The following is a 144179-nucleotide window of genomic DNA, read 5'->3' as shown; positions in this document are numbered from 1 at the left end:
ATTTGAGCATAAAAGCCCTAAACAATTTGGGACCAGGCTGCTTGAAAGACAGCCTCTCTTCCTGGGCACTCTTCTTGTAAGTGCAATGAGTGGAGTGTTTGAACTAACCATACAGTAGTTTAGAAGTGAGAGAGAGAGAGCTCATAGCAGAGCACTTTCTATTTTCCCGGCCCTGTGGTTATTAGGTCATGCTACAAAGACCTGGCCCTTTGATGAAGGGTTGGGTTAAGGGCTGTGGGTAGTTAAATACAGAGGCTATTTATAGATGAAGAGGTTGGCAGTAGATACATTGTTCAGAAGAGGCTGGTTGAGGTCTGGATGTTGGGGATCAGAAATCTGCACTGTGGAAGCAATATGCTTGCTGTGCCCTGTGCAAGAAGCATAGCAACCTTGTCTGTGACTAGCCAGAGTGCCTCTACCTAAAGGAACATACCTAACTCCAGAAACATCTGTGCTCAGTGGTAATTCAGAGCCGTACTTCTTTTGGGGCAGTTGTTTTCTATCTGTATAAAGTTCTCTGAGATGGACTTTACAGTAAACGTTTTTCTAATCAATCCCTGACCTTATTCCTTCCCTGACAATTAATGGCTTCACTCCACAAACATCCGTGATGCACAAAGTACAGTCTAAGACCCTGTCTACACTTACCTGCGAGATTCGGTGGCAGTCGATGGGAGTTATGCAAAGTACGCAAAAAACTTGCGTCACTCCCGTCGACTGCTGAGCTTCTCTTCTGTGCTCCCTCTTCGCTGCACTACTTGTGTAGCTGGTCTTAGTACGTTGATTTCTGGATCGACTGAGCAGGTCTGCACTGACCGCTCAGTCAATCCAGAGAAATTGATCTGACGGCAGCGAATTTGCCGCCATCAGCGTATCCGCAGCCAAAGATGGTTTGCAAGTGATCTCCCACTCAGGCCCAGAAACTGATGTCAGGGCTGCTGTTTTATTCATCAGCCTCTGAGATCGGAGTATCTCAGAGTGACTCATCATTGCTTTTTATGAAGAAAAATTTACTCAATTATATAGATAAGTGTAACATACAAAAGTATAGCACAGTTACAGCCTAAATAGCACATTTATTCAGCTTCTAACACAACCATCAATGACAGATGATCAGCTATTCCTATTTAACAGAAAGTTAACCCAATTATGCATCCAGCATTATAAGCACCACAGAAAGAAAGAATGAGATAAGCACAATAAATACCATTTAGATTTGGAGGAACAAATTTTGTGTCCTGTGCCAAGAACAAGTTAACAGGTTGCTTCATCCATCCTATAAGCATTACATCAGTCTCTTCTGGACAGGTAGGCAGCTAGGCCCAGATCCTCAAAAGGTATTTAGGCTCCTAACTTCCATTGATTTCAGGAGCCTAAATACATTTCAGGACCTGGGCCTTAGCCCTTACCCATATCCCAATCTCCATGAATTGAACAAGGGTGACAAGACAATCCTGTGGAACAGTACAAACTGTCCCTGCTACAGCCCTGCTATTGTTTATTTGAGGCAAAACAGCTGCTCAGACTAGGATATCTTAAAAATAAAGGAGTAGAGCCACTCAAGGGGTCATCATTTCATCCTGCTACAGTCTGCAGCTGCATCAAACACAGCTTGTGATCACTAGTATCAAACGATATTGCTGGACCTAAAAATATCAGCCAGACACCAGATTTTCATTTATAATAAGGAGCTCAGAGGCAGGGTGGCCTATTGGGTAGAGCACAGGTATGGGATTCAGAAAACGTGGGTTCTAGCCTCAGCTCTGCTAGTTGGGTCAGTTACGTTCCCGCTCTGTGCCTCAGTTTCCCTATCTATAAAATGGGGATGTGATAAAGCACTTTGAGATCTACAGATTAAAAAGCCCTATTTAAGAGCTAGGTAATAATGTTATTACTAGGCCTGCTTCTGTGCTATATCCAGGGCTAAAATCATACCGATGTGATCAGAAACCTGTGGATGGCTAAGTTGTTTTGCCACAATATTCTTGATCGTTGTCCCAAAAAATGAGAGAGTCTGAGACTGGGACATTGACAGCCATGTCTAGTGGTTAGACCAGGAGTCGGGAGCCAGGAATACAAGCCACAGGTCAGGAGTCAGGAATTGTAGCTGAGCGTCACAGCCGGCTACCTGGAGTGAGGCAAGGCTGGGGCTGAGGCCGAAGGTAAGAGCTATTGCAGCCATGGTCAAATGCTTTGCACAGCTGCTGAATTGCTGCTAGGCTTAAGAGCTGGTCTGTTGAATCTTGCAGCCTATCAGATGGTGTAGCCAACTAGGCAGCCTACTACAGGCCAGCAGAACTCTACAGGTTGCCTACAGACTGGCTCTGCTGCATGTCCCACTTCAGGCAGCACCACCGTCCCTGGCACTTCCTCAGGCCTGGGGGCCTGGTTTTTCAGGGTACTTTCAATGGAACTCTTGCAATCGGTCCAGTGTGTGGATGTTCTCTACTTGCTTGTTTGAACTGTAGCCTTCCCAGTCCACCAGGTACTGAAACTTTCTCCTAACTTGCCAAGAGTTGAGGATTTGGTGGACCAAGTACGTCCAGGGATTGTTATGGATGGCAGGTTGGGGCGGTTTGGATATCGGTTCTCAGTGTAGGGCTTTAAAAGTGAGATGTGAAAAACGTGTGGATCTTCAAGAACTTGGGCAGATGTAACCTGAAGGCCGCTGGGTTCACCTGTTCTATAACCTTGGAAGGGCCCAAGTATTGGCAGTCTAATTTAGTGGATGGGCAGCTTAATCTAAAGTTCTGTACAGGGAGCCACACTTGTCCCCTGCAGCCAGATTGGGGGCTGCATGATGGTCTTGGTCTGCATTGGCTTATAGACTTCTTTGGCAGACTGCACATGTTCCTTGAGCTCCCAGTGCACCTGGTGTAGATGGGAGGTTAAATCCACAGTGGCTGGTACTGGGGAATGTACAGGTAGCTCTGGGTGGAAGCAGGGCTGAAAGCCATAGTTTGCAAAGTATGGACTACATTGGGGCAAGGCATGGATTGCACTGTTAAATGCGAATTTAGAATAGCACAACAGGGGAAGTCAGTCATCCTGGTGGCTGCTCAAAAAGCAGCAATGATACTACTCCAAGATCTGATTGATCCTCTCTATTTGCCCATTAGCCTGCAGGTGATAGGCAGAGGAGGTGAGGGACTCAATGTTGAGGAGTCTGAGAAATTCTATCCAGAATTGGGAGATGAACTGGGAACCCCATGATAATACAATATCCGTTGACAACCTATGGTAGCAGAAAATGGATCCAGGAATTGCTGAGTCATCTCCTGTGTGGTAGGAGCAGTACAGCACGGGGTAAAGTGTGCCATCTTTATCAGGAGGTAGATGACAACCAGGATTACTGAGTGTCCCTGACTGCATGACAGTTCTACAATGAAGTCAATTGAGATAGTAGACCAAGGCTGCAGATGTATGGGCAGACAGTGGAGCAGACCTAGTGTGAGGGTCCATGGGTCCTCAAGGCAGTCTTCAGACAGCAGCCATCACCTGGAAGCTCGCTGGTACCAGTAGGGAGTGGTACCACATGCCGCTCCCCACTGGTACCAGCTCCTGAAGTTCCTGATTGGAGGAGTTGTCTGGCATCTCTGATTGGCTCAGACTCACTATTTAAAGCACACAGGAGGCACAGGAAGTTGTATGAGCAACTAGATGAATCCTTGGCTGGTTACTATGTTGGACTTTGCCTTCCTGCCCTGTTTTTGGTTCCTGTCTCCCTGCCTTGTTCCAGTTTCCAGCTTCTATGCCCCAACTCTGGCTACTGACTCTAGCTGTGACCCTTGACTTGACTCCATACTCTGATTCCAGTTCTAATCTTTGGCTGTAATTACTGGTTCCTAACTCCTGCTTGGACCACTGGGCTTGATCACCATTGTTTTGACCACTAGCTTTGACTGGCTACAACCCAGTGCATGACACTTAGGGGATTTGATCATGGGTTCAGAGGTCCCAGGACCATATATAATGCTTGATGTAAACTTGAGGAGCTTCTGGTGGCCAGGCCTACAAGACTAAATTCCAGGTCTGGAATTGGCCATAATGTCCCGCAAGTGGTGAATCATGGAATAGTTCAATACCGGAAGGCTAGGTTGACCCTCTGGGACATAAAGACAACTCTTGCACTAGAGGAGGTAATTCTATAGTCAAAGTGTTGGATACCTGCATCATTCAGGATCTTGCGGATCTGAGTCGCAAATGTGTCAGAGAGCAGGGTGTGGATGGAGGACATCAGGCTGCTGCTGATTTTCCCATTGACCAAGTTGGATGCCTTAAGCATGGTAGCAGACAGCTCTTTGCCAGTTCTGAGATATTCATTTTTGTAGGATGGGACATCTGCCTTCCCATTTCTCAGTCACAGGCAATAGGTTACAATAAAAATCGAAACAGGGACCAGTGGATCTCACCTTGGTTAAGGTGTCTAACAGTCCATGGGTATTCTAGATTCTTATAGTCTGTCAGGACTTAGGGAATCTAAGAGGTGGCACTGCTCCTCAAAAGCTGCCTTGATATTCAGTAGCTCCTTGTCCCAAATATCATAATGTTTCTCTGATGGGGTGAGCTTTGAGAATGTAAAGCACAGGGGTGGAGTAGGTTGCAGAAGTCCATATGTGAAGTTAATACTGTAAAGTGCACTGCAAATATGGCAAAGTTCGAGGCCTTAGCCTCAATCGTCAATATTATTGTGGAATCATGATTAATTGGTTTAGGTGCCGAGGTAAATGTCCTCTTCATTTGATCAAAGGCTGATTGAGTCTCCATGGACCAGGAAAACTGGGCCCCCTTTTGCAGGAGCACCATTATAGGTACAGCCACCTTAGAGAATCCTTTAATAAATTGCCTGTAGAAATTGGAGAACCCCAGCAATCTCTGCACTCTGCATACATCCTTAGGTGCAGTCTGGTCAGATAGTGCTGTGACTTTATACAGGTTCATGGGGAATCCCTCAGGCAAGCCAATATATCCCAAGAATTCCATGGTGTCTTTCTCAAACCTGCATTTCTTAAGCTTTGTGTGGAGGTAGTTTTGGCAAGGTGGCTCCAAGACTTTCGAATAGCTCATTAATAAGTGGTAAGAGGTATTGATTTCAGACTGTAATCTTGTTCAGCATTTGGTAGTCACACAAGGCTGGAGCCATCCTTCTTTGCCACAAAGAAGATTGGGGCCCCCACTGCGGATGTGAAGCAGTGCATGAACCCTTTCTGCAGGTTTTCTTCTAGATCAGTGTTTCTCAACCTGGGGGTTTAGAGGGGTCGCAAGTGCAGAGCTGGTATTGGGGGTGGCAAGAAAGGCAATTGCCTGGAGCCACAGGGGCGCCATGAAACTAAGTTACATGCCTCAGCCCCGTGGGGGTGGGACTCAGGCTTCAGGGGTACAGTAGTTTGGAAAGGTTAAGAACCACTGTTCTAGATAGTTCCAGAGTGCCTGTAGTTCAAGCTCAGAGAGAGAGAGTAAACATGCCCAAAGGGAACCTCTACTCTTGGCTGGAGGTCAATGGGGCAGGCATAATGCAGTGGGGTAGTAAAAAAGTCAGCTTTCTTTTTGTTGAACCCATTGACATAGAAATGCTATTTAACAAGAATACCTGGAACATGACCTGGGGAGGTCATGGGGGCTGCCAAGGTCACCTCTGAATCCTCTTTTCACATCTCTAAATTCTCTGGAGGACTGAGTAAGCCGCAACAGGGTGCTGGTCCTGGATCAGCTCTTGGGAAACAGGGTTGTGGCCAAGACAGGGACTGAAAGCATATAATTCCTGACACCAGTGGTTGTGCAGGTCATGGATCACAAGGGGATGCCAAGGATAACTGTTGAATGTAGTGTATGAATTAACCCAAACTGGAGGATTTCTCAGGGGCCTTGAAGGGTAATTACCTAAGAGAGCCCTCTGTTCGGTGACTGCATTGGGTGGTGAACTCTAGATCCATGAAACTGCCTGAGGCACCTGAGTCTACCAGCACCTCTAGGTCAGTGTCAGACATCACAGGGTGCTGGAGCCAAAGCAAGAGTTTGAGAGGTGTTGGGCAGTGATTGACCATCATCAGGGTACTGGTGGACAGGTGTTGGTAGGGACTGTTGGGGAGAGGGGAAGAGCGCCAAACCATAGGACGGCTGAAGGTTGGTGTTTCCCCACCTGGGTGAAGTTTGGATGTTGGCAGGGCACTTTGATACAAACTATCCTGGTTCCCCACAATATAGGCAGATGTCTGTTGCCCATTGCCAATTCTTCTCCACATCAGAAAGGCAGGGCCAGACCTAATAGACTTGCATGGGTTCAGATGACAAAGAAGGGACTGGTGACGGGGGTGGAGACCAGATCCAATAGGGCTAGCGAGAACTGGGAGAACCATATTTTTTTCTTGGCAGTGTTCAGTCAGTGAGCTGTCGATCTTGGTCAAAGAAGGCATCCAGGGCAGATGGGGACTCCACCATGCCAGGTCATCTTTAATATAGTTGTTTAGGCTGAGTTGGAAATAATAATTCCACTCTGTGTCTACCACCATCCATCAGAACTCTGTTGGATATTTAGGAACTGCTGGGTATCCTTGCTACAACATATGGAATGCAGCTGTCAGTTGTATGCTCATACCTGGGTCAATGAAGATCACTACTCTAGCTCTAATGAAATCGCCAAATTGTCTCAGAAGTAGGCTTGATTTTTGCAGGAGCTGAGATGCCCAAACCAGGGCCTCCCTGGTAAGCAGGATGATAATTAATCCCACTTGGGTGGGGTACGACTGTGGGAACAGCAGAAATAGGAGCCAACACTGGATTTAGGAACCCATAAAATTTGTTGCAATTGCCATTAAACTGTCACGCAGCGGGAACTTGGGGGCTTGGAGCTGATGGCGGCACAGCTTGCAGAGCAGCAATTTGGGCCTGCAAGATTTGTAGAGCTCTGTAATGGGGCACTCACCTCTTGAGCACCTTCTGTTGCTGCATATGGTACTGCAGGCCTTTTCCTGCTCCTGGTGCCCCCTACAGATTGTCAACCTCACTTGGACGGTCTTCAGTGGCTCAGTCCTCCAGCCGGGTCACACAATCAAAATGATCCTCTTCTGTGATTACAAAACTCCAACAAAACTGTCTATCTGCCCTCACCAGGGTCTTCAGCCCTGGTTCTGGGTCCCTTAAATTCAGCCTTTTATTCAGGTTCTCAAATAAGTACTGTCTTCTTCTTTGGGCTTATGTTTCCACTTCATCTGCGCCTGATGGAAGAAACTGGGCCTGCATGCTACTCCAGGTTCCAACCCACGTGTTATATTTGGACCCAGCAGAGAAGGTGAAAGGCACAGACACAGAGAGAGCTGATAGATACACAACTGTCTGCTGTGGAGACTTAACTGTTCTGGCAGCAAAACTGAAACCAACATGAAAGTGAAGCTTTGCACTGGGGAGCAGGGAGTGCTCAAACATTTAAAGTGACAGTGTGACAGGTTCCCCCAAGGGCAACCTGGGACTGGGGTACTCCTTAATTCTCCAGATTGGGTTGTCTCCCACACTATTTTGCTAGTGACAAGCAGCAACCCCTCCAGGCACTGCTGTCACTCAGCATGACAGCAGGTGGAGCCCTATGCCCAGCTAGATTGCCACTCACAAATCTCACAGAGAATGGTACCAGCCAGTCCACCCCAGCTCCCTTTTCCTGCACCCCAAAGTTGCCCTGTCCTGCCCTGGTCAGAAGTCTGACCAGTAAGTTTATCACCGGTTCGCCCCACCTTAGTGTGGAGAAGTCAGACACTAACTTTTGTTAACTGAGCTGGGATTTTTCCAGACACTACACTAAAACACACTGTTTTAGTTGAAAATATAAAACAGGTTTATTAACTACAGAAAGGTGGACTTTGAGTATAAGAGGTAGGCATAAGAAATCAGAGATATGTATCAAAGAAAATAAAGATAAATATGCAATCGAAATCTTAAACCTTTAACACTAGGCAGCATCTAGATTAAGCAGTTTTCTCACCCCACTTGGATGTTCCAGTTCTCAGTATACAGGCCTCTTCCAAGAGCCTGGGTCCGTTCCCTTAGCCTTCTAGCGTTTCTGTTGCTTTCAGTTTAGATGGGGGAGGATAAAGGATAAGGTATGCAGCCTCTGTTCCTTATTTTATCTGTTTTAACCATGTGGCCAGTAAACATTAGTCTAGGCATGTCCAGATGAGCTCTGCTTAGTCACCAGGTTGCTTAATCCCTCCCATGTGAGTGAGTCTTCGAGTTGAACAATCTCTATTGTATAGTCTTGTGCAATGGTCATTTTATTGTAAATCCTTTGTTTACAATTCCTTTGCTGATTGATGGCTGCTCAGCCCCACCTGGGAGGGGATGCCTCCTCTGCTGTTACTAGCAAACTTATATATTATAATAACAGCAAAATCTTATAACTTGATACGTACTAGCGTTATGCATATTGTGACAGCACAATGGGTTTTAGCAGATTATGACCTTTCATTAGATATTTTATGTGGCCAGCTTAATAGAAATCATTACAATCATACAGAAATGATGAATATGAGATTTACAGTATGCTGCTTTGGGATACAGTGTGTCACAGATGGGTGGAGGAATGTGATGTCCTAACTATAAAAACTTCCCAAATGTATATACATCATCATTTACATGGCTACATGAAAACATTATATAACCTAACTAAAAGTTGCAGGTCAACTATTGCAGATTCTCAGATTGCAAAGGATTATTTTGCCCTGGAATAGCAACTCACTAACAAATTCAGACACAAAACTAGTTTTCACACTCTCACTGGATACCAAGCTGATGGTGGGGAAGCAGTGTTCTGAACAAAGTCGGTGGTAAGGAATCAATTGGATCTGGTATCAAAGTTTCTTCCACCATGTCATCTAAGTTAGGAGTTGTAATGTAAGGAGAGTAGGTCGGAGGAAAAGAAAGTCCTTCTGGAACATCCCCAGTCTCTAGTACTTGTCCAGGCTGCAACTGGTCTTCATGTTGTTTCCATAAAATACCATTGAATAGTCCACACTAAATCACCTACTTGAAAAGAATGATGATGAGATTCATGTTGTCAATCAATTTGCATAGCTTGGGATTTGGCTACACGTGAGGCAGCATCAGGACGTAGAAGGTCCCAATAGGTACACAAGATTGCTTCAAGAAAAGAGTTGGAGGTGAGTCCTGGGTCGCATGTGATGTGTTCCTGTAACCAAGTAAGAAATTGTCCAATTTCTACTGACGACTCAGAATAGACTGGTTCGTTCTTAAAGCAAATTTTAGTGATTGTACAAAAAGTGTTCTGCTAGTCCATTTGTAGATGGGTAGTATGTGTAGTAAGAAGTGAGAGCTTAAGGCTTGTAAAACAAGCTAAGGCCTAAATGGAAAAAGCTGAGTGAACAGGAGTATAAGGGGTCACTCAAGTTAACTGAAATTGGCACAGGAAAGTGCTGATACTGCAAGATTGCCAAAATATTACTAAAATAAGTAGCAGGTGCAGAAGGCACCAAGACATCCTGACGCCAAAGAGATAACCAACTCCCTAAAATGACACTTTGATGGATAGAAATGACAAAATGTGATACAAATCAGCCAATTAATGGAAAAAGGTGGTATTAGACTACGTCAAGAGGGTGGCAACTACCTACGTCAAGAGGGGGCAGAACAAAAGTGTATGTAACAATGCATAAAAGAGGGTGTCAGAGGGAATACCGACGTCTGGTCTAGGGGATAACGGAAAGTCCCGCCGTTGGGCCATGGCCATTGTAACTGTGAAACTGACCCAGAGATACCCTAAGTCACTTCTCATTGTGCCGCACACAATAAACCTGGGCTGGGTGCCTTTGTTGCTCAGCTAATCCGTGGTCGTGTCGATTCATTCGATCGTGAGAGCCGTCTCAGTTTCCTGATCAGAGCTGGAACAGCATCTACACAGGGACACATGCACGCAGCCTACACTGATAAACATCGATGACCAACACACCGATTACCCAGTATGGAGCTAAATGTCTGTGCAGAATTCCATTTGAAGCTAGGAACCTCCGAAATGCTTCAGAACAGAATTGAGGTCCAATGTCACTCACCAACTGTAACAGTAAACCAAATTGTCTAAACAAGGTACAAAGATATCCAAGGATCTTGGTAGCCGTAGAAGTCATTCTGAAAACTTCTGGCCATTTCAAACAGGCATGGACTACAATCAAAAACATAACTTTGCAAAGGTCTGGCAAAGTCTCTGTGAATATATGTCCAAGGAGTCTGAAGCCACAACCAAGGGTGTATATCAGCTGGGCTGGGATCATGCTGAATTTGCTGATAGGTAGTATAGCACTTCACCTTCTTCTCAATATCTTTGTCAAATCCCTGGCCACCAAACATGACTCCGTCCTATGGCCTTCATCCATACAATGCCAAAATTATCTTCATTAAGAGCTTCCAAAACCTAAGATTGAAGTGATTTTGGAATGGTCACTCAGATTCCCCATAAGATGCAACCGTGATTTACAGATGATTCATGTTGACGTGACACAAATTATGTCAACGGGATTTTTTTTGATCCCACACTATACCTTGTAATACCGTTCCTGTCACAAGAGAAAACACATCATTCTTAATGGTTTCTTTGTTGTCTGTGCTAGCGAGTAATCTATCCATCAACCTGAGATAAGAACACTTTAGTCTGAAATTCTTTGGGTTGATAGCTCATCAGGCATGACAGCCCTTCAGCATTGCTGTGCTGAGACCCTTTATGAAACTGAATAGTACAGGAATGAGCTGGAAGTAGCAATGTCCATCATTGCATAAGAGCAGCAGCTAATGACACAATTCTATGTTTCACTGCAAAAATTGAAAAGTAACAGGTGATGATCAGTCAGGAAGGTAAAATGTCTGCCATACAGATAGGTATGGAGCTTCCAAATCCTGACAACAATGCTGAGAGCTTCTCACTCTATTTGAGCATAGTTCTTCTCAGGAGTGGTGAGTGTTAGTGATGCAAATGGCATGGTGAAACCAAATGCCTTAGGAAAAATGTGGGAAAGAACAGCATCCACTTCATATGGTGAAGCATCACAAGCCAAATGTAATGGTAATGAAGCATCAAAGTGCATAAGAGCTTTCACTGATGTCAGTTTCTTTGCTTCTTAAATGCACAATTACAATCTTTAAATCCATTTCCATTTTTTATTTGCTTGTAACAGTTCATCTAAAAGGTGCCAATACTGTCATCAGATTAGGCAGAAATTTACCATAATAGTTAAACAGTCCTAAAAATGAATGCAACTGCCACACATTCTCTGGCAGAGGCACTTGAAGACTCTCCCTCTCTTTTGTGATTTCCTTAAGCCCGTGGCATCAATTATATGTCCAAGGTATTCACCTGAAGGTTTGAAAAACTGATTTTTCTTGATGTACTTTCAGAAAATGGTCATCCACATGTTGCAAGACAGCATCCAAATTTTGAAGATGCTCCTCTGACTGCTTTCCTGTAACAAGGATGTCATCCAACTACTACTGACTTTTGTTCAGTCCCTTCAGAATCTCATCTTCTGGAACAGGATAGGTGCTGAAGCGATACTGAAAAGCAACTTGTTATAACAAAATAAGTTTTTTTGCATGTTGATTGAGAGACATTTGTGAGATGCCAGATCTATCTCCATTAGTAGGTAAACATTGAGCAAATCCAATCTACTGGGAAAAAAAACTGTCCCCCACTAAGAGCAGCAAACCAATCTTCAATACAAGGTAGTGGGAACTGGTCTGCACATAAAATTGGATTCAGTGTCACTTTGAAACCTCCACAGAATCAGTCTGACATATCTTTCTTGCTCACTGGTAGAATGGGTGTAGCCCATACACTGTGTGAAACAAGTGACAAGACTCTGATGTTCACTAAATAGTCCAGATCAGCTTTTACCAGAGGCTTCAGAACATAAGGCACAATTCTGTACTTCCCATATTTTGGCTGGCTGTCAGACTTATCAATGAGCTTCACTGACACATTGAAAAAGAGCTTGGATAGATGAGCAAAAACCTTTAAGTGTCTGTCCAGTATTTCTTGAAGATGTTGATGTGTTTTTGGGATCACCTTTATCTTGGTCCAATTCACCTTGAGCTTCTCAAGCCAAGATCTGCCAAATAATGGTGGATACTTTCCTTCAACAAGAGTAAAACAACTGATTATCTAGTTGAACTTTCACCTGGGGAGTATCCCTTTTGAGACCAACTTGTTTCTTGCATAAAAGTCTTCAAAACTGTGGAGGTTTCTTTCAGAGGAACTTGTGACCAAGTCTGGTGATAAGCAGATGCAGAAACTGGTGAGATGGCAGCTCCAGTACCAAGCTCCATTCTTACAGGAACTCCTTCTATCAAGGGTGTGACCCAGATGACATCTCTGACTCCAACTTCTGATAACATGTGTAGTGATAGGTCTCACTAGAGCTTTTGTCTTTTTCCACATTATGAATTCCCAGCTTCTGTCCTTTCTTAAGTTCAGTCTTCATAGATGTCTTCTTGAATGGATGGTGACTCTATGCTGCTGGTTGTTGAACTATGCAACAGGTCATGGTGATGTGTCCTTTCTTCTGGCACTTTCTGAAAATGATAGTGGGCCCAGCAGTCTCTCTCAGCATGTGTATTTATGCACCACAGCAACATGGAAATTCCTTACATTCCTGTGGTCCTCTGTCTGACTGATGCAGGAGGTGAACTTCTCAGTTCATATTAAAGTCCAGAAAATTCTTCTCTGTGGTCTCTATGGCAATTGCTATTTCCACATCCTTCTTGAATGGATGTGCTGATATAGTTAGTAACTTTTTCTAGATCTGATCATTGCATAATCCAGAGACACATTGGTCATGCAGGGCACCACTTAATGTTTGTCCAAACTGACAATGCTCTGACAACTTCCTTAGAGCAGCAAAAAACTGTGCTACTGATTCTCCACTTCCCTGAGGAACCAATATCATTCCTCTATCATTAATCAGGTAGGAGAAAATTGTTCCTGCATTGCTGCAGTTATTGCAGCGAATGTGGCAGTTCCAAGTACAGTTGGAGACAATAGATCACACAGCAGACTGTATGCCTTTGGATCCATCCCTGTCAGCAAGGTTGAAACTCTTTGTTCATCTGGAATGGAATTGCAAGCTTCAAATTGCTCAAAATGTTCAAAGTACACTACCCATAGTTTGATGTTTTTCTCAAACTCAGCAAAAGCCCACCATAGTTTCCATTTCACTGCTCTCCTGTGGGACTTCACACTTCTGAACATCTCCTTGGGTCACAGGGAAATGACTTTTTCCCCCTTTAAAAAAAAATCCAAAAAACTATGCACTATTTGCACCTGATTTTCCTCTGCTGGCTGTGTCTACACTGCAGAATGCTTCCTTTGGCTGTACTTGGGCTCCCTCTACTGGCTATAAGCCCTCAGTGTAGACTACAGGGTGTTTCTTTGTCTGTCTGCTTATACATTGTCAGCCAGCATGGCTGCTTTCTTCCCCCTCACTGTTTTATTTGAACAGCTCCGATGATAAATACAGAACCCTTATCCTTTGTTCTAGCTTTGTTTGCCCACTTCTCCCTCTCTAGGTAGCTGGCTCACACTGTCCCTGCAGCAGTTTGTCAGCTTGTGCCTCTAGATGAATCCCCCACTCTTTTATGCTTATTTTTTCTACTCTTTTTATGGCAAATAGTAGTAATGGACACTTGTGGGACAGATGGTCTACGTTGCCACTATGTTACATTTGGACCCTGTAGAGAAGGAGATAGACATAGCTGCATTTTTATCAGCTTTCTCTGTGTCTGTCTGCTGTGGAGACTTTACTATTCTGGCAGCAAAACTGAAACCAAACACAAAAGTGAGACATTGCACTGAAGGGTGGGTGCGGGGGGGAGAGTGCTCAAACATTGAAAGGGACAGGACATCACACCAGGGACCCTATTAACAGCAGTCACGTACCACTTACTTCAATGTATTGCTTCTTATTCCCTTGGCCTCTTCCAACCTGGCCCCTTTATCTTTACCCCTTATCTCAGGGTTAAAGTTCTCAGGTCCTCTCTCTCCTAGCTTAAGCCAATATAGCCAGCACCAGATTCTGGCTATCCTTTGAGCTGCTTTGGCCAGAGAGGCACTCTCTGCCTTGACCTTCTGGTCCTAGCCAGAACTGAGCTGCTAAGGTCCTACAGCTCCTTTTATCTGAGCCTGCTGGACTCAGACTGGCTGCTTCTGAGAGGCCTCTCTAGGCATGCCTGGAGGACCCATCTTCACTGTTCCTTTCCTAGGGCAGAGTGTAGTAGGACCATGGGCCCTCCTACACGGAGCTGCAAAAGGTCAGATACACCCCATCACAGGCTCCCACTATCTCCATCAGATACATTGGCCTTTGTGGAATCCATGCTCACTACATCAACTCTAGTTCTCTTATTTTTGTGTTGGGGCTACTCACACTGTCTGAGATTGGGACATGTGCAATCATGCCAAGTGGCTGGAGCTGGAGTCATGCCTGGTGGCTAGAACAGGAGTCGGTAGCTAGGAATAGGAGACCAGGGTCAGAGCTGGAGGCAGAGGCCAGAGCAGAGGGTCAGAGCTGGAGTCAGGAATTGGTGCCAAAGATAGGGTGACCAGACAGCCTAATTTTATAGGGACAGTCCCGATATTCAGGGTTTTGTCACATATAGGTGGCTATTACTCCCCACCCCATCCTGATTTTTCATACTTGCTATCTAGTTATCCTAGCCAAAGGTCACAGCCAGGTTACCTGGAGTGAGGCAAGGCTGAGTCCAAGACAGAAACAGGATTATTGCAGGCATGGGTGAATGGTTTGAGCAGCCAGTGAACTGCTGCTGCTGCTGGGATTAAGAGCTGGTCTGCTGACAATTCCACCCAGTCAGGCAGTGTAGCCAATTAGGAAGCCTACTACAGGCCAGCTGATCTCAGTAGGTTACCCAGAGATTAGCTCTGCTGCAGGCCCTGATTCCTGACAAAGTGGAGAGAGGGCAATAATTGGAGAGACTATCATGAGTTATTAAATGCTTGATCAAGACACAATCACTTATTTAAGAGATGCTGGTATTTTGCCCTTCCTTGAGGAAAGAGTCATCTCCAACAGAGCCCCTACAATTCCCTGGGGCTTCACATTTGTAGGAGCCCTGCTTCATTAACACTCTGATTTAGCGATATTCAGCAAAGCACATAAACTAAGCACATAAAAAAGTTCAGCACAGGCTTAAGTGCTTTGCTGAACTGAGACGGACTTTTAAGTGTATTGCCGAACTGGACCTTGATGCACAAAAAGTGTGCATGAGCCCCCAATCACTTGACATAGAAGCCCTTGACTTATTAAGTTGCATACATCACTCCACATGCCTCTTGTGTACAACCGTGTTCTAACTCTACCAAACAAAGGCCCTAAAGAGCTTTTGCACACATCAAAACATTATATTCATGGTGAGTGTGTAGCAGTTCTGATTTGTTTTTGCTGCTGCTTCAAGTGTTGTGACACATAGAAATAAAGTCTTGTATTTTCTAAGAGCAATCAGGTTGATTCATTTCAAGCTGAGTATTGCAGTGTGAAGCAAGAATCAGACAGCACAAGATAATACTGAAGAGGTTTATTCACGGCACCGGGAAGGCTGCTTTAAACAGCTTCAAATTCGTGGTGTTGCAAAGGTCACTTATATACGGTTTTTATTACTTAATTTATTTACATTTTATTTATTTACTTACAAATACAGACACTGTTCCACCCAGAAAGAACAGGGGTGATAAAGACAGATACAGAACATACACGCAGAGTCACTCTAATTACATCAAAGGATCTATGATTACATTTGGGCGGGACGGGGGTCTGGGTGGAGAAGGAGGATCTTTTACAGATAGAAGGTACATCACAAAGGGGGGTGTAAAAATGTGCTGTTCTCATTATAAGGCAAAATCACTAAGTGGGCATCTGGCCTTCCAAGTTATCAGGTATTTATATTTGCCATTGTCCTTGCCATTGTCTGATATGCCTGCCTGTTAACTACTGTGGGTTTCAGTTTAGCTAAAAACTGCTTCTGGCCTAACAGCTGTTTAGCTAGTATCTTCAAGATCTCTGTTCACAGTAAACTGATCAGATTGAGACAACAGCTGATCACTTAGCACCATTATCAAAGGGAAAAATCAGACATTTGTACAGATGCCATTGCATCCCTGGTAGGTCATCTAGTGGAGATACAGAAAACAACAACAATTTACTGGATGAATTATTTCTTGAAGCAGCATGTTTACCTTTCTTAAACAAGACTTTTGCTCAAACACTAGCTAAACCTTCTAGATCTTCAATTTAAAGACCTAATTGTATATTGTTCCAATTTTTTACCTCTTTTACATCATCACCAACTTCCCTTCATAAGAAAATAGATCAAGCAACTATCTCATAGGCCTTTTTACACTAAAAAATGTGTATTTTACTGTATTGAGACAGCTCCACTACTGCTACCAGTGGAGAAAACAGCAATGGAGAGAGGAAAGCAGGTGCTTTTAGGATCATATAATCTTACACTCTTCAGAGCCTGTGCCTTGTCCACACTATCACTTCTACTATTGGTAACACTGCCAAAAGTGCTTACATTTTTTCCCCATTGCAGATACACCCAGAAAAGTGCCAATACCCCAGCATGACTATTAGGGGATGATCACTAAAGAAGCACCTGGCTGAAAGTAGCAAGCAATTATGTGCAAAATAAACTATTTAAGGTTATTTTTGACACTTCTTTGACCTCAAGGTTTGATTCAAATTTGGTTCTAGCCATAGGTGGAGGTTGGAGGAAAGGAGTTTGTTTTGTTTTTTTTTTAAATCAATTCGATCATACCTAATTTTATTTCATAAATTAGTCTTGATTCAAGGGCAGATATTTTCCCTTAAAAAGTGTCCAGAGGAGTTCATTTGACATAAATATGATATCCACAATAGCAATAAAATAGTCTGACATCTTTCAAATGATGGAAGAATATGGAGTTATGATATGGTCTTTATAATCATTATGGCCCGAATCCTGCAGTTGGAACTGTAGGGACAGACCCTGGAATCCAGGGACCACAAGGTTCACAACGTTTGATTAAACTGAAGGATCAGAGTTTAAGTTTCCAATCAAATTCCTTTAACCATTTGGATATTGCAATTGGTTTTGTCTGAAAATTGCCAGGTTTATTCTAAAGTATTAGGAGAAATTTTCTAAAAGTGGAAGAAAATTGATAAAAGAGTTTGAGTTTCAAACTTGTAACAAGGCACTGAGCCCTAGGGCACATACACACATTGTACGGTCAGAAAGTCAGACATCTCTGTGACTGTGGGGACTGTTTCCTTACACCGGTTAAATCATGTGTTCAGGAAGAGTTATTTTGGGTGGGGTCCACTGCTTCCCTTAACAACTTTTCAGAGTAGTGGATTCTACTGGGGGATTTTCTGCTCAGTATTCCCTTTTGGTTCCCTTGTTTTAACCTTTGACCCAAGCTTGTCCCTGTTTGATTTTTGGTGCTTGAAGGATGTTAATTGATCTCCACTTTTTTGTGATTCCTTCCCTTTAAAGGGAAAGGTCATTGTTTTCCCAGTGGAATTAGTTCCCCCTGGGGGCTCCATCTACTTCATGGCATTTCAGATAGGCCCAGTGTGTCTGTCAGTCCTTTAAAACTGCAAGCCGTAGTCACAGTAGATGTAAGCACAGGACCCACAGGAAGTCAGATATAGGCTGCCTGCCCCTTAGGGGCAGTCAAAAGGAGAAATCCAAGGTCAGGAAAAGGCCTCTCTATAGTAGCCAAGATTCAAGAAAGGCTACAAGGGGAGGAAAGATGTGTCCTTCCCACTACTAGTTTGCAGAAAGCAGGAAAGTCTCTTTATTAAGTATTTTTAATTACTTTAAGCCTTTTGCATCTTTTATTTAATAGAATCTACCCTGAGAAGAGCAAGGTGGAACTGATTGCAGTATTTGGGCTTTTTTTGGACTGTCCCAGCTTGTGAATCTGCCCATTAGTTTACAAATAACTAAATAACTAGCCTGATTTGAAATTTTGACTTGGTCTAACCTTTTTGGTGTCATTGTATCCCTTCATATTTCTCACACAGTTAAATCTCCTTGGAGATTCACATACAATCTACACTGGAAAAAAATAGATTCAGGGCTGACCTGTGGGTGGCCTGTATGCATGGGTTAATTATCAAGTTATGCTCAGGACATAAGTAGCAAAGTTAGGGTCAGGAAGTCAGGGTCAGCCACTGACTATCAGAGAAAAGGCAAGTAATGGGGACAGGGTCAGGATCAAGATGCTAGGAAGTTGGGGTCAGGCACCAAGTTGCAGACAGGAGGAAAGTAGCTGTCAAACTGAGCACAGGGGCCAGGGTTTGGGGTTCACAGCAAGGCAAGGTCTACTCTGGATCACATGCAAGCAGGCAGTCTGCATCATTGCTCAGATAGCCCCTTGCTATGGCTTTCTGGTTTATATTCCGGTAGGGGCCAATCAGTGGGTTGTAAGGGATTGCCACTCAGGTCCTGATGGGTGGTACCTCCTGTAGCATTGTGTCTAGCATCACAGGATCCCCCTGCAGAAAGCTGGTTTGAGCTTCTGGTGGCAACATGGAAGCATTGGTGGCCTGGAACTCCCAGGTTCTAGTCCTGCAAGTTGTTACATCAGGCTGTTATTAAACAGCGTTATTAATGACTGTTGTACCTAATTGTACTGGTTACTGTGTCTGTATGGTAGCCTGTGTTTTAAGAGACAGCTTTAAAGAATGTGATTTGGGGCCTGAATCCACATTGAGAACTGCATGGATGAAGGGGCCTGCCGATGAGGTTCTCAATACAGTACCAGGGTTCTACAGATTAAAAGCAATGTATATTATACATCATGGCTTGTGTGCTGCCCACTTAAATGCAAGCTAGAATGTAGGAATATAAAATGGAATAAAAAACCGATTTCTACCTTCAAGCTGTCTTTTTTCCCCTTTTCTATTTGTCTAAAGCAGTGCTTTTCAATCTTTTTTCATTTGCAGACCCCTAAAACATTTCAAATGGAAGTGCGCACCCCTTTGGAAATCTTAGACATAGATATCCCCAGGGGTGTGCGGACCACATGCTGAAAAACACTGGTCTAAAGACATGTTTGCTTTGATCCTCTTGTCACGATAAATAAAGCAAATCTGTCTATGTCAAACCTTTCTGCTAGGGTAACAACAGCTAATTAACGTTAAGAAGCCATTAGAGTTTCTGAGAAGCAGAACTCTGATGTAATTCAGTTTTGTCCACTAGGAAGCTTTTAGATGCTCCGACCATATATAATTTATTATTGTCAGCCACATGGTAATAAAACTCATTTTGCATAATGCATGCTTGCAATGGAAAAGTGCTTAAAGGGTTTCAGTGGAGCAGACAGCCTTTTCATGTGTCTATATCAAAGAGAAATTAAAAAATTATGGGAGTTTAAGGCGTCCTTATATAAAACCCTGAAAATGTTTTAAAATGCCTACAAAAATGTATTAAAAAGAGTGCTTATGTTATCCAAATGTACTGCTGCATAATAGCTTCTTTATGCCTTTACACAACATCTTTGCACCTAATTATTTACATGTAATTAGTTTTCCTACCTGTAATTTATACAGAATTCAGATTTGGGAATGTTTTATTGAGTTCCAGGAGAGGGCCTATTAAGGGTCAGAATTTGGACCCTATTTATGTTGCTGGGTACCTTAGACTTTGATCCTGACAAACACTTATGTACATACTTAACTTTAAGCACGAATAGTGCCACTGAAATCAAATGCTCTGTCTGCACAGTTCCAGTTGCAGGACTGGGGCAATGATTATGATGATGTTAAAGAAACTGTTGTCATCTGTGCTGTTGAATATATTGTAGATGTCAGGATATCATTTTATTGTTCTTATGAGCATTTTGTTTATTAGAAGTGAAAAATAAATAGGACTGCTTGTGAACCAAGGTACTACTCAGTGTAAGTAAGGATGGCAGAATCTAGCCTATTAAAAGATGTCCTTTATATTTTCAAAATTTCTGTGCGTCACTGGGCAATGATTTGTGCAGCTCCTTGTTTTGGTACTAAATGTCTCCAATTATAGAGTTAATCCTGTTTCATTGAAAGTCAGCCTCAAACACCTTCCTGACTTTATTTGCACAGGCTCGGGCTCCGTTTGCACCCAATAAAAGTCAAGGTGTAAGTCACAAGCAAAATTGTCCTTGACTTCAATGGGCCCAGGACTGGGTATAAGGAGAAGTAGCTAACTTTAAAAAAAAAAAAAAAAGTAGAAGCACAGCTCCTGATCCCTGACGGTGTCTGTCTGAGTCGGGATGGAGAACAGAGGCTGCAGAGGAGTCAGGGCTGCAGATTAAGGGATGAGGGGACATGAAGATCAGAGCAATCCAAGAAAGCGAGGCTGGGAGGGTGCAGGGCTCAGGGGCTGGCTGTGAGGGGGCTGATGGCTGGGCCTTACCCCGTGCCCGCAGCAGAGGGGAAAGGCGCGCTCCGGGGACTGGCGCTGCGATGCCGCCCAGCGCGGGGCCCTTCCCGCCGTGGGGAGCGTTTTAGTGGCTGGCACGACGCCGCCCCCGGCCCTGCCTCGGTCCCTCCCTCGCGGCCGTCGCGCGTGGAGCCGCCTCCGTCGGCCCCGCGCTCTGGAACCGGCTTCTAAAGTAAACAGCGGCCCGACGGCAGCGCCCCCGCCCGGCTCCGCGCCGCCCCCGGGCTTGCAGGGAGGATGGCGGAGGGCGCGGAGCCTGCCCCGAACAGCGGCAGCCGCCTGTACCAATCCATCACCCAGTGGTGGGTGCCGCCGGCCGGGCAACGAGCCGCCCTGTCCCCGCTGCCCGCCGGACTGAGCTGGGGGGTGGGGAGCGGGTTTGCAAACGGAGAAGCCTGGGGCCCGCCGCCGTGCGTGGTTCTAGCAGCCCCAGAGCAAGGGCGTCAGATGGCAGCAACTGCTCTGGCAGCCTGCACAGCCCGGGGCAGAAAAGGGTGTTATGCTGGGTGCTGCTCTGGGCACTCCAGGGCATGGAGGTGATGCCCCATGGGCCGCTTTGGTACTCCCCCTGCGTGGCTATTAGTGATGAGCTGCGGCCACCGCTTTGCACAGCATAGCAGGTGACAGGCCCTCATGCTGTTTTGACACTTGCAGAAGATAGGGGTGAGGACACCATGTGCCACGTGGGTACCCACAGAGTAGGCGCCACATTGCAGGGAGGGATATTATGCAGATTAGTTTAACTCTTGCTTTTTGGTATAGCTTCATAAGATACATATCTTGCTTGTTATTGGGGTCCTACATGCACAAGTTATGGAAACTGTTCCAGTAGGACATAAATCGTACAGGGCAGAACTGTTGCTCTAATACCAGAAATTGCAGATATCACTGACCACTCAAAAACAACAAGAGTCCTGCAGCACTTTAAAGACTAACAATTTTAATTTCTGCAGGCATAAACTTTCGTGGGCTGTAACCCACTTCCTCAGATGTCAAATTTGTTAGTCTTTAAAGTGCTACAGGACTCTCATTGTTTTTGCTGTATACAGACTAACATGGCTACCCCTCTGGAACTGACCACTCAGTCTCACTGTTTAATTTATACTGGTACTTGTGGCCACAGGGCTGTGCCTAAGTGTTATCTATTTTAAATGATGATGCCTGGAAGGTGTAATAATGGTTGAAGAGGATAATCCTCTGGTTCTTAGTTGGCAAGCTTTTAAAATGTATGTCTGGCAGCAGGACTGTACAGCCAATGCATGCTGGCATGCAGAGTGCAGTTACAAATCGTGTGTCAACACCAGTAGTTTCTTGAGTTTACATTGTCTTGAAGCTAAAATGATGATTGTGACAAATGTGGGCTGTTGGTGTGAGTTCTTGTGTGATGGGATAAGGTTGTCATAATCATTTTTCATTGGACTGTCCTAAATTCCGTGCTTTCGTCAGTCCTGTGTTATTCAACACCCACTTGGCAGAATGCAAAATATATATATATATATATATATATATCTTTGTGTGTGATAGTGGTGGTTCATTTAAATACTGCAGTAAGACACAATATTAATGTCATGCAATGTAACAGCTATTTGTCAAGTAAATACATTTAGAAAAAGTTACAATCCCCGACGCTCGGGGCCTGGGGTATCGTCTTCTAGAAAAATTAGTTTTGTTTTATTTATTTTATTTTATTTTCCTTCTTCACCATTTTTTAGCATTTGATACATATTATGTAGGGCTGTTCTTTCATTTTTGGCAGGACAGTATCATCACTGTATTGAAAAGAGAACCTTCTGGCATTGTGTCTCTGTCTTTCCTAGCCACATCACATCCATCATCGTTGATTCTAGATTGTGGATGTAATATCTTTGAAAACTTTGTTGAAAACAACAGCAGAACACAGTCAAGGATTTAAAATTCATTAAATTCTTTAAATTTAAAGATTCTGCTGATCTTAATTCTTTATATGGCCCTATTACGGTAATATATGAACACCTCACAATCTTTTCATGTATTTATTCTCACAATACACTTGTGAGGTAGAGAAATACTATTATTTCCATTTTACAGATAGGGAACTGAGGCACAGAGAGGCTAGGTGACTTGTCCAAGATCACACAGGAAATCTGTGGCAGGGCAAGGAATTGAATATCGGTCACATGCGTCCTAGGGTAGCTCCTAACTACTATATGACTGTCCTTTCTCCTCAGTGAGCTTGTGGATCACCATCTTACATTCTTTCTGTGATAAGTTTCTAAAAGTTTTAGCTTTATTTTATGTTTTGTATGTTGACAATAATAAAACAAAAGATTCTGGTCCAAAAGTACTCTAATACTAAGCATGAAGGCTCATATAATGGACTGGTGGGCCTAGCTGCGAAGGAAAGGATCACATACAATGAATGGCAAACCGAGGAAAAATATGAGTCCACATGGGACAGTTTCTTAGAACTGGTCAACTAAAGAGCTCTGCCGGAGGCCTGGTTGAAAGATGGGAGATAAATCCATACACTGCTTTCCTCTTTGTATCTTTTCTCCCCTGCCTCCCTTTTCTTGCTTGACTTTGATTTTCTTAAATTTTGTTTGTTTGTTTAGAGATGTGCCACAAAAATCCATGTGCTGGAAACATTGAGGTTAATACATGGGAATCCAAGCATTGCGTTTTTTTCTTGGTCTTTTCTCCCTTCTGATGTATAGTGCTTCTATACTTGTTTTATATATACTTGTTGACACCTAGAATTTGTTTGGTTTTTTATAAGAAAAAAAGATTGAAAAAATTTAATAAATAAAAGTAGTCTAATACTTTGTCAAGAAATAGTTAAATGCAGAGGCAAAACTACTGGAATAAATCATTATTGAAGTACAAAGCTTACATTCTCTTCACCTAGAAAATTGACTAAAGAAAGAAATTAATCTCTGTTGTAAATCAGTAGACTCCAGTGGAGTTACACCTGGGATGAATTTGGATCCAGGTTTAATACCTCAGGGAATGCTCAATTCTTGAGGGTTTACAGATGGTTCTTTACCCAGGAGAAGGGAGGATTTCTGGCTTCTGTGAGGGAAGGTTTAGTCAGGACTCTTCACTAGACTGAATCCTATTTCCTCACTCCCATGATGGGAATACCCCCATTATCTCAGTATTCCTTCTCCCTGTTCACTACCTTGATGCTGGTTTCTCATCTCTGCCTCTAGCTGTGAAGCAATTCATTCACAACAGGGGGTCAAGCTGGAGGTGGTGGGAAACTGGCAGGAAGCCCAGAGCAGCTGTGTTCAGGGAAGTGAGGCCAACAGTGCTCTCAGGTGGGCTGACAACATGAGACTATAGGTTTGTTTGGTGGGTGGGAGCACAGGCTGCAAACAAGTGGGAGCTGGGAGGTCTCTTTAAAAGGGAGAGAACAGAAGTAGGGCTACCCTCTGTTGAAAAAAGAGAGGAGGCATGAGTGAAAAGCTGAATTGGAAACAGAACCAGTCCCTCACCTTAGAATACTCAGAGGTAATGAATGATCTTGCTCAGTGGTATCAAATGGAATCAGTTTCAGCCAGTCAGATTGTTGGAATCCTGACCCATTCACCAGCAGTGATAAAAATTAAAGCAAAAAAATAAATGTTTTCCAGTCTGAAATCAGGCTGTCAATACAAATAGCCAATGCTATTTTAAAACCTGCTCTTCATGGATAAGCTGGTGCTCATGATGAGTCTGGTTTCTAAAATAGTTTGAATGTCAGTAAAGGTACTATGAGTAACTGACATGCTGTTGCACCAACCTTCAGCCACTAAAATAATTAAATCAATGTAAATTATTTGGTATAACAAGTAAAGTCACTGTAATGGAATATTGTCATTAGACTCATGTGTCCAGCTTGGAAAATTATTCTTCTCCCTGGCTCAACATTTATTTCCCACAAATGTGTCAGTTTTGCTTTAGTATTTATGCTACAGGAGGTATTATTCTTAGACAGCCTTGATTCCACTAGCATTAGCTCATCATTAATGGATATTTTTCTGGTGATGATGATAACTTAGGCTAAAAAGAAACTACATTCAACATTTTCTCATCTTTTTCACATGAGTAGTTTAGCTTACTTTAATGTGACCACTCAGGCAAGTTAGGTGAGTGGGATTTGGCTCAAGGATGAGCATTTAAGCCCATCAAGACCACTGGATATCAGCAGTGGTCTTGAGAAGTAATATCAGACAAAAGTCTGCTCTCTTGTGCTAAAATCATGGGATTTCACAGGTGTGAATGAGTAGAATTTGGCCCTTTGTATTCTGGTAAGGTATAAATTTTGTAACCCCCTGTTATACAGAATCTTTTAAAAGGGAAAACAAATGCTTAATAAATACATTACGTTTGGTTTGGAGCCCTGGTAATCTGCATTGTACATTAGAAGATCACAGTAGTTTCCCATTTTACAGATACTAATACTTTTTCATGTCAGTTTTAATTTTGTTAGGGTGCTATTAAGCTACAGTATTAAAAAAAACTGCACGGTGTCAGATAAGTTTGTTGCTCTGTAGAGTATATTCACGCAACCTCTTGGTACATATGAACTGACAGGTCTTGCAATGGGAGTTCAAAGGAACCTGCGTACAGTTTGTAATTCACGTATGTGAGGATGTACCATTTTCTTTAGAATATTGATCCACTTATAAGTCGTGGACATGATTGTGATGTCACACTGTTGTAGATTAGGAGTAACTCCATTGGAGTCAGCAGAGCTGCACCAGTGTAAACTTGGAGTGATATCAGAAGCACATCAATAACTTTTTAACCTTCTAATCTTGACATAAATTGATATAAAATTTTTACCATTTTGTTTTAAAGGATAGCTGATAATTTCTGTGTTTGTGAAGGATACAGCGTACCTCGTTGTCTACTGTATGAAATGTATATAGAGAATTGCAGTCAGAATGCTCAGAATCAAGTAAATCCAGCAACATTCGGAAAGGTACAAAGCACATTGCTTTATAGCATAATATAATATATAATAATAATTAATATAATATAGTATAAGATAATGAGCTGAGCCATTGTATAGGTACATAAAGAGACACTTGTACAAGGTTTTATCAAGCATGCATGTTGCAAATTAAGGGAGCTTAATTTACAGACAAGGATAGGTAGTTATGCAATAAGATACCTTCAATGTAGAATGCTAGGAGAGATTTTGTTTGAAAATTGCTAACCTATCTCTTGGTATAATGTCCTCTTTGGCTCCCGTTGGAATTTTATCTGCGTTATTTTCTCTCTAAGGCCAGGTCTACATTACTTCTACCAGCAAAGTTTCTAATGACAATTAGAGGGGTGATATGGAAATGTCATTTAAAAATATATACCTGCAAAAGCTCTAGTCACAGTATAGATGCAGATATACCAGCAAAAAAGTCCTGTCTCCAGGACAGCTTATTTTGTTCTGGTATAAGTTACACTGGCAAAGGCACTTTTTTGCCAGTGTAAATTGTGTCTACACAAGAAAAGTTTGCCAGGATAGCTGTACCAACTAACCACTCAGGCATAGTCTACTATTAGTCTACACCTGAGTAGTTGTTTCTTCTGATCTTAAAAATAAAACTTTATTTTTCATGTAAACAATTACCACTGTATTTTATTATCTAAGTTTTGATCCTGCAAAGTATCCTGGTCTTCATTTTGTTTATAAGTTTAAAAAAAAAAAAAAAAAAAAAAAGTTTAAATTTACTTATGAAGATTTTACTCCAAACACAGAACATGTGTTTATAGAATCATCCAAGCAAAGCAAGATGCAGGAGTAAAAAAGGTCCTTTAGAGTAGATGGTGTCGTTTTCTAATAGGCTGGAGCTTTTATAACCAACAGGGGAATTACCTTTTTAAGATCCTAACTCTTCAGTCCTGACAAACAGATACATATCTGCTTAACTTCATTCATATGATTAAAGAAAAAAACATCTGTTTGACTATTGTTACCCTTCACAGTTTTTGCTCAAAATTTCCTGCCATTGCTACCACTGGTGCAACTCCACTGGTATTCAAGTTCTTAGGCCTTTTCTGCACATTACCTTGCCCCTGTTTATTTAGAGGTGTTGTTTAAAGTCAGTTTACTTCAGTTGTACAAGTGTATGTGTAGCCGTTCTTATTTCTGTTTGAGTAGTTTATTTCAGTTGGCTTAATCTATTGTTTCATAGGATTAATCATCTGGCACACAAATTTGCACTGGTTTAATTAAATGAGTTTTAAAAGACACATTGTGTTAACCCAGTGTAAATTAGTGTGTAGACAAGTCAAGGGGTGAAATCCTAGCCCTATTGAAATCAATGGGAATTTTACCATTGACTTAACTGAGGTCAGTATTTCACGCAGGATCTTTAGGGTATGTTTACGCTGGAATAAAAGGCCTGCAGCATGGCTGCAGCTGGCCTTGGTCAACTGACTCGATCTCATGGGACTTGGATTGCGTGGCTAAATATTGCTAGGTAGACATTTGGACTTGGGCTGGAGTCTGGGCTCTGAGTCACTCGTCACTCGCGGGGTCCCAGAGTTCCAGCTCCAGCCCAAACCCGAACGTGTACACAGCAATTTTAAAGACCACAGCCCAAGCTCCAATAGCCTAAGGCAGCTGACCCAGGCCAGGTGCGGGTGTTTAATTGCTGTGTAGCCAAACACGTGTATTTTTACTACTGTGTCATCCAACTCAGTTTAGATCACATAGAGGTAACACTATGGAAAAATGCTGGCAGACACTGCCAGGCTGGTTACATTAGAGCTTCCATCATTACTACCAATGTGGGAGCTGTATCTTAGGGCAACTGAGAAAAAGTCTAGTGTAGACAAGGGCTTTGACAGCAAACAACTTCCTACCCGATAATTTTGTTCCTACATTGCACAACAAAGGCTCCCAAGGGTTATCTAGAGTAGAGGTACTGTGTACTTGATAATCTGTTCCTGATCTAAAGAGAAAAATTAGCATGAGCTCTCTTGTTTTGTCTGTGGCTTTATAAAATAGCTCATGCCATGTAATAATCTTGAGGCACCAAATGACCTCAATTCACATTTCCTCCAATATGAGCAAAGAGGGTATTCAGTAACTTAATGAACTTGCTAAAAAAAAAAAATTGATGTCAAACACAATCCTGCAAGCATTAGTTATGTGAGTAAACTAACTGAAGTAATTGGCTCTACTTGTGTGAGTAAGAACTGCTTGAATGAATAAGGCTTGCCAGATTGAGCTCTATATTGGCAACCTACTGGGGATGCACACCAGCTAATTCAGCAATTACTATTTGAATGTTATTGGGAGAACAGGTATCACAGTAGTTTGTGAGTAGGCTGTGCAGTAGTGGAAACAATTAGAGGAAAACAAATCAGATAAATCTTTATACGTTAGTATGACTTGCCCAGGTAACTCTTATTTTTTGAATGTTTTTAGCTTGTTCGCTTAGTTTTCCCAGATCTGGGGACCCGAAGGCTGGGCACAAGAGGAAGTGCCAGGTATTTATTTATAATATAAATTTATTTTATTTATTGCTTTATTTAAAAATTTTAATGACACCCATCTAAAATAATAGAAAGAGCTGTATCCTCAGCTCTGCTAACTTGAGATGCTGCTTTACATCAGCTGAGGTTCTTGTCAAATGTTTGTAATAAATCCCTAGAACAGCTCTGTTGTGATTGATGGTGTTGCCAGTAAACTAAAATAGAATTAATTTCATGAAAGTCACTGCAGACCCGCTGTTTTTTAGTGTATAAATTCAAGATAATTTTCATTTTCTAAACTTTTAAAACACAATTTAAAGTACTATGGTGCTTTTGAAGCACTGACTTGTGTTAGGGCGGTGCTGAAGCTCACAGCTTTAGTAAGCACTCCAGAGGCATTGTGTGTTAGAGAGGCACAGTGATCCTTGTGATCAGGTAAGCTCAAGGACTCTGATTTTGACCAGCCCTGTGCAAGAGGCCCTAAAGACATGGAGTCTCTTCTGTCCCTGCACACCCATTGAGTGGCCCTTCACAATCTGGATGGTAATAGAATTGTTAAAAACTGTTTAAATCAGGAAGCCATAACTGGCTCCCTGATGGATCACACCTCCCCCATATCTATACTGAGCATGGAGAAAATTCAGTCCGATAGACTTTTTTAATCCATTGATTTGATGTCCAAATTCATAATCAATCTCTGAACAGAAAAAAAAAAGATTTTTATGACATTCAAGTATGCCAGTTACATGATTATTTTGGTTAATAAAGATGACAGGACTGCAATTAAAATTCTGAGTCTGAAAGTGGCATACATTTACTTTGATCTTCTATCAGATCTTCTGCATCAGCCCAGCACCATCACTGTCTAGTTACTGTGGTGCCATTTTTACATTAGATTTTTGACTCATACACAGAGCTGAAACTAAAACAAACTAGGTCCTTTACAGCAGCAGAGATCAGCAAAGTGGAGCTCTGACATACACACACACACCCAGTTTGATACATCCCCTGACCTGGGATTAGGGGTGGCTGATACACAAACTGCCGACACTGGGTTTATGCCATACACTTCAGTTAGGGGGACTGGATAATTACTGCCCCAGAATATTGAGAGAATTGGAACATGAGATTACTAGTTCTGCAGCAAGGATTTTGAATAAATCTGTCTATTTGGGGGGTAAGTACCATGTGGTTAGAGAATAGCTAACATCATACCTATATTTAATAAAGGAGAAAAAAAGTGATCCGGGCAATTTTAGTCTGACCTCAGTGATATGCAAGATTTTAGAACAAATTTTGAAGGGAAGAATAATGCAATTCATAGATGTAAATGATAAAGGGGATGCAATGCAACATGGATTTACCAAAGATAGATCATGCCAGAGTAACCTGCCTGATTTCCTTATTTGAGAAAATAACTTATTTGGTTTTTTAGATAAGGAAAATGCAGTAGGTTAATATACTTGGACTTCAGTAAAGCATTTGACACGATACCACGTGGAAAATTATTAGTTAAATTAGGGATGATGCAGATCAGTACAAACATAGACCTGGTCTACACTTACCACGGATTCTAGCGGCAGTCGACAGGAGATACGCAAGTTATGTACAATAGCTTCTGTATCTCCCGTCAACTTCCTAACGTCTACCTATCGCAGTGTCCCCGCTGCGCTGCGCTGACGGGAAATGCCTTCCCATCAATGCAGCGCTACTCTTCTTGCCAGGGTGGATTACCGGCATTGACTTCCAGGTTCAATTGAGCGAGTCTTCACTGCCGCTCAGTCGAACCTGCAAAATCGATCCTGCACTGCCAGCAGTGCTGCCGGCAATATAGACATACCCATAGTAAGGTGGATAAGGAATGGGCTAAAATGGAAAAGGCAATGGGTTGTGCTGAAAGGTGAACTATCGGACTGGAGGGAAGTTACTTTTAGAGTTCCTCAAGGATCAGTCTTGGGACCAGTCTTATCCAATATTTTTATTAATGACCTTGGTTAAAAAAGTAGGAGTGTGCTAGTGAAATTTGCTGATGATACTAAATTGGGAGACAACATCACTTCACAGGAGGACTGGAACATTATACAGGAAAATCTGAATGACCTTGAAGACTCAAATAATAGAAACGAGATGAAATTCAATAGTACAAAGTGCACGATCATGCACTTAAGGTCTAATAATAAGAATGTCTGCTACAAGCTTTTGGAGCTTTTCAGTTGGAAGCAACGGAGGAGGAGAGAGACCTGGATGTGTGGGTTGATCACAGGATGACAATGAGCCACCAATGTAATGCAGTTGTAAAAAAAGGCAAATGCAGTCCTAGGATGCATTAGGCGAAGCATTTCCAGTATAGTTAAAGAAGTATTAATGCTATTGCACAAGGTGCTGGTAAGACCTCACTTGGAATATTATGTACGATTCTGGTCACTCACGTTCAAGAAAGATGAATTTAAACTGGAACAGGTGAGGAGAAGAGCTACTAAGATGATCAGGGGAATGGAGGATCTGTCTTATGAAAGGAGACTGGAAGATCTTGGCTTCTTTAGTCAAGCAAAAAGTAGTCTGTGCGGGGGGGATATGATTGCTGTCTATAAATACATCTGGGAATTAAATACTAGGGAGGGTGAAGAGCTATTTAAGCTAGAGGACAATGCTGGCACAAGAACAAATGGGTATAAACTGGCCATGAACAAATTCAGGCTGGAAATTAGGTTTCTAACCATTAGAAGGGTGAGGTTCTGGGACAGCCTCCCAGTAGGAGTTGTGGGGGCAAACCACTTAATTAATTTTAATAAAGAGATGGACAAATTTATGAGTGCAGTTGTATGACAGGGTTATTTGTGATGGTGGGGGGCTGGGTTCAGCAGCTCTGGGGCTCACTTCTGGTTTAAGTCCTATGTTCCTAAAGCTCATGGATTTTAGCCGGCCACCAGCAGAGATCAGGAAGGGAGTCCCTCCCTCTGTCCCTCTCCCAGTGTACTCTGGGAGGTTTTGTTTTTTTTTTAATCTCCTTCCACTGAAACACATGGAGGTGGGAGTTTGGGGGGGAGGGGGCGGCAGGGCTCTGAGTTGGCACAGAGCATTCTCTCTTAGGTGCTTGGCTGGTTGGTTCTTGCTCACATGCTCAGGGTCTACATGGGGTTGGGAAGGAATTTTCCCCCAGGTCAGACTGGCAGTGACTTTAGGGTTTTTTTGCTTTCCTTGGCTGCATGTGGGTGTGAATCATTTGCCAGAACCATCCAGATATATGAGTCATTTCCCCTGCTATTGTAGGGCCTTAGGCCCTGGTGCCTTGTGTTCCCTCCTATTTGTAGCCTATAGAACTAGCCTGCTTGCTTGCATTATATAGAGATATATCTTTTCTTATAGATTTAAGTATGATTGTATGATTATAATAGAGTTATAAATTTATATATATTTTGCTGTAATGCAAGGTACCTTGCAGGCCACATCCTGTATGACAGCTACGTAATTATTATACACACATTCGGGAACAAGTGTTGATGTATAGCAAAAACAAGACATATATGGTCATGTTGGTCCTAAATGATTTAGCAGTTAGCGGACATACTCGGGACCTTTGGCCTAGACAAGTGTTGAAAGTATTGATGTCAGGCCCAAACTAGTACACCACAAAACCCACAAAGGTGAAGTCATGGAATCTTTGAAATGGGAAGTGAAAATGTCATGGATATCCTTAATATGCGTGAGTCTGCCAGCCTATAGAGTATGGGTACCCCAATAACTTGGGGGTGGAAAATCCAAATATGGACTTAGAAGGAGGACCCATATTCTTGGGGTATAAGAAGGGGAAGATCGTGCTATTTGGTGCGATCATCATCTACTCCTGCTTGAAGTTTCTTTAGTTTGTGTTAAGATTTTCCTTCTTCATTTTATAGTCTTATTTGTAGTCTTAGTTTATAGTTCTTAGCTCTCTAGCAGTGCTTACTCCACCCCTCTACTCAAAAGTTGAGGAATCAAACATCTCTCTCAACCAGGGAAGGGCGTGAGTATATTAATCCAAAGCATATAATAGAAATATATATATCATATGAGTCTTTAAAATTAAGATTGTATTATCCATTATTCATTTGATTGTTCATTTTCTCTATATCAATTATTTGTCTATCATTTTATGTTATCTTAATAAAACGTATAAAATTATACAAATTTGGTTATCACTAAGAACCTTCCTGTTGTACACCCCGGGGTCCCTATAAAATTCTTCTGGAGCCTGATTCAAGGACAAGAACCTTCTAATCCAAGCAATTGGCAAACCTATAACCCTATTAAATAACTAATACACTGAAAATCAGGCTACATATTCTCTGCCTGTTGCAAATAACAGACCCTATTCTGTGGGTTGTAATTGGTTTCATTGTAGTTGTTGGGTTAGTGTGTGGGTGCTGGGTGGTATTGGTGGCTTGTGACATACAAGAGGTCAGACTAGATGATATAGTGGTCTCTTCTGGCTTTAAACGCTAAGACTGTATGAGAGAGTAACCCTGAGCAAAGGAGAAATCTTTGTGGGCTATTTATGGTCCCAACTGGGCCCATTAAGTATGGTGTACCATCCAGTATGTATCAGGCAAAAAACCAGTGGGAAAATTGTACTTCAGATGCTGTGCAGCAGTGTGAACAGTGGTTCCACACCACCCCCAATATCAAAAAGAGGTGCCAGTGCCCTGTGGAGGGATTTCAAAAGCCAGGAGATTGAGTTAATCTGGCAGCAACTGGACAGGTAGCATCCTTAACTGGAAGTGGTTTTACTCTGCCATGACTGGAGATCAAAAGCCAGATCCTCAGTTGGTATAAATCTGTGTAGCTACACTGAAGGAGCAGCTTTGACTTCAGTGAAGCTACATAGATTTACATCAGCTGAGAAGCCTGTCCTAGATTCTGTGTTTCTCCTGCATAGGTTGACTGCACTCCCCACACTGCTCTAGGTGGATAGTTTTTTGGGTTTTTTTTAAATTCTTATTAAAATGTCCTTAAAATGCCTTTTTATCAATAAAAAGTGATTGTAAAGTTATTTTTTAAAATGTTTATCAAAATTATGTGCTTATTCAAATATTAGACAAAATAAGATTTAAACAGTTTTAAGAATACAGTAATACAGTTTCTCCTCCCTATCTTTTTTTGTTTGTTTGTTTCAAAAGAATTGAGAGCTGCTTGCAGAATACAGATGAGAGTTCAGTGATGACTAGGTCTTGCAAACTGTATACTTGTCAGTCCATCACATTTTGTATTTTTTTAGGTATCATTACGATGGAATACATATCAAGAAGAGCTCTTCCTTATATGCACATTATTGTTATCTTCTGGCTGAAAAAAAATATCACAGGTTTGGTTTTAAATGTTCTTAATCATAAAAGGTGTATTAATACAGTTTTCCTCAAAATCTACTTCATTGCCTACTGAACATTGATAATAAAATTGCATTTTCCTATAATAATGAAATCTAATTAAATATTGTCATTAATGCAAAAGCTCCATTTTTTTAGAAGTGGCAGTCGCACACGTAATTGGACACATAATCACATTTCCATGCACTTGACATTTCAATGGATGGCTCTTAAGTGCAGGAAATCTATAACAAAACTAAAACAAAAGCTTAAAAATGCTGAGAAACCAAATAAAAGCAAAAATTTAAGTGGTCAGCACCAGTGCTGTGAACACTTATTTAATCATGTTAGTGCATCTTGATTGCTTAAGTTATGATGATTAACAAAGTTTTTGCATTTAAAAGTAATTGTGATTTATTTAAATGCATTCTATTTGCAGTTCTTTGTTTTGGTTCTTATCATTCAAATTAATGAGGGATAGTCTTTATTTTGAAAAGGCCTGCTTTGTTTAGGTTTATTATGTATTAAAGTTTTAGAGCGTTAAAAAGGCAGTCACAGAGGGTGCAACTGTGAGAAAATACATACAATACAAGAGAACAAATTGAATGTGAAAAATAAAACACTCTAAAATATAGAACAATATAGAACACTCCTGCAGACACTTGTCTCTGGGCAAAGGACTTGATCCTGTCCCATTGAAGTCAGTGGAGTTTTGCCATTGATTGCAGTAGGAGCAGAATCCAATCCACAGTTCTCTACCATGAATGATCGTGAGTACTGTGCCTGCTGGTATTTCCAGGATCAGGCCAATAGTTTAAATAAACAACTGTAGGGCTGATTCTCCACTGCCTTGCACTTGGATGCCTGTGTAAAGTGGATATAAAATGCTACTAAATCAAAGTTCACTCATTAACAGTTTTACACCCATTTTTCATTCACTTTGTGCAGGAGGGGTAGGATGTCCCAGCAGTTAGGATGCTAGGCTGTGACGTAGGAGACCTGGGTTAAATTCCCTCCTCCCCCACTTCTTCCTGTGTCACCTTGGGCAAATGGTCAGTTAGAGTATGTTCATACTGCAAAAAAACCAAAACAAAACACCCTGCAGTCTGAGTCCAGGTCAACTGACTGAGGCTCATGCTACGAGGCTAAAAATCGCCATGTAGACATTTGGGCTTAGGCCAGAGCCCAATCTCTGAAACCTGGCGAGAGGAGCTCCAGCCTGAGTCCAAACGTCTACACAGCTATTTATCCCTGTGGCATAGTTTACCTGGGCTCCGAGACTCACTGCCATGGATCTTTCTTTCTTTCTTTTTTAATTTTTGTTTTCAGTATAGATGTACCTATAGTCTCCCTGTGCCTCTGTTCCCATCTGTAAAATGGGGATAATGTCACGTCCCTATCTCACAGGGGTGTTGAGGATAAATGCATTAATGACTGTGAGGCGCTCAGATGCTATGATAATGGAAGCCATATAAATAGTCATGATACTATAAATGATAGATAAATGACTATATGAGCTTCAAGGGAATGGACAATTAGACACCCTCCTCCCCTCCCGGTTTGACTGTGCACCGTGTTACTCCAGGTTTACAGCAGTGTAACTGCACTGAAGTCAAAGGAGTGACGCTGGCACAAAACTGATGGAATGGGGTGGAGGATAAGGCTCTCCAGCTGATCAGCTAACAAATATTTATTCAGAGAATTAACAAATTGGTCAAATGTTTATATCCATAGCTACCTATAGACATGGGTTTTGAAAAGCCATCATGAGGCGCTTGTGTCGTGGTTCCTGTCTAGGAAAGTGGCAAGTAGGTGTCGCAGTCTGCAGCAACCTTGTCCTCCAGGAAAAGAATTAACAGTCCTAGCCACTGTACTTCTTAGCTCCTTTCTATTGACAGCTAACCCTTCAGGCCCAAGAGGGGAGCTGCTAGTTCTTTTACTGGAAAAGAGGAGAACGTAGGGAGCAGAGCAAATTGAACTGATATTTGTTTCCGGGATGGTACAGCTTGCTAATATTATGAAAGGAAAGAAGAAGAAACCACATCCAGGTGGCACTGCCTCTGCTGCTGGGCTTGCCTTAGCCATGAGTGGCACTGCTGAGCAATATCTCAACAGCACCAGCAGCACCTGATCCAGCAGCATCTGTCTCTCGTCGCTTCCCTGCAGTTTGTCCTTTGCCCCTAAAACAAGCAGCTGAGATTGGACCCCAAGACCTGCAGAGCTAGATGATCCTCCGGAGGCTACGGTTACCTGTTGTAAGCTTTGTGCCACCACACTGACCGTGGGGTCCCCATTCCCTTTTCCATCTCCCTGCCAGAGACATCCTTAGCCCCTGAAAAACTGTCTCTCCTTTGGTCAACCTGGTGATCAAGAGACATGCTCCAGAGAGAGGGCTGCTATCAAAATGACAATGTGGTGACCTTTTTACAGTTTCAAGAGAGATTTTGAGATTTTATAAATCTAAATAGATAAAATAAACTCCTCTTCCTGGTTATAACAGAGAGAAGTATAACAAACAGTGTGATCATGTTTTTCCTAATAGTACTAACATACTTTCAGAGGCCTCTCCACTGAGTTCATTACTTTCTGAAATCACCAACAGCTTACATATGTGGTCTAATTAAAGCCGGTCAAAAAACGTAAAATATTTCACGTAAAAAATTTTTTTACATAATAATTTAAAAAAATGTCTATAGCTGTTTGTAACCCACACCCTCCTAAAGAAAGTCATGAACATTTCATCATTTTTAAAAAATTTAAAATAAAAATTTGGGCAAAATATTTAGTAAAAATATCAAAATTTAGAAGACTAGAGTTGAAGATTTCCAAAATCTAGTGTGATTAATTTATAAATTAATGTAGAAGAAGATCTTAACATTTTCTTTTAAATAGGGGACATTGATCTTGAATCTGCCAGGGATTCTTAATACTCTTTAAAATAGTATAAAGCTGTTTATCTTGCTCCAACTGAGAGGAGCCTGAGACAGGTCTCTGAAAAGGATCTCTGCCCACACCTTCCCTCTCTTTCACTTAGCATGCCCCCCTTCCTCCTTGCCCCTCAGTCTCCTCTGTCACATTTCTTCCTTTCTTTCAGTCCTGTGGTATCTTCCCCTTCTCTTCATTTTCTTTCCCATTTCAACTGCAGTTGTCCCCCCACGAACCCTCCCAAACCCATTAACAAGGATTTAATAGATATCAGATGCTCTTGTTGTTACTCATCCTCCCCTTCCTCTACCCACTCCCTTTTCTTTTTTTCCCTTTCACTTGCATCTTGACCTTATTTAGATGGTAAGCACGTTAGAGCAGGAACTTGTCTCACTCTCTGTTCTGTGCAGTGCCAAGCACGCTTTCGGGTACTGGGTAAATAAAAATAATATTTGCGAACAGCAGAGTCACATATATTAATTTTCCATGGCAGAGATCAGACAGTATTTACACTTAATTATCTATGAGCTTTCATCTGGCTGCTGAGAGGAGGGAGAATGCTGCCACTTGTCTGTTTCTAGGCAGCAACAGCTCTTGCAATTGCATGTTGCTTGACTGGCCTTAATGAGGGGGGGGGGGGGACAGCACGAGAATAAGTCCGCTATGCCAGCCAGCCTATTGAGCAAGAGCGCTGCTGATGTGTGTTGCCATAGCAGCAGCAGCACAAGATACAGCTGGCTGCCTTCTCAGTCAGAGCAGGAACTGAAAATATTCTTTTTTTTACTGATTTTAGAAATCTGCAAAATTAACAAAATAAATGACAGGAAATACTTCTAGTTCTAAATTGCTTGATTTCTTCACTCACAAATTTAAAAAGCTCTGGATTGTGGAGTAATGATGACGTTGGTGTGAAGACATTAAACATATTATTTGACATACATAGTGTTAAGATCGTGGCCCATGATGGTCATTGATCAACAGTTTCACTGATCCAGTGGAGCGGAGCTTTCATGGCAGATCATAGTGGCAGAGGGAGCGGTGATCCCTTAGGTGGCTAGGTCCAGTCCCATGGATGGTTTTGAATATCAGGACAGAGACCTTGAATTGGACTCTGTTCTTAATGAGCAGCCAGTGCAGACAGCAGGGCAGTAGACTAATGTGTTTTCAGTGACTTGTGTTTCTAAGACCTACTATACACTGAAAAGCTGTATTGGCACAGCTACATCAGTCAGTCATGTTGAAAAAAGAGGGCTTCTGTCAACTAAGGGTGTGTCTACACTAGAAAGTTTTGTCGATGCAACTTACAGTGGTGATCAAAAGTGCTGTAATTACAAGCCACGTGCCTGTCCACATAGCACTTACTGTGTCACCGAAGTGCATCCACAGTTGGTGCTCTAGCATTGACAGCAGCTAGCCCCCGTGCAACTTGCCACCTTGTGCTGCTAGAAGTTGTGGGAAGACGGAGAGGATCGCAGTGCATCATGGGTTCGGGCTCAATGTCCCATGATGCAGTGATTTTCGTCCCATCATTTCATGAGTTTCCAACTGCGCTTCGCAGCATTTTTCAACAGCCCCAGTTTCCTGAGCACCTGCCATCTCTATATGAAAGGATGGATCCTGCACTGCTCTCCACTGTTATTGTCAGTATTCCGAACACATTGTGGCTGGTCACACAGTATATCATGAGCTCCCAATCAGAAGTGGAATCCAAGGCACCTGACCTGCTGTGTGCCAGGCAAACAAACAACACCAGATTACTGTTTGCATTCACGGAGCATCTGCACATGTTGCACTGTCACTTTTGGGCGTGCAAGACAAGCACTGAGTGGTGTGATCGCATCATTATGCAGGTCTGGGATGACGAGAAGTGGCTGCAGAACTTCTGAATTCGCAAAGCAATGGGATTCCCTAACTGTGGTGGGGCAATAGATGGCATGCATATCCCAATTTTGGCCCCGGACCATCTTGTGATGGAGTACATTAATAGAAAGGAGTACTTCTCTACTGCAGGTGTTTGTGGATCACTGGGGGCATTTCACTTGACATCAGCATGGGTTGGTCAGGGAAGGTGCATGATGCACACATCTTCAGCAACACTGACCTGTACAGAAAGCTGCAAGCAGGGACTTTCTTTCCAGACCAAAAGATTCCAGTGGGGGATGTTGAAGTACCCACAGTGATCCTGGAAGACCCAACTTGCCCCTTACTGCCATGGCTCATGAAGCCTTATACAGGCAACCTGGATAGCAGCAAGGAGCGCTTCAATAACTGGCTGAGCAGGTGCCGAATGACTGTTTGGCAGTTTAAAAGCAGTTTAAAAGCTCGCTGGCAATGCCATTATGGCAGGCTAGATCTAAATGAGGAAAATATTCCCATGGTTATAGCCACCTACTGTGTGCTCCATAATTTATGTGAAGCTAAGGGTGAAACGTTCCCCTCTGGGTGGAGTGCAGAGGCGGATCACCTTGCAGCTGAATATGAACAATCAGATGTCAGGGCTATTGGAGGCGCACAATGGGGGACAATTCGAATCAAGGAGGCCTTGAGGAACTATTTTGACGATGAGCACCAATCAAGTATCTTTGTAAACAGCACTGTGCATGCTACACAGTGCAAGCTGGCTAGCACTTATATCAATGTGAAGTGCAACCACTGTGTGCAAGAGACCAATAAAGATTGCTTATTCTGCACAGAGTATGTCTTTATTAAATAACAATTATTCACAGCACACACAAAAAGCTGGGCTGGAGGGGAGAAAGCAGTGAGGGGCAGTATGAGCTATGACAGCTGGTGTAAGTTCAGGTGTCACTGTCATAGCTGTCTGAAAGGGTGGAGTAAAAGGGGTACCGAGATGGGCCCAGACTTTGGTAGAAATGTGTGGGTGGAGTTTGGGGAGGGTATGGAAAGCTGTTCTGTATTGGATGTAAGGTGTGAGGGGGCGGGGGAAAGCATGCATGAATTCAGTCTGCAGCATTATGAGTGACTTTAGCAGCTCTGTTTGCTTCTCCATGGCTTTTATCATGTGCTAGTGACCTGCTATCACTTGCACCTGGTTTTCCCTCTTCTCTTACCTGTCAATTTTTTTATTTTTGATCACAGTGTGTCACCATGCCCTTTTTTTCTTTTTTTTTCTGCCTCAAAGGACTGGAGGAGTTCTTTGAACATCTCCTCTTTGCCTCTCTATGGTCGTTTTCTTATCAGCTGCTGGTGCTTGGCAGGTTTGGTGAGGTTTCCCCTCAAAGGCACATCTGTGGAAGCACAGTAAACAATGAACAGAATCATGATTGTGAGATCAATAACAGCATTTATGCATTACTGTAAAATACACCTCTTTCTCACTGTCCCCGGCAAGTGCACAGCTCGATGATCAACCAGGACATGGTGGGTTCTTCTTTGAGTGCTGTCCCTGGGGGTGCTCCATTTTAGGTGTCGGTGTGTCCTCACGTCTCTCGATCAGAGATTTTTCAGCAGTATTCATCTGGAACATGCATGCACAGCTCCCGTCTCGCGTTGCTCTTGGCGTGAGCGTGACCTGACCCCCTTAGTTCCTTCTCAACCATCCGCGGTCTGAGACGGAGACTCAGCAGCTCTTACAAACTCATCCAGTTTTCAAGTATCCCTGTTTGAAAAAGTGTTAGTTTAGACAGTAGTGGTTCTTAGTTAGTTAGTACTTATCTGTTTAAAATTTTTTTTTTTAATTCTGTTTTCTTCTCCCTAATTCTGTTAAATCCAGGCCTCTAAATAACTGACAACATGCCTGGCTCATCAAGGTTTAAAGATGCGTTTCATGTAAAGACGCTATGCCAGTCTCAGATGGCCACTCTGAATGTGTTTGTTGTCTGGGTGAGACCCATAACCTAGAAATGCATACACTGCAGCAAAACAAAAGCCAGAACCAGGAGAGATAGAGATCTTAGACTTAAAATGATCCTGATGGAAAAATCTGTCAGACCCTCTTCTGATCCAGGTCCAGAAAAACCCTCCTGTGAATCAACCAGAAGACTCTCAAGAAAGAGATCTTCATCTTCACCTAGGAGACAACCATCAAAAAGGAGAGCCTCTCCTAAAGGGGTAATAAAAACCCCCAGACTAAGTACCTACGAAGCTTCTGGTTCCTCTGGTACAGGATGGGCCGTGGCATTGAAGGCCTCTCAGTATCTGGGTGTGGAGTCGAGGGAAAAACCTAAGTCCACTTCCTCTAACACGACACCAACAAAAGCCTCGGTACAGGCACTGCAGGCTAGGCAATCAAGAGACAAACTGTTGGTACCAACAGAGCGAACGGCACCGTCTGCGGCACCGCAGAAGACTAAGGCTATGTCTACACTGCAGCACTAATTCGAATTAGCTTAATTTGAATTACAGAAAGCAATTTATAGAAAGCGCTGCAGACTGTCCACACTACAGTGTTTGTGCTGGTTTCTTGCGTCCACACTGGCCAGCCTTAATTCGAATTAGAAAGCAGTGCAATGTGGGAAGCTATCCCACAGTACAACTAACCATACATGCTGTTGTGATGAGTGTCATCATCCCAGGATGCAGCGCTGCTTCCCCCACCCCCAAACAAACACGAAAAGGATTTTCATGCTGTTTTTTTACTCCCCCGGTCGCCATTGCTGCAGGCACATGGAGCCAGCTGAACTATGCTCTCATTTTGACCGTGACACATACATCGCAGCTTATCCTGGATTACTTTAGAACTGTATGCTGTTTGCCTTTTATGCTCCCCCTACCACTCCCTGTATATTGCGTGCCTTTGATTTTGATTCTACAGGTGTCTGTAGAATGTAAGATAAATAACAACCGAGTCAGTAAGTATATTAATACAGTGATACAGATGTTTCCATTTCACTGATGGAAAGCATGATATAATGTATCCACATGTAACACTGAATAAACTCTTTAGAACGTATCAATTTCCATGATTGGCCACTGAAAAAATGTAGCAAAGAATTTCCTCTCACTGCTGGCATTTAAAACGCATTCACCACGCGGAGAGGGGGGTGGGTGGTGAAATTTTTCAAAGGGACAAACTTTAAAGGGCTAAACTTTCAAAGGGACAAATCTTAAAGGGACAAACTGCAAAGGGCTTGCTGGGCAGTTAAAACGCATTCACTACGCGGGGAGGGGGTGTGTGAAATCTTTCAAACCCTTAAAGAGACAAACTGCAAAGGGCTTGTTGTGTGTGTGGGGGGGTGATCGCAGCTTGGATTTTAAACCCATTCACCGCAGGAAATGAAGATTTAAATCTTCCCGGGGCTGCTTTGGGGGAGGGTACTGAAATGGGGCATCATGGGATACAGTCTGGAGGCCAATTAATTCGAATTAAGTCCCACTGTGTCCACACTCACACTAATGCGAATTAACTGATGTGCTTGCGCTAATCCACTTGCAGAGGTGGTTTTATTAATTCGATTTTAAAGGCTCCTTAATTTGAATTAACAATGCGCAAGTGTAGATGCAGGAGTAATTAATTCGAATTAAGGGACTTTAATTCGAATTAAGTCGCCAGTGTAGACCAGGCCTTAGACATTGAATGCCGGCATGGCACCAACAATAATGCCGGCACCAACAGCTGATAGGGCACTGCCATGGGCACCAACTGTACCATCAGTACCAGCACAACAGATTGAAACCACACCAATGACATCTTTAAAGAAAAAGGAAAAAACACATCAGTCCCAGGAAACAGACAGGGTACTAACATCATCACCACAGTCACCATATCTTGACTCTGATGTGTCCCCAGTGCACTTTGCACATGATGAGGTGTTCTTCCCAATAGCCTGCTCTCCAGACATCGACAGTGGGAGTGAAAAAGGTGAATTCTGTCCACACTCTTCACCTACTAAGACAATTGCTGAAGCTCCCAGACATACACCACACCATGATCGCCATGCCTATCCACCATGATAGGCCACCTGGACCACCGTGGTTTGGGCCACCCACGCCCTATCACAGGAGATAGCCGAGTGGGGTGCTTGGTCAAGCTACAATAGGGCTTTCAGTAAACTACCCAGCCCCTACACACATAGGTCCAGATCTTATGCAATGTCTGCTCCATCTGTGGCTGACCAACACTAGGGACAAGAGACAAGGGAGAAGAAAATGTTGAGCAAGATACATTACCTCCTGCACATGACTCCTCATTGTCACCAGATAAGACAATAATGCCCGCACCACCAACCAATGCAGATGACTTTAAACAGTTTCACAAAGTGTTTAAAAGAGTGGCTGAAGATCTCGAGATCCCTTAGAAGTTTCAGAATCCCACCATAAACTACCACCACTTCTTTGAAAATAGCACTGCCTGTTGACGATGCCCTGATGGAACCTGCCAACAATATTTGGTGAACACTGGCAACTATTCCACCTACTTGTAAAAGGGCAGATAAAAAATATTACGTCCTGGCCAAGGGGATGGTCTTTGGTCATTGATGTAGTAAACCAGAGAAGCAAACAAACTACATACAAAGCAATATTTCATGACAAGGATTGGAGGAGGTTGCTAGGGAGGAAAGTATATTCATTCACTACACTACAGCTAAGAGTAGCCAATTATGCAGCTTAGCTGGCAAATTATGACTATAATAACTATTCAAAGATGACTGAATAACGACTTACCAGATAACAAAAAAGAACAATTCAAATCAATTATAAATGAGGGACAACTGATTGCAAGAACAGCCCTCCAAGCTTCTCTCGATGTAGCTAACACGGCTGCCAGGACAACAGCAACTGCGATCATTATGCGCAGGGCTTCTTGGCTCCACTCCACAGGCCTTCCCAAAGAGTTGCAGGCAAAGATAGAAGATCTTCCATTCGATAAAGCCAAGTTCTTTGCGAAAAAGATGGATGAGGTACTGTACACAATGAAGGATTCGAGAGCCACATTACGTACACTGGGAATCAACACTCCTGCAACAAAAAGAAAGCAATTCAGATATGAACCTTAGCAGCGGAGGTACCAACAATATGCACACCAGAGGTAGTACAATACACAAAGAAACAAAGATAAAGAAGACATTGACAGCCTCAGCAAACATAGTCGACCTCCCATTCAACATCAAATAAGCAACAGTTTTGAAGTATTGGTCAATAGTCTGAGCAACCTCCCACATCATCCATTGCCAACAACAGCGTTCACAAAGTTTGATTTTTCACCTACAATCTTTTCAACAACAATGGTCAAAAATTACATCAGACAAATTGGTATTGGAAATCATCAATTTGGGATATACCATCCTCTTTAAATCCATCCCTCCCATCCAACCCTCTTTCCTGTCCCTTTTCAGGGATCTATCTCACATGCAAATTTTACAGCATTAAGTGAACCATCTCCTGCATATAGGAGCTATAGAGCACGTCCCACAGAAATACATAGGGAAGGGTTTCTACTCCCACTACTTTTTGGTTCAAAAGAAGAACAGAGCTGGAGACCTATATTGGATCTTTGAAAACTAAACAAGTTTGTAAGGCGACAAAAATTCAAGATTGTTACGCTTGAACTATCCATAATACCGGCACTGGAATGGGGACTGGTTATCTGCCCTTGACCTTCAAGACGCTTATATCCACATTACAGTCCATCCGGCACACAGGCACTTTCTCAGATTCACATTGGCACACAATCACTACCAATAAAAGGTACTACTATTCAGCCTCTCCACAGCACCATGAGTTTTTTCAAAGGTGCTAGTTGTAGTAGCAGCACATCTGTGCAGGGAGGGCATCACAATGTTTCCCTACCTAGATGACTGCCTACTAAGGGTACACACTCAAGAAATGGCCACACAAAATACACAATGATCAGTATCAATTTTACAGAAGCTAGGTCTCACGATAAATGTTGAAAAGTCCACTTTGACTCCAACACAACACCTGGAATTCATAGGAGCAGATCTCAATTCAATAACAGCCAGGGCATCATTGCCACCAAAAAGATTCAAGTACATAGTAGATCTTATTCTCTTGATAAGACACATGCCAACATTATCGGCTTGCACAGCCCTCCAATTACTAGGTCACAGGCGGCCACGACCTTTGTCATTAAATATGCAAGACTTCACATGAGAGTCCTACAAGGATGGCTCTCAATTGCCTACAAACCGCATAAACATGCCCTGAACAGAATTCTAACCATGCCACACAAACTCAGGGAGTCATTATTATGGTGGATCCAAGCCAACAATATGTTGACCGGCATCCCATTCACACAACAACCGCCATCTATCATGATTATGCATCCCTAATAGGCTGGGGAGTGCACCTACAAAGCCATGCAGTACAAGGTCAATGGTCCAAAACCTAAAAGAGTTTGCACATAAACATTCTAGAGCTTCGAGTGGTCCAAAATGCATGTAGTCATTTTCTCCCATTCACACAAAACAAAACGATAAAGGTAATGACAGACAACATCACGTGCAAGTTTTACATAAACTGACAGGGAGGAGCGAGATCCCAATCACTATGCACTGAGGCAATAAAACTCTGGATGTGTTGCATCAACCACAACATCAACATAGCAGCAGCATACTTACTAGGATGCCAAAACACCACTGCAGATGTCTTCAGCAGGAAATTTGGGCAAGATTATGAGTGGGAGATGAACAATATGATCCTGAAAAACATATTTCAACAATGGGGACAACTGATGATGGACCTTTTCTCAACTATGGAAAATCACAAATGGCCCTGATTCTGCTCAAGGGCAGGAATAGGAAGGGGATCGATGGGGGACGCATTTCTTATCAACTGGAGTGAACATCTCCTTTACGCATTCCCACCCATTCCCCTAATGCCCAGGGTCATACAGAAATTATGCAGGGACAGGGCAACAATGATAATGATTGCCCCCACATGGCCCAGGCAAACTTGGTACTCCTACCTGCTTCAAATGTCCAGGCTTCCACGAATCATTCTTCTGCTCCACAAAGATCTCCTTTTGCAGAGCAACGGACAGATTTTTCATCTGGACCTACACAAACTCCACCTGACAGCATGGTTCCTAAGTGGTTAGACAGAGAAGAACTAGGATGCTCAGAACAAGATAAACACATCCTATTAAATAGCAGAAAACCAACCAAAAGACAAACTTACATTCGAAAATGGAACAGGTTCTTGGCCTGGTGTGCACCGACACATATCACTGCCATGACAGCTCCCATTCCATCCCTCCTTGAATATATCCTAGAATTAAAAAAGTCAGGTCTGTCTATTAGTGCGCTAAAGGTCAATCTAGCATCAATTACTGTCTTCCATGATAAAATAAATGATAAAACAGTATTCATACACCCAATGGTGAAACGGTTCATGTCAGATTTACAAAGGTATGCCCCACTGTTCAGAACCCCACAATACCGTGGGACCTAAAACTGGTACTAAAGACCATAACCAAAAGTCCATTTGAACCTTTAGCTACATGTTCGCTTCTACACAGATCAATGAAAGTATCCTTCCTAGTAGCCATCACAACAGCTAGACATGTAGGAGAGATTGGAATGCTAACGGCCCATCCACCATCCACAGTTTTCCACAGAGACGCTCAGACCTCATCCAGGATTCCTCCCCAAAATGGTATCAGGCTTTCATATAAACCAGCAGATTTATTTACCAACCTTCTACCCTCAACTTCATAACTACACACAGGAGGCCATACTGCACACTCTAGATGTAAGATGGGCCATAGCCTTCTACCTAGACAGAACAAAATCATTCAGAAGGTCAGAAAAACTCTGTTTCAGTGGTGGAGCACACAAAAGGAAAATCAATATCTACTCAGACTATCAAAGTGGATATCAGGGCGCATTCATTCATGCTATCAACTTAACAACTTACAAGCTCCTTCCGGGACAGACACATTCAACTAGAGCAATGTCCGCTTCTATAGCATTCCTTAACAACGTCCCTGTCACAGATATATGTAAGGCAGCTTCATGGACCTCGACACATACTTTAACAAAACATTATGCCATTGATTGCGCATCCAGAGGAAATGCTGCCATAGGACTGTCAGTACTGTCAACTGTCCAACCAAAGACTCCGAAGTTCCTCCTGCTGAAAAAGGGGCACTGCTCTAGTCATCTAAAGTGGACGCCCAGGGACAGCACTCGAAGAAGAAGAGAAGGTTACATACCTGGTGCAGTAACTGGGGTTCTTCGAGATGTGTGTCCCTGGGGGTGCTCCACTACCCACCCTCCTCCCCTCTACTTTGGAGTTTTTAGTGCATTACTCCTTGGTAGAGAAGGAACTGAGAGGGTCAGGTCACTGGCGCCAAGGGTGTCACAAGACGGGAGCTGCGTGTGCGCGACCTGGACGAATACTGCTGAAAAATCTCCGATCAAGAGATGGGAGGATGCGCCAACACCTAAACTGGAGCACCCCCAGGGACAAACATCTTGAAGAATTTCAGTTACTGCACCAGGTGAGTAACCTTCTCTTTTGCCGAAGATGAGGGGGCATTCAAACTGGGGAAAAGGTTCTCAGTGATTGTTTGTGGTATTGACACAGGTAGATAGGAACAAAATTTCAAATTTTGCCACCATTTTCCAAAGGTGGGGGCCATAGAAGCCGATATCTCCCTCCTGAGAGTAAGCAAGGATGCTAGGGTTCATCTCCTCCATGCAAACAGCTTCAAACCAGGTCCCTATGCTGCTCACCTGTGTGCTGCTTTGGTCCCTGCACAAGTGATAGCTGATTCGTGCAGGAAAATTTCCTAAAGTAGGGAAAAAAGCAAAGCAGCTCTGCTGAGGAATCTCTGGCAGAGGATTGGCGAGTACCTCCAGGAAAGTTTCCTAGAGATCTCTTTGGAAGATAATCTCAGTGTTCATTAACATACTTTTCTGCTGCACTGCCTAGCTGCTCAGGGGAATGGGAAGCACATGCAAACACAGCTACTCTTGTGTATTCCTGTCCCTTCAATCAGCTGTATAATGCAACAAAGCAAAGGACAGCTGTACCTCATGTAACTGAGCAGCATCAGCTCAAAAAAATCACCCAAACTCCCCTCTCATGCATCCTGCATGCCACAGCTAGAGGGTTGGGATTGGCTTAAACTCTCCTGGGTAGAGAAGAAGTCCTGCTCCACATCGTCCTCTAACTCAACCTCCTCATCCACTTCTTTGTCGGGGTTGACTCTGGTTTCTGCTGCCTCTGGACCTGCAGAGGTATCCACGGGTTTCTTAACGGTGGAGATGAGATTGCCGCTGAGGATGGCTTCCAGCTCATTATAGAAGTGGCAGGTCTTTGGCTCTGCACTAGAGTGATGGTTTGACTCCCTATCCTTTTGATACCCCTGCCGCAGCCCCTTGATTTTTGCACAGCACTGCAGCATGTCCCATTTATACTCTTTTCCACCATTAAATGAGAGAGCTGACTGTAGGTATCATAGTTTCTTTGATTGGAGCAGAGCTGGGACTGCACAGCCTCCTTTCCCCAAATTCTGATCAGCTCCAGAAGCTCCGGTGTGCTTCAAGCGGGAGAGCGTTTTGTGTGTGGCGCCGCCATGGTCAGCTGGGAGGATGAGATGTGAGCTCTCTACGCCAACCAAGCAGGAATTGAATTTCAAAAATTCCTGGGACTTTAGAGGGGGAGGGGCAGATGGCTGAAGGGCAACAGAGTTCAAATTGATGTCCAGAAGGTCAGTATCGGCATTGTGGGACACGTCTTGGAGGCCATTTACTGCAACATAACCAAGCGAGGTGTCTACACTTATGCTTTGTCGCTGAAAGTTTGATGCAAAAAGCTCTATGCGCCTTATTGAGGTGGTTTTATTTTGTCGCAAAATCAGCGGAGTTGAGTTGGCGGCGGGAGTGTGTGTGTGATTGCAGTGTGTACTCCAGCCTTTTGTCGCAAAAAGCTGACTTTGGTCAACAAAAGTCTTTAATGTAGACTAGGCCTTAAAGCACTACAGCTGCAACTGCACTGCTCTACTGCTTCCATGTAGACTCTAGCTAGGCTGATGGGAGAGGTTCTCTTGTTGGCATAGGTAATCCACTTCCTCGCATGGTAGTAGCTAGGTCGATGGAAGAATTCCTCTGTCAACTTAATGCTGTCTACACAGAAGCATATGCTTCTTAGGTAGGGTTGCCAACCATCCAGGATTGTCCTGGAGTTTCCAGGAAATAAAGATTAATCTTTAATTAAATATAATGTTATGTGATGAAACCTCCAGAAATACGTCCAACCAAAATTAGCAACCCTGGGGTGTGTGGATTTTTCATATCCACAAGAGATTTAGCTATGTTGATGTAAGTTCCCAGTGTAGACTAGCCCTCAGCTAACTTTGTTCAGGCAGGTGGTGCTCGTATACTGACAGAAAAACCTTGTCCACCAGAGTAGGCTGCAGCTACGCTACAGGGCTATGCTGGCACAACTGTGCTGACGTAGCTAAACTGGTATTGTCTCTATAGTGAAGACATATCCTAAGTAGATAAGCTGCTGCATTTTGCCCTGGTATGAGTTATTTCAGGGTGTGTGGCTTTCTGCCTACATGTAACGCGTTGCAGTAAGCAAGTCTTGAGGTCACAAATGTATGGATCCACCACTGTGAGATCTGTGTCCGGTTGGACAGCCCTAATGCAGGCTTCTGGCCAGCCATAAGTGGAAGTGCACTTTTTACATAGCTATGACTATGCTCCAAATCACTGAGGAGTCCAAAAGGACCCAAAGCTATGGAAGTTCTTCAAATGCTTCCCTCTTCCTGTCAGTATTACCTTACCTCTCTTGCCTATGATCAGCTTCAGCTAGCCAATCAGGGAGAGAGCTGGGAGATGGTGTTGTTTACAGCGGATGTAGAACAGGCAGAGCTGCATATTTTCTGCACATTCCTGTCATTTCAATCTGTGTTGTCAAACCAGCTTCCTCAATGAGTTCATATAAATGTTGAGTAGAATGGAGGGTAGGGCTGGACCTTGTGGGACACCACAGATGCATTACGAAGTTGAAGACCCAGTTCCTACTCTAAACAATTCACAATCTAAATTGACAACAAACGGTGGGGGGAAAGGGATGGGACATGCAACCAAAGTGATCAAGGTGATGAAAAGTGCCCCTTTAATTATATACACATTTGTAGTTCTTTTGTATGTTTGTTTCAACGGAATTGCATCCACTTACGCGAATAGTGAATTTGGCACAGGAAGTTGAGAAAACTTAATCACTCACCTTTGCATTTTAAAATGGCCTGTTTTTGCTTTTATTTTTGTAATGATTCTGGGGATTTTTTTAAATTAAGATCTGAGAGTTCAACCCATTTAGAAAACCAATGAATTAAAAAGACAGGTGTCTGAGTGGCAAGAGGGGGAGAGGTTTTTTTTTAACAAAAAAAAAAATACTATTATTACATAAACTGTTGTCAGTCCCAATCTGACAACCTAGCCTGTTAGAGATCATTTTCATACTAAAGACCTATAAAGCTGACTGTTTTTAAAATTGCCTTTTATATTGTGTATTCTACTACAGTGGTGATGGCTCCAGTTGTGAGGATGCAGCAAATTATGAGAGCAACAGCTACAGAAAAGGAACAGTGAGTATCAAATAAGTGGATTTACTACAAAACAGAGATGAATGTTGTTTAATGAGCTAAAACTGTTACATGTTATGTCTCAGTGAAATGCAGCCTGCCTATAAACCCTTTAAAGTAGTATGTCTTTGTTCATAGTTTTAACTGGTTAACTTTTTTTTGCTTACTTACTGATTAAATATTTTTCGTAACCTCGCTGTCTGTCCCCAGTTATTAGCTAGGCTTAGGGCTAGTCTACAGCTGCACCACGGTAGCATGTCTGGTGAAGACGCTCTATGCTGAAAAGAGAGCTGTTGCCCGTCGGCATAATAAATCCATCTCCGTGAGAGGTGGTAGCTAAGTCGGCGGGAGAAGCTCTTCCTCTAACATAGCGCTCTCCACACCGGCGCTTAGGCCGGTGTAAATTAAGTTGCTCAGGGCAGTCACTTATTCACCCCTCTTGTTATTCTTCTAAATGAAATAAACAGCAGGATCTTATTCAGGGGGAACAAGGCAATATGCCACGTTTATTGTGAATACAGAGATTCCAAAAAGCAATTGCCTACACACACACACAGTTCTGCAGGAGGGATATAATTACCAGCCTCTGTGTTGCTCGAGCCGAGTTGCTGGCCAGGTGGATTGGGCACAAGGATGGAGCCAGGCTCTGTCAGTCGCGACATGATGCTCCTTGGAATTTGCAGAACGAACCCCAAGTTTCCATTTCTTCGCTCCATTTTTATAGGCGCCAGTCCCCATGTAAGTCTATGGATTTTGCCATGTCATTCTGCCTCTGCGTTTGATGTGATTATTAATCATTCTTGATGTTGCAGACATGACAGCTTTCTGTTATCCTTCCGTTCCTGTTTTCACTTTGTCTTGTTCCTGTCCTTGGGTGTTAAATCCTCTGTGTTCCAGGGTTATCTTGGTCCCCATTCTTCGGCCATCCGGGTTGTAAAAAGTACTTTAAACAAAGCATCTTTCCTCCCTCCTGGTGCCATGGAGATTTAGGGCTGCTGCCTCTCCATCTCCTTATCTTTTACAAACTCAAACTGAATTCACTCCTTAGTCACAACTAACTTTTTACTTCTAACAAAATATTCTCAAATTCACTAATTGGGATCACATATCTACCGAATACTACATTCTAATAATCAAAGGAACTACAATCTTACAAAGAAAACAGATGCCAGGGTAAAATTAACCATCAATATGAATTCCACTGCCATTAACAGAGGCCTATTTACAACGGATGTTCCTTGATTTACACAACAAATGCGTTCTTGATAGGCACCAGACACTTACATGTTATAGCAAAAGGGCCTCAGAATGTTCCCAAAGAAACAACGCTCCAATGTATTACAGAATGTTAAAGCAGGATGTTTCCCATGCGTTTATAAACACAATTGCAGCCCTAGAAACCCAGGACACCAACATGTTTAAGTGACAGCAAAATAGACAGCAGGATGTTAAGCTATCACTGTTGGTCTCATTTGTTAGATCTCAGTGTGCTAGGCCTCAGATAGCTGTTGCTCTCAGATATCAAACTATTGCTTTCAGCCAACACTCTGAGCGACGCAAGTTATACCAAAGTAAGTGGTAGTGTAGACCTGGCCTTAGTGTGGATGCTGTGGCTGACAGAGCCCAGGTTTGTATTTGTGGGTGTCAGTGGGACATGACCTTGTCTGTGCAGGCCCACACTTGTAGAATTCATTTCCACAAAGCATCAGGCTGCTGAGCCAGCATCAGTATAGTTCAATGGGACTGCATTGGCATGACAAGAATTCACGTATTGCCAAAGGATTTAAAAAAAAAAAAAAAAGGCCCTTTCCACCGCAAAGGTCTGATGTGAAGCTCACTTGTTTGTGCAGCCATTTCTCAAATAACAGTGTTGAGAGTTGTCTGGACATTGGAATTCTTCAAAGTCAGCCAACAGGATGTGACCTATATAAGAACCCTGATTACAGGGTATATGCAATGATAGTTGATGCAACTATGCAATGATAGTTGATGAAAAATGTGCAGACACAGGAGTACATTATATCCAGCAGCCTCTATAGCAGAACCAGATATACTTATTTAGAGTGTCATAATTATGAACTTTGTGTTAGAGGGTATGTCTGGGCTCAAGGTTAACCCTCCTTGCATCTACACTACATTTGTGGTAACCCAGGACTCGCATACATTGTCCCAGGACCCTGCAAGGCTGGAGGGTCCAAGCTCGAGTCAAATCTGGACCCCGGGTCCAAACCCTATTACTTTGCAGTGTAGCCACAACCCTGCTTGACTCAGGTCCTGGGAGTCATCCAGAACTATCCCACAATTCCTTAGTTTTCTGTATCCCAACAATCCGCAATCCACTCTGTTGAAAACGGAAGGCCCCACCCCGACCCCCTTGGCAAATGGCAGCAGCGTAGGTCAGCATTAACCTATTTTGTTCCGATCACCAATCTGCAAGCACGCTATCAGAGAGCCTCCTGGGTGTGCAATGGAGAGCAAACAGATCAAAGCAAAGCGAGCTGCTTCCTGGTAACATGAAGGGTGGGCAGTACATTTTTCTCACAGAGCGCTACAGTCCTAGGGTAGAGTGGCCACATTTTGTGGTGGTGAGGGGAAGCAGTAGGCACTCGGATATGGTTACTTTGATTCAGGTCTGCACACTGCAGTGTGGACGCCAGAGCCCTAGATTTCAGCACAGGTTAGAAAAGTCTTAATGTGGGGTTTAAATACAATATAGATGCTCAAGCCCAGGGTCCCCTAATACAGGTCAGCTGACTAGAGTCCCACTAACCCTAGGCTTACATTACAGTGTAGAAGTATCCATATAAAAATGAAATACGATACACATCACTAAATATATGCATTCTGTATAAAGAAATGTTTATTCTTTAGCCTTTGGATTTATAGCCAGCCCACCCATGTTCCTTTTACCCACCCCTACCTTCCAGTAAATAGGTGTCAGAGTTTCAGGTTTAGCTGCCTCTAGCCATCACCTATCTGTGGTGGACAGTCTGTGCTTTTTACCATCCAGACCAGAGTTTTAAGGTTGCAGTTCCCTTGCAATCTACTGTGCTTATCCCAGCAGTCTGGGATTTGTGCAGTGCTTGCCTTCTCCCAGGGGCTCTGATAGAGTTTACCAGTGATCAGCCAGCTTTCACAGAGCACAGTACGTTTATTTAGGACAAAAACATTACAGAGAAAATGTATCATAAATGAATAAACAGTCTACACGCATGCTAAGCTTACCAGGTATTACCCATCTTCTACATGCAGACCCTGAGGGTTTCAAAATCCTTCAAACCCTTCTGGCAGGGCTTTGCCCTCTAGGTTAAAGTCTCATGTCTGTTCATCGATCGAGTCAGGGGTCCCTCCTGAGTTTGCTTAGGACTCAGGCTGCCTCCTTATCCAATTCTCCATTCTTTGCCTGCTGGGCCTCTTGAAGCTGGTCAAAACCTGCATATGTAATTCCCCCCACGGGGTGGTATTTCTGTATAGTTGTTTATGTGTCCAGGGATTTTCATTAATTACCCCCTATCACCTCACCAGACTTCTCCCCATCTCCAAAGCATGCATTGCCGCACTTCATCTTTTGCAAGGAGGTTTATTTCCTTAACAAGGATTAGCAAACAAACAGAAAACCGTCTTTTAACTCAATCTGTGGCTTCAGGGCCACCCCTCTCAGCAGTCTCTGGCACTCCCACTCCTGGCAGCTTTCTAGCCTTAACCAGCTCTGGTCTCTTCTTGGAGCAACAGCCCCCGGGCTACTTCCCTCAGCTCCTGGCCTCTAGCTTCAGGAACCCAACTCGGGAGCTAGCTCCACTCCAGTGTGAGCCTTTCCTCCCCAGGACACAACCTGTCTCAGTCAATCTCTCCTAGTTGCCCACTAGCAACCCTTTGTAGACACAGACATAGCCCAGCCTTCTTTAACTGGCTGGATTGGACTCATTTTTTCTGGTCCAGGGGAACTGGGCTTAGTCTATCCACAGGAACCAGCTACCTTGTGACACCCTCCAGTGATTTAAGTTCCTGCAGGAAGCTCAGTAACCTTCCCCCATGGAGCCAGAATTGAATCCCTCGCTCACAGAGAAACACATAACATTTATAGATATTATAATCTATAACGAGCCCATGTGCCTGTATTATCTGGCACATCTCAATCAAATAGTCGTTGAAGCTTCCGCACTGTGACACTCTCCAGGGGTCCCCAGGGTTGGGAGGCAGCTCACCGCCACCTGCCCTTAGCATGAATCAGTCTTGTATGTGCCTGCTGTGGATCAGCTCCCTTAAACCAACAGCCTCTGGCAGCACAAGCAGTTCCTACCTCCCAGGCCTCCGCCAGCCTTTCTCACTCTGCACAGGTAGCAACAGGCACCACCAACCCTCTGATTTGGTCCCATTAACCTGTTTGAGTTTGACTTCCACCTCAGATGTGGTAATTTCTACTTCCGTATTCTCATTTCCATTAGCCACCCTGCCACTACCCCATAGCTCCTCATTAGCTTCATTAAAAATGGAGGCAAAGTATTCATTTAGTTGTTGGGCCATGCCTAGATTATCTTTAATCTCCTCCCCATCCTCCATGCTTAGTGGTCCCACTTCTTCTTTCCTTGTTTTCTTTTTATTTATATGGCTATAGAACCTTTTACTATTGGGTTTGATTTCCTTTGCAAGGTCCAGCTCTGCTTGGCTTTTGGCAGTTCTCACTTTTTCCCTACAATTTCTGATCTCCGAGAGGTAGCTTTCCTTGCTGTTCCATCCCACCTTCCATTCCTTGTAAGCTTTCTGATTTCTCTTAATAACCTATTTGAGATGGTTGCTCATCTAGCTTTGTCTGCAACCCTTCCCTACGATTTTTCCCCTTCCTTGGGATGCAGGCTTGAGGTAGCTTCTGCAACTTTGACAAAGTAATTCCAAGCCTCCTCCACATTCAGATCCTTGAGTTGTTCAGTCCAGTCCACTTTCCCAACTAATTCCCTTAATTTTTTAAGGTTTGCCCTTTTGATCAAGGACCATGCTGTAGACCTATTTTTGTTTATTCTTCCATTTAGTATAAACTGAATTAATTCAGGTCATTTGAAGCAAGATTGTCCCCTACAAGCAGTTCTTCTATGAAGTCGTCATTACTCACCAATACTAAATCTAAAATGGCATCACCTCTTTTTGGTTTGGTGACTATTTGGTGAAGAAATCTGTCAGCTATCACACCCAGGAATATCTGTGCCCTACCATTATTAGTACCACTTGTCCTCCAATCTATATCTGGGAAATTAAAGTCTATCACAATTCCCAGTAGTACTGATTTCATTAAAAATATTAGAGGACTCTATCCATATCCAGATCGGATCCTGGGGTCCATAATAGATCCCAAGCTTTTGCACACTGGAACCATAGCTTTCTTCCCCAAAGTGATTTTTGACCCAAAGAGATTCTGTTTTATCCATTCCATCAATTTCTTTACAGTCTACTCTGTTATTAATATAGAACACTACTCCATCACCTTTACCTTTGATATTTTGTCTTTCCTAAACAGCACATACCCATCAATACCTGTACTCCAGTCATGACTACTATTCTACCATGTTTCTGTTATCTCTTATCATATCTGGTTTCACTTCCTGCACCAGTAGCTCTAGTTCCTCCATTTTGTTACCCAAGCTCCTTTCATTGATGTACAGACATTTTAGTAGTTTCTGCTTGGTTTTACCCAGATTCCTCATCTGATTAGGTATAGTTGTTATACTGCCAGTATCATCTACCTGACTGTTAGTGTCATTGGTATTGGGACTGTCTTTCCTCTTGAGTCCATTCTCCTACTTCTGTTGTTCCTTTTTCCATTACTGTATCCTCTCTTATTGAGTTTCCTCCCACTCAATATTACAATCAGGTGTGGAGGTTACACGAACATCTCACAACTGTCTCGCCCAGATCCCTAATTTGAAAGTTTTTTTAATCAGTTGTGCCAACCTCCATCCCAGAAGTCTATTTCCCTCCCTACTCAGGTGGAGTACATCCCATGAGAATAGTCCTCTGTCCATGAATGCTTCCCAGTGGTCAAGCATCCCAAAGCCCTTCTTATCGCACCACTGCCTGAGCCATCATCCTAATAGTTGATCATCATAATTTTGTCTCGCCTTCATTCTCCTCCTCTAGGGACAGGTAGAATCCCACTCAAGATCACCTGAGACTCCATTTCTTAAAGTGTCTTCCCCAGCTTGGCATAGTCTCTCTTGATATGTTCTGCAAGAATATAGCTGTATCAGTGGTTCCCATGTGAAGGACAATGGATTCTTCCCTGCTCCCATGAGGATCCTCTTCAACCTCAGGTTCACAGCCCATATTTTAGCTCCCAGCAGACAGCACGCCCTTCTGTTCTCCAGATCAGGTCTGGTGACGGACCTGTCTGTTCTTCTTAGTAGAGAGTCCCCTGGTGTTGGTGTGATCAGGAGTATGGGAACAATTTGTATAGTGGGGGCGCTGAGAGCCATTGAACCAAACTGTAAACCCTGTATGTGATGGAAACCACTTCAAGCCAGGGGGTGCCGTAGCACCCCCCAGCACCCTTAGTTCCAGCACGTATGGATGCGATTCTCCAGCCTTCCTCCTGTTCTTTCTGACTGCAAGTCCTCTTGTCTTTTGCTCTCCCTTGCAATCTTCTTTGAGTCATCCTCTGTCCTTCTGGGGCTCCAGACTCTGGCTATCTGCATTGTCTCTTCCCCTCTTCTTGTAAGACTAGGCAGTCTTTTCTCTTCTTCTTTGTCCTCCCACCTTCTGTTACTGCCTGCTTTGTCTCTTCTTCGTTTTCCTAGTCAGCAAACCTGTTCCTGAGCTCTATTTCTCCTTCACTGGCCGATCTTTTCCTATGCCTGCTTCTCGTAATCCCATGCTTCCACCAGCCACTTTCATCATCCAGCAGTCTATCCTCACAGTTCTCCAGTCCAGCTTACATCTGCAAGTTTTCAGTTTTCCCTTCAGCCTCCTCTTGCCTTCCCTCCATTATCTGCTCAAATCCCCCTTGAAACTCAACCATTGTTTCTGCCTGCATCTCTAAACCTCAGATCTTCTCTTCCATCACCTTTATCAGGCGACCCTCCATACAAATTAAGCGTTTTTTGGGTACCTGCTTCAGGATAATGTACATCCACAGCTTCCACAGTCATCTTCATTGTCTCTGCCATTCCTTGGGTCACTGCCACTGCTGCCTCTGGCACGGTCATAGCTTTCCCTGCTAAGCTCCTGTCTGGGAAAACAAAGAAAACACACCACACAAAACCAAAAGAACACCACTTACTATCACGCTCAAACTCCTACTCCCCTGTTTTTAGCTCTGTTTGCTGGCTCCTGTGCCACTGCATCTGTCTGCTGGCTGACTGCTTGGCTGCCTTCATAGGCCCCCCCAATCAGGACTCTGCCATCGTCAAAGGCTTGGCTTCTTTCACAGCACACTGCCCCTACTAGCCTTTGCAAACTGAAAACCAAACAAAAAACAAACTGGCAAACAAACAAACTCGCTCGAGAACTCACTCGCTGCCTTTTAGGAGCAGGGGCCTGCCTTCCTTCTCCTCTAAAAAAAAACACCACTCAAAATCCCTTGTTTTCAGCTGTTTGCTGGTTCCTGTGCTGCTGCTCAAGTAAGAATATTGGAAATAAATGGTTACATAAAACTTTCTAGAGACTAAACTTTAATAAGTTACTCTCTTGTCCAAAGAAGCTTACTTCACCCAAAGTTCCCTCCAATGTATTCAACCAAGCTTGCTTGAGATCCCTTTTTCGTGAAGCAAAATCACTGTCCTTTACTTCCTCAGGGAAGGGTGCCTGGGCATCCCATTTGTCCCATGTAATGGGCTTCGCTCGTGGGGCACATTGCCTAGTAGTCAGGGGCTTAGCCCCTTCAACCTGCAGAGGGGGTTTTGTTACAGGAGCCCAGGCCCTGCCACTCCACTGGGCTCCGGCACAAGGTGCTGTGAGGGCAATAAAAGGGTCTGGCACCCATGAGCGCATTAAGGCTGCCTTTCCTGCACCACTCTCTACCACCTCGCTATTGTCCAAAGTTCACCATCTCTCCAGAAAAGCATGAAGGGGGGTCAGCTCGCTGCTCGGCACCTCTTCACAGCCGTGCGTAACATGGTAACTCTCTCCTTCTTGGGGCAGTAGCTGCCTCTTCTCATGTCTTGGTCTCCGGTCAGGTCAGTTCCAAGTCTGGGTAGTCCATAAACCAAACACAGGGAATGGACACAAATCAACTGCGCTGTAGGTGAGAGGGGGAAATGCCTCCCTCTCAGGGTCTATCAGAAGGCAGTCCTCCCTTCCTTCAGGGAGGGACCTTCAGGCACCTGTGGATGGGAGAGATACTTCCTTCCCTCAGTCCTTTCATCAGGAGTTGTAAGGTGAAGGTCCTTTCTCTTCCCTGGCCTGCCTTCAAGTGAACTGTTCTGCTCCCTTTAACTCCTCCTCCAGCCTGTGCATCTCTTGCAGATGAGGCAGGGCAGGGCTGGCTGAACCCAGAGCAGCTCCTTAACCCCTTGTTGCCCAGTGAAGGTTTACATACCCCATCACACTCCCAAATATACTCTCTCCCCCCGCTGTTTTTCTCTTCCTGTCAATTTCTTTCTGAAGTCCCCACAATCCTTCATTTGCATTTAGTTCAGACTTGTGATGGAAGACCCATTGAGAATGAGGCAATATTCAGTTTACATGTAAACAGATAGATGGATATATATTCTTGTCTGACAGAAAACCCGTTTTTCACCTTTGCTGGTGACCACTATCTTTGTATAGACTTTAAGAACATATTTTCAGTGTATATATGCATAGCTCCTTACATGGTTCGGACACATACATTTCACAATGTTATTGATGACCAGTGTGACACTGGCTTTTATTTGAGATCTCACGTGACACTCTTTTGTGAACTAGAATGTACCTGTCAGGTCCCAGTGATCTCTGTAACCTCTCTGCACCTCCTTGCCAGCTGGAGTTAAGAGGTTCTTGGGTCCCACCCACTTCTAAGGTCTGACGTCTGTCACAATAGGTATCAGGATAAGAATTCCCATGGAGAAATAGATGAGTTGCTTGGGACAACTCTGTTTATGTAACGTATAAAAGCACTGAGGCCCAAATTTTTAAACGTATTTATGTGTTACTGCGCTCAGTGTCACAATGCCTAAGTCTCATTTTCAAAAGGAATTTAGGCACTGAGGAATCTAAATCCCTTTGACTGTTGATGGGATTCAGGCTGCTAAACTAGTTAGGTGCTGTGATGTCGTCCACAACACTGCCTAAATACCTTTAAAAATCTGGGTCTGAGTGCCTTTAATACAATTGGAAATGTTAGCAAGACAATGGTATGCTTCTTTTATTAACATTTTATTGCTGAAATTTGAACATCTAACAAAGTGAATATTTAAAAAAGTAAACTTTTAAATTGTTTCCAGTCTGGCGGTGATTTGCAGACAGAGAAAGACAAATTCGGATCCCCTTTGCCTGAATTCAAGAGATTTTCTTTTTGGGAGCAAGAGTTAGGAAAGACACACTCCTATAAAATCGTAAGTTTAGACATTCAATAATCAAGAAAATTAGCTCTTGGCCTGTGTGATCCTTTTGCCAACTTTTTTTGTTTGTGTTCTCTAGGTTGCATTGCTTGCTGATGAGTACTGTAACTACTGTCAAGATGTTTTACAGAACTTGAGAAACAAAGAACTTGACAGGGTATGCCTTCGTTTTAAAAACATATATGTAAATATGAGTGTTAGTGATTTATTTAGATGACAAAAACTGATAGCAATGACAAAATTATCTCCATGTAGTTTGTCAGGTGATAATTATTTATATGCAAAATGAGGACTCAGTTAAATCATTCTGCAGTACTTTATTAACATAACATACTTACATGTTCTAAGGGCCAAACTAGAGACCCAGGCCCAGATCCTCAAAACTATTTAGGTGCCTAACTCCCATTTAATTTAAAATGAGTTTGAATTTAAATACTTTCCAAAGGCTCAGATGCTGACTTCTGAAAGAAGAAAAAATGCTTGGTGGATCTCAGAACACTGTAAGGAGAACAAGACTTCTGCCAAACTTTGCCTTAGATTTTGGCTGATTTGTGATTAAACATATAAATATAGGTTGGTTGTGGGAGCAGTTTACAGAACTGTTCTTCAGAAAAGTCTAGTTCACACTCAGCCAGTTGTCCCCATATCTGGGGCCTTATTTACGCTGCTGCTTCTTTTCTTCTTCAATTTTGAGCCTTCCTTTTAGGGTTTAACTGGCTCCCCCAGGCTGCTGGAACCTGGGCCTGAGCAAGGGCTAAGATGGAGCCAGGACGAAAACCAAGGAACCACTGTTGGTTCCATCGGAACTCCTGTCTCCGCTGCACTGAGGAGCGTTGTGGTGTTTGCACTCAGTTTAGTGTTCCACAAGTGCAAATGAAATAAAAATTAACTAAGGAATTTGTGTAATAGGTGGAAGATCTTATCACGTCATTCTGGAAGTCTCTGCAGCCTGAAACAATAACGCTCATGTCTCTGCCAGATGTGTGCCAGCTGTTTAAATGTTATGATAGACAGCTGTTCAAGGTACCATAGACACAGATTTGTTTATTGCAGTTATTTTGCTATCTTTTCATATCTTTTCAATTATCCTATTTGAGACATAATCACAGTTGTTGATTATGTGTCTGTACCAGGGAAATATCACCTGAATCTTAAATCTGTTCTTTGTACTCTATGTTGAAACATTATGTCTGAGTTTTTTTCAGATGAGCCCATTGGAGTTTGACACCCAGCTCTCACTGATTTTCCATAGGCTTCTTTAAAAGATCCAGCCTACATCAGTGGAATCTGCTTTTATACCTTGGGGTATTCTGACATGAGGTTGCATGTGCCTGATGAAGAATGAACACTGGATATGTGCCATTTAAAAAAAAATGATATTGTTTCTTTGACAGCAGCATATACTTTTAGTAAAACTTCCATATTGGAACATACAGTTCTTCATTCATAAGAATTTACCTTTTATCTAAAACTGGCTATCATATTAATGTTTAATAACTAATTAAAGCAATGATATTTAGGGTTTTATAGTTAAGATTTTTTCCTACTGCTATTAAAATCAATAGAAGTTTTGCCATTGACGTTTGTGGAAGCAGGAACAGGCCCCTAGTATGATGCAGATTTAGGCCATAAGTATAATTTTGTCTTATCATTCTAGAAGCATTTGTAGCAAGCCAAAAATATGTATTTTCCCTATGAACCTCTGTTTTAGGAAATGGAGAGCATTCTACTTCATGACTTCCTGGAAGATGTCTCTCTACAATATTTGAAGTCAGTCAGATTGTTCAGTAAAAATGTTAAACTTTGGCTGCTTTCTGTTTTGGAAGATTTTCCATTACTACTACGGATGTCCAAAATCAAAGGTATGCCTCAGTAATAGCGAAATTACAAGAGAATGGATAGACGGATGGATGGATGGATGGATAGATAAAAGTTATCGAAAACTTTACAACAAATCTCTTTCTAGGCTCCCCTTTCACTGCAGAGAAGACTGTGTTACTTAACCATTTTTAAAATATGATTTTAAAAACTTAGTCAGGTATCATGATTGATACCTGTGAGGACTGGGATTAATTTGGTTACAACCAAAAATAAGTAATCTCAAACAATTTGTAAAAACAGTTTTAACCAGTTATGTCCAGTCTATTCTAAACCATGCTAAGTAAGAGTGTATTTAAAATCTTCTGTAAAACCTGTGCCTTAGCATGGTCTCTTTGGCAGTGTCTCTGATTATGAATAATGTGCAGAGAAGGTAGGTTATAGTTAAAAATAGCTGAAACTGGCAGCAAGATCTGTCTTAAAGTTTTAGTACATCACCAGTATTTTGGTAAACTTAAACTAAATAACTGAGTGCAACTTTACAAATAACAGATAAATAGTGATACCATTTTGTAAGCTATAACAAACTTCAAAGTTCATGTTCATTTATGAAGTTATTATAGATGGGGCTGGTATCATCATATATTATTAAAGTTGCCCAACACTTCCCATTTATAAGACCCTGTTTTCAGATTTTAACCATTTTGGTTGAAATTTTCTATAATAGGTGTCTGCTTCAAATTGAATTTTCTTGGAAAATTTCAGGAGGAATAGTTGAGCTATTTATGAGAACGAGGTTAGGGAAAAATACATTGTTTTGCCTATGTTAAAATGTTTTAGGCCTTCTCTTTATTATGATTATTATTTATTATATATATTATCATAGCACCTAGGAGCCCCAGGCCTGGACCAGGACTTCATTGTGGTAGGTGCTGTACAAACACGGGACAAAAAGATAGTCCTGCCCCAAAGAGCTTGCAATCTAAGACAAGAGACAGCCGATGGATACAGACAGACAAATGGGGCAGTACAAGGAAACAATGAGCCAATATTGGCCAGCATGACAGGCAGTGGTCTCAGCACTCTGGCAGCCTAATTGTTGTCAAATTTTTGTAGGCCTCACAGCAAAGTACAGTTTTTAGGATTTTGAAGATGGATAATGAGGTCACTTTGTAGATGTTTAGAGGGAGCTTCTCCCAAGCATGAGCGTCAGCATGACAGAAAGCAAATAGATGTTAAACTGATGTGGGTTATGATGGCTGACATCATGGGCTGATTGGAGTTGTCAGTGTTTCATTATTGACTGAGAGATGATACATACGTGGGGATAGGTCATGAAGGGCCTTGAAAGTGAAGACAAGTGGCTTATGTTTGAGATGATAGAGGAGAGGGAGCCCGTGAAAGGATGCAAGAGAGGGTAACATAGTCAAAGTAACAGGCTAGGAGAATGATCTCTGTGCAGTATTCTGAATGGATAGCAACCAGGCAACTGTATTTGTCAAGACCAGGGAAGAGAATATTGCAGTAACTGAGGTGCGAGATGATGAGAGCTTGGACATGAGTTTTAGCTGTGTGGATGGATAAGAAAGTTCTGTATCTTAGAGATATTACGCAGAAAGAATCTGCAAGACTTAGACATAGCCTGGATGTGAGGACCTAGAAAGAGGTCTGAGTTGAAGATGATACCCAGGTTACAGGCCTGAGTGACAGAGAAGATGGTGGTATTGTCCATTGAGAAAGGAGATAGTGGGAAGGATTTAGATGGAGGATTAGGATCTCTGTTTTGCCATGTTTAGCTTGAGCTGATGGCTAGACGTCTCAAAGGCGATGTCTGAGAGACAGGCTGAGATGATGATTTGGACGGAAGGAGACAGGCCTGACATAGAGAGGTAGTTTTCTGAAATACTGTCGGTGTAGCCACTGCGTTCCTTACATGGGCTGTTGGCTGTCATTCTTGTCAATTTCACAGCTCCACAGACTGGGAACGGGGTGAGAAGCCCCAGGCAGCTTCCCCCGGCTCCTGGAGCGAAATGGGGAGGGAGGGGGCAACCTGCTGGGAGCCTGTGGGGCAGCCTGGCTCCCACCAGGGAGCTGAGACCGGACTCTCAGCTCCCCACACTGCCCCTCTTAGGTCGGCGGAAGTGCTGGTGGTGAGGACGTGCACCACCAACCCAAGAAGCGTAGTGTGGACATCAGCCATCACAGTAATTAATGTGGCAGCTGTAAGTCAACATAGGTTGATTTATCTGTGTCAAGGCCTGGAACTGTACAGAGAGAAACGGTAACTGGGACTGATTGGGCAAGGAGATAGCTAGTCAGAGCTGGCAGGGAAGCCGAGGACTGGGAGCCATTGAGGGAAATGGATTTGAGGGGACTGGAAGCCACTGGACTGTGGGAACACTGAGCTCAAATGAGGTGATGGGGTAGACTGGGACTGGCTGCACAAGGAGACTGGGACGATGAAGCAATGGGGGATGAACAGGGAAGGGAAGGGAGGAGACAGGTCTGACAAGGAGCTGCAGTGCGAGGGGAAAACTGGGGTGGGCTGGAGAAAGAGACTGGGACAAGGAGATGGGAGAGAATGAGGGAGACTGAGATTGGATGAGGAGCCCAGGATGGGAGACTAGGACAGGGCGCCAGTGGTGGGGTGGTAAAAAACAGAAGGTGGGAACTGGGATTGGCTAGGCATGGAGACTGGGACTGGGCCAAGAAACCTGAAGAATAGAGATTGGAACTGGGTAGGCAAGTAGAATGGGACTGGAACAAGGAGCCAGGGATGGGGAAGAGACAAGGCTGGGATGGAGCAGAAAGGGTTAAGTTAGGGGGAAATAGAAGAGACTGTGCCCACTAGACCATACTCCTTGCCAGAACCTGGAATGGAATCCAAGAATGAGATTCTGTCTCTGCTTCTGCCACAGTGTTTGTATGTATTGCTGTATTTGACCAGTGTATTACCAAAAGATACAAGTTACCACAAAGCTCCTTCTGTGCAAGCACATTTATTTTTAAGATAAAAGCATTACTGAGAAAACATCATAAAAAAAAATAAAAGAACCTACTCACATGCTAAAAAGTTTACCAGAGATCACCCCAGCTCCAACACAGGGCTCTGGTAGGTTTCAGTCTCTCAAACCCCATAGCTGGCTTTCCCTGTGGTTACGAGTTCATATAAACCTTTCGATCAAGAACAGAATCAAGGCCTTAAGTCAGCTTAAACTCAGCCTGTTTATCCCAAAGTCCTTTCTTTGTCTGTTGGTCTCTGGAGAATCCAGTTTGAACCAGAATATGTGGGTGTCTCCCCCGGAGAGGTACCTCTTCGGAGCTGTTATAAATTTGAGTGATTTGCCTTAATCCTTACTTACTATTTTCACTTGCTGGACAAGCTGTGGTACCTTCCCCCCAGGGAGCGCATTGAGTCCCAGGCCCACAATGATACATGAACCATTCAAATACTTAGTACAATATGGTCTTCCAAAGATATTGCAGGAAATTGCCCTATCTGTCACAGTGGTCTCTAATTGGCTGTTCCTCACTTTCTGAGTGCCCACCTTGAGACCTTGGTGCCTGATCGATAGATATGCTAAGCACCGACAACTGTAACTAAAGTCAATTGGAGCTTGAATATATAAAGTCCCATATAAAGCTAAGTACTCTGAAAAATCAGGCCCTAGGTGTCTCAAGTTGGGCACCCAAAATTAGTGGATATTTTTACCTTAATGTGTCTGTGCCTCAGCTCCCCATCTGTAAAATGAGGATTATAATGACTATTTGTGTTATCGTAGCATTGAGGCCCAGTCATGGACCTGGATTACCTTGTGCTGCACAACCACAGAATATTGAATATCTGTTCATTAATGAGCACCATCCATCCTGCGCAGTGAATGAGGCAGAGGTCCTGGGGGAAAAAATAGTGTGATCATCTGATTAAAGACTGTATTGTAATGCATAGACATAAGGGGACCAAATCAAGATTTCACAGCCAATCTTAATTCTGGCCTTCCCTAACTTCTGAGTGTTTGACTTTGTAACCTTAATAATTTTTAACATAGTTTTTTGTGGGCAATATATTAGATCAGGTCTGGTTCAGAAATAAATATCCATAGCCTTCTGGCCTGCATAAGCCCCAGAAGGTCATGAATTCTAATCAGAGAAAAGATTGCTCATCTGGAAACCTCTATAACTTATTCTCTGGTTACACTGGATCTCCCTGCACCTAAGGATATAATATAAACCATATTTATCTGTAAGACCCCAGGGCCAGGACCATGCTTTCTAAGTGCTGCACAGTCTCTAGCATATTGTGAGTGCTACTGGAAACAAAAAAATACTGGTTTTCAGTCATTATGCTTCATGACTGTGGAAGCAGGAAGGTGAAGGTTTCAGTTTTTAAATAAAAAATGAAAAGATTTATAATTGATGTTACTTTAATTGACTTTAAATTGTAATGTTACAGCATATAGCTGCAAGTAAAAAAGAAAAAGTATAGTGGGTGAAAAATCTGGCAGATTTTCTCCTCTTTGTCATGAGTATATTGATTTTAGGAATAGTTTTAACCAATGAAGCTATTGTCTGCTAATTGCAAGCTTTACAACAGTGGTTCTCAACCTATTTACAGTTGTGGGCTGCATCTACACAATATATATATACTACCTGTATGGCCCTCATGATGTCACATGGGCCGCAGTTGTGTGCTGCTTGGGCCACAAGTGACCCCCGAGGCTGAGAACCACTGTTTTAGAACAATAGGGCTCAATCCTACAAGGTGCTGAATACCTCATAGAATCATAGAGTTGGAAGGGACCTCAGGAGGTCATCTAGTCCAATCCCCTGCTCAAAGCAGGACTAACCAGGACTAACCTCAGCTAAATAATCCCAGCCAGGGCTTTGTCAAGCTGCAGCTTAAAAACCTCCAAAGATGGAGATTCCACCATCTCCCTAGGTAACCCATTCCAGTGCTTTACCACCCTCCTAGTGAAAAACTTTTTTCTAATGTCCAACCTAGACCTCCCCCACTGCAACTTGAAACCGTTGCTCCTTATTCTGTCATCTGCCACTACTGAGAACAGCCTAGCTCCATCCTCCCTGGAACCCCCTTTCAGGTAGTTAAAGGCTGCTGTCAAATCCCCCCTCATTCTTCTCTTCTGCAGGCTAAACAAGCCTAGTTCCCTCAGCCTCTCCTCATAAGTCTTGTGCTCCAGCTCCCTAATCATTTTTGTTGCCCTCCGCTGGACTCTCTCTAACTTCTCCACATCCTTTTTGAAGTGGGGGGCCCAAAACTGGACACAATACTTCAAATGTGGCCTCACCAATGCTGAATAGAGGGGAATAATCCCTCCTAAGTGCAGGACTCTGCACTTGTCCTTGTTGAATCTCATCTGATTTCTTTTGGCCCAATCCTCCAGTTTGTTTAGGTCCTTCTGTATCCTATCCCTACCTTCCTGGGTATCTACCACTCCCCTTAGCTTAGTGTCATCTGCAAACTTGCTGAGGGTGCAATCTACCCCATCCTACAGATCATTAATGAAGATGCTGAACAAAACCGGCCCCAGGACCAACCACTGGGGCACTCCGCTTGTGACCGGCTGCCAGCTAGACATGGAGCCATTGATCACTACTCGTTGAGCCCTATGCTCTAGCCAGTTCTCTATCCATTTTATAGTCCATTCATCCAACCCATACTTCTTTAACTTGCTGATAAGAATACTGTGAGAGGCCGTATCAAAAGCTTTGCTAAAGTCAAGGTATATCACGTCCACCACTTTCCCCACATCCACAGAGCCAGTCACCTCTTCATAGAAGGCAATCAGGTTGGTCAGCCATGACTTTCCCTTGGTGAATCCGTGTTGACTGTTCCTGATCACCTTCCTCTCTTCCAAGTGCCTTAAAATGGATTCCTCGAGGACCTGCTCCATGATTTTTCCAGGGATTGAGGTGAGGCTGACCGGTCTGTAGTTCCCTGGATCCTCTTTCCTATTTGCTTTTTTCCAGTCATCAGGGACCTCCCCCAATTGCCATGAGCTTTCAAAGATAATAGCTAATGGCTCTGAAATCACATCAGCTAACTCCCTCAGCACCCTCGGGTGCCTTGCATCTGGCCCCATAGACTTGTGTATGTCAAATCTTTCTAAATAGTCTTGGACCTATTCCTTCAGCATTGCGGGATGTTCACCTCCTTCCCATTCTGTGCCGCCCAGTGCAGTAGTCTGGGAGCTGACCTTGTCTGTGAAGACAGAGGCAAAAAAGGCATTGAGTACCTCAGCTTTCTCCACATCCTCTGTTACTAGGTTGCCTCCCCCATTCTGAAAGGGGCCCACACTTTCCCTAATCTTCCTCTTGATGGCAACATACCTGTAGAAACCCTTCTTGTTCCCCTTCACATCCCTTGCTAGCTGCAACTCCAGTTGTGCTTTGGCCTTCCTGATTTCATTCCTGCATGTTCGAGCAGTATTTTATAATCCTCCCTAGTCATCTGACCAAGCTTCCACTTCTTGTAAGCTTCTTTTTTGTGTTTAAGTTCACCAAAGACTTCTTTTTTAAGCCAAGCTGGACGCCTACCATATTTGCTATTTTTTCTGCACATCGGGATGGTTTGTTCCTGTGCCCTCAATAAGGTTTCTTTAAAATACAGCCAGCTCTCTTGGATTCCTTTCCCCCTTATATTAGCCTCCCAGGGGATCCTGCCCATCAGCTCCCTGAGGGAGTCAAAATCAGCTTTTCTGAAGTCTATGGTCCGTATCCTGCTGTTCTCCTTTCTTCCTTTTGTCAGGATCCTGAACTTGACTGTCTCATGGTCACTGCTGCCTAGAGGCTCTCTTTGACTCTTTGAAGTCAAGGCACTAAATACCTTGCAGGATTGAGCCCTCAGCCTATCATAGTCTTCACTCGTGGGCCCATTTTCTAAATTATAATAAAGTCTGTCTTCATTAATGTGCTTCAGAATTTAAAATGTCAGTGATAAGAAACACCTGCCTCTTCCTCCTTCACAGAAGTTACTGTGTTTGTAAAAAGACTAAGAAGAAAGACGTATCTTTCTAATATGGCAAAGGTATGGGTTTTTTTTAATGTACTTTTTAAAACCGGAACCCAAAAAGCACAAGGCTTGGTTATGTATTTTACACGCTCTTTTCATAATATAACAACAGAACATTTCTTTATGTTTATGTATTGAAACAAGTCATAACTGGGGGCCAAATCATGCCTCCTAGGTCCAAACACTGAGAGTACTCTCTTTGGCACTGCTTTCCACTCTGGATCCTGTGGAAGCCTCTCTAATAAAGTCAGGGTCCATGTTGGGGGAATCAGTGGAGACTAGCCAAACCTGGATAAGATAGGGGCTGCATATTGTCCTCCCTCCAACCCAAAAAGATGATATAGCCTGGAGTTGTTATATAATTGGTTCTGTGTAGGCTGTCTCTCCCCTCCCCCCCCCAATTCAGGGTTCTGAAGCCATCATGCCTACAGGAGTCCCTGGAGTACCACAGATGTAATGAAGCCACACTAGCAGGGAGCTGAGGAAGGGGGGTTCAAGCTAGAGTTGAAGCTATTGCACAGACACAAGGCCTCTACATAAATCTCTGAGGTCAGGTGTGGGGACAAGCCTGTGATCTTTTCCACTGGGGTAGGCCGTCCTCCCCACTCCATCCCCAATAGGGCAACTGGAAAGGATCTCTGCAAAGTTGTATTCACTGAGCTTTTCTCCTCAGGTCACCTCCTATCTGTTTTTTCATGAGAGGGGTAACCTTGATCTAAAACATGAAATAATGACAGTGTGCATCTCCTGCTCCTGGTGCCCCACAGTACTACCCTTCCTAAATAAAAAGACCAGAAAACTGCAGCAAGAAGCTGGCTTTTTAACCCTATAATTAGTGTGTTGTATATTTTTTAAAAAAATAGTATTTATTATGGCTAGCTTGCAAGGTAGACTGCACTCTCTTGCCCTCCTTTGCATGAGCTGCCTCTATCTGGGGTCTATATGTGCAGGGATAAAGAATACTGCACATTTGCTTACTCCACCCCAAGCAGATAGGCAAGGAGTGGGCATGGAGGAAAAGGGGAATGGGTGTGTTTTGGCTCCACCCCTCCAACATGCAGGCCAGCAAAGGTGAGCCAAAAAACCAGTGGTAATTAAAAGCTACAAATAGATCAAACAGTTTTTCAAAACAAAATTGTCCCCTCCACACATACAGGGTCTGTCCTGTGAGAGGACGAGCATCCTCAACTCTCATTAACTGTAGCTTTTTTTAATTGTATCTTTTTTATTTTGCTGCTCATGTGATTTACAGTAAACTAAATGAAGGGCCAGATTTAGGAAGAGGCAGTGTGTTGCTTCTGTGCCATCCTAGGAACAGTGCAGGGAAGCCACAAGTTCCCCCTCTGCCTCCTCTTGCGCCAAAAGTCGGAGGGAAGAGAAGGGTAGTAATTACCACTGGTCTTTTGGCTCACCTTTGCTGGCCTGCATGTTGGAGGGGTGGAGTAAGCAAATGTGCAGTATTAGTGGTGGGAGCAGGGGACCTCGAAGCCGTCATTCTGGGACGTATTAGCAGGAATTCTGTAAGCAAGACATGAGAAGTAATTCTTCTGCTGTACTGATTAGCCTCAGCTGGAGTATTGTGTCCAGTTCTGGGTGCCATATTTCAGGAAAGATGTGGACCAATTGGGGAAAGTCCAGAGAAGAGCAACAAAAATAATTAACGGTCTAGAAAACATGATCTATGAGGGAAAATTGAAAAATTGGGTTTATTTACTCTGGAGAAGAGAAGAGGGGGGACATGATAACAGTTTTCAAATACATAAAAGGTATACAAATATATTTCAAATACATACAAGAACGTGGGAGAAAAATTGTTCTCCTTAACCTCTGGTGATAGGACAAGAAGCCATGGGCTTAAATTGTAGCAAAGTTGTTTTAGGTTGGACATTAGGAAAAACTTCCTAACTGTCAGGGTAGTTAAGCAGTGGAATAAATTACCTAGGGAGGTTGTGGAACCTCCATAATTGGAGATTTTTAAGAGCAGGTTAGATAAACACCTCTCAGGGATGGTCTAGATAATGCTTGGTCCTGCCATGAGTGCAGGGGACTGGACTAGAAGGCCCCTTGAGGTCCCTTCCAGTCCTATGATTCTATGATTCATTGGATCCTTCCACTAGATCCCTCATTGTGCCTTCAACCCCTTCCTGGTTATACTAGGCGACTGTTAGCCTGAATACCTCAAATAATCATAACTGTTTTCCTGTGAGAAACACAAAGGTATCTCACATGGAGCTGGGTGGTCAGGCAGGCAGGTAGACCCAAACCACATGGCGCTTTATAGGTCAAAAGCACCCCCTGTCGTCAAAGTACACTTTGAACTTTCCCCAGAAATAAATTGGCAGCCAGTGCAAGTCACTGTGCTCCTAATGAGAAACACCACTGAATGACTGTGCTGCTGCATTCTGCAGTAACTGCAGTTTCTGAAAATGATAGACATATAGTCCCACGTAGAGTGCTTTGCAATAATCTAACCACCTGGATGACAAAGCATGGGTAACCTTGGCAAGGTCAGCCTCTGAAAGAGAATGATGTAACCTCTCTGCCGTGTGCAGAAGATAAGAAACAGACTTGACATCTGCTGATATTGGGACACCCGGAAATAATTGGGGATGTAATAAAATGGGGGCATATCCCTTAAAAAAGGAGTGTGGATATGTTTCCACTGGCTGCTTCCTACATTCTGTAAGCATGATCTCAGAATTGTCAGGGTTGGCTTTTAGTCAGCAAGCCCTCACCCATAGCCCAACACAATAAATTGCTCCACTGCACCAATTTATTCTAAAGAAATGGGAATATGGAACTGGGTGTCATCAGCATACTGAGGATGCCACACCCATATTTCATCCCTAATGTTCAGGGTCACATTCTCTTGTTTTTAGCAGCTGCTGCTAGAAGCCTGGGGTGGTCTTATTTCCAGATGATAGAAAAAGGTAGGGGTGTTTTGTAAGGCAGATGTTTGTATTTCGTTATTTCTTGAGAAACTGGAAACTCCCACTGAAAAGGGAGAAGAAGGAAGTAATATTTAATCCCGTCCAAAAACAGTTTTGCAAGATGAACTGCAGTAAACTAAAATGAATGAGGACTGGAGTGTTATTGATATTGCGGGAAAGTGGGTTGAATAATGAATAAACAGGTTTAGAATTATATTTGCAAATAAATGAGCCTGCTACACTCCAAAGCTCTTTGTGCTGTCATATTATTCATTATTCACAAGTATCCAGATGATTGCTGGGTATTTGTGAAAATGTTTGTGAATCCTGAAAGTTTCTTGAATTTTAGCACAAATGATTATTCATCTGGAAATCCATTCCAGAGCATTATTCGTTATTCATTGTCCATTATTATCTCTTCATTATTTTCCCATTTTAAAAGTTTCATTAGGAAAGCCAAAAATAATACCTTGTGATAAAGGTGACTGGTCACAAACTATGTTTCTGAACTGTTCACCTATTTATTATCCAATCTACAAGCTAAACATTAATTGCTGAAAGTATTGGGGGAATACCTGTGAATGGGGAATACACTGAATAAATCAGAATCACTTCACAAATGATTCACAAACAAAGAAAAGATATTCAGTCTCAACTAATATTATTTTTTACAAATAATCCAACCAGTTTTACATTTCAATTCTCAAAGGTTTGGGCTGTTATTTTTTCTGAGCAGGAGGTGAAAAACTGCCTCTGAATTTAATTAAAATGCACACATCAATGTCAGTAGACATTGAGGAAAAGTTAGTCCTCTGATACGCTTTTTAATTCTTCAGTTTTTATAAGACTATTCTTTGATATAAGAGCAACAGGTTCGGATACTGAAAATTTACCAGGCCAGTTTATTTTATATTGGTCTATGTTATCTGCTCCACTTTGCTGAGGAATGCAGAATATAGTTGAGAAGTAGATTATCAATTGCTGAACATTCTGTGAGGACAATTTGAAATGTGCCTAACTTGAACATTAGTGGTCATCTGGGGACTAGATAGACTGGTTGTGTAATGTCATTAAACTCCGTGTTCTAACTTAACACTGAATATGGGTTACTTTTTGACAGAGACAGGTTTAACAAAATGAAAGGTACTTACTTTTTTTCTTCCTCTATAGACAATGAGAATAGTCTTGAACAACAACAGCAGAGTTACTATTTTAAAATCAGACTTGAATGCCATCATCAATCAGGGAATTGTGGATATTCCTGGAAGTCCCTTGCAAAAGAAGTTTAGAAGTATGGATGAAATGGAAAGTGACATGGAGCTCAAATGTAATATTTTTATATCTTTTCTATTCATTGAAGCACTTGGCTCACATGTTGTTAAAGCTTTAGCATTTCCCTGTATTTGTTTATTCATGATCTGCCCTAATCGGAAGTATAATCTTGCAGTAACCCTAATTATTGGAAGAGGTCCAGTAAAATTGAGATTGGCACATATAACATTATCCTCTAAGCATTAAAGGATAAGAATGATAGGCTTTTAGTTCTGGTTCCATCTTACAGATTTCTGTAACAGCAGCAATATTTTTATGTCATTATAAAAATGTGCTTTGAGCAAAATGTTGACAAGTAAGTATATCTATTTTTTATTATTGTCTTTAATAAAAAAAAGTGGAGAATTACATTTTGCATGTTCCTGTGTTATTAATCAAGTCACACTACATTACATTATGTCAAATGGACAGATTTAAATATTGTGCAATGAACTGGACAAAGGTTATTGACCTTGCAATCTCAATGTCTTTCTCCTACATCGTGGCACATAGAACCTATGTTGATTTATAAGCAGCAAAATGCAATGTTTATATGGAACAATGACATACAATGACACACAATGAACAATGATAGGACTCTAATGACAAGTTAATTCTTAGATTTATGGGCTGCCATTTAAATTTATTAGTGAGAGACAGCAACTTTGTCTACTGGACTGAGCATAGGGCTAGAAAAAGAAAATCTTGAATTTTATTCCTGGTTCTGCTCCTAACTTGTTATGTGAACTTGGACATTTCATCTCTCGGTGATTGCTTTTCCTATGGGCATAATAAATTACCTAGTTCACAGAGTAGTTGTGAGGATTAATTAGATAATGCTTGTATAATGCTTTGAAAATCTAAAGCACTTTATAAATGCAAAATATTATTGTTACTAGAATTAGTGAGTACCTTATTTTTACAAAAGTGGATTTATTGATTGTCTTTGAATCTTCTTGAAGGAAAAAGTCACAGGGATAAATGCTACTCTCAGTTGTACTGGTGTAATCCCAAAGTAACTTTTGTTACAGAATAATACTGACTTTGGTGCAAATCAGAGTATAGCATTTGGTGCTGTATGTTAATTTTTAAACATTTTGCATTGCCACATCTGAACTGAGTTTGGTCAACAGTGGCTAAATTTTTAGTTTCTCAGCAAAATTGTCAAAAACTCCTTTTATTATTTTTAAGCAGTTGTCTCCACGTCAGCAGATGAAAAAGAATGCTTTGTGAATCAAGTGAAAACTCAAATTAATAATCTGATAATGTTTACAAACTCAGTCCATCCATTCATTCTCCTCTCACATTTGAAATAACCTATAGTCTTAGAGGGCCAGAATCTGCTACCCTTATTCATGATGAGTAGTCATATGCTACAGTGATGGGAAAGGATATGAACCTGATTAGAATGGAATTAATTTCAGAGTTAGGTGCCACCCAGCATTAGTAGGGGTGTCAAAATCTGGCCCAAAATGTATTAGTTATATGCTATGAGCAGTTGTCTTAATGTATTTTTGACATTGCTGCTAAAGAGAAGTGTAAACCAAATGCTGCAAGCAATACATATTCCTTTTATATTTTATAGGCTTGAATAATTTGATTTCCTTGCTGGACACTTCCACAGATGTTAGGGTTTTCCTGAACTGTATGTCTTCAAATCTTCAGGCTTTTGTCATTCAGGTACAAAATTACCTCATTATTTCAAAAAAGAAAAAAGCAATCACATCATTTATCATATGTTTCTCTTTCATGTTACAGTAAAGACAGTTGCTAAAATGCTTCTCAGTAGTTTGCAGCAATGATATTGCATACCAATACTCTGACAGGACTATCAAGATTACATAAATGGATTACGTAAAAAGGAAAGTGATTGTTAAACAAAAATTCCACTTTTGCGTGCATCCTGTATAATCACACAGGCAATGCAAGTATCTGGTCTAACTTCATAGCCACAAAGCATTCTCTTTCTTTATAATCTAAAACCAATAGGAAAAGGCAGATAAGACTGAAGAGTATGCTTCATTATTTAGGAGTCTACTAAAATCTGAGCAGCTGTAGGAAAGTGGTTTCTCCTACTGAAATAGCTTTGCTTATGAAAATGGATATAACTATCTTCATACTGTGCATACTTCTTCTCTTGCCTTACCAGACTCTCAATATTTCCTCCAGTGGTGAATCAGAATTAGCAGCAGCTGTAGTGGTGCTGGTAGTTTGGGCTAGTTGGGATAACCCTGTGAATTTAAATGGTTTCTTTTACTTTTTTTTTTCTCCTTGGAAGGAAGCTGTACTCCCTTTTAATTAATTATTCCTTGTAAGTTCCCTGTGTGTGTGTGTGTGTGTGTTTTAAGTAGTAATAGTACTTTGCACTTCTATAGTGTCCTTTCTCAGAGGATCTCAAACTGCGTGTATGGTTTTTATTTCTGTATACAAATTGCATGTGAAGTCTTCAGTACTGCATGTATTTTTATTTAACCTTATCATGAATCAAGTCATCCTCTATTTACAGCCAAGCAAGAATAAAGATGAGTTTAGAAAACTAGCAGCTAACTTCCAACTGAGATGGAACTTCCTCTTAACTGCAGTAAGCAAGGCTATGACACTGTGCCATACAGACAGTTTTGGTAAGTAAGGCTTTTTCTCATGCTCTGTGCTGCGATGGACATTGGCCCAGATCCTTGTCCCCTTTGTGTCAGGAAAGTCAGTGCCAGTCTCTCATTGGCATTGACTCCTAAGCCTCCAAAAGGCCCTTACTTTCAGGACACATCAGGGCCTGCTGTTAGCTGCCTTCAAGCAGAAGGGCAAGATGAAGAAGAGAAGCAATGAGAGATGTTTGACTGTTCTCTTGAATTGCTATCAAGATCTGATATTTGCTTCAGGAGGGCAATTCTGCAATTCTTGTTTAATTAAATCTCCTTAGCCCACACATAGAAATATGCAGAGACCATTTCAAAGAAGAAAAAATGGTTATCTGACTTATTCATAGATTTTTTTTTTTTAAAAGGCCAGAAGGGACTATTGTGATTACCCAGTCTGCCCACCTGCATGACACAGGCCACACACACTTTTCTGATTTAGAAATTTCCAGTCAAGGAGAAACCACTACCACACTTGGTAAATTGTTCCAGTGGTTAGTTACACTCACTTAAAATTTTGTGCCTTATTTGTGTCGTTTCAACTTCTAGCCATTGGATTTTGTTACACCTTTGCCTGCCAGGTAGAAGAGCCCTCTATTATCAAATTTCTGTTCTCTCACCATAAGGTATATTTTCCAATCTTTTAACTCTCTCCAATTTTTCAACATCCTTCTTGAAGTGAGAACTCCAAAAGTGGATACTGGCTGTGCCAGTGTCAAATAGAGAGGTAATATAACATCCCAACTCCTACTTGATATTCTTCTCTTAATACCTCCAAGGATCACATTAGCCCTTTTGGCCACAGCATTGCACTGAGAGCAGCAGCTGCAGTGGCACAGGAGCCAGCAAACAGAGCTGTAAGCAGGGGAGTTTGAGTAGGAGTTCTGTTGGAGAAGGGAGGAGTCAAGCCCCTAGTCCTCAGGGGCAGTGAGTGAGTTGTGTGTTTGTTCCTTTTATTGTGCTTGTTTTTTTTGTGTGTTTGGTGGTTTTGTTGTTGGTTTTTTTTTCCAGTTTGCAGGGTCTGGTACTGGGTGGGGCACTGAGAGCAGCTGAGCCTGATTAGGGGGCAGGGCTTCCCTAATTAGGGGGCCTATAAAAGGAACCACCCAATCAGGTAACGGCACAGGAGCCTGCAAACAGGGGAGGGAGGTTGCGATATGTTGCAGTGGTTGTTGAGGGTTTGTTTTGGGTGGGGTATTGTGCCTGTGCCTGTGCCTGTGCCTGTGCCTGTGCCTGTGCCTGTGCCTGTGCCTGTGCCTGTGCCTGTGCCTGTGCCTGTGCCTGTGCCTGTGCCTGTGCCTGTGCCTGTGCCTGTGCCTGTGCCTGTGCCTGTGCCTGTGCCTGTGCCTGTGCGGTTTTTTTCTCTCACTGACAGGAAGTAGGGAGAAAGGCATGACAGATACAGAGGTGGTCGTGGTAGTCACTCAAGCAATGGAAGAGACAATGAAGATAACTGGACGTGGGAGCTGCGGGATGTACGTGATCCTGGAAGGGGGTACCATAAAAGAGCTTCATTTGTATGAAGTGCTGCCTGATAGAGCTGATGGAAGAGAAGATCTGGAGCTTGTAGATGCAGGGGGAAACTCTGGTTGAGTTTAGAAGGGGGTTCGAGCAGATGAGGGAGCAAGGCATGATGAGGCTGCAGGGAAAAGCCCAGATTTGCAGATGGAAGCAGGACCAAAGAAGTCTGAAGGGAGACTGCTGGGTGAGGAAAGTGGTCAGAGGAACCATGTGACTATAAGAACCAGGCAGAGGAAAAGATGGGCTAGTGAAGGAGAAATAGAGCTCAGGAACAGGTTTGCAGAGTTGGAAAATGAAGAAGGGGTGCAGCAAGAGATAACTGAAGGTGGGAGGGCAAGGAAGAAGGGAAGAAGAGCTAGTCCCGTACAAAGAGTGGATGAGCCAATGGAGATACCACCAAATAAGAGCCCCAGGGGGATCCAGGATGTGTTGCAGAAGATTGAAAGGGAGAATAGAAGATGAGGGGACTTGCAGCCAGAAAGAACAGGGGAGAGGCCAGAAAATTGCACCATCACCAGGAAAAGGCATGTCTACGTGACTGGGGACTCCCTCCTGAGAAGAACAGACAGGCCTGTAACCAGAGCTGATCTGGAGAACAGAAGAGTGGGCTGTCTGCCTGGTGCTAGGATACGAGACGTGGACCTGAGCTGAAGAGGATCCTAGTGGGATTGGCAAGAATCCACTGATTGTCCTTCATGTGGGAACAAGTGATACGGCTACATTCTCATTGGAACGAATCAAGGGTGATTATGCCAGGCTGGGGAAGACTCTTAAGGAAATGGAGGCTCAGGTGGTGATCTGTAGGATTCTGCCTGTCTCTAGAGGACAACAAAGGCGTGACAGGATTCTGATGATCAACAGATGGCTCAGACAGTGGTGCTATAAGGAGGGCTTTGGGATGTATGGCCACTGGGACGCATTCGTGGACAGAGGACTGTTCTCTTGGGATGGACTTCACCTGAATAGGGAGGGAAATAGACTTCTAGGATGGAGGTTAGCACAACTGATTAAGGGAGCTTTAAACTATGAATTTGGAGGAGATGGTTGGGAGATGCCTGGGTGATCTCCGTGCCTGATTTTAACATTGAGAGGGAGGAAAATGAAATAGGAAAGGATACAGCAGTGGGTAGGAGAATGGTGTTGTAGATACCAGTCTAATAGGTGATACTGGCAGTAGAATGACTGTAGCGAATCATGAGCGAAGCCAAACAGCAAAAATTAAGATGTTTGTACACGAATATGAGGAGACTGGGTAATAAAATGGAGGAACTAGAGCTACTGGTGCAGGAAGTGAAACCAGATATAGGGATAACAGAAACAAGGTGGAATAGTAGTCATGACTGAAGTACAGGTATTGATGGGTATGTGCTGTTTAGGAAAGACAGAAATAAAGGTAAAGGTGGTGGAATAGCGTTGTATATCAAAGATGAAGTGGACTGTAAAGAAATTAGAAGTGATGCAATGGATAAGACAGAGTTTGTCTGGGCAAAAATCACATTGGGGAAGAAAACTGCTAGAGCTTCCCCTGGGTTTTAGTGCTTGAGGTGTGCTATAGACCACCGGGATCCAATTTGAACATGGATAGAGACCTCCTTAATGTTTTTAATGAAGTAAATACTACTGGGAACTGTGTGTTTACGGGAGATTTTAATTTCACAGATATAGACTGGAAGATTAGTGCTAGTAATAATAATAGGGCTCAGATTTTCCTGGATGTGATAGCTAATGAATTCCTTCATCAAATAGTTGCTGAACCAACAAGAGAGGATGCCATTTTAGATTTGGTTTTGGTGAATAGCGAGGATCTCATAGAAGAACTGGTTGTAGGAGACAACCTTGGTTTGAGCGACCATGAGTTAATTCAGTTCAAACTAAATGGAAGAATAAACAATAATAGATCTGTGACTAGGGTCTTTGATTTCAAAAGGGCTAACTTTAAAAAATTAAGGGAATTAGTTAGGGAAGTGGATTGGACTGAAGAACTCAAGGATCTAAAGGCGGAGGAGGCTTGGAATTACTTCAAGTCAAAGTTGTAGGAACTATCTGAAGCCTGCATCCCAAGGAAGAGGAAAAAATTCATAGGCAAGGGTTGTAGACCAAGCTGGATGAGCAAGAATCTCAGACAAGGAGTGGAAGATGGGAGGAATAAGCAAGAAAAGATATGTCTTGGAGGTCAGAACATGTAGAGACAAAGTGAGAAATGCCAAAAGCCAAGCAGAGTTGGACCTTCTAAATGAATTAAAACCAATAGAAAAAGGTTCTATAGCCATATAAACAGGAAAGAAACAAAGAAAGAAGAAGTGGGACCGCTAAGCACTGAGGATGGGGTGGAGGTTAAAGATAATCTAGGCATGGCCCAATATCTAAACAAATACTTTGCCTTAGTTTTTAATGAGGCTAACGGAGAGTTTAGGAATAGTGGCAGGGGGGCTAATGGGTTTGAGGATATGGAGGTAGAAATTACCACATCTGAGGTAGAAGCCAAACTTGAACTGCTTAATGGGACTAAATCAGGGGGCCCAAATAATCTCCATCCAAGGACTTTAAAGGAACTGGCACGTGAAATTGCAAGCCCATTAGCAAGTATTTTTAATGAATCTGTAAACTTGGTCTGTACCGTATGACTGGAGAATTGCTAACATAGTTCCTATTTTTAAGAAAGGGAAAAAAAGTGATCCGGGTAATCACAGGCCTGTTAGTTTGACTTCAATAGTTTGCAAGGTCTTGGAAAAAATTTTGAAAGAGAAAGTAGTTAAGGACATTGAGATCAATGGTAATGGGGACAAAATACAACATGGCTTTACAAAAGGTAAATTGTGCCAGACCAACCTGATCTTCTTTGAGAAGATAACATTTTTTAGACAAAGGGAATGCAGTGGATCTATTTTACCTAGATTTCAGTAAGGCATTTGATACGGTTCCACATGGGGAATTATTAGTTAAATTGGAAAAGATGGAGATTAATATGAAAATTGGAAGGTGGATAAGGAACTGGTTAAAGGGGAGACTACAACAAGTCATACTGAAAGGTGAACTGTCAGGCTGGAGGGAGGTTACTAGTGGAGTTCCTCAGGGATCAGTTTTAGGACCGACCTTATTTAACTTTTTTATTACTGAGCTTGGCACAAAGAGGGGAATACTGTTTTGGTCCCCCATGCTTAAAAAAGATTAATTCAAACTGGAACAGATATATACTAGAATGATTCAAGGAATGGAAAATCTGCCTTATGAGAGGAGACTCAAGAGCTTGGCTTGTTTAGCCTAACCAAAAGAAGGCTGAGAGGAGATATGATTGCTCTCCATAAATACATCAGTGGGATAAATACCAGGAAGGGAGAGGAGTTAGTTAAGTTCAGCACCAATGTGGACACAAGAACTAATGGATATAAACTGGCCATCAGGCAGTTTAGACTTGAAATTAGACGAAGGTTTCTAACCATCAGGGGAGTGAAGTTCTGGAACAGCCTTCCAAGGGGAGCAGTGGGGGCAAGAAACCTAGCTGGCTACAAGACTGAGCTTGATAGATTTTTGGAGGGGATGGTATGATGGGACAGACTAATTTGGCATTTGACTGATCTTAGATTATTAGCAGTAAATATGTCCAATGGCCTGTGAAGGGATGTTAGATGGGGTGGGTTCTGAGTTACTACAGAGAATTCTTTCTGGGTGTCTGGCTGATGAGTCTTGCTCACGTTTAACTGATTGCCATATCTGGGGTCAAGAAGGAATTTTCCCCCAGGACAGGTTAGCAGAGGCTCTGGGGTTTTTTTGCCTTCCTCTGCACCATGGGGCACGGGTCACTTGCTGTGGATTCTCTGTATCTTGAAGTCTTTAAATCATTATTTGAGGACTTCAATAACTCAGTCAAAGGTTAGGGGTCTATTACAGGAGTGGGTGGGTGAAGTTCTGTGGCCTGAATTGTGCAGGTCAGACTAGATGATCATAATGGTCCCTTCTGACTTTTTATAGTCTATGAGTATATGAATCTATGAGCTCAAGTACAGATGATTATCCACCATGACCTCCAAGTCTTTTTCAGAGTCCGTGCTTCCCACTATAAAGTCCCCCATCCTGTAAGTAAGGCCTACATTTTTTGTTCCTAGAGCATAATCAATAGGAGCAGAGGCAGTTTTTAAATTAAAAAAATTAACAAATTCCTGGGCACTTCCAGGATTGTAGATCCTCCCTTGTTTATGCCCATGTAAAGTGTTCATTCTGTGTTAGGATTATTATTAATTACTTGTTTAGTGCCAATAATGTTCTTGGTGCTGAACAAAACATGGAAAATGATTTGGTCTTTGCTGAGTGGGGTTGACAGTCCAAAGGCAAGTCCTTCCATTGGCTTCGATGGGCTTTGAAGCAGGCGCCGAGTTAAACTGTTCAGCCTCACTCATACAGGAACATTGACTGAGGCTCGACCTATACGCAGTCAGTAGGATTTTTTGTTTGGGGAGGCCTGGAATTATTGATCAGTGTGAGCAAGGCAACATGGATGATGGGAAGCAGTTAACCCTTGCAAAATAAGAAAGATGGACAACCGCACTGTCCCATATTGTTAAGATAAGGGGGATCCCCTTTAGTCCATGTTTAAAATCTGTACTCAGTGCATGTTCTGCCTGCATGGTGATGAGCAGACACACATAATTCAAGATTTCTTATTTGGTGAATACTGTGCTCCAGATCCTACTAATATAATGACACCATGTGTTTTACAAAAGAGATATACCTGATTATGTAGAGTATTTATATGAAGCTCTAAAAGTGATGATGTTGCAGTGATTTTTTTTTTTGTGTGTGTGTGTGGTTGTTTAAATCTAGGATCCTGGCATTTGTTTAATTTGCTACTTTTGGAATATGTTATTCACATTCTCCAATCCCATATAGAGGAGGAAGGAGATGGAACTCACTCAGGAATGCAGCAAAATGATTCACCTATCCAGCTAGTTCATGAACCTGCTCACCTTTCGGACAATTTTTCTGCTGAGCAATTTCAAGCCAGAGCCCCAGAGCCAACTTGCGTGACTCTGAAACAGAGCCAGAGTGATGTTAATTTAAGCAGCATTATTCTCAGGGTCCTGAGCTGTGTGGTAGACACAGCCACAGGCAACAAGGTAAAACTAACAATACATTTGTTTAACAAAAAAAATATAATTAATTTTCTAAACCTAGCTGCAAGAGATGAGGGTGTGTGTGAATGTGAACTGATCATCTAAGGGTAATATAAATGATACTGTACATATGTGTTTTCAGATTTCTCCTTCATACACGGGCAGCACACATCTTAAATTGTGGGGGGAGTATATTTCCTAGAGAGCAGTGGCCAGTGGAGCTGGTGCATGTTCGCAGCACTAAGATTCAGCCCTAATGTTATATTATAAGGAGTTGTACCCTGACCCCACAACAATTCCTTTGCTGCCAACCTAATCTCCCAGTATTTACCCACCTTCCACACTTCTTCAGTGACAAGAGTGGAAAGCTACTGGATTGGGGTCAGGGCCACTGCTCCTTTAGGTCAGAACATTCAGTGCCACAAGTGAGTGTGGGCCTGGCCTCGGAGTTACTGCTGTCAAAGATTGCTCTTACCTTGGCAATAAGAGTGTGCTCACTGCCCAAGGGTATGGCTCTGGGCTGTTCATCTACTTATACTACAGGCAAGAGGAAAGCAGCCTCTCTAAACTGGGCCAAATTCAAAGCTCGTGGAAACGGGATTCCTGGGTTGTGTAGTGTTCTGCTGAAGTTGATGGAATGTAGGTTCTGATGTTACTGGGTCAGGAGAAACGGACTGTAAAAGTGCTGCTGGTGCTGTGTTCGCTGCGACTACTGTTGCAGGAACTACAAGGGGAGCTGGGGCTTTCGGAGCTCCACCTTAAGAAGGCCATAAGGAGGAGTCAACAGCATAGTAGTGGGTGATGCTGGCACTTCATGTCGCTGGGACAGTCAGATTTCTTGACACAGTCTTGTCTTCTCCCACCTCAACTATTACAAACACCTCCTCTTGGGTTTCTAATGCCAACCCCTTCGTCCCTCCCATCTGTCCAAAATGCTGCTGCCAAAATAGCCTTCCTCACTTATCCTCTCACCCATATCATCTCTTCTGTGAGTCACTTGACTGGTTCTCTGTTCCTCTGTGTATCAAGGGTCAATTTCTGACCTTAGCATGCAAGACTCCACTTCATACAGTCTCTGCAGATATCTCTGAGCTGGTCTCCTTCTGACTTTCCTTCTACTTCCCCATCTGCTCTGCCAACACCAATCTCCATACTCTTCATCTCCTTCTCTCACAGGCATCTCCATGCTTTCTTCCAAGCAGCCTGTTATGCTTGGAAAACCTTTTAGTCACACCTCCATCCTCATCTCTGAAAACTGCTGTCACTGCTGAAAATGCAGTTTTGCTATGAAGCCTACGAGAAGTGAGAGGAAGGAATAGTAACAAAAGTCATAAATAAAACCCCCTGAATCAGTACCATTAATATGTGTCTGTCTTACTGAGTAACTTTGTAATATTATTATCACCCTTATCCTTCCTCTTCCCTCCCATCTCTCTCTGTGTATGACCCTCACTTGCTACTTCATGTTGCATATAGACTACACTTTTTGGCACAGGGGCCATGTTTTTATTTACTGTTTTGACGAGCCCAGCACAGTTTTGAATGCATAAGCATCATCATCAATAATAATCAGCTGGGAAATGGGTAAATATCAAGTTACTGACATATCAGTGTAGGATTTAACAGAACTGGGTCAATGGGCAAGATGGCAGATGAAATTCCACATAGTCAAATATAAAGTAATGCACAAGGGTAAGAATAATTTAAACTGATCATACAAACTAATGTAATAAAGTGAAATGCAGAGAAAGTTGAACTGATTGTTATTTCTTGTTACAGAACTTGCACTGTCCTCTTAGCTCGAGCAATGTTCATTTATCCATAAAACCCCAACCCACACACTCTGTGCTTTTTCTCTTTGGTCACCTGTTACCAAATTAAAATCCCCTTCAGCTGTGCACCTGCAGTGAGGTTTATCTGCAGAGCACTGGGCTATAGTCAGTTCTACACCTACTTTACATAGAATACACTGTAAATCACAGCGGAGAGACCTGTGTATCTCATAGCTCAATGGGCAGCAATGGCAAATAAGCAAATCAAATGCTTCTCTTTGTTAAATGGATAGAAAAAATAAGGAAAGCATTAACTGCATTATATAAATCAATGCTGTGTCCTCTTCTCAAATTCTCTATCAAAAAGGACATAAATATAGAATACATGTGTTAATTAAGATGATTAGAGACGGAAATATCCTGGCCCCAAAGAAGTCAATGGCAAGACTCCCATTTACTTCAATGAGACTAAGATTTCACACTAAAGAGGTACTCCACATGAGCAAAAATTGAAAGGACTGGGATTATTTATTTGGAAAAAGAGAAGAAGAGGGGATACGACAGGACTATATAAAATGTATATATTATTATATTGAAGGCTAATCTGGTGATTCTATTAAACATATCCCACACTTTGAGGAGACTTGATAAAATGAAACGGTAAAAAGTTCAGGGCACAATCCTTCAAGCATTTATGCATATGGATAATCTCACTGAATTCAACAACACTAATCATGTGCATAAAGTTATTCACAAGCTTAATAATACCTAATTCTTACATAGGGCTTTTTATCAGTACAGCTCAAAGTACTTCATAGTCTATAATATATCTATCTTTCCAACACATCTGTGAGGCAGGGAAATACCATTATCCCCATTTTACAGATGGGGGAACTGAGGCACAGAGAGGCTAAATGACTTGTCCAGGGCCATATAGGAATGCTATGGCAGAGCAGGGACTCACTCCTGGGTCTCCCATGTCCTAGGCTGGTACCCTAATCATCAGATCATCTTTCTTCTAAATATAAATGTTTGCAGGAGCAGGCCCTTGAAACAGATAATCAAAAATACATTTTATTTAATAGCAGGAGAATCCGAGATATAATCTCTCCACAGTGATAATATTTACACTTCCATGTTTTATTTGCAGCTCATCCAGGTCATGCTGGAAGACAAAGCTACTAAAAGTTCAGTTAAAATGAATCTTCCAGTTGGAAAGGAAGCGCTTGTTACTCTAAAAGATGGACAGAAATTTATTATTCGCACCTGTGATGCACAGCAGAGTTCAACTAGTGTTTGTTTCAGGGAAATCCAGACAGACTTATAAAAATTGTTTACAAAGGATTTATTGTATTTACTATATAGATTTAAGAAAATGTTTTATTTTTTTGTGAAATGAAAGGGGTTTTTTTTGTAAATACTAGCTACAGAACAGTGTTAAAGTAGTTTTATTATTAATAATAATAATAATTTTATTATTTAAAGTTTGGATGTATTGAACTATTTGACTTATTTGAGTAAACATATAAGAAACCCTAACATAGAATATAGCTGCCTGCTTGTTTTTTGTTTTTCCCTTTTTCTCACAATTCTGTCATCAATAATGTTAAAGACCTACCTGAAATCACAATGCCAAAGAAAGTCAACAGAAACTGTGGGATGGACTATTAACCCTATCCAGCTGCTTCTTTGTGTCTACAATATGTACGCCAGCATTCAGGCTGCCATTTTGTCTTTGCCATATCCTGTTATGGTAGGTATCTCAGTTTATCTGGAGCTCAACTCTAGTCTCAGATCCATGGGTGTGCATTGCTATGAATCTTGGAAAAATTCCTGCTGAACTTCCCATTGCTGCAGAATATTGTGGAGTCAGTATCTCACATACAATGTTATTAGTTAGGACAGAATAGGCCCTATCATTGACTTTCCCATATGTCAGACACAACATTGTTAAAACTTGCTGTGTGACCACAGCACAGGCAGAATTATACAGAAAATATTGGGAAATACTGGAAACAAATTGGTATAAAATTTGTAGCATTCTACAGGATTTTAAATGTATATCACATGAGCATTCACTTTTGGAGACTGAGTAGCTGTGATGTGGGCAACACTTGGGAATTGGCTCTTTCAAATAGTTTGGAGAAGCACTACTACAGGAAGTTGATCCCATCATGTAGAATGTAATTCACTGTTGCAAGAAGTTTGGAGGCAGGGGACGGATACTTGATTGGAGCTCCTCTGACATTCCCTCTTCGTGCTTTTGGAAATCCTCATTTATCTTTCATCTGTCTCCAAGTGGTTCTCAGCCCAACCAGTGGGAGGGAAGTCAAAAGTGGGGAGGATAGCCAGAATAGCCCCACAAAGGTTCAGGTTGGCATTGTTTGCTAGAGAAAAAGGGCAGGGGTTCATTCTGCTGTAGGGATGAGATTAAAAGTTTGGAGATCTTATATATGTTGGGGATTGAGGGTGAGAAAAGCAAGCCTTTGTGTCATTGTTTAAGAATACCTCCTGTTTTCACCACTTTTGCAGGTGTGCTTGTAAATGAAGATGAAATATTGCAGCTCTGTGAGTCTATGATAAATGGCACCACATCCCTTATATGAAAAAGACTTAATAGTTCAAGTGCTTTCAGTTCATTTTTATTTATAAAAATTCACATTCGAGATTGGAAGTGCCACAGATTCTCACAAGGCAGTTCATCATGTAATAGAACAAGAGGCCAAACTTAAGCTCTAAACAGGGACATCCACGCTTCAATACTGTAAGAGACTGGGACCTATAAAATGTATCTTGAGTCTCTAATGAAAGGAAAAGTCTCTCATGAGAATTACACCTCCTTGCCCAAACTTAAATTTGCCCCCTTTAATAAGTTGCACAAATACAATGAAAAGTTAAGAACACATTGCTAAGAGATAGTAAAAATCCATTGCCTTAGCAAAGAGTCTACTTCCAATGTGGTATAATGCTAACAAATGGTATGCTATTACTTTAAAAATAAAGTACAAAGATTGAGCTCCAATCCTGCAAAGATTTATGCCTGTACTTAATAGGACTACTCATAGTGCATAAAATTATGCATGTACTTAATCTTTGCAGTGTCAGGGCCTTGGTTGGTAAACACCTAACAAGGGATATATATATAGAAATCTTAAAAGGTAGGTCAGTTTCTACACTAATCTAGTAAAATTCCACTAAATCAATGGGATTACCTGGGATGTAAATCAACGGAAAATTTGGCCTCATGCATTCAGCACATTCCATAATCTCAAAGATAACTTTTATCTTTTTCATAAAAATATCTTATTATTCAAGTAATTTACTGTGTGTGGAGTTCTGACAAACGCTACTGCATGTGGGACTAAATTAGCTTTTAACTCTTTAGTCTAGATTAAATATATAAAATATTATTTCCTTTGCAGCTATCCAACAAATCAGTTTAGAACATAGCGAGGGGGCATAGTGTATGGTGAAGGGGAGGAGAGAGCTAGTAAGTGAAGACAGTCCATTTGGCATAATTGAAGTGATTGCATCCCTTCACAGTTCATTGCCAGACTTTTGACAGAGAAGCATTATTTTGTGGCCATTATAATACATTTCTTGTATGTTCAGTACACTCTCTTGCCACAGACTTTGAAGCTGAACCATTTTTCTAGCCAAATTCTTTCGTTTAGCAATATTACCTAAGCTTTTGTTTCAGGTGGCAGGGTTGAGTTTCTATGCAGGGAGATTCTACTGGATGTTGATGCTGTAGCAAGAGTGTAAACTCAATCTAATCCAGCTCTGAGCCAGCTTTCACCACAGGAGGGTGCTGCTATCATTCCAAAGGTTCAGGCTTTGCAAGAATCAGTGTGGATCTTAGCGTGGAGTGTTTATTACAAAATGTCTGTGTGCTGCTGTCAAGTACAGCTGAGGAAGAGAACTACGCCAATAGCCTGGCTTTCCTGGGTTCTTCGGTGCAGTGTAATGCTGTCTCCTGCTTGGGGGTATGTGATAGTCAACTCGGTTTCGTGGTCAGTTACCAATGAGGTGGATGAAGAACTGGACAGCTCTTCAAACGAGGAGGCTCTCCCTGCACTTCTGGAAGATACTACTAGCATCTGGAAGCAGAGATACCCGGCCTCTGTTTACAAAGAAGATGGGGAAATGACAAGGCCAGTGGCTGGGAGATCCAAGCAAATCTCCTCTCCTTCTAGGATGTTTTCCTACAGGAGAGAGGGTGTCAAAGGGACAGACAGCATTACGCCTCAGGAGCAGGCAATCAGAACTGCCCGTTTCCTGACCCATTACAACAGCTGGGGCTTCTTGGCTACCGAGTCCTCACAGGAAAAGGTACCGTAAGTCACATCCTCTGCTAGAAACTGAGCATTCTCTTTTAATACTAGACTTATTTACCCACTAACAACGGGAAAGGGCTTGCAGATTGATTGCTTGTATTTTATTGTTCTGTAAAAGGCAGTAAATAATCTGTTTTGAGAAAGCATTTCTTATATAAATTACACACATTATTTACTAGCATTGACAATTTATTATAATGCAAAACTACATAGTATCAACCCAGCACTGTTGTAGAGAACAATAGTTACTGTCTTATAATCAACCAGTAGTGATGTCAGCTACACAATATGCAGAGTAAATAATAAAAGCTGTCAATAATATTATTTAATCAGCCTCTAAAAATACAGTGCTTGTGCCACATATTTAGCAACGTTTACAGCTTTCCTTCTTTGCTAGTTATCTAGGAATAGAAATCATGCTTATAGTACAATGGAAGAGAGATGCTAAAGAACAGCACCTCCTGGCAAGATGCAGAAAAAGAAGAGAAAAAACATTGGACTAGATCTTCTGTTGAGGCCAAGGAGCACACAATACAGCTCATGGAAGGAGGCCTTTGTGTCCCCCCAATCCTGGGCTGGCTGTGTGTCCAACTGGTCCCACAGCATAATACAGAGCAGCCCAAAGCCTGCTCTAACTAATGCTAGCTGTCAACAACCCCAGGGGGCTGATACAGTAGCCAGGGATCAGCAGGTATGCCAGCTGTGCCCCAGTTGCTTCAGCTACGCTCTCCACACTAGCTGTGGGGTGAGGGTGGAAACTGCTGCACTGGCTCTATGGCCCTTGAAGATTTGTCTATATGGGGGTGATCTTATCTTGATCAGCTGCATCCACTTCAGGGCTATTTTATCAGTGGTGTGATGCTGAGCAGCTGGCCCACCTGTGCAGAATCTGGGCCATTATTTTTCCAGCTATAAAATACTCTCTTTTTAAAAAAGGAAGATTTGAATTATACATAGCTTTCAGTAATATTGACCCACAGGAAAGTTGAGTTTGACATTAATTCTCTTGTTAAAAATGTCCACAAATTAGGGGTTAATTTTTTTAGTCCTATTTAAAAAAAAAAAAATAAGAAAGAAAGTAAAAGTTAGCAGCCAGTAAAACTTCTGGAGAAATTTATTAAAGGAGCAGCTGCCTGGCAGTTTATGTGATTGTGAAATGCAAAGTGTCAGAAACTAGAAAAATAGCATTCATAAAATATTCCCACTTGTACTCTTGAAATCTTTAATTCCAGTTCAGGATTCCAAATACTCTATTAAATCATATGATCTTAACTCTTATGGTTTATACTCTTAGCAGAAACCTTTGATGGAATTACAGTCTTAATACAATATGTGCAGTTTGCTGCCTATAATTATAATACATAAGTAATACTGAAAAATGGATTTATAATAAAACTTGTAATTCATAGGTGTGATGTCTCTACTGTGTATTTTGAGTTATGTGGCCTAGGCTGACAGTTCCTTTTTTGAATGTGAACTGTAAAGTTAACTATGTATGAAAGACTCAAACCTAAGTGATTGAAATTTCTAGTGCAATTGACAGCTGCTGTTTTTTTATTTTATTATTCTTAAGATTGGTTGGTTTCCAAGTTATGTGTCTGCATAAAAATACCTTTTATCATTGGCAGTATGGACTGTATATAAACATTAAAACATTAAAAAATGGAAAAAGGGATGTAGGTTAATATCACGCAGGGTTTTCTCAGTAAGTATTCATGCTTAGCTTAGTTTTCTTACAAAAATGCATTGGTTATATTGAATTAGCTCAATATATTGGATTGTTATTTTTAATATCTAATTGGCCACTTGAAATTACATATCTGAGGATATATTAAAAATAAACAAAACCAAAAAAAACCCCAAACCCATACCAGATCTAGATCTGCTACTGTGATTTCTAATGGGATGAGAGACATGGTACAATTATCACCTGTTGAAGAGAAAATTATCCTTTGTCATTCTTAGGTACTAGAGCTACACGCACAGGCTCACCTTTCCAAAAGTGGATGCACATTTTTGCACATGGAATGTCCATTGTGCATGTGCAAGTCAGGGTGAACTTCTGAAAATTTGCCCCATTAGGGCCTGCTCCTGTGCCCATGAAAGTCAATGGAAGTTTTGCTACTGATTGGGGGTTGGACGGTGTATAGACCCTATCCATGCTGAATTGTTAAATAGTCTCTGGAACTGTGCTTAAATTTAGCTCTAGCTAAAATGGTTTCTAATATAGTTTGGCCAGCCAATGTGGCCACATTCCAAAGCAAAGTTCAAAGCTCAGTGCAGAGGGGGCCAAAATAAGACTGAATCAAAATCTGAATTGGAATACAAATCCTTTTAGATTCCTGTGAAAAGACATCAGTGCTGTCTGGTGCAGATGATTGTTTTTTAATGCATACACATATTTGTACTTGTTAGTTTCTTTTAAATGGTTGGCAATACACAAAGAAAAGAAGTTCTCCATATCACCATGGAGAGAGAAAGAGAGATTTGTTGCCATAGCAGTATGATAAGTAAATTGAATTTAGAAGACAGTGTGGTCTATTGGTGAGAATGGAAACTGGGATCCAGAACAACTGATTCTATTCCCATTTCTGCTAATGACATTGGGCAAGTGCCCATCTTTGTACAATGTATAAGTGCAAAGTTTTAAAGTGTTAATTGTCTGGATTTTCTCAGATCCAAGGTGTACCATTTGGGAATTGTTTACTAGTCAGTGATGGGCCCATCAGTAACAGCACTGGAATACCTTTCTTTTATGTGACTTCAAAGGACAACACTGTGACAGATCTAATGAAGAACTCTGTGGCTTCACTGACATTGCCAGAGGCAGAAGGAGATTTCTGCAGGTACCAACAGTCTGTCTTTCTGACATAGCAGTCAATGAAAACAAATTGATTTTTGTTAGCATTTAAGTTTCTGTGTTGTGAATACAAGATTATTTTGTAATACTTTTGGTTAAATTGAAGAAATGCAGGCAGACACATGGTCTAAGCATAGAAACAGGAGCCAAGAAATCCTGGATTGCAATCACAGCTTTGACAAATACGCATTCTGGTTTTGGACAATTCCTTTAGGCCTAAAATTTCAAAAAGTGATCTCTAATTTTGAGTACTTTTATTTTTGTGTTCCTAATGTTAGATGCTTAAGTCTGATCCAAAGATCCCTGATCCTTACATATGACACGAAGGGGGAACAATGGTGACTTTATGCCACCCTGGCAGGTTCCCACTTCTGGGCTTGGAAGGAAGTTATTTTGACCCGCAGTATAAGCTAGAATCTACTCAGGTTTGTTTTATATTATAAGAGAAATGTGTCAGCACAATCTCATAAAGGAAAGCTAAACTACAAAGTATATTCTAATATCTACATCTAACTACAAAGAGTAAGAGACATCTTCAGAACCAATGTGCAACCTCACTGACTTCAGTGGAATTACAGCTACTTTCAGAGGGCATGAATTGGTCTAATATCATTAAAAGGGTTTTAGTGTTTTAAATACAACATCTTCACAGTCAAAGAGGAGGCTTTCATCTTGATGGCCTGATGGAGGTTAAGATAGAGAAAACGTAGCTCACCCTTTGAAAGCATAAGGAAGTCAGGAAAATTTTAAAGTCTCTGTTAGGATAGCTTTATCCTTTCTTTAAAAATGTTTGATTTTTTTTTTTAATTAATCATTTTAAATTTGTACATATCAGAATAAAATCTTTTTCAAAGGAATAGCAAAATGTATCATTCTCACTCCACCAACCTTCTCATGCACTCAAAGAATAAGCTGAATATCTTGACCAAGCATTTCAAAACTTGATGACTAAGAGCTAGTCTACACTTAAAATTTACAGAGGCACAGCTATACTGGTGCAGCTGTGCTGCTGTAAGAGCAGGTGAGAGCTCTCCCGCCACCATAATAAAATCACCTAAACAAGTGGTGGTAGCCATGCCGGTGGGAGACACGCTCCCACCCACATAGTGCTGTCCGCACAAGCGCTGATGCCGGAGAAACTTATGTATGACAAAAGTTTTGCCGGCATAAGTGCTAGAGTGGACAAGGCCTAAAATTAGGTTTCTGTCTCATAACACCTAAATAAGTGGCCTAATTTTCAGAGACAATCACTGGACATCCAGCAGCTCCCATTGATGGCAATGGGAGCTGCTGGTGATCAGCAGTTCTGAAAATCAGGCCACTAATTTAGGTCCTAAATATGGACTTAGGACCCTAACTTTGTATGGACTTAGGACCCTAACATTTTTTTAAAACCTTGGTTTTATGTTTAGCAGCTGACATCATCAGACTTAGCCACCTGCTGGGGACATATCAGTCCATAGACAGCAGTCAGAAAGTCTATTGACAGCTTATAGAAATATTGAAACTTCATGTTTACTATATTCTTATTTAGTAACTATTAGTTATTTGAGGGACTAAAACTAACCTCTGACATTTTCCTTTTAATGTTGATCCTCCAGAAGCTGCTCTCACTTATGACCAAGGCCTTGTATAATCTGCAGCCAGCAGAACTGAAATTTTGCAGCAGGGCTCCCTGGTGTCTGTAGCACTCTGGTGCTGAATTTTGTGGCAAACTTAAAGTTCAGTGTCAGCTGCAAGTAAATTAAAATGTTGATGTTGCTATTGCATTAAATAGGAACATAAATATTCCAATCGCTTTAGCATTCCTTGCATTATTTATTTAGAATATTTTTTAAGTTACGCATTTGCGCAGATTTAGTATTAACAACGCCAAACTGCAATGGACAAGTTGTGAGGGGAAATGGGAAAGTTTGGAAGCTGATGAGTCGCCACTGGGGTTTTTGGTACTAGGAAGGCGCGAAAGGTTTTCTAGGGGGTTTTGCACCCAGGAGGCAGTTGGGAATTTGGGCAATGAAAGCGGATAATTCTTTCTTTTCCCTTCCCTCTGTGAGCAGGGTCAAAGATGACTTCACCTTTTGGGCTGGAAAAGCAAATCTTGACAGCAGCTGGCTGTTGCCTCCACCTCCACATCTGCCACTGCATCTCATGAGTAATAAGTACAGAGATATTTGTGTAATCTCACTGGCCATGAAAAAGTTGCTGGTATTAAATTGTTATTGTTCGGTTTCAAAGTCATTACCCAGTTGAGCTGACCAAGACAGTACACATCTATTCAAAGCTGTTGCTTAGGACTGTCTTCAGATGCACCACTGCATTGGCTAACATTCACTTCACGTTTCTAAAGTTTTCTCCAGATCCCTAAAAGTTAGAAATTAAAATAAGTAATACCTTGGATACTGCTGCACAGATCTGCCACACGGGGTCACTTCAGAGGCCACTGGGCCCTCTTGTGTTCTCCCAGTACTAACTCCAGTATCAACCATGCTGTTGGTGACACCACCATAGCATAGGCCCGTCTGCAGCTGGCATTCCAAACTCCTCTGCTGTGTATGTCTGCAGTATAAGGACTGTGCTAACAGCAGAGAGCAGACCAGTATCTGTGCAGCTGAAGTGTCTCAGTGATCTCAAAGCAAGCAGCACAACCCCCAAAGGTAGTATCTTCAGAAGGTTAGGGCCTACATTTCTCAGTGCAAGATTTTAAGTGGGTAAATTGTTTTATGTGCAGGAAGTTTTCTTCCCTGCAACCCACTCTCCATCTCAGAGGCAAGATCTACTAGCCCAGCATAGCCTACAATGTCTGTCAGCTCAGCGTTTCTCTCCACTGCTAGCAAAATATTGAGATGAATGCCTATTTTTTGCATAAGAAAGTTCCATTGTATATTTAATATGCAGTATCTTGCACAGAAGTTGTCTCAGTCAAGGGTATCATTCACGTTAGAACTGAGGAACGATTATACAAAAAAGCTAAACAAATAGTGGATTCCATGAGAAAGGCTGTGCCAACTTATGCCAGCAATGAATTTAGTCCTGCAGCTTGTCTGCATGCAGAATTCTATTAGACTATATACATAACCCCAAGTTAGAAAACTAAAGAAAACTTGAAAACTGATTGATGCCTGCAATCAAAACTCTTAGGAATAGTTGGCACCCGGCTAAGGAATACTTCTGAGTTATTCTACACTAAATAAATCTCTGGCTTTAGAAACAAAACACTGTCAGCATTTTAATAGACTTTCTATATCTAACGAGTGTCAGGTGACAGGTGTGTTCACATGTTAGACTGGTATCTAACTTATTGATTTCGCAGCCTTATGTCTAATCAGTTGGGAAGAGAATATGAAAAACCCAAACTTAAACTAACAACAGAAACAAAACTTCTACTAATGAAAGAATGAGGGAAATGACACCATCTTAGTAGGGGCTAATAGCAGTACATCATGATTTTGTGCTTATAATTTAGATTCCTCATCACTGATAAAAAGATTTCCACTTCCCAGAAGGATACAGGCTGCATTGCTTTTAGAGCACTCCCTGATGGCCAGTCCGTGGAATAACGTTAACAAGTAGCTTCAGAGGATGCCAGTTGAAGGGTAGGTGTTATTCTGAAGGGGGGCAGTAAGTGGGAAGAAGAGGGAAGAAAACTGAAATGGCAAAAAGCCATTCCTGGAACAAATTGATATGTAATAGCCCACTTTCCAGAAAAAGAGAAAGGGCCCAATCCTGTTCCCGCAGCATTTAGTGGTTTGGACCTTAGATTAAGAAGCAAAAAACAAACCCAAAATACCATTGTTCAAAATTATGCCTGACACATGAGCTGCTCAGAGCATTTCTCTCACTTAGCAAAGTACCAGGCCTCACTATTACCCAATCATGCACACACCTACACATATGCTTAACTTTAAGCGTGTGAGTAGTCCCACAGAAGTCAAGTTAAGCACATGAAAAGGTGTGTGCCGGAGCAGGGTCTGACACTGACCTCCTAAAGTAGTAGTAGTTACAGAACTTTCCTTCACAGACAGACTTCCACCCGGGGAAAAAAAGTGAAAAGAACATTCTGACAAAAACCAATTTACTAGGTCAATCACAGTTTTTGTTTTCCTTTTACCATTATGTCAGATGATGGTGTTTTGAACAAGCCTTCTGTTTGATCCACATAATCCCGTATTTGTGAGGTCAGAGTCTGTTAACATGAAAAGGAATGTAATGCCACAAATTCAGCATTACGCCTTCAGGCAAACCCTGATTTCAGTCTAAATATCTGACAGTTAGTAAATACAGTAAGAAAAATTATAAAAGCGAAATGAAAGGCAAATGTGTTAGCTAAAGATGGGCCTGCACAGACACCCTGAATCCAAACACCTCTGAACTTTGCAGAAGTTTAGATTCAGAGCCCATTTTTGTGGCACAGGAACAGCTTTACCTTTCTAGTATTTATGTTGTCCTTCTTTAGTCACATACAGGATAAACACTTCAGTAACTGTTACGGCAAAATCCATATTTAAAAATCCAGCAAACACATACTGAATTAGAAAGTTAAACATGAAACCTATTATCATCACCACGCAGCACACACAATATAGCTCTAAATTATTGTTGTCTTTTTTCTTTTTACTTAAATAACCAACTTTAGAAAATTCCAGTCTAGTACACCGGGGTCTGTTTCTTTCTCTGTGTTTACTGAAACTACATGGTGCTTTTTTCAGGAGCCTGTTGATTGTTATGATAAAATTGGCTATAGCTGTGCCAGTCAACATTCACAGCTTAATCACGTAGTACATAAAACCTTAAGAATGACCATACTGAGTCAAACCAATGGTCTGTCTCATTCAGTATCCTGTCTTCCAACAGTGGCTGGTGCCAGACACTTCAGAGTGAATGAACACAATAGGGAATTATGATCCATCTCTTGTCATCCAGTGCCAGCTTCTGGGAGGAGGTTCAGGGACACCCAGCCCATGAGGCTGTGTTCCTGACCATCTTGGCTAGTAGCCGTTGACTGACCTGTCCTCCATGATTTTTTTAATTCTTTTTTCAACCCAGTTATACTTCTGGCCTTCACAACATCCCCTGGCAATGAGTTTCATAGATTGACTGTGCATTTTTATGATTGTTTTAAACCTGCTGCCTACTAATTTCATTGGTGACCCCCTGGTTCTTGTGCTATGTGAAGGGGAAATACTACTCCCCTATTCACTCTCTCCCCCCCCCCCCCAGCTGGCTCTTTTCTAAGTTAAACAGTCTCAGTTTTATTAATCTCTCCTCATATAGAAGCTGTTCCATACCCCCTAATCATTTCTGTTGCCCTTTTCTGTACTTTGTCCAATTATATCTTTTTTTAAGATGGGGCAATCAGAACTGCACACAGTATTCAGGGTGTGGGCGTACCATGGATTTATATAGTGTCATTATGATATTTTCTGTCTTATTATCTAGCTCTTTTCTAATGGTTCCTAACATTCTATTAGCTGTTTTGACTGCCGCTGCACATTGAGCAGATGTTTTCAGAGAACTATCCACAATGATGACAAGATTTCTTTCTTAAATGGCAACAGCTAATTTAGACCCCATCATTTTGTATGTATAGCTGGAATTATGTTTTCCAATGTGCATTACTTTACATTTATCAACATTGAATTTAATCTGCCCTTTTCTTGACCAGTCATTCAGTTTTGTGAGATCTCTTTGAAACTTTTCACAGTCAGCTTTGGAATTAACTATTTTAAGTAATTTTGTATCATCTGAAAACTTTGCCAACTCATTGTTTACCCCTTTTTCCAGATCATTTATTAATCTGTTGAATATGTTGAACAGCACAGGTCCCAATACAGATCCTTGGAAACCCCACTATTTAGCTCTTTCCACTGTGAAAACTGACCATTTAGTCCTATTTATTTATTTATTATATTTTAACCAGTTACTGAGCCATGAGAGGCCTTCCCTCTTATCCCATGACTGACTTCTTTGTTTAATAGTCTTCGGTGAGGGACCTTGTCAAAGACTTTTGAAAAGTCGAAGTACACTGTCACCCTTGCCCACGTTTGTTGACACCCTCAAAGAATTCTAATAGATTGGTGAGGCACAATTTTCCTATACAAAAGCCAAGTTGACTCTTCTCTAACATATTGTGTTCCTCTATGCGACTGATAATTCTGTTTTTTATTATAGTTTCAGCCAATTTGCCTGGTACTGAAGTTAGACTTCCTGAATTATAATTGCCAGGATCACCTCTGGAGCTTTTTAAAAAAATCAGCCTTTATGTTAGCTATCCTCTAGTCATATTCTACAGATGCTGATTTAAATAATAGGTTACATACCATTAGTCATTCAGCCACTGAAATTTGCTATTTATATAAACGAAGACAGTCAAGCACACTGAGAACACTTAACAAGTTGTAAGAAAAACAGTCTAGGGAGGAAGTTCTTCTAGGAACTGTGGGTGATCTACACCAAACTAGAATGGGCATACAACCAAACACAGAAATCAATTCTATACAAAAAAGCCATTTTTTCATTCTTTTCTTTAACCTCAGGACAGTCTTTTGATCTGAAATGGAAGACTCTACATCCAAAAATAAAGATCCCTTTTAACTCTCTTTGAAGGAAGAATGAAAAAGAACATTCTTTTTGTCAAAATCAGGGGCAAGGCAGGGCAGTAGTATGAAGCCAAAGGCCAGCAGCAGCTTTTCAGATTATGAATTTTGCTTTCAATAGAGATTTTGTCTGACGTTCATACCACACAGATTAGTAATGCTAATACGTACTTACTATTTCAGATCCTTCAGTGTTGAATTATGAGCCATGGATGGCATTTATAAGGCACAAAACTTGTGCTTTTCTAAACATAAAATCAAAGTGCTGTGTGTTTCAATACACAACTATGGTAATTATCTGATGGCGTATTTCCTCCGGTAGATTTTAGAAAACAGAATCCTATGGGTGCATGATGTCTGGGCGCAAGAGACAGAACATTATTAGTGAAGGCAAGGCCCTCAATTTTGGAATTTACCCCTAACAAAAGCTCTGTTTTGTTGGGTGTCAATGTAGCTATGCCACTATGATTACAATTTTGTCAGATCTGGACCTAGCTAATTTTTGGATGGGAATTCTTCAATTAAAACTCAGGAGATGACTGCAGGGACTGGTGTTGGTTGTACACTTGTGCAAGTAAATATTTTAATAAGTACTCTTGGCACTCTTTATTCTGAGTCATTTTTGAACCATGACCCAACATGGGTGGAAATGGAATGGAGTGAAATGTGTGGAAAATGAAAATATTTGTTCATGTGCACCTCAGAGCATTGTGTAATTGTTAGAGATATTCATCAGAATATAGTTTTTGCCATAAGATGATCAAAAGTGACAGCTTCTTTTAGTGCTTAAAGGAGATATGGGTCCTTTCTGTAGGACTGGAATGAAGTGAATGTGTTTGCGTGCAGCTCTCTCCCTGCTTAATATAAACAACTGGCTGACCACAATCAAGTGTTGAATGCATGGTTTGCCCACCAGCAACAGCAAAACTGGGCAAATCAATTCTTTCGTCTCCTCAAACCTGTTGAATAATTAAGATAACCTCTCTAACACAATGTGCACCCGATATTGTATCTCTAATAAAATGCATAAGCTCTGTCTTATTCCATTTTAGTCTGACTTTGTTTAATCTCTTTAACAAGGTGTGTGTATCTGTTTATGTAAATAGTGTCCATCTTTGTTCCTTTGTCTCCTTTCCCAAATATGTGGTGATGATTGGGGTTCAATCCAGACCACTAAGAGGTTGTGTCACCACCTGCCCTGGAACTCTGGATGCCTTCAATGCTGTGCTGCAGTAGCTCACAGCCCTGACACCAACAGCCTGCATACAAGAATGCAGGCCACAGCCTGGCTTCCACAGCTGTTATTTTGCAGTGACCCCCAAAACCCTCTCAGTCCAAAATTGCCCCAAAATCACCTGCCTCTGTGACAATCTGTGGCAGTTCCCAGACTTGTGAGTTACTGTGTACTCCTCTCAGTCTCAGCAAGTGAGAATTTTGCTACTGTTAAGATGGGTGACAACTCCTTGACAGACCAGTTTGTCTGCCTGGCCAGCAAACTCTTCAGGACTCTACCAATCTCAGCCTCCCAGCCAGAGTAACAAATTCTGAACCCCAATGCCTGAGTTCCCCAGGGACATCTCCCTGCAGCATCCAGCCCCCTTACTGAACACTCACAGAAGTTACTAAGTTCATTGCTCCTTTAAAAAGAAAATACACTGCAATTCATTAATTTAACGGGGGGTTGACAAACACTCTCTATTTCAATCACAGCACTGAATTGACTTATAGCAAAAGTAAAACAAGTTTGTTAAACAAAAAGTCATAGGCTTAAGAGATAGCAAGTATAAGGAATAAAAACAGAAATGGTTACAGACAAACAAAAGTAAAAATATACATCTGAGACCAAAACTTAATTTCAGCAAGTTACAATCTTTGCCTAAGCAGGTTTCTCATCCATATTCAGTTCCCAGATACTTTAAACCCTTTGGTTGAAGGATCCAACATTCTGTGATTTCCAGAGGTCTGACCCCTTTAATCCTACTGGTGATGGATAAATATGAAATTCTCTTCCCTTTCTTTTTATAGTCCAGTAAATCTTTGAACTATATTCTTTGAAAACTAAGTCCAGACAAAGCTTCTCTCTCCTGATGGAGTGTAGATACCAGGCTGTCTTCCCAAAGTTCACTGACCCTGCTTCAAGATGCAGGAAGGCTTCCTGAGAGTGCAGTCTCCATCCCTCATGTTTATTCGTATGTAAGTAGGCCTTCTGCTGTTTTGATTCCACACTGCTTAATTTATATTGGAGACAGGTAGATAGCTACCTTTTCTCTGCTGTGTGTGAAAACCTATTTCTCATTGTGTCTTGTCACAGACTTTAAAGCATATCAGTAAATATCAATAATTCCACATATTGTGTTAATGCATACATTTCACAAGTATATTAATCACCAGCGTGTCACAGGATTTCATAAAAATTACTTTATATGCTTTTATAATACAGTAATAGTGTATAAATCAGTTCAGTCAATTGCTCATCACGTGAAGTTCAGACCTCTCTTTACACTTGAGGCTCTCCCCCCCTGTGGATAGTTTGATAGCTTTGTTTACCTTTTATGTAAATTGTAGCTTCACTGTCAGTTCCCGATGACCAGGCTGATCGGACAAGCAATACACATACCTTTGTCTAGGACAGAGTGGGCTAATGCATTGTTTGCCAAACACATTTTAAGAACATAATTTTGGTGCACATTTATAACTCTTTGTACACATCCTATAAATACATCATGCTAGAATTTTAGTGATCAGCGAGTTATTCGTATTCAATGATATATTACATGCCACCTTTTGGGTATATATCATGAAAATAGTATTAGGTGTAGTGAGTGTCAGGCCTGACAGGTGTTGCTGACATAGGAATGGTGAACCAACAAGGGGCCTCTGTGTCACAGACATAGAGCTACTTTTACCTTCTCACTCAGTCTTGTACTACACAAAGCTAAGATGGACCTGAGGACTGAATGTGTATGTTTTTATACAGAAGGCAAGAAACCATTAGTAAATGTATATCTACATATCCACTAATGTGCACAAGGAGTTTATTAATGAGGAGAGGCCACTGGTTCACTTCGTACATGCCGCTATTTCTCGGCAGCAAGTCCCAGATTTACATCAGCTGCACCAATAACACACTGAAAACACAGGACCTGTCCGCATTAGAGCTAGAACTGTGCTAGCTACCATTTTAGTGACTGTATATGGGTTTAAAAAAAGAAAAAAAAAAAATCACATTTTAAGGGGAACACTATACCAAAGAAAATGCAAAAGTAGACTTCTTTCAGAACATTAAGCCTTTTATTAGACAAAATCCCAATGTCAACGTAAGAGTAGGATACAAAGTTAACTGCTGTGAAATGGAAAATCATGATAAAAGGCAGTGATAAAACCATGCCAACAATGTAATACCATGGTGAACCAAGTTCAGATGTGTCACTGTCCTTGATCAGCTTTTCCAGTATTTTGTCCAATTTAATCTTCACACAAAATTTGCTTGTTGATTTACCAGCAAAACAAACCTCTTCTCCTTCAGCTGAATATTTAAATATACAAACTTCAGTTTGACCAAACGTTCCAAAGAGTAATAGTCTTTTCATCACCTGTGAAAATGAGCGTAACACCCCAACCAGTGAGACAAAAACAGTGAAATCTACAAACAAAGGAAAAGGCCAAGGAGAAAATACAAGCTCAAACATTCTAGATATTGAGGTACATATCTTTTGGTGTAGGCCAGTACTGAAAATTAACAGATATAGTTATTTGATCTTTTTATGTACACATTTCTCTTTCATTCTAAAAGACTTAGGAGGAGGGATCTAACATGCTTTCTGATAGCTCCTGAATATAACTCACATAGTCAAATCGAATCTCCCACCCATCCCATGAAACATAACCTTCCAACCAGAAGAAATATCAATTCCTTCTACATGTAAATAACTTGCAACAAATAAGTAAGATATACCAAACAAATTCACTTGCAAACTAATTTGCTCTTATCAACTTTTCAGTTGTTTTATTCCCTTTTCAAACACCAATGGGCATGTAATGAAGAAATAGTCGGTTGCATGCAGGTGGAAACAAGCTTATTAATTGAACTGAATTTCTACAGTACATACTTTGCTTATTAAAAATTCCTTTCACTTATTTTTAAAACTAATCTAATTAAACAGATAAATAAGACAATGCTAATGCAATCTTAAGGTTAAACACAAAAAATCAGAAGTTAGACTTTGTGTCTAACTAATCTGCTAATCTGTGTTACACAGTGTAAATTTGGAGTAAATCCACTGAATTCAGTGAGTTTATGCTAGTATAACTGAATTCAGAATCTGGTCAGGGGAATGTAGATTTTCAGGTGCTCAGAGTAATATTAATTCCTTAGTTTGTACTAAAAAAATGTTGCTGGAAAATTTCTAGATTGTCATTTATTTAAAATAAAACAATGTTAATTAAAACATTTGAGCTAGATCCTAGCCCCAACTCTGGTCTCTCCCCGTTTCCCCCACTGAATGTAGAAGGTGTGATGGGGTGGGAGGAGGTATGTCCAGAGTGTGCAGTGATCTCAGTCAGCATAACAGTTCCTCGGGAGGCTGCTCTAAGATTCTGGGGAAGGTAGAAAACCATCTTGGGGGTAAGAGAACCACATATTCCACCTTTGCAAGTCATGCTGTAAGCTGTGCCTAGTGCTTACTGGGCACAGCTGAATGCTAGCCCATTATATTTTTTAGCATATTTATGTTCTTAGTCCTATGTATAAAAGCAGACACTTTATCCAATTGGCTATACAGTTTTTCATTACCATCTGTGGGGAATTTGCAGGTGTTAAATTAGCTGCATACAGGAACACTGCCATATGTTTCCTATATGCAACAGAAACATACTGAGAATTATAAGCAAAAAAGTAATGGCAAATTGCATATACAGTGAAGGCTAATGAGTTCAATTCAAGATCTATGAGCAAAACTGCATGCAGATCAGGCTTAATTTACTGGAGTTTGCTTCTTCAGTTTAAAACACTGAGAACTGCAATGTTTGTTTCTTAATATGAGTCTTTGGATGGACCTGATTATAGAAACTCACACTATGAGGAGCTGAGCAGTTTCAACTCTTGTTGAAACCAATGAAAGTTGAGGCCACTCAGCTTCTCGTGCAATTAGGTCCTTACAATGGTTTTATTATGATTTTGCTATCAATAGAGTTACTTCTCACTTACACCAGTGTAACAGAGAACCAAGATGATCAGGGATCCAACCCCGTGCTCCATGTGTCCCTAAAACTCCAATTGCCAGAAGCTGAGATTGGACGACAGGAGATGGATCACCTGAAATTGCCCTGTTCTGTTCATTACCTCTGAAGCATCTAGCACTGGCCACTGTCAGATACAAGATATTGGGCTATATGGACCACTGCTTTGACCCAGTATGGCTGTTCTTAGAATCAGTCCCATAGTTAACACTTCTGATTTATTTTAAATGCCATTACAGTACAGACAGATGGAGAGCAGTCAAGAGTCTCCCCAAATTTGAACTAGAAATGTAACAGAGAATCAGAGTTCTCCTTTTAAAAATAGTGAGACTCTAGCTCTTTTCCTCGTGCAGATAGTTTTGAAAACAAAGTGATGTAAACCAATCACTAGGGTAGAAATGAACAAGCAGATGGGTCTACAATAGAAGGCTAGGAGTAAGAATCCTAAAGTTACTTACACATACATTTTTATAATCTTTTAGGTTTTGGGTGTATGCTAAGCATCTCGCTAATCCTCCTCATAATCTGGTACATGGGGGTATGATAAAGGTGGACAGGAATCAATGATGTTTGATGTGCCTGGGTGGGGCACCAAAAAATTGCTTTGCAGATCTACACAAAAATCCTGAGTCTGGTTCTGTGCATGGATGGCTAATACATTTTTGTTGCTACAGAATGGCATCTACAAAAACAGAAAATCAGCTTACAACATAAAAGATTAGGACAATTACAATTTGAATAGATCAAAGACATCATCTACTAATTAATCTATTTTAAAAAGCATGGTTAGAAAATAGATGAATCTCTGTTTTGCTTCAAATACTGGGCCTGAACCTACAATTCTTGTACACGTGAGTACTCCTCACCCACGTGAACAGTCCCATGGAATATCACTACTCATGTGAGCAAAGGTTTGCAGTGAGCTCATATTCATCCAGAGCATGGAATATATTTAGCCAATATCCATAGCTTCTTAAAGACCTCTGCTGTAGAAAACAAGCTATTATACATGATCTATTTTCTCTGTGTACAGAAAAAATATAATTGATCCTGAGGATCCAAGGTGTGCCAGACTGACTCTCACAGGACAGATGGTCATGGTACCGCCAGAGGAAATGGAATTTGCCAAGCAAGCAATGTTTTCTAGGTCTGTATGTGATATTTCCGCAATATAGTAATACCTACAATTTTGAGTTGACTAAATTGTGAGTGATGTGGGCAGTTGGTTGAGGATCCCAGGAGTACGGGCTTGCTATTTACTGGGTTGTAGAGCATGTAAGACTGAAATTCCCAGTGCTGCTTAGTAAATTATCCAGGTCTTTAGGACTACCTTTGTATTCTTGGGATGGAATCAGATATGCCATCCAGATAAGTAGTGATAAAGATGCACTTTGAAAGAACCTGCTGTATATAATTCTAGGATTTACAAAGGATTTTCTACACTTTGAAGGGTAATTCCCTTATCACCAGCACGTGTACACATATCTGAAGTTTCTGTGACTAGCACTTTTGGCTCTTCCTTCCTGCTACAAAACAAGATTGTGCCATTTAGGCACAATCCATAGAAAGGGGCAGTGTTGAACTCTACTGCTCTATAGGGAGATCCAGGAGGCAGCCTGAATGCCTCAGGGTGCTTCCAGTAAGATGCCACACTAGCTACTTACACAGCTTTGTGGGGTGCAGCTTAACATCATCCATGCAGCCAGCTAAGTGTGATGGTTAGTGGATAGGGGACAGAATGATGGCCCATCTCTTCTCCATCCCCTTTGAGGTGCCATGCACTCTAGACTAGGGAAGCAGTAGTCCTGAGGTTCCCCAGAGCCCAAGGATGGCAATTTTTTTAGGCCTTTAAGTGAGCCAAGCAAGGGGATGAAGGCAACTCGGCCCAGATCCACAAAGGTGAGTAAGTGCCTGAACCCCAGATTTAGGTGCCAGTTCTAGGCACCACTGTGATCCACAAAACCCCCACTCTGCTGCCACCTAACTCTATAGGCACCAAAGTTCAGTGGGAGCATAAGTTTCTACTGTGTAAGTTTCCAAGGTGCCTAAGTTTCTACCTCTGAGCATGCATAGTGCTGCCTCACTCTCGGCATCTGGACAATTTCATCTAAGCCCCAGTGCAATCCACAAACCAGGGGAAGATAGATAGTGAACATCGATCTTACCTGCAGGGCCCAATCTGGTAGGCATACGGAGAGGACACCTACTGGATCAGGTCCCATTCAAAATCTTGCCAGGAGGTGGTGGTTCCACCCCTCCCCCTACCATCTTTCAACTTTTATCCCAGTAGTTAGGGCAGTCTCCTGAAAGGTGGGAGATCTTTGTTCACATCTTTCCCCCCATCAGACAGAGAAGGGAATTGAATCCAGGTCTCCCATATCCCAGGTGAGTGCTTTAACCACTGAGATCAAAGTTATAAGGTGGGCAGCATTGCCCCTTCATCTTCCTCACATTTTGTGTGGAGTCAGGTGTCTGCCTAACTCATTTTCACATGAAGTGGTTTAGCCACTGCCTGACTCCAGGAAAGAATTCCAAGCTGTGAACTGGAAGCAGAAATAGGCAAATGATGAACTCTGGGAGAAGGGCGGGGCTTGGGACACAGCCCTCTCATCAGCATCTCCCATTGGCTAATTTAGACAACTCCCTACCTAGCCTCCTGCTTTTACGGATTGCATTCTTAGGCACCTATCTATCCCCATTCGTTGTATAGTTAGCCTAGGCACCTAAGCCAAGCTTTGTGGATGTCATTGTTGTTCTAGTGATTTTCTAGGTACCTAAAAGTTAGTTGCTGCAACGCTCCACATTGTAACGCCTAAGTCCCTTTATGGATCCAGGCCCTTGTGACCTTTGCCAGCACTTTCCACCTGTTTAAGGGCTGGGCAAAATCTGCCTATTAATGAGGGGCCTCTCAGGTATCATTGCTGCCCTTTTATTTGCTGCCACAGTTAAGTTTGGAGCGAGCTTCTTTGCAAGTGAGAGTGAACAAATCAATAGCGATGCTGCCTGGTACAGCCCAGGTTTTACTGAAGTAAACTGTTCTAGGTGCCCAAGAAGGTTGGCAACTACAGCATTGAAGAAAAAAATCCACTAGAAGTGCATTCTCACAAACCTTTTTGGAATTCTTTGTCTTTTCAGACACCCAGTTATGAGGAAGTGGCCTCGTAACTTTGACTGGTTCTTTATGAAAATGAACATTGAGCACATATGGCTCCAGAACTGGTATGGAGGAGTTTCCACCATTGCAGTGGAAGAGTATTTCAAAGCAGTTCCAAGTAAGGAGTGATTGGATTCGCAATATAAATCTTCAGAGTTTTCATATTTGCTTTCCAAAAACTTTTCTCAACACCATGCTGTTAGATGGGTATTTCACAGTGATTTTTTTCAAAAGCATTCAGAAAGGCCTCATCTTTTTTTACTTCAAGCAAATACTAATAAACCAATATGGACCTTTATATTAAAAATGATACGTGGATAGTAAATCCTACATGCAACACACAATCTTGGTATTTTAGACAGGATCTATACCTTCCTGAATCCTGCTTTAAAATGTTTTGGGTCTGCCTGTTTTGATTTTTAATGTCATCCACTCATGTGATACTTACAATATATGCTAAAGATGGCATTTCAATTTACAAAAAAACAAATGACCCATACAAAAAATAAATTACTGCTGTGTATTGTGGAAGTATTATTACTACTTGCTGTTTCATTTTGTAGGTGTTCTAAGCTAAATACCCTTAGCTGCAACTATAAAAAGACATTTTAAGTTTGTGTTTAATACTTTTAATGAAAAGATCCTCATTTTGGAATTTAAGTTTGTCACACCCTTTTCCAAATTATCCAATTAAATATTTTGCTCGGAAATTGAACAGAAGGAATTGTGGACCTTGCTGGCTGTTGTGATGGCAAAGTACAAACAGCTCAAACAAAACAAATTTAGTACACAGTGTCTTTTACGAGCACAAGGGTGATTAAACATGTTAAAGGGTCAAACAAGAAATTAGACCCACCACAGAATAATCCCAATACACGTATCAACATTCTTCTTAAAAAATGTAGTCTCTACTAAACCTGTTTTAGATTATGAGACAGGAGTAATATTTACTTACTTGCTGGGGCTTAAGGTCCTATGTTTTTCACATCCAGTCTCTCCTCTCAGTTTTATTAACTCATTCCTGAGATAGACTTTCATAACCAGTCCCTTGTTCAGCCCAATGGTGGAGCCAACCCTTTAATCCAGTTCCCTAGGTAGGTTTAAAAGGGAGTCTCTCTGAAATTGTTTTTATAAAGGAAGCCTGGAATAATTAGTAGCATTTTCAGTCCAAAGACCAAGCAAAAATTTTCCATTCTCCCTCTGAGGAAAGTCAAAACTTCACTGCAAAGCACGTTTTTTTCCTGCAGTGCCAAGTAGAGCTGCTTTATCAGTCTTTAGCCCCTGCTTACTTTACGATATATCACTAAGGTTGTTCTACATCACCTGACCTAGAATGTCTTATTAAAAGGGGTCTGATGGCTTAAGTGGCTACTTAGCTACACAGCATGTAAGGAATGTGTGTCTATTATTTACCATTAAATTATACAACTCTTACTATAGCACTGTAAGAGCTAGAGACCGTAAGAGTTTTGTGTGCCTGTAATAAGTACAGGTCTTTTGATACCCCCTAGTGGGAACCCCAAAAGGTCTGATATACTATCCACCCCAGTGCAGTCCTTAGGGGAAAAAACTAGATGAGTCAGGTATGAACCTGGACTTTTCTGGGTTAATTCTCAGCCAGAGTCAGCTCAGAGCTATATGATCAACTGGAAGCTAATTAAATGCAGCTGAGCCTCCATAGGTTCAATGCATTAAAAGAGGGTGTTATGCTCGGGTCTTTTCTAAACTAGGGAATTTTAGGAACATTTTCAACTGATGTTGGCAATATTGAGAGCCTACTGCAGACAGGCTGATGGCAGTCACTGCCATTATAACAACCATGCTGATTAGATTTCCTACAAGTCTAAATGAAATAGTGGTTAAAAGGACAGCAGTAGCAGCAATTTGTCTACTACACTATAGGTCCCAATGTTGCTAATGCTTGGAGAGCTAAACTAGCATTAGTAACCATGGGGAAAAATTCAGAAAATGTTCCTAGTGTAGCCAGGTTCTCAGAGGGAATAAAGATATGGGGTCAAGTCATACTGACCCGACTGTCATTGACTAGAAAGCTACTGTCTGCATAAACAATGAGAGTCCTGTAGCACTTTAAAGACTAACAAATTAAATTTCTGCAGGCATAAGCTTTCGTGGGCTGCAACTCACTTCGTCAGATGCAAGAAATAGAAATCAGATAGGGGATATATATATACATCCAAAGGTAAGGAACAACAATGGGGAGGGTAGGTGTTAGCAAAGTCTATTCAGTTATAGTAGATGAGGCCTATTCACAACCATTGATTAGAAGGTGAGAAGCTGTCTGCACTCCAACTCCACTGAGAGGAGATACAAAACACATAGGATCACTTAGTGGGAAATCTATGTGGAAAGGCCTAATGTAGACCCCTTTCCAGCATATTTTTTCTATCCTCTTTCTCTTTTTCAGCAGGTTAACTGATTGCATAGCTATTGTGCAGAGGGAACCGTGGTGCCTGCATTAATGGAGGAAATACTCTGCATAGCTGTTTCTCTCTCACACATCAGTTGCACTTTTCCCTGCAAGTTTACCCAACCTACCTCCCTTTGCTCTGTGTAATGGAGGACCACAGGAGCTGGGCCTACACAGATGTATGGAATGCTATTAATTGAAGTTTTCCCACATTCTCATTATTTTGCGATAGGGATCTTTGCTCATTGTGGGTCTGATCCTAAACCTGTTGAGGTTAATGGGAGCTTTTTCCCTCCCCATTGATTTCAATAGGCACAGGTCTGACTCAATAAAGGGATCTCCAAAGACTTGCACAAATAGTGAATTGTAACTGTAATTACACATTTTATTGCTCTAATTTACCTTTATACCCAGAAATCCCTAAACAAGTTCACACAAAAAGCAGATTAGACTTTTCCAAGTTTAATGACCAGGCACATTGTGGAGGGGAAGAAAATCAAAGTTTTAGACATTAATAATTACTTGTTCTTTCCTCTGCATGCTTTTCTACTAGCTTGATGACAGTGGCACATCCCTCAAGTCACCACAGTAGAGTCCACTATTCTTATCTCCCATGTCAATTAGTATTCTTGTCTTTGAAGGGCTAAGGAGTTTTGCCAGCAAAGTTTAGACTCTTGTCAAACCTACAGACATAAAACATCCAAGGAGAGTGTCTTGAAAGCAGCAGTGAGGAATTACAATGGCAAAGGTGGCTTCTTAAACAGATATGTCATCTTGACCAAAAGTCTTGCTTCCACACCACAAAAGCTCCTAAAAGGCTACAGAAGCCCATCAAAAACCTGCCCATGTGGTCTTGAATTGACTTCTCTAAATAAAAGGGATTTGGGAATGCCAGGGTAGGGGAGGGTTGTTTGTTTAATTGGGCCTTAAATTAGTAGCTACAAACCATCTAAAAAAAAAAGTGTTAATTGCCAAATGCCTCAATTTATAGCAAGTTAAGTGAACAGAGTTTATTAAAGATTTTAACCCAAAGATTATATAATAGATTCTATAATTGGTGATGACTATGGGGTCTGATCCTGCACCTATGAAAGTCAATAATAAAACTCCCATTTACTTCATTCTGATCTTAAGGATTTGATCCTTAGTCTTTATAAAGCATTGCAACTCACTGACATGCAATTTATTTCCATGTATTCTGTACTTCAGTAAGAATCACATTTTAGTTTAATTATTTTACAACTTAATATTCATTTCTGTAGTCTCCTCAGAAAAGCATTGTTGTGCGACCTTTCTTTAGTTAAATCTTCACTTGTGGTTCTGTAATAGTCCAGAGATACATTTATTTATGCCTGTATGTTAGCTAGAAAAAAAGAAAACAAGTTATGAATTTTGAATTCTGATGAACAATGTTACAACCTTTTGCTGATTTGTACAAAGGTAATGCATGTACAGTATTAAGCACAGCTAGTTTTAACTGCTGTTCTTAGTTAACCAAATAATGCTTCATTTCTAATGTTTTTGTCATCATTTAAGTAGATTAAATTAACTTGTATGTACTGTTTCTGGATGTGTATTACAATGTGCAATGTATTTTGATTTGCAAAGATAATGAATGTTGTTAACAAATCGTTTACCAAGCACTAAATGCAAATAAATAGCAAAAGGGAAGTGGCAGTTTGAATATTTTGATGTCTTTAATATTATTTTAACAGAAATGAACCAGAGGAAGCTTGGCTAACAGCCTTTACAATTTCTGTCTTATCTAACTACTGTTTTTCTCAGTCTTGCACAATCTTCTTGGTAAGAAATGGGCCATCTTGCTTCCTTTAAAGGGACTCTGGCAATTGACAGTCAGATGTTTAGGGAGGAGAGGGATAGACTGGGAAAACATGCACTTCTGTATTAGCTTGAATCTCAATGCAACACAGCAACCTATAACCATACATCATTCTTAATACAGCTCACCACTCCCTCCTATACATGCAGGCAAGTGACTAGGCATTGGTTTCAATCTTGTGTGAATGAATACTACTTCATTTCAGTGCCATTTCTCCCCCTGCCCCCGGCTCTCACAAATTCTCATCTTCATTTCTTACTGCCTACTCTCTGACAATCTCTCCCAAGCCAAGGCCCACAATTCTTCTCATCTTCTCTCCCCCATTACCTACTTTCACCAACCTCTAAGTTAGCCAGCCTTCCCCCTCCAGAGTTCCTGTGCCATATCCAAGAAATTAATTTGACTCGCAATGTTTAGCTCCCATTTACTCCTCACACTCACTGAAATCCATCATCTCCAACCCAATCTCTGTCCTTGTCTTGTCCTTAGCTGGCCTCTTCTGGCCACAGTGGCAACAGTGCTTCCTACCCATCTAATCAGTCAGCATTTTCTCCCATTCCACACCTTACATTCTTAAAAATGCACTCCCTGCAGCTGTTGTGTACGGCATCCTTCATTCTTACTGACTTCAATGCCAATTCTTTCCTCCTCTCATCTCAATCTCCCGCTCACATCTATGGTAACTTTAATTTCCAAGTCGATGTCCACTGGCTGCTTTTAATTGCCTTTCCATAAGCCCATTTGATCTTCACTTTTGCACTGACTCACTGTACCATCTTGGTTCCTCTAGTGATCTAGTTTTTATCAAACACTGCTCAGTTGTTCTCTGTGAATTTCCTCTCTTGTCACTTGCTGTCCTTCAACACTGCTCACTTTTTGTCTGCCTCTATCCTGTCATTAACTCCATTCATCATCTCCAACTTACCACCCTCTGACTTCTCTGCAGCTTTTACCCCCCTTCTTTCCTCTTCTTTCAACTCCACAATCTCTTCTTTTAACTCTCTTTCGTATCTGTAGCTCTTGACTCCTTTTATTCCCCCACCTCCAGGCGGTACTTTATATGTTCCTTTAATTCCCAGTCTGGGTTGCTCCCCCTGATTTTGCTACTTTGATCTTTTTCTTGCAATGCTGAGTGCTTTTGGAGAGAGTCCTAAAACTACACTGACAAGTAGTTTTAGAGAGTGCTTTAACTCCACTGGCTTCCTCTACTCCACTTTTAAAGAGTGGTGGATTTGGGGATTTTTAACTTTAACAATCACCATGGAATGGAATTTTAAACATATCAACCTTCGTGCTGATAGGGAAAATAGTTGTTCTGCTAGTATAAACAGGGTCTACAATGCTCAAGGCTTGGACCATGTACATCAACAATCCCAAGTGTTCAATCATGGCTTAGCGGGGGAAAAAGGGAAGCCTCGTTTGATAACATATCAGACATAGTATGATCATATCACATAACTCAATTTTTCTAAAAGAAAATGATGGTGACAGAGCATTCAAAAGTGGTTGAGGACTAGGTAGAGAGAGTAGCTGGGAAAACATGCAGATTATTTATGCACTAAAAACAGCTAAATTGTTGATTTAAAGTTTTTTTTGTTCAACCCAAACTTTCATATAACTAAAACAATACATTTTTGTCTTAGCCCTTTCTTGATTTTGCTCACTTTTCTTTTTATAACTCAGTGTTTTCTAGTCAAGAGGTTTTCCCTCAGACCTTTTTGGGCTCAGGATCCATTTGTAAATGTTTATGGTTTGTCATGACCCAGTAAATAGTCCGGGGGTAGAGGCACTGGGGTAGTATTGATTGGGTCCTGCCAACTCCCGCCCCAGGGGAGCGTCCTGCCTGGCACTCACCCCACAGTGGCAGCTCCTGTGCTGTGGGGCTGGCAACTGGGCTTGGCCCTAGTCCTTGCAACCTCCATGATTGCAGCACTGCTCAGGTTTGGTCCTGTCCCTCTGATTAGACCAAATTTGTGAGAAAAAAGTTGTAACCTGGCTCGTGGGGTTGCAGTGCCACTCACTCAAATTTGGCCTACCCAGGCTCCCCTTATCATGATAGCTGGTCCAAACCTGAGGGGTGCTGGGACCCTGGAAGTTTCAGTGCCTGGAGCAGGGAAACAAACCCAGCCAATCCCACAGGACAGACGCTGCCACGCAATGTTGTGAAACATTCTGGTGACTCAATTATGGGTCCTGACCTAGGTGTTGAGAAACCCTGGTGTACAATTTGTTTATCCTTTTTAATGTTTGATGTTTCTGTACCTTCAGTGATGTTACTCTTCTCCCTTTTGTGCTCTATTTTAGCCCCAGCCGCTCTACTTGTACCTGGCTTTTTTTTGACCCTCTCTCTCATCCACTTCACTCCTTCCCGTGGTTCTCTCCTGGGGATGACCCCTACACACCCCAGTGCAGATGAGGCGCGTTTGGAGGGCGGAGCGAGTGACTAACCCCTGTGTCACTGGCCAAACGTGGGCGAGCCAGGCCTTCAATTAGCCACCTCCTCTGGCTGGCATTAACAAGCAAACACAACAAAGGAAGCGATCATCGCCCTCCGGGTCCCCTGGTGGCTCTTCCGCCTGGATCTTGCCAGCCCACGCCCTACACACCGAGCGGGGGGGGAGGGGAACGGTGACTGGGCTGGCTGGGCACGTCTTTCCTCCACGCGCCGCGGCAAGCAACGGTTTCACTTTGATCATTTTCCAGGGGAACGACCCGTCAGCTGAGCGGAGCACGTGCTTCCGCGTTTCCGGCCGGATGGGAGGGGGAATGGGCTGTGCTGCGCCCCACGTGCCTGGGCCCTCACGCGCTCATATTCACCATGCTGAGCCGGCAGCCTCCTCCCTCCCCTCTTCAAGCCAGGAAACGGCAGCGTCTTTCGAGGCGCGCGCACCGCGCACGCACGTTCAGGGCAGCGCTGCAGGGCCGAGCCGTTAAGACCCTTCCTAATACCCGCCGCCCCAGCGTGCTCGCGGACAACAACGGTCGGGGGGAGGATGGGGGAGCAGGCGAGGTAACCCTCCCGCTGCTTTAGAGAACCAGCACTACCCCTCCCCCCCAAATTCAGCCGCCGCGCGCACAGAGCAGGCCTGTTCGGCGGCGGCGGTTTGCGAAGCAGCCGGGGCGCGCGCTCACCGCAAAGCCCCGCCTCGGCACGCGCCCGCCGGCCCGGCCGGGAATGGGGAAGGGGGAGCGGGTCACGCTGAAGGGGAGGAGCCGACTCAGCCCGGCCTCCACCTCCCATTAGCTGCGCTCGGGCCGCAACTCCCTTCCCCAAGGGCGGGGCGTGCGCCCGCCAGTTACCTGCGCGGCGGCGGCGGCCCGGGCCGGTTGCGCGGGCGGGGGATTAAAGAGCAGCGTTGTTCGCCGGCGCCGCCGCGCCTCTCCCGCACGTTCTTCCCGCGGACGCCGGCAGGGGAGGCAGGCGGCTGAGGAGACGCAGGCGGCCCAGCTCTCGCCCGCCGCGGCCGGGCTATGTTGTGCCGCGCCCGGCTGCCGCCGCTGGCGGCGGTGCTGCTGCTGCTGCTGTTGGCGCTGGGGCTGCCGCGCGGCGGCGGCGGCGCCCGGCTCCTGGAGTGGTACACGGCGTGGGTGAGCACCGTCTACAGCGAGCCGCTCAGCAACCGCACGGTGCGGGGCAGCGCCGAGTGCGGCCGCTACGGGGACAGCTCCCCCAAGGAGAGCGCGCAGGGCCTGGTGGGCATCCCCCGCGGCGCGTCCGCCCGCCACATGGAGGGCTGCGCCCCGGACACCGACTACGACGTGCTCGTGCCGCCGGGGAGCCGCCGCCTGCCGGCCGGGGAGCTGCCGCCCTGGATCGCGTTGGTGGCCCGCGGGGGCTGCACCTTCAAGGACAAAGTCACCAACGCGGCCCGGAAGCGGGCGGTGGCCGTGGTGATCTACAACGAGCCCCACTTCGGCAACGCCACCGTCTCCATGTCCCACCTCGGTGAGTGGGGCCGGGGGAGGGGCGTCGAACTTGAGTCCCGGGTGCCTGGGCTCTCGGCAGGGGTCGGTGCCCCGTGGGGATTCGGAGGCTCTTGGGGGGAGCCCGCCCGGTGTGGGGCAGAAACAAGAGACTTTTAGGTGGGTGGGTGGGTGGGTGGGTGGGAGGGAGGGGTGGCGAGTGTGGGTCTGCGTTCAGCATTCCCCTGGGACACTAGCTGTCTTAGAGGGGAGAGGGGAAGCACCTAGAAAGGACGTCTGGGGCTTGTTCTCCGTCACTAGGTATGATACTAAAGCGTGGGGTCTCTTTGGTAGATGCACGAAGTTTTAGGGGCAGACCTAGCAGCTAGCAAGAAGTGATGCAATGAAACCATTACGCAAGTGCCCAAGGGGAAAAAATATATGGAGATGGCTTACCTTTATTTTGTTTAAAGGTCTCTCCGTGGTGCTTCTCACGGTACTACTGAGCACATAATATAAAATAGGTTGACGTGTTGCTCTTTTACCGCAGGTTGAACAAAATTGTACTGGAGACTAAGGAGATATAAAAATGGCCCCTTTAAGACAGGGAATTACCTATTGGATAGGTCCTGAGTGCAGGTTTTATTATAGTATTTTACCACTTCGGCATAAACATAATCTGAAGTCAGGTGGGAAAAGCGATGCGTAGAGGGATCAGATTGACTTGCTTAAGCATGCCTATCTATCTGTAGCCTACAGAAAGGATCTGTGACTGTGCCAAGGTAAGAGCTCAGGTGTTCTGGCTCCACATAGTCTGCTGCATTTTTTGTGTGAAAGCATTACATGATTGAGAACTTTATGTATATAATTACTCTCAATGTGTGTTTTTTTGTTTTGTTTTGTTTTTACAGTCAAGTAATGGGATGGGAAGGGACCTTCAGGCAAGGATCCAAAGAGTAAAAATTTGAAACATGGTGGGAAAAACCTTGTTGCAGATATCCGTGAACCTGCCATTGTGTAATCTTACTAGTATCCAGGCAATATTTCAAGAAGGTTTTAATTTAAATGTCAGTGGGTTTTTTAAAACAAGACAAAGCTTTCCTTTCCTCTAGTAAAGTTAGCTGAAAATGTCAACTTTGGAGTGCCATTGCTTCAAAGCATATTTGTGAAACTCAGGGGAAGTAAGTCCCTCTCTTGAAATAATTGAGTGGCAAAGTGGGTTGCAGCCCATGAAAGCTTATGCCCGCAAAAAATTGTTAGTCTTTAAGGTGCTACAGGACTCATTGTTTTTGCTGTATGCAAACTAACACGGCTACCCCTCTGGAAATCTTGCAAGTTGGGAGTCATGATTAACTAGTACTGTTAGGGCTGCTTTGTAAGTGTCAGCTTGAGCTTCCTGGGTTTGGTTAATAACTTTTTCTCTCATCTCTTATATTAGGCTTATATTCTTTCTCCCTCTGATAATACTGTGTATGTAGAAGAAATAAAATATAAAAATACTTCCATCTCCCCCTCTGCTTACACCAAATGCCTTTGTACTATAGTTGCCGTCTTTGCTTTTCTGTGAAATCTTTTTCCTTTAACTCTATGCCTACGTTTTTTCTTTCCTTTCTTCTCTGGTTTGTTCTTTTAGTTTTTTTGTTTTTTTTTTTCCCCCTCGTTTTGTTTTGTTTTTTAACTTCCTCATGCCCTCATCAGAAGGACTCATGTTTCTGAGATAAGGTGGCTACACTACGAAACTTTTCCTGGTATTGTCAATTGGGGTGTGAAGGGACGTGATTCCTGACCAACATAGCTGTGCTGGCAAAAGACCCTAGTGTAGACCGGATATACTGACAAAATTGCATTTTTTGTTGGTATAGCTTAGTTCATCAGAAGAAAGGGGAGACATGGAACATGAAGACATTTTGAATATACTTTCCTGTTTTAGATGTGCGTAACTGTGGTTCTGAGCTATACATGTCTAGTTTAAATGTGCCTCCAGAGTGGGATATCAGCCACACACAGTACTACTTCAGCTCTCTATTTAGTACTAAATTACACAGAACACATTAAAAAGTGCTTAACAAAGGTTGATAAACAGTGGTGATAAATAATGACATTTTAAAAGAGAAATCATGTTCAATTGTTGGATTATAAATAAGTAAAAGTATTTCATTTTGGTTGAGTGGTTGTGCAGATACAATAAGATATTTTTTTTCAGACTTATTTCCAGCTTGTAGAGTTGAATAAATACACTGACTTCTTGTCATAAATGTACAAGGGACTAGATGTTTGTCTTCTGGAAGAAAAACGTCTTCTCTTGCCAGAATATCTTCTCTTCTGTAGCATGTATGTGGAGAGTAAAATGTGATCTAAATTTCCTTATGTAACATTGATGAAATTGCTCTCTATAGCTGGTAATGTTCTTTGGCTTGGTTTAAAGGTGGAGATTTTCTGATTTTTTTCCTTTACTTTATTGACCATGTACTTGTTTTTATCTATATAATGCCTATTTGTTGGGTGTTCTGTGACTAAGAAAAAGGCCAACTGACATCAAGATCTAAATCTTGTGGAAGGAGAGCATTATTCCATTGGAAGAGGCTCAAGCTTTAAATCTATAGCTTTTTATGAGGGTATTTGTATCTTTGAAATGAATTCTCAGTTTTCAGTGTTTCTTTATATCCACTTTAGATTGTAAGTTCCTGAGGGCCAGGACCTGTCTTGCTTGTTTCTAAAGCTCCATATACAGAAATGACAGTGTAATAATTTCTTAACATGGAATGAATGTGCAGTCAGTCCTCCTAGGCTTGTGAGAAAACCTTCCTGCTGCCAGCACTATCCTGTCCAAGGGCTGTCTCTAAAGGATTTAAAAAATGCTGAGGTCAGAAAATGTGGGTGGGTGAAGAGGGGGTGTGTTGAATTCTTAGCTTATTACAATTGAAATACCCTATTAAGATGGAAGCTAAATGTTTGAAGCCATGTTGTAGCTAAGGAGGGAGCTTTGGTGACATGACCAACTAACACTGCTTCAAACATGTTAGCCTATATTTTAATGGGGTTTTGTGATAGTGACGTTAACACAGTTGGAAAATATATATTTTTTGCCCATCAAAACATATCTTCATGGGGAGGAAGTGGTCTTGAATAAGCAATCTCAAAATGTGTAAGGAAGCCCATGATGTTGAACCCAACTTGAGAGCCAGAAATCAATAGTTTTATGAATAGGGTGGGTTGAAACCATTCCCTACTTCACCCCGATATCAAACTGGCTGCTTATAGTTCCATTCCTTCCTGTCTCAACGGGAGGAGAAGAGCAGGCTGGGAAACATAATCCTTTGAGGAACCATAATAGTTTTAGCATGCAGGGAAATAGGAGACTACAAACGGCACTCTTGTCTCCTCCTAGGTCACCTGAAAGTTGCCCCTGTGGGTCTCCAGAACACTGGTAGCAAGTAAACTCCTTTTCTTTGTTAGATGCAATTTATTTACTTTTGAAAGATTTGGAGATACACCTCTGACACAGGTCTGAGCAAATACTGCTTTGTATAAACTAAATAAAGCCTCAGGGAGGGGGAATTTTTGGTCTTATTTACAGTAAGTCCCATGCGTATCATCTGTTTGTTGTTTGACCTGCCACAGTGCTGTTTCTTAAAAAGCACTTCAAGTAATTCTTGCATGGAGACAAGGCCTGCCTTTTTAAGTTTTAGTATACGGAGGTCATATTCGTTACTAAATATTTAGATAAGAGTTCCTAAGTATTTCCACAGGAAACTCTCCAACAGATACCATTTAAAAGGACTTGAAACTCCCCTTGGTCTCATCCCCAGGGTAATACTTGGGCTGTGGCTCAAGTACATTAGGATCTGACTTGAAACTGATGTCTCATGTGGCAAAACAATCAAGCTTTTTTGTTCTACCTCTAGCTACTACTAAGAACTATAAACTAACAGATGCTCTTGAATGAATCGTAGTACTTTAAATACTTCAAGGCCTGATAAATTGTATTGATCTTCATCTTTTTATTTGCTAAATGAATCTTCTGTAGAATGAGGCATGTGTAGGACCTCAATAGAAGTTTTATTTCAACTGTCTGATAGCTGTATATGTTCTTATTTCTTTATTTGAAATAATCAAATGCAGTAATAATGTAAGCTTTTTTAGTAATTAAACTTGCTTAACCAAAGTAATTTTGCTTTGTTTTAATTTTAAGCATTTTCCATTAATGTTGTCTACCTCTTACATTTTAACTTTAAAGGATTGAATTGCATTCAGATAGCACACTTATTCCAGTTTATTTTCTTTTGACTTTTTTTTTCTCCAACAGGAACGGGCAATACAGTGGTAATTATGGTTGGATATCCAAAAGGAATAGAAATTTTGGAGCCAGTACGAAGAGGGATTCCAGTAAAAATGACTATTGGTGTTGGCACAAGACATGTGCAAGAATATATCAGTGGACAGTCAGTTGTGTTTGTAGCCATCGCTTTTATCACCATGATGATTATATCACTAGCCTGGCTCATATTTTACTATATACAACGTTTTCTATATACTGGGTCACAATTTGGAAGCCAGGTAATTGCAGATGGTGATAATAATGTTAAAAGTACCAGTATGAAAAGTTTTTAGTTTGTTTTTTCTCTTCTACATGTCTCTTATAAAATCCTTTGTCTGGATTCAATACTAATTTTATTGAAATGTTCTTTAGCACCATTTTTTTTTGTCTGTGACAGTCCATGGATGCTGCTTACAATTAATGTTTTTAAAACTTATTAGTAGCATGTTAATTAGCATCTCAAGCCTGTTTAGATTTAATAACTAGATTTTTATCTGAAATATATTCTACCAGAGCAAGGTTTAATTTAGAATTGGGCAACAATTTTCGTCAATACTAAACTTGATACACAGCAATTTTTATTACTAGTGCTCACTGGCTGAGATGTATGAATTTTCTTCCTTCCTCCCAACTAAAACTGTAACTTAGGGAATTGCTTCCTCCTCCTTTTCCAATCTTCCAGAGATCTGTTGAGTAAAGTTTAATGGAGAGTGTCCTTGGGCCAGCCAGCAATGATCTTATAGGATACTACTGGGTTAATTTAAACCTAAAATGTTGTATTGTAAAGCTTTACAAACACTAACCCTGAGGCAGGCAGTGTGATTGTAGGTCAGCCCCAATCTACTGGTGGGCCACAACCTGGAAGTGGATAGCGGGGGACAGTGCCCAGCAAATTAGCCACTAGGATTCGGTAAGAAGAGCTTGGAGGGGTAACGGGGAGAGGAGCAGTTCATTTCCTACAGTTGCTGCTGCAACTACTTCCTTTGTCTCTTTACAACCCCTCTGCTATTCAAGTGCAGTTCCTCTGTGCCCACTGCTCCAAACTAATGGGGGTTTGGCCCTTGAGGGGGAGATGAAGGGCTGTGTATTCAACTTCACATCTCTTTTGGAACAGCACTTCCTGATTTGTGGAAATGAGTACTGGGGAGAGAATAGGCCATCAGCAGCCCCATCAGTACCTCACACTTCTTTTTATTGTGAGACCCACAAAATGAATAATAAATCAGTCTAGGGGGAGGTGGGAATCCACAATCTTTTGTATCAGTAAAAGATTGTGAGATATGGTGGGATGTGGGTCAACTTCAATTGTTTTGTAAGCTGCAGATATTTAAAAAAAAAAAAAAAAAGTTAACCATTAGTCTAGGTGGATTGCATATGGGGATGAGATTCGGGAGCTACCCACTTCAAAATCTGCCTTTGCTACTGACTTATGTGGCCTGGAGAGGAGGCAATCAATCATTAACCTGCCTCCCAGTCAGTAAAATGAAAATAGTACCTCAGAGTTATTAGAAGAAGCAGAGGTTTTTGTACAGTGCATTGAAAATGAAGCCCTATGTAAGGATTAAGTGTTGTCAATAAAAATGTTTCTGGAACTTTATATTTCCAGTCCGAAAGAAATCTGGCGTGTGTGTGTGGGGGGGCCTTTCATATCAATATGTGTAAATTGCTAATAGTTGACAAATCATATACTTAATCTGTTTCATGAAGCCAGAATATAATAGATGGATAGATTAGAGAGGTAACTTTTTTAACATATGTAATGGGGTGACCCGAGATGAAGATGTTCTGGGAAATGTCATTTCCTGTCTATGTAAATATGCCTAAGAATGTGATCCTGCAAACTTTACTTATGGTGTAGTCTTCAGTCATGCACGTAGTCCTAGTCTCTCAAGTAGGGCTACTTTTTTAAAAGTTATAGAATCAGGCTCTAAAACTGAATAGAGACTACCACAGGCTGTTTTTAGAGCATATAGCACATACAGGCATTAAGTTGATTGGTAGTGTTTTGTTTTGTTTTTAAATCAAGCTTTTTGCATTTGGAAGCATTATTACTAATCAGTGGAAAAGCCCAATAAAGTTGATAAGAAAAAGGGTATAAACAAAAGTTAGATTGACTGGTCTATCATTTGTTTAAAATTAGTATCGTGCAAAATAAATTGTGTAAATGGCAAATATTAAGTCCAGTGTTTTCAAAACAACCCCCTCTGCCCCAAAACCTTAAGTGGTGGTTGGTATTTTATGCCCTGATGCTGCATTTGGGTCCATGTGGAACTTCACTGGGTTTCTGAATAGGCATGGATCTAGATGCAGGATTGAGATCACCCGTAAGAACTTTTTTTACTTTAAGGAACGTTGAACTATACCATGTCCCTTTAAACTGAAGTCCTGTTCGTGTTACATAGTTAAAATAAGGGGTATATGTTTGCATCTGCAGTGGAAAAGAAAATTTGAGATCCAGACTGAGCAGAATAGCATTCTTTCTTAACCTGTAATCCATCTGGAAAAAGTCACTTTATTTTAATTCAATTCTGTATCAGGAGGGGCTATTTAAGGTGTGACTGCTCCTCTCTGCCCAAGCTCCCCCTCTTTTATATGTAGTTGTAATTTTTCAGGGAGTATGTAGCATGTAGTAAGTTGATTTGGGGAATTGTGCAATTGATACGGTTTTTTAAAATATCCTATTAAATGAAATGCATTCTCTGATGTTCATTCTGTCAGACCTCTAGGCAGAGTAACAGGAAAGATGATCAGTGTGCCTCAGCTACGCAGCTGTGTGTCTTGACATTATTAGCCAATATGCACCAGTATGTTTGCTCATTCAATTAACTGTGGTTCTGTTATGCCTGCCCTTCTTCCTCTCTTGCCTGTAAGGTGGATAATTGATTCTGCCCTGCTGGAATTTAGAGCCCTTAATGGTGCAGTCCCTGCCTGCATTCAGGACTTTCATCCTTGTCCCCACACGTATCTGCACTTTGACAACACCTGGTTCTTATGTATCACCACTGTTATATCCATAGATGATCATGTATTTGTTTTAGTGCCCCCAGTGTGTGGAACTTACTCCTCCTTAATTTGCATTGGAGGGTGGAGGGCTTTATAAACTTATTACAGTGCCAAAAGGTGGGAATTTCCTGAAGGTGTTCAGAAAGCTTAGTAAACTATACGGAATACTCTAGTATTTAAGTTTTTTTCATAAATTGGTACACTTTCACTCAACTAAACTGTGAATTTGTGTAACATTATTTTAAACATTCTCTCATTACTTTAGGGCCACAGAAAAGAAACCAAGAAAGTCATCAGCCAGCTTCAGTTGCATACTGTGAAGCATGGAGTCAAGGTAACATAGTAACTTAAATAGTTGTTTGGTCAGAATGGTCTTTGCAAGTTGTTGGTTTTGTGGGTTTTTTAATGGCCTTAAAAATAAAAACTATTGTAACTCTTGTTGGGCTATCTATAAATTAGAGTGCATGACTTTTTCTCGTTTTTTGTTAGCGTATTTTCTCTGTCTAGAAAGCAAGTTGAAAAATCAAATCCTCATTACTACCTTTAAAGGAAAGGCAGATTTATAACTTCTAGAATAGTATCTAATTATACAAGGGATCATAAAACCAATTAGAGGATTTCTTATGTGTCTCAATTACTGTAGATGGGAACAGTCTCTTTATAATAAAAATACTGTACTGAAAACATGAAGGCAGGTATTTGGTATTTGACAAAGATAAATTTACCAGCATAGTATTATGGTTAGCACTAAATGTAACATTACAGGTGAATTGTGCAATATTTCCTATGATTTGTTAATTACATAATTCTGTATATTACAAGTCTTAGTCTTGGACTGTATTTTCCTTTTTATGATTCTAGAATAGGAAAAAATACATAAAAATTGTGATTAAGCCTTTAGAAATATGTGAAAAAGCTTTGGGAATGAGACATTCTTTAATCATCCCTTCATGGATAAAGAAATAGCTTATTTAAAATGTATGTTAACTGCTTGACAGGTCCTCACTTGACATGGCATAGCAGGTTCTGGACTTTCTTTACATGCCATATATGCTTTCTTTTGAGACTATAGGGAGATTGTTTGTGAAGACAAGTTTCATTTAATATAACTTTCTGGAACAGGTGTACTTCAGACAATATAAGACACTACTTTTAGGTAACTTATTTCACAGGACAGATGTGATGACTGGACCACAAGAAAACAAAATGTACAACACAACAGTTTCCTTTCTTTATTGTAACAAACAATGTAGGGCTTTTTGTGTTTAAAATAGTAATACAGCAACATTCAAAGTTGAAGCACTTTTTAAAAGGGCATCCTTAAGAAGCATATTTACTATCGTGTGGATCTTTTCTGAGCAGTTCGGATGATTGTAAAAGGGACATTCATTTGTTGTGCTACATATGCCATATTTGGAGTCTGCCCCTCCATTCAATGAAAAATATTTACAGTAGTAAATGTATTTTATCAATTTAACTTTAAACCTGTAGACGGGCAACTTCATCTAGAAATGTTACAGGTAACTTTTAATTTAAAAATGACTGTTACATACAGTGTATAAAATAGAAATTATGGGCCTGATCTTGAAATTTTACTCACATTAGTGACTCTCATAAGCATTTGCAATAGTGGACACCCCATACTTTTTAGTAACCTGCTGATATAAAAGGCTTGCACAGTGTTTTTATGCTAGGACCCTGCCTTCATATATTTGCTTTTATATACAAGCTAGTTAAAATAATTGCTTGCATGATACACAAAATATCTTCATACTTAAGTTTTATTTCACGTTTATATTGCAACTGTAACTACACAAGGGGCAGGACGTGTCAGAATACATGGAGGACTCTTCCAAAAAGTGTTAATTGCATGAGTAATTGCATATTGTACTCTGACTACAGTCTATAGTATCAAGGGTTAATGAGCATTCAACTGTCTTTTTTTCTTAGAGTTGAATGAGTAAGAGGTTAGAGAGAGGTTTTAAGAACCTTGTTCAGTTGCTTCATTTGAAGTAGGAGGGAGGATTCTTGCCCCTTCAGTCCTTCTTAGATTTCCTGTGCAAGCCTGTTTACCAGGACACTGTGGGAGGAGACGGTTTAAGAAGCACAATGAGGCAGCATTCAACCCCTAAGACAAGAATGTTGAATGCTCATTAGCTTTTGAGACGATAGATTGGGAGTAAAATGAGTTTCTGTTGCCAGATCTTTCATATTTTCCATGTTAAATCTCATACATGTGGAGATGATTAGTTTTTTTTTATATTATAAATTTTAGCTTACTAAAATGCTTGCATGCACTCCATTAAAAATGCCAGTGTTCAGAGAAGTAAGCCACCCAAAAAGTGCTTGGATGTGATGGAACTAGAGTTAGCCACAATCAGTGATTTGGTCTCAATTATGTCAAATCACTTTTTATTAGAGTATTTCTAATTGAATTAAATAACATAAAACTGCTTCTTATGTATGACATTTTAAAGCATCCTGTTCAAATGATTATACTGCACACCTCATGGGTGTTACATTCATTTTATTTTTAAAGCCATGTTCTAGCTGTACATTTAAATGTGTTTTCTTTAGGGTTTAGATGTTGATGCAGAAAACTGTGCTGTGTGCATTGAAAATTATAAACCGAAGGATGTTGTCCGAATTCTGCCATGCAAGTAAGTTTAATTGCCTTTTTAAATCTATTTTTACCATGCTTTCCCTAAGAAATATTTAATGAGGTTCCTGGAAACTAGTCTTTTCCGGAGCATTGGGATCAGAAAGCCATACAATGCACTGAAGTTGTGCCATCTGTTTGGCACGTAACATGTGCAAGGGAATGAGGAGAAGTAATTTCATACATGTGATGGGGAGTTCAGCATCTCAAATGTCAAACTTGTTAGTTAAATATCTTATGTATAAAGTATAAATGTGACAATTACTAGGTTTTTAGGGAACATTTTTTGTAGTGAGGATCATTTTTCTTCAGTTAAAGAAGAAAATAGACAGTAATTTTGAAATTTTGACTTATTCTTTAAAGAAAGGTGCTGTCTATATATTCTGTCAGTATTATGTATAGACATACTTGTCCATCACCTTCCTACTTTGACAGATAGTTGAATCTGTTGAACAACTGCCAAGATTAAAAAGGCTCACCCATGAGTGTATATAATAACCTCAAGATGGACATACTAAAAACTGAATAGGCTTTCTGAAAGACTAGATCATAGTTTTAAAAAATTAACCAAGTGTACTTTGTTTTTCTTCAGGCACATCTTTCATAGAACATGCATTGACCCCTGGCTGTTGGATCACAGAACTTGTCCAATGTGTAAACTAGATGTCATCAAAGCTCTGGGATATTGGGTAAATTATATATTTTATCTAGTTAAAACTATGCTGCAGATGTTCAAAGCAGGAAGCAAGACTACATCAGCCTGTTAAAAATTCAGAGCAATTGTTCCTGATTATACAGGTGATAATTTGGAGAACGTGGGTTTTAGATACCATAATGATGGCTGTGGTACAGGAACCCAAATGAGAAATATGTAATTTATAATACTCATCCTTAATATTAACACTTAACAAAATGCTAACTAACTTATCCTTATAATACCTCTCGGAGGTAGAAAAGTTTCATTCTTTGAATGCTTGTATATGTCCTTTACATTGTAGGGGTGTGTTTGTGTGCACCAATGCCGGACAGTTTTCTCTAGAGGTACCAGTAAGGACAGCTCTGTCTACATCTGAGTGCCTCGTGCTCTAAAGCAAGGGAATAAATGGCAAAGTCACCCTGACTCTTCAGTTCCTTCTTACTGTCAGTGGTTGGAGTGTTTTGCATTCCTTGTAAACAGAAAACGTCAGTGCTCCATTTCAATCTAGTGGAACTCTTTTTTCATCACGTGATGCTTACATTTTCATTTTATTTCTTCATTTCTTATTTTATTTTAAATTTAGTTCTTTGACAGCATAACATAGCAGTGAATCTAAGAGGTAGTGCCTCCTGAAAAGTTGACAGGTCACTCGACCAGAGCACTTTTGATCTCAGCAGCCTTTGTAGCACATGTGCCAATTACAAATATTTATAGGGTGGCAACATGGCATTGTCTTTATACATTCAACAAACATTGTGCACTATCCGCTGCTTCAAGGGAGGATGCAAATGTGGGAGAAGCAGTCATACAGTTCCCCCTTCTGATAAGACTGATCCCCAACGCTTGGGATAACAGCTTGGAAATTTTCTACAGTGTAATGGACATATATGCAAACATTCAAAGAAAAGTTACTTTTTTGGAACTGTGCTTCGAGATGTGTTGCATGTCCATTACACAACCCACTACCTCCCCTTTCCCAATGCATAGAAGTCTGCCATCAGCTTCTGTTGTGAAGGAACTGAAGGCTGGCAGGGTGGCTTCATTCTTTATACTCTCACTTCATATCATAAGGAGCTTGGGTGTGGGTGGGGCCACTGCTACAGATACTTCTAGGGAAAACTCACAGACATGGGTGCATGGGACACGCACAGACCAACAGTGTAATGAACATATGCAATATATCTTGAGCCACAGTTACCAAAAGATAAGTATTTTACAGATGGGGGGAAACTGAGGAAGAGAGATGAAGTGGCTTGCCTACAGCTGCACAGTTGTAGAACTCAATTTCATACTTCAGCTTATAGGGACCTAAAGTACTTTTTTGCTTTGAGTCCTTTAAAGTTTTCAAATAGCCAGATAAGTTAGCTGACTTGGTCTGTACACTCCCAGATATGCTGAGTAAGCTTTAGTCTCTGTAACTGAATCAACGTTCACTAAAACCTTCCTGAAAAACTTTACCAGTAGTTGGGTTAACTAGTGGAAATGATGTGCTTTCATTTCTTTCTGACAGCACCAGCAAAGAGAGATGAAGACACATGTGGTAGGTTACTCAATCACTGTTGAGAAGTATTCTTGAGAAAACCGGGCCTTCAATCCCATTAATAGGACATGGATATCTATGTACCACTCCCATATAGGTCTCAAGTAAATAGTGGCACTTAACATAAGAATAAAGTAGAGTTTTAGCATGGTGTCTGGGGCCTTCTTCTCATAAAGGATATGCATTTTTACTAGCTTTTCTTCTAAACAAAAGAATGCTGTTTAGAATGGTTAGAGTTTACAACAAATTTATATAATGCCTGTGACTTCATCTGATTCACTACTAATGTCTTGCCAAGTCCGAAGAGAGGCAGTAGAGCCCTAAATGTGCTCTGCCACATGTTTTCATAATGCAAAATGGAAATCTTAATTGCTCTTGGGTGCCTTATCTAGTAACTGTCAAATCAGATGTTAGTGTGGCAGTGGTTGTTCCATATATCTTAAAGATTCCATTGCTGTGGAGACTTGTCTGGAAGCTACGTTAAGACTAATAACCTAGTTTAATTCTTGCTTTTATACCGTCCACATAGTTGGAGCCCATTACTCTATTCACTGATGATAATTAGCAGACAATGTATTTTATCTGAAAAATGGGTTTAGGAGAATTAGAGCACTATTTTTTCTCCCCTGAATTCAGATTGTTGGGATGGACATTGATACTCTATCCATGACACGCCCAACATAGAATTTATTTCATTGATCAGATGTGTGTCTTCATTGCTTGATAAAGGTGAATGTAGGAAGTGCGTCAGTTGCAAATCCCAATTTATTAAGGTATTGGTAATGGATAGTTACTTACACATTACTAGTTAAAACCCCACTCAAATCTGATTCTAAATGGTGGCCTATGTGAAACATAGTGGTGATCAGTCCATTTTAAGTAGATGAGCATTCTGATTACAGCAGTCACTATCTCAGTTTGTTGTATCTTCTGCAGAGATTGAATGAATTACTAGGGAGAACTGAACTATTCATAAATCTAAAAACTTGATACTTCCAAAATAGTATGGAGGAACTTTAACTTCTATTGCTTGTCCTGTGCTTGTTTTGTAAGTGGAGGACTTCAGTCTCCAAGGCTGCTGTTCCAGCTCTAAATTCATTTTATGAAAGGAACTCCAATTGACAAATTAACTACTTTCTGGTGTAGTAGTAGTCTTGCTAACTTGCACTGTTGCCTGAGTTACCCATTGTGAATTACTGAATTTTGGAAACTAGCAAGTAAACAAATATTGGGGGAGGAGGAGAACCAAACAATTCAGGTTAGTTATCTCAGTGTATTTTGTTCATGTGTGTTTGTTTTTAATTGGATACTTGAAAAAGTACTGATGGGCTTTAAAAATCTTTGCAACACAGTATTAAAGTGATGGGCATCTTAAAATACTTTAGAAGCCTTAGGGATGTGTTACCTCACTAAAGCACTATACTAAAGTTGGCTGAGGAATGAGGAAATTACTATTGTTTGTAAATTACAAAATGGGCAGAACAGCTAAATTGTATTATAGTTTACTTGCATGTGTAAAGTAATTATGGAATCATGTTGACAGTGAGTGCTGCTTTTTGAATAACATCAGTTTAATTTCAAAATAGAATTCTGTAGATATGCTTTTCTCATTCATTATAGGTGTTGGTAGTGATGCATATAATTAAGGTTGCTAAATACTTTCGGTTAAAATCCCCATTTTTAGTTGCTTATAAACTTTGCCATACTTAACTGTTTGGGCTGAAATTTTCCATGTCAGATATCTGCCTCAGCTGAACTTTAAAAAAAAAAAAAAAAAAAAAAAAAAAAAAAGGGGGGGGGGGGTGGGGAAGGGGGAGAGAAGAAAAAACCACCCAAAAAAAACAAAAACCCTTTATTTCTGAGAAGGTGATTAGGGGAAAATTATATTTTGCCCATGCTGAAATTTTTTTTATAACTGTTTTATTGAGAAACTCTAGCCTATTCATACTTTGGAACGGGGGGTTGCTTTGCTGTCAGGGATGTACCTTTTGCTTATCCTCTGAAAATCCACCCACATTTGCCCAAGTTATAAGTGTTTTTGGAAAAATTGGAGTTGCCCATGTTTGTTAGTGGCCCTGCAGCATTATTCTCCAGAGATCTCATAAAATGATTGTTGAATCTCTCTCAACTCCTAGTCTGAACCAGATTATGGATGCATCATCCCCACAGAGGGATTTAGCATGCTCCATTCCAGGGCTATAGGGGCTGGGCAAGAATTTTTCTTCAGTTGCTTCCCCCCAGTTACTGGGGCTGCTCTGGTGCCAAACACCAAAACAGAGCAGGGAGACAATATCCTATGCTTGCAATGCTCCTACTAGCGTCCAAGCAGCATGGAGGAGGAAGCAGTCTAATTTTATTAGAAAGGGGAAACAGATTGGGATTGATGGAAGCTGAAAAAGGTTGACAGAAGTGGGAAGTGCAGTGAGGAGCCGAAGAGGATAGGGACAGGCTGAAGGGAACAGGTGAAGAAAGGTCTGTGACCACTATAGTACAGTCCTTCCCAGAATCTGAAATTGAACCAAAGATTCTCAGGTCTCAAAATTCCTTTGCGTTTAGCAAATAGCTGTGAATCCCCACTGGCAAATGTCTCTTCCCCTCTAATGGCTGCATCACACAGAGGGATAAATGACCCACCACTACTACCAGTTTTGTTAGATTAAGTAGTAGAAATCTCTTCTGTGGATCTGAAGTTCACATCAGCAGGATTGGGAGGGCCAGTATGATTTCACATGATAGAATTTGTTTTATTGCAGTTTGCTTTTTTAAATCTTAGGAAATTACCTTCAACAAAACTGTATTAAGAGAATATTAAAGTTGCAAAGTCAAGCACTCAGAAGTTAGGAAATGCCAGAATTAAGAAGGCTCGTGCAACCTTATTTCACCGTGCGTGTGTGTGTGTGTGTGTGTGTGTGTGTGTGTGTTGATACAATCTTAATTATTTGATAGTGCTATCTTTTCCCCACAGGATCTCACAGAATGGACAGTGTTCAAAGGTTGGGTAGTAAAGGAGGATGTCTGTAGGTCTCCTGCCTCATTTTATTGCAGAGGTTAGAAGATGTGTAGTGAATAAGGCTGTAAGCTGCAGGAAAAGAGAAGATGGCTTTGTAGCTAAGGCAGTTGAATTCCATCCTGGAGAACTGGATTTTATCCCTGCCTTTGCAACAGAGTTCTTGTGTGATGCTAGGCAAGTGACACAAACTAAAACTTTGACAGGTGGCCGCTAATTGTGTGTTCCTCATTTTTCTGGGTGCCCAATTTGAGACACCTGGGACCTGGTCTGTAGAAGTGTTGAGCACTCACATCTGTAAATGAAGTCATTGGTAGCAGCATTTCAGATGTTCAAAGCACTAAGGGCCTGATTTTTCAGAGTACTAAGCCTCTCAAGTTGGGCACAGAAAATTAGTGAATTAGTTTTGGGCTGAATCCTCCCTATCCCTGAATTCCTCAACTGTAAAATGGGGATAACAGCATCTTGCCTTACAAGGATGTTGTAAAGATAAACTATGCATGCAGAGACTAAGGAGATATAATTGTAATAGAAGAGCCCAGGAGGAAATCAATTCACTTCAGGGTTTTAATGGTATGCAATTCAAGCATGGGACCACATGTATGAAGAGGATAAAAAGGATATTGGATAGCTACCCAGTGAATACTTCCATTCTGTGCACTGAATTGGCAGAGGTCCTGTGGAAGAAATGTCATTATCTAATTAAAGACTATAATGTGCGTACATACAAGGGAACAGAACTAAGGTTAAATAGGCAATCTTAATTCTGGCATTTCTGAACTTTCGAATGTTAGACTTTGCAAGCTTAATGTTCTTTGGTCTTTACATGATTATATCAAGGTTAAAAAAAGACATTTAATTTTAAAGAAACTGGAGTTTGATAGCTATTGAAGTCTTAATACTATTTTAATTGCCTATGGATGTACCTCTATCACTTCATTTTAAATTGTCTTCTCTCAGATGCATTCCCTATTTTCACCACCCTCAAAGGCTCACTGTAGTACTATTCTTGGTCAGTGTAGCTCCCTGAGTCAGCAGTAGAGGGGTGCTACAGAATACCTTCTCTTAGGGACATGCTGCAGTGTCTTTGCAGCACTCCTATTTCCTGGTCCAAGAACTAATGGCCACGATACTTTTGGGCTTGGATCCTGCAATGTGCGGCATTAACTTGTGGTCCAGGCAAGCCTGTTATTCTAAATTGCTACGTTAAAGCAGGATTTGTGCAATAATTCACAATATCTAAACAAGATCACAGAACTATGATGAGGAGCCTGTTTCAGACCCAAGGGTGACTTGCAGAAGGCAGTCTGAAATATCTTTTATTTATAAATCAACTCTTGTATTAGGAAGGGCAAATTGCTTTCCTTCAGTGAATTCAATATGTAAAGGTTAATCAAAGAAACTGTTATTTTTGCAGTCATTAGAAACTTGTTTTTCTGATGTCTAAATAATTGTTTACTGAATATTTTCTTTACTTCTGAAGGGTGACCCTGAAGATGCACTTGAAGTTCCAATACCTGAATCAATAAGTGGCAGTGTATCAGTGGGAAGCTTGAGTATTGCTTTACAAGAAGATGATAGAAATGAAGTAAGCGATTTGTCAGCCTCCTCGACTAATGAATCTGTGTTACAATGTAACAGTTTAAAAGAGGATGCAGGTGAAACCACAGCATTACTTGGTAAGTACAATATAATGTGTAATCTATAAGATTCCAGCATTGTCACTTTAAAGCCTAGAATGTCTTGTGTCAGTGGGGAAGTGATGGAAACAATTACAAGCATGATTGAAGCTCTTTTTGGTCAGAATATCACTGTCATCAGTGATCCAATATTTAAGTTCTCAGCCATTTTGCCTTTATGAATTACACCTATGAGACATGTGCTTTCAGTTAGTCAAATATGCTTGTGCCATGCTGAGTCCTAGACCATTGTGATATCGTTATCCCTCAGCCAATCACCACTCTTACTTTACAGCTAATTTGTATGCAACAATTTATTGGTTGCATGAAGGAGGCTGCATAGATAGTGGATTACTTGGCCCAACTGCCACAGTTCAACCCATACACAGATCAACACAACTTTCCCAGCACAACAGCTGCATTCATCCGTCTTCACTTTTACTTACCATAAAACCATAGCCACAGGTCTTCAGTAGTCATTTGGATAATCGGTTAATTTTATTGATTTGGAACTTGAGAATGAAGACTTTTTTCTAATTGAAGTGTTTACTTCAGAACTCAATACTGTGGTGTTGAGGTGACGGCCTTAGTGAATAGTACTGTTTTCTGCTACCTGGAAGACTGCCAGCCTGAAGTAATTTGATTCTCAACATCTGAAATCATGCCAGCCTTGGAAAATTGGACTTCATCAAAGAATGACTTAAGCAATTTATGGTGTGAGAATTGCTTCTTTTGTGGGACTTTGGATATGATTTAGGTATTTGAGGGAGCGTAGAGGTTCTGTTTTTCTTTTTTTACGCAGATGAGTGGTAGCTTTTCTCGTATTACTAGCTTTTACTATTTTTACTATTACTAGCTTTTCTCGTATTACTGAGACCAAGGTGGATGATTCAGCTGAGCCTTCATTAGGTCACTTTTTCAAATAAGTGTCCTTTATGATGTAAGGGAAGGTCTTAGAGGTAGTCTACTGGGGCTGTCTGCCTCTGATTGTAGATGTTCCATCCAAAACTTTATTAGCTCTTGTCCATCAGGGCATTCTTGGTGGAAGAACTGCATGTATACAATTTGGTTCCAGTGCTTGCCCAGCATATTCCAAGTTTGATCTTCAGGGTATGGTGTAAAGTTCATCTATTTTCTTAGGCTTTTGGCTGATGTTTTATAGTGCAGTTAAACGGTGTCAGAATGGTTTATTTCTTGGTTAGACATTTGTCACTGTCTTAATGTATCTGCATATGTGCTCATGAGTGACTTTTAAGTTTGTAAAATTAATACAGTAAATAATGGCTCAAAAGATGTTATCTAAGAGTTTATTAGAGACAGTTGGAATTTTAAATTCTTCAAGACTGTGTAACATCCTCCTTGCTCTTATTACTCCTTGGGTGCATTCGTATGCTTACTGACCTGGTTGTAATGGAAACAATACTCTTGTTCACACTGAAAGGACACCTTCTCTGGAAAAATTTAACTCTGGTAAAGGCACTGGCAGCAGCAATGTTCCAAATTGTCAGGATCTTTGTCAGTGACAGTTTCCAATTCTTTGGCTCAAGCTGTCACAGCTTCGAAGGAACTGTTCGATAGAAAAGCGCTGATTCCCTTTTAGGAAACCATGTATCTGCTGGCACTGCATTTAACAGGGGAGAGCAATGTGTTTAGTAGATAGGTTCAACAGGGATAGTTCTCAGTTCCATACGTAGTCCCTGAAAGATCAAGTAGCTCAAGACATCTTTTCCTATTGGGGTCAGCCCAGCGTAGATCTGTTTGCTACAGGAATAACTAAGTCATGTTCTGTTCTAGAGCAGGAAGGCTGAGTCAGTCCATTTCTGATGCCTTCCTTCTACATTGGGGAAAGGGTCTTCTCTATCGCTTTCCCCATTTTCATTGATTCAGAAAGTCAGGACAGGGCTAAAATGATAGCCCCATCTTAGCTGAAACTGCAGTGGAACATGGACCTGCTTCAGCTGTCAGATTGCAAGTCTACCTGTGTCTTCAGCTCTCTTGTCACAGCAACAAGGCAGTATCCTTCATCTAGATCTTCAGTTTCTTCATTTGACAGGCTGGTCTATCAGACTTTGACTAGTCTTGAGCAGTCATGTTCCTCATTGGTACAGAGTGTACTGCTTAATTCTAGAAAACTTGTCAGAAAGTGTTACTATTTAAAATGGAATAGATTTGTTGCTGGGGAAAATTTGATTCTCCATGTAATATTCACTGTATTAAATCTGAGCAGTTGTCTAATCCTTTAAAAGTTCACTTGGTGGCTATTTCAGCTTACTATGTTTTGGTCAATGATAGATCACCATTTGTACATGATTCTGCTAAAAGATTTATGAAGGAGTTACCTAATATGTCCTCCTTCAAGGGATCCAGTCCCATCTTAATCTTAATGTGGTCTTATCTATACTTTGAGGTCACCCTTTGAACTCTGCCAGAAGCATGTTTTAATTTATCTATTAAAGTGGTCTTTGTTACTGTTGTAAGGCCAGCCAGAATGATGCATCCTGATGGCTGACCTGCCACTTAAGATTTTTCAGAGATAAGGTGGTTCTTAGATATGATCCCCAGGTTTTTACCAAAAATAGTGTGAGTCTCATGTCAGATAATTGATTTACCTTCCCCTCACACCCAAACCTCAGGCTAATAAATGAGAGAGGGGGCTTCATTACATGTGTTAAATGCCAGAAGAGGTCTTTCATATTATTTGGATAGAACGAAGTTTTAGAAAATCTGGTTTAATAATCCTATGGGTCATAGTGTATATGCTCAGGTTATTTCCAGCTGGGCTAAGCAGTGCATCCTTCAATGTTAGAAACTAACACAAGTTCCTGTGCTTTCTGTGGTATGTTCTTATTTATCTAGAACTGTACAGCATCTTTGGCTTGTCTTTAAGCAGGTTCCTGGTAGGGAAATTTGCAAGGCTGCTACCTAGAAGTCAGTGCACATATTCACTAAACATTGTGGTCTGGATCTAACTTCTAGAATGGATGCTAAATTTGGCACAGTGGTTTACAATCATTCTTTGATTAACTCTGTTTCCACTCTGGGGGTTTTTCAGCACTGCTTGTTAAAGTACCCCTAAGTGGGGATATGCAGAGCCACTCCAAGAAGAAAAGAAGGTTGGTTGCTTGAAACCAGAGTTCTTTGAGATAACTCTGCAGATTCATATTTCTTGTTTGAGTGATTACACATGTGCATTCCACTCTAGGTGTGTGTGCCCGAACACAATTGCTGTAAATTTTCCCCTCAGTGGTACATGTCAGGGTGGCTCGAGCGTCCTTTGCTGCCCCATGCCTATAAAGCCAGTGTAAAGTGCCCAGACAACCCCATGCCCCTCAGTTCCTCCTTATCGCTTGTCACAGGTGATGGAACTGCTGTCCTAGCTTTGGTAAGCTCTCTGGTCTCTCTTTTTGTATCTATACATAGTTGTAGTCAGTTTTAGCAGAGTTCTCTAATTGTGTGTTTAGCAAAGTTTTTGTCCGTTCCCTGGTGCCAAAGCATGCCTTGGTCACTGGGCTTTAAGCCTTGTGCCTCCTGAAGCAAGACTGTGCCCCTGGACGACCTGCATTCAAGATGCCTGAAGTGCCTGGGAGAAGCTCACTTTGGGGACCATTGCCAGATCTGCAGAGAAGGAAAAGGCACAAAGAAATGTCAAACAAGAGGAGATAAACCCCGACTCTGAAGACTGCCAGGCATGGGGATCAGAGTAAGTGCAATCTAAACCAGTACACTCCTCTGCATTGCAGAAGTCAGCACCGTCAGGTCCAGTACCGGATCCATCCACATCTGCAGTACAGCATGATACCTACGCTATCTCAGTACCAACCACATGGCAGATATTTGCTGCTGCCAGAGATGTTGTCTTGCTGTGTACCAGTATCACTGGCGATACAAGAGTCTGCATTATTGGTACTGGTGGTCAAGAGGGAACTTGTTGGTCATTGTTCAATACCAAGCCCTTTGGTACCATCAAAAGAAAAAACTATGCTTGCCTTGGTGTGTACAACATCTCCACCTTGGCCCTGGTCTCTATGTGTGGGAACCAGGCAGACTTGTCTTGAGTCACAGGTCAAGTCTTACTTCTGCTGTCAGAGGAGTTGTTCCTGCTACTCCCCCAGGCATTTCTACCCTTCCATGGACTCAGGTACAGAAGTATGATCAAGTGCATGGCCAAGAGGTCACTGGGGATCTTCGCTGGTCCCTTTTGGAACTTATGGGGGTTCCCCCCAGTTTCTAGGGCTTATTCCAGGTGCTCCTATTTGGTGAACTCAGAAAGGGGAGTGGCATCATCCCATATAACCAATATGTAATCTATAGATCAAGCTACAAGGCAGAACCTGTTCCAGATTCTGCTACCAGGCTTGTTACCATACGCTCAGCAGGATCCCCTGCCAAGGCAGAAAGGGAGCAAGAGCATCCACAGCCAGTGCTGGCCGCTGCTGCCTCCTCCCTTGATGAGGCAGTCTCAGGAGGGGCATGCCACCTCCCCTGGATGACTATAAGGCTCACCAAGAGTTGTTGACAAGGGTGGCCTTGAATCTGGGCATGCATGTGGAGGTAGCGGGTGTCCTTCTGAATTTTAGCTGCTGCAGACCCATCAAAAGTAGCCATGCCCCTCAATGAGACCATTATGAATCTGTTAAGAACTTTTGGCAGATCTCTTCCCCCCTCCCTCCCCCCCAATCAAAAAGGGATATCTTTACTATGCTGTTCTATGTACTATCCCCTATCCTGTTTGTGCACAGAGTACTGCTAAAGATCAAGCAGGACCAGGCATGGGTTGTGCTGATAGCCCCAGCATAGCCCTGCTAATACTGGTTTTCCACTCGCTAGACTTCTCTTTAGCAGCTCCAATCCCGCTTCCATTACACCCAGACCTGATTTCAGAGCCACAACTGGCTGCTCCGGCCAAACCTGAGCTCTCTTCACGGAATGGCCTGGAAGCTCTGTGGCTAAATCACAGAGCAGAATTGCTCAGAGCATGTTCATCAGGTCCTATTAGGTAGTAGAAAGTCCTCCACCAGGGATACTTACCCCTCAAAGTGGAAGCAGTTCTCTGTCTGGGCATTCCAAAATGGAGTCTCACCCACATGGTCATCCTTATAAGAAATACTTGCATATCTGTGGCACCTGAAACAGCAAGGCTGTTTTTTCAAATGACATGTCTGTCCAATTCCTCAAAGGCCTAGAAGGATTACACCCTCAAGTGAGAGAGCCCATTCCCCTCTGGGACCTGAACTTGGTCTTATCAAAGCTTACGGGACCACCATTTGAACATTTAGCAATGTTCTCCTTATTATACCTCTCCTGAAAGTGATTTGCTTAGTGGCCATCACTTTGGCTAGAAGGCTCTCAGAGCTCCGTGCCCTCACATCAGAGCTTCCGTACACTGTCTTCTTTTAAAGCTAAGATATATATTACTTCCTCACCCCAGTTTTCTTCTGAAAGTTGCAATGAAATTGTAAAACCATCAGGCAATCTATCTACCTGTCTTCTACTTGAAGCTCCTTGCAAATAGGAATGAACTACGCCTTCATCCATTGGAGGTTAGACGAGCTTTCTATGTTGAAAGAACTAAGCCATTCTGAAAGTCCACCCAACTATTCGTAGTGGTAGCTGATGGGATAAAAGGTCTCCTAATCTCTTCACAGACAATTTAGTTCTGGATCACCTTATATATTCAGACTTGTTATGATCAGATGGGTATTTTGCCACCAGCTATCCTGACCTCTCATTTCACAAGGTGGCAAGCATCCTCAGTAGCATTCCTAGTTCAGATCCCTATTTAGGACATTTATAAAGTAGTGACCTGGTCATCAGTGCACATGTTTTCCTCCCATTATACCATCACTTAACAGGCCAGAGATTATGCCAGAGATTATGGTCAAGCTGTTCTGCAGTCAGTGGGTCCATGAATGCTGATCCCTCCACTTATTTGACTGCCTGGGAGTCACCTAGAATGGAATGTGCGTGTGCAATCACTCAAAGAAAAAATAGTTACTAACCTTCCATAACTGTTGTCCTTCGAAATGTGTTGCACATGTCCATTCCACAACCCTTCCTGTCTGCTGCATCAGAGTTCCCTCTTTCTGGAAAACTGAGGGGGGTGGGTGTTTTTTATACTAATGCTATAGGTATGTGGGATCGAGCTGCTCCAACGGATACCACTAAGGGAAAAATTTCCAGTGAGTGCTTGGGGCGTGCACACACCTAAAGTGAAATGGACATGTGCAACACATCTTGAAGAACAACAGTTATGGAAGATGAGTAACGTTTTTTCCCTGCCCATTTCTCCCTGTCTGTCCCAACATGTTCTCTGAGTTATTGATGGAAGGAACTGAGGTGGTAGAGGGCACAGTGCACCTGTATTTTGCCAGATAGTCAGAATGTTCGAAAACACTGAGGAATGATGTAGGAGGGAATGCACATGCACTCTTAATGGGCACTGCTTGGAAAATGTTCTGCCATTAGTTGCCACCAGATGGTGCAACATCCGTAAGTGTGACTATGCAGTCATCTCAAAGAACGCTAGTTACAAGTAACCTTCATTTACTGTGCAAAATTTTGATTGGTCATTGTAATCAACAGGAATTTTGCATGACTGAGGATTGTAGAACTTATCTCCAAATAGTTTATCTTGATCGGATAGTTTCAGTAAATGTAATAGCTTACCATGATAATATTTAAATAACTGATTTAACAGATGATTTAAATTTTGTAAATCCTAATTTTTAGACATGGATGGCAGTGATAGTCGGCCTGGAGAACATCTGTCTAATGGAAATTCCCACTGAAAAGCTTCATGGAAGACTCTTTGATTAGACTGCTTAAAGAACTTCTGTTTTATTTAATTAGTAAGAACTTTTGCCTAGTTGATGGAAAAATAACAATGTAATTTATTTTATCTTGAGAACTTTTCTAGTTCATGTTCCAAAAGGGCTAATAACTAAATTTTATAAAGGTTTTTTAAAACTAGTCTGTGTCTGATCCCATGAAAGATACAATACCTCTGTTGCTGTAAGAATTATTACAATGTGAGTGTGTTCCAGAAGGCTGTAACAAAGATGAAAACTAGGATGAGAACACAGAATATAAAAAGTTGAGTGGATAACATTTGTTACACCGTGTTTACAATTAGCATGTACATAATGCTGAAAGCATTTACAACACTACATTGTTAAACTGTACTTAAAAAACAAATTAAATTTTGCTGTAACTGGAGATGGATGTTTAAGAAGCATGTGAAATAGATTGTGAAAATATCAAATAATTTCTTGGATATTACATGGCATATTCAACAAACCCCCCCCCCCCCCCCCCCCCCCCCCCCACCAACACACACAGCTAGATGAAAAATAGATGGCAACTTTCTTCGTATCGATGGTTCTTAGTGTTTTCCAACTCAGAGCTGAGTACTTAAATTTTTCCATACTGTTAACCTCTATACTGAATTGGGCAGTAACAGCTGACTTCAATATGATTTACTGGATGGCCTTAACATGTTGAGCGTGTTGACTCATCTAGCATTCTCATCAGTTACCACCCTTCTCAATCTTCAACTCAGTAAAGCAGAGTAGAAAAGGGCTATTATGACTAGGGAATTTGTCTGTTGTAGACTTCCCTGATTTCCCTCTTAAACACTCTTGCCCCCATTTTGATGTGCACAAATTTGGATCCCTTAAGGTCTTTTTATGGAGTTAGGGGTCTATATTTTTGTCCCAGAAACTAGGCCGTTCCTTTTTGCTATTTCCCATTATGACGTTGACTGGGGGGGGTTGTTAGTTTTATTCGTTTGCTAGATTAGCAGTATTGTGCCTTATAGTTGAGGGGGAAAGCACTTATTACTAAACCTGAAGCATCAGATGAAATATAAACCCCTGCTGCTTTCATTTTGACCTCCTATTCAAATATTTACAATAGGTAGTGTAAGGAAATGCCTAAACTGTTTTGTAAAGAACTGTTTATTTACAGTACTGTATACATTTTAATAGTGTTAAATGAATTCTTAGGATTTTAGTATTGTCATGTTACAAATGAATGTATATGGTACATTCCTCATTTTTTGTAAAGTTGTTTAAAATGGTGTCTTTTGCGAGATGTTTGTTTGATGTGCACTTTGTTTCTAAAACAATGTGTATTTGGAGTGTTTTTCAGAAAATGAAAATATGCAACGCTTTTCTAATTTATATTGTGCTTCAGTTGAAGCAATAATTTTATTTTAGAATGATATTCCAGAAATGAAGGGGTTTCCAACTGGGGGAGAAACAATTCTGAGCATTTACTTTACCAAATAGTTCCTCAAATATTTATTTTTCCAAAATATTCTTAGTAGTGATACCTACTTAAGAGCGTTCTCTTTTTCCCAGTAGGAGTGCCCTCTGGGTTAGATTTCATGGAATAATTGTCAGGGCATAGTTCTTTCATTTCACCAGCAGGTGCAACTTTTGTGATGCCTCTATCTGATGAGAAGCACATGGGGAAGTGGAATATTTAATATCTGACATCTCCATCTCCACACAATTTTGATGCATAGGAACCAGTATGCCTCCAAAGCAAGCTCATCTGTACTTCCAGAACTGTCTTTTTAATTGACTTTTTTTAAATACAGCAACTGAGTCTTCTCCCTCTTCCTTAATATAAAGATTAACATTATTAATGAATAAATGTCAAGATGCTCACAACTCCAGCTCAGCAGTCAGGAGCCTGTGGGAAGTTATCAGAGACATTGGGAGTCTCTAGATGTCTTGCTGGTATCTGCAACATTGAATCCACATTGGAGGGAACATTTGTGGTGAGTAGTAGAACTTCTATATAAGTATGGCCCTACTTGAATCACGAGATGATTGTCAAATAATTGCAGCTGAGTGGTGGACAAAACATGGAAAATTAGGAACCTTTTTTAATTGCGATAAGTTTTCTCTGGCTTTTCCAAATTATTTGTTTAAGAAAAATTGGTTGGAACAATATAAACATTGAAATATCATGTTATGCCTGCTAATTTTTTTGATAACCAGACATTTTGCAGTAACTATATTAGTCATTCATGTGCGGGGCTGACAGTGGGGGAGCCCCCTGGGCGGCAAAATTGCAGTGGAAGCAGATATTGTGGAAATTGCAGATTCTGCAATATTGTGAATTAAGTAGGGCCTTATATACAAACCATTAAAAAGTGAAGGGGAATGAATAGTGTGTCTGCTCAATTCAAGAACAGAATGTAAGATTGGAGACAAATGATGCAAAGAAAGTTTAAAGAACCTGCAGTTTGCTTAGCTTTAAACTCTTCATCTGAAAATTTTCTCTCACACATACCTGCACTCAAGTGCCCTCTGTTGGTCAAGCCTGGTGCTCCAGGCTATCCCTGGCTCAGTTTCCCCTAATCTGTCAACAGTAACCTCAATGAGGCTTCATGCAAGGAACAGTGCAATGCCTCTTCTGAGGAGTCTAGTTTATTATCCAAAGGAAAACTATAAGCAGCTGTTCATTAGAGTCTGAACTGGGATATGGTCAGTCTTAGTTTATCCATTGCAACCTGGATCCAGTGCCTTCCTCCATTCAGGCTCTCTCAGCTCATGTCCCTTCCCTGGAATCAGGCCTCTTACCACTATCTGAGGAGAATCTTTTTGCAGAGCCAAGGATCTGCAGAGATCTGTCAACTGCAGCTCTTCTCTGGGGCAGTGTGTAGTTTCTAACAGGCTGGGCTTCCTGCCACTGTTTGGGTGTTCCCTGTCCCTAGGAGCACATCTTCTGGATTCCTTGCTCTGGTAAGCTCTCCTGGAAGCATCTTTCCTCAGGAGCTTCCTGTTTCTAGAAATTCCTCCCCTCCCCTAGCTGTGCCCTGGTAACCATTTATCAGGTTAATTAGCTGCCAACCAGCTATCTTAGATTTAATTATGCTCTGGTGGCTGAGAGTTGAGTTGTCCTTTACAGGAGCCTGTCACAGATATAAGCTGGCCCTGACTCCCTGTAAACGGCCAACCCACCATTGACAAATTATTTCAAAATATTAAGCTTGACTGATTTAGAAGTGTTGTAGAGCATGGGCTTGTATGATTTTTAGCTTTGCCACTAACCTTGACACCATGGCCAAGTCACTTGCAGACAGATTTTTCAGAAATTTCCATTAATTTTGTGCAACTCAATATTTGAGTGCCCAGCTTGACACCTTGTATCTGATCATTCAGAGCTGCTGATAATCCAGTTTCCATGAGAATAGCTATGGTGTCCCTTATAGCTGCTTAAATGTATAAACAGATTCAGGATTTATAGTAATTCTGATTATTAATAATTTCAGTATATGATGTTCTCTTTTGATTGAAGCTTTTTAAGGACTTCTATGTTGCAGAGGAATGATGACAATAAAAGGCCGAATTGCAGTGCCTCCATACAGTTTGCTCTCTTTGGCAGCACAATGACAAAGTCTCCTGAAGCGAATTGTTAGTCTGACCTCCGTAACAGATTTTCTAGAGATAGGTGGAGAAATGCAGGGGAATGGAAGAAACCACCTCTGGACTTCAGGTGGTAGCAAAAAACTGTCAGAAATCTCCTGAAATAGATTACTTCCCTTGTCCTAAATTGATAACCAGTCTAGTGTTATGTAAAGTAACTTCTAGATCCGTGACTTTTCAATCCGTGGTTAGCAGACCCCTGGGGTCTACAGACTAAGATTTCCGAAAGGATCTGCATCTCTATTCAAAATTTTGTAAGGGTCCGCAAATGAAAAAGTTGAAAACCACCGCTCTAGATAAATGGGCTAAGCAGTTTCAGAGTTAGCTGAGGTAGATATAGGTGACTGAGACAAATTTGGTCTATCAGAACATAGGAATTGCCATATTGGATCAGGCTTAAAGGACTAGAGAAAACATGCCAATATTCAAAAAGGGTAAATGAGAACCTGGGAAATTATAGGCAGGTTAGCCTGGTATCAGTCCCAGGCAAAATCAGGGAAATGCTGGCCTGGGACACAATCAGTAAAGAATTGAAAGATGGCAGTGTAACTAATGCCAGTCAGCATTGTTTTATGGAAAACAGGTCTTGTTAAGAAAACTTTCTTTTTTTTAATCAGATTCTGGATTTGCTTGATAAAGATAACTGTTAAAATATACGTAGTCTTCTGTAAGGCATTTGACTTAGTCCTGCATTACATACTGATTTTAAAAAAAAGCACTATTCAAATTCAACTGCTCATATTAAATGGATTAATGTAACTGAAAATGCAAAAAAAAAGTACATGGCGAATAGTCATCCAATGGGACTGTTTTTAATGGGGTCCCACAGGAGTGTGTTCTCTGCCCTGTGACATTCAATATCTTTCAGTGATCAGAAAGAAAATATCAAATCATTATGGTAAAACTTGCAAACAACACAAATTGGTGGAGTGGTAACAGGGTCCATTATACAGACTACCCTGGATCACCTGGTAAGGTGTGCTCATTTGGATGTTTTTAATATGGTCATATGCAAGATCATACATCTGGGAACAAAAAATGTGTTACCCTTAATAGATTTGACTGTAGCCTTGAAAGTAATGACACTGAAAAAGATCTGTGGAGACAAGGTAGATAGCCACCTGAACATGAGCTCCCACTGTGGTGCTATATTTGAGAGTAAACATGACCCTTCGATGTACATATCAAGTAGATTCATAGGTTCCAAGGTCAGCATGGACCACTGTGATCATCTAGTCTGAGCTCCTATATAACACAGGCTATAGAACTTCCAAGGTAATTCTTAGAGGATATCTTTTAGGAAAACAAGTAGGGGTAGGGAGGTATTACCTTTTGTATAGGGCATTAATGAGACAATTGTGGGATACTATGTCCAGTTCTGTTGTTGCTGTTGCAAAAAGGATGTTAACAAATGGAGAGACTTCAGAAAAGTGCTATAAAAAGATCTAAGGTCTGGAAAACATGCTTGATCTTTAGTCTCAGTATATTTAGTTTATCCAAAAGAAGGTTAAGAGGTAAATTGATCATGGTACCTACAAGGGGAAGTCAAGAATGGATATATTTTTTCTAAAAGATATGCTATACTTCCATTAGAAGTTACGGGCTTGATGCAGAAATTATTGGATGAAGTTCTTTATCCTCTTTGAAGCAGAAAATTAGGCTAGAGTCTACTAGTCCATTCTGGTCTGTCTTTATGAATTCATCTATCCTGGTCTCCTGACACCAACAGTTGCTGATATTAGATGCTTCAGAGAAAAGGTACCAAAAACCCTGTAATAAATAGTTATGGGATAACTTGCCCCCAGGGAAAGTTTCCTTTTAATCCCCCAATGGTTAGAGGTTGCCTGAAATGCTGAACCTGATCCCTTCCACAATCCTTCATATTTTTAATAATTTACCACTATAATTCTAGCACCTTATACATATCAAATCCTGTCGTTATATTGTGGTAGAGAGTTACAGAAACTTATTGTGTAATGTGAAAGTTGTCTTATGTCACCTACCACTGGTTTACTGTGACTTCTCTGCTTCACTTTTTCCATCTGTAAAATGGAACAGTCATGCCTTTACAGGGGTATTGAGACTCTTTGGAAAGTAATGTTAGTATCTGACTACAGCCATGATATAGAAATGACTATCTGTGGTTAGGATGGTTATATAATCCCAAAGCAGGCTTCTTTTCTCGAGAGGTGAGTTTTGATATGTTTACTATTAACAGGACCAGCAATTTTGAGATTTATATGTATGATGCGTTAAGGCTGGCATATTCAGTTTTTTGGAACCTAATCCCATATATGGCACAGGCTACAAACCACAAAGGTGGCTTCAGCTTTGCCCTAATGTCAGCTCTTCAGAACCACTCCACAAATTCCTAGTTTTCCCAAATGCAGTGCTCAGGAAAGCTTCAGATAATAGGAGTGTTGCAGATCATTTGGGCAGTGACTTCATTGTAGAGATTAAAGAAAATCCAAGATACCAGAGAGGGGATCTGAAGTGTGTGGATTCCATCAATTGAATTTTCAACGTGAGCTATCAGCCTTTCTGGGGAATAGAGTGAGCAACTGAAGTTAAACTTGGCCAGAAAATGACAGTACTCCTAGTAGGTTTAGCCTAGCAGTATAATTAAATTAGACAGTTGCTGCCCTGTAGATCAGAAATGTGGTGGCCAGCAGCTGAATGAAGGAGTGCTATTTTCCATTATATCGGACTTCAGCCACAGCTAACAGTCTTTCCCCTTTCAGCAGCTCTACAACTTCCAATGCCCTGCATCGAAATAACATTCTAAATTATTTTCTTATAGGACTCTCTTCTTTGATATTTACTGAATATTCTCTTCTCTCACAGGTGACATGCTATGAGGATTCTGGAACTGGAAATATAAAATGTGCACAAATCAAGTTGTTTTCTTGTATTCAAATGAGTGCTGAACTCTATTCTTTGGTAACTTGCTGTGTGGCAAAATTTTGATCTGAGCTTGTTTAAAGTAGGATGTCCGACTGCTTGCATGTATGTGTGTATGGGAATGCATCACCAAGAAACTTAAGTCTGTCTATACTGAGTGGATCTAATTTAGTATGTATATCACCCAATCTGTACTTCAGCCAAAAAATGGTAATGCTGCATTTTTAAT

General features: G+C 41.6%; 3 protein-coding genes and 1 non-coding gene across 8 annotated transcripts; all 4 read left to right on the top strand.

Moving 5' to 3' along the window:
- The first annotated feature begins 23885 nt into the window (after positions 1–23885).
- RFX8 (regulatory factor X8) lies at positions 23886–84852 on the top strand. Of its 4 annotated transcripts, none has more exons than XM_067563518.1 (15): positions 23886–23958; positions 25291–25414; positions 27869–27930; positions 33170–33256; positions 49644–49707; positions 59115–59225; positions 59311–59388; positions 60141–60254; positions 60943–61093; positions 68036–68094; positions 72180–72336; positions 73906–74000; positions 74827–74941; positions 81293–81585; positions 84505–84852. In XM_067563518.1, the coding sequence occupies exons 2-15, from the start codon at positions 25352–25354 to the stop codon at positions 84679–84681; spliced, it is 1626 nt and encodes a 541-aa protein (XP_067419619.1). In that variant the 5' UTR covers positions 23886–23958; positions 25291–25351; the 3' UTR covers positions 84682–84852. The 4 variants fall into 4 exon arrangements, with proteins under 4 accessions (XP_067419619.1, XP_067419616.1, XP_067419617.1 ...); XM_067563515.1 differs by lacking the exon at positions 23886–23958 and adding an exon at positions 24650–24737; XM_067563516.1 differs by lacking the exon at positions 23886–23958 and adding an exon at positions 24656–24702.
- Positions 84853–87236: 2384 nt separating this feature from the next.
- CREG2 (cellular repressor of E1A stimulated genes 2) lies at positions 87237–106286 on the top strand. The gene is made up of 4 exons (XM_067563514.1): positions 87237–87686; positions 90368–90537; positions 103416–103529; positions 105518–106286. Exons 1-4 carry the CDS (start codon positions 87237–87239, stop codon positions 105663–105665), a joined length of 882 nt encoding a protein of 293 aa, XP_067419615.1. The 3' UTR covers positions 105666–106286.
- Positions 106287–112658: 6372 nt separating this feature from the next.
- On the top strand, positions 112659–137825 carry RNF149 (ring finger protein 149). 2 transcript variants are annotated; one of them, XM_067563572.1, is made up of 8 exons: positions 112659–113750; positions 118014–118264; positions 121294–121362; positions 123606–123688; positions 124280–124376; positions 125895–125924; positions 130415–130610; positions 137340–137825. In XM_067563572.1, the coding sequence occupies exons 1-8, from the start codon at positions 113276–113278 to the stop codon at positions 137396–137398; spliced, it is 1260 nt and encodes a 419-aa protein (XP_067419673.1). In that variant the 5' UTR covers positions 112659–113275; the 3' UTR covers positions 137399–137825. The 2 variants fall into 2 exon arrangements, with proteins under 2 accessions (XP_067419673.1, XP_067419674.1); XM_067563573.1 differs by lacking the exon at positions 125895–125924.
- A 3117-nt stretch (positions 137826–140942) lies between these two features.
- LOC137163459 (small nucleolar RNA SNORD89) lies at positions 140943–141054 on the top strand. Its single transcript, XR_010922721.1, has one exon. It is a non-coding gene; the product is annotated as a small nucleolar RNA SNORD89 (small nucleolar RNA).
- The last annotated feature ends 3125 nt before the right edge of the window (positions 141055–144179 follow it).

Source organism: Emydura macquarii, unplaced genomic scaffold, assembly GCF_026122565.2.
Source record: "Emydura macquarii macquarii isolate MOO-44397 ecotype Brisbane River unplaced genomic scaffold, CSIRO-AGI_Emac_v2 contig_2531, whole genome shotgun sequence".
Lineage (NCBI taxonomy): Eukaryota > Metazoa > Chordata > Testudines > Chelidae > Emydura > Emydura macquarii.
The sequence above is the reverse complement of the archived record's forward strand: the minus strand, read 5'-3'. Positions and strand labels throughout refer to the sequence as shown.

Excerpts from the sequence above, each read along its gene's own strand:
- RFX8 (XM_067563515.1), top strand. The coding sequence starts at position 24,709 with ATGAGTAGAATTTGGCCCTTTGTATTCTG. Across the intron at positions 72,337-73,905 it reads AAGTGACATGGAGCTCAAAT|GCTTGAATAATTTGATTTCC; the intron begins GTAATATTTTTA and ends TATATTTTATAG. Across the intron at positions 81,586-84,504 it reads ACACAGCCACAGGCAACAAG|CTCATCCAGGTCATGCTGGA; the intron begins GTAAAACTAACA and ends TTTTATTTGCAG.
- CREG2 (XM_067563514.1), top strand. The coding sequence starts at position 87,237 with ATGTCTGTGTGCTGCTGTCAAGTACAGCTGAGGAAGAGAACTACGCCA. Across the intron at positions 90,538-103,415 it reads GCAGAAGGAGATTTCTGCAG|AAAAAATATAATTGATCCTG; the intron begins GTACCAACAGTC and ends CTCTGTGTACAG. Across the intron at positions 103,530-105,517 it reads AAGCAAGCAATGTTTTCTAG|ACACCCAGTTATGAGGAAGT; the intron begins GTCTGTATGTGA and ends TTGTCTTTTCAG.
- RNF149 (XM_067563572.1), top strand. The coding sequence starts at position 113,276 with ATGTTGTGCCGCGCCCGGCTGCCGCCGCTGGCGGCGGTGCTGCTGCTG. Across the intron at positions 113,751-118,013 it reads CGTCTCCATGTCCCACCTCG|GAACGGGCAATACAGTGGTA; the intron begins GTGAGTGGGGCC and ends TTTCTCCAACAG. Across the intron at positions 130,611-137,339 it reads TGAAACCACAGCATTACTTG|ACATGGATGGCAGTGATAGT; the intron begins GTAAGTACAATA and ends CCTAATTTTTAG.